Source organism: Phyllostomus discolor, chromosome 14, assembly GCF_004126475.2.
Source record: "Phyllostomus discolor isolate MPI-MPIP mPhyDis1 chromosome 14, mPhyDis1.pri.v3, whole genome shotgun sequence".
Classification (NCBI taxonomy): domain Eukaryota; kingdom Metazoa; phylum Chordata; class Mammalia; order Chiroptera; family Phyllostomidae; genus Phyllostomus; species Phyllostomus discolor.
The window spans coordinates 25,261,550-25,366,049 of record NC_040916.2 but is presented as its reverse complement, the minus strand read 5'-3'; the positions used below and the strand labels follow the sequence as shown (position 1 = coordinate 25,366,049).

The following is a 104,500-nucleotide window of genomic DNA, read 5'->3' as shown; positions in this document are numbered from 1 at the left end:
CCACACCCTCCAGGACGCGCAGGGGCTGCGGGAGGTTGTTGAACTCCTTCTCGAAATGCCGCAGGGCCACAGTGGTGATCTGGGATTGCCCCCTGTGCACGCTCCCAGAATCCCACTGGACGAGGACAGGGCCTTGTTTGATACAAACGGTATTCCTTCTCAGAATTTCCTCCTTCATAAGCCTCGAAGGCCAAGTTTCTGCTCTTGGCCAATTCAGTAATGGATGTTCTGTGTTGCCATGGCCCCCCTCCCTTTTTAAAAAAATTTGGGAGCGTATTTTATCTCCTTTCTGGTCTTGGTTTGTTTTGTTCTGTAGTTATTCGCTATTAATGTTTAAACATACCCTTAGCAGGCTGCCGCTGATGAGCGATACTGTTTTGAACCGCGTTACCCCTTAGCCGTTTGCTGCGTAAAGAAAATACGCACTGCGTGAATTATTCTGAACGGTGTGGAAAATCGGAGCCTCAGCCCCCTTCCTGCCCTTCAAAATCACTGGAGACTCCAAAATTGTTCCTCCCGTGAGTCACCTCCACTGATATCCACCCTGTGAGAAATGGGAACCGAGGCACTTAAAACATTCACTTGTTTGTTTATGAAGAGCAGTAATAAACCCAGTGCCTATTAACGGAACACGCTTTATGAAAAACAATGATCTTTTCCAGAACAAGGAAATGTTAGTGAAGAGAGTGTCATTGTGTTTTGGTTTGTTTTGTTTTGTTTTTCATTTTGCCAGTCTCTTCAGGGTCTGGCTTGACAGGAGACAGCTGGGCTCAGGCACGGCTTTCCGGGTCCCTCTGCTCCGCTGGGCTGCTCTCTAGCCCGTGGGGACAGCGCCTACTCGGGGGAGAGGTGGGTTCGGGAGGGCGCAGGGGGCAAAATAAGGTGGCACGTGTCACATGTAGGTGCTTCCGAAAGCACGCGAGCAAGGACATCAGGTCTAAGGGCTATGGTAGCAGGAGTCACACCCCCACACCAGCCGGCGCGGGTGAGGCCAGGAAAAAGCGTTATTCCTGGGTGAGTCTTGTCCTGAGATTCACAGTGGCTGCCTTGGCAGATACAAAGCTTCGAGGAGCGCCAGCGGGGTCTGCCCCCCCGCCCCCCCCCCCGTGCTTGTTTCGTGTATTAACCCAGTCACTCTTATGGCCATGACAATGGGCCATGGATGTGTGATATCATCACTTAGCTATTTGTATTAGCGAACAATAGTGTCTTTAAGCTTTCACCAGGTTGTAACCGTCCTGACGCTTCCATGAATTACAAGTGTAATTGTCCCACCAGACGGCCTCTTTCTCCAGGCAGCTCCTGGCACATCCTTTTGGCTCCCCCTCCCTTAGGGTCCAGCAGCCTCGGATGCCCTCAGCAGATGGCCAGGCCCCCGACAGACAGGGGAGGCCGATTCACTGCCTTCCTCCAAGTTCCTGCCCAGCGCAGACATCAGCGGGACGCAGGGACTCAGGGGCTAAAGAAAGGCTTTTGCCCTTGATTGATTGTGTTGATCATGTCCCAGGAATGGGAGCTTTTCCTCTTTGGCAGGAGGGCTCCTTTTCTGCCCGTGGCTGCGGCATTGAGTAGGCGGCTACTTTTAAGGGCAAGTTCACGCACGTTCCATAATTGATACATGTCTAAAAAGTAGCACAACTCCGGAACAGACCTACAGAGGAGGTAACAAAGTAACAATATTTTAAGTGGAATGTAGCTTTCCAGGGAAGTGGCCTACTGTCAGGTTTTTCCAGGCTCGCTGGGTCTCTGCGTCCTCCCCACCCGCCTTTTTCACTTCTCCCACCGTCCGCTGGAGGGCGTCCTTGGCCCACAGCTCCCTCTCCGAGGAAGGAGAAAGTGAGGCTTGGAGAAGGGAGGGGTGGTGTCCCCAAGGTGAAGGTCGGATGAGTGACTGGGTTGGGACTAGACTCGGGATGTGTCTCATCTCAAGGCCCAGGGTCTCTGTCATTTGAATAATACGTTTTTACAGATAGGATTTTAATTACCATATTTTAGGACTTTTAAGATGCACCTAGGTTTTAGAGGAGGAAAATAGGGAAAAAAATCTGAAGCAAAAAATGTGGTAAAATATTTAATAACATAAGTAACATAGGCTGCGGCCCCCCTCCACACACACAGACACAGCGAGCCGGGTACGCTACATTCGGACTATAAGACGCACCCCCCTTTCCTCCCAAATTTGGGGGGAAAGCGTGTCTTATAGTCCAAAAACAGAGTATTTCTAATGGTCCCACCTGAATTTCCAAAATCGCCACAGTATTTCATTTTTTCTGGTGCTGCTCCAAATCACAAGCATGGAGAAGGAATTCTCCCAGAGCTTGCTTCCTGGTGGATCGTTGGGAATTTTTTCTCAGTATCCGTTTGCGGGGAGCAGTTCTGGGACTAAGACCCTTCCCTGGACGCCCGGCCTTTGTTCAGAGCCCCGGCCCTACCCGGAGTGGCCAGCAGAGCGCGCCCTCAGCCCGTCCTCCCTCCCTCCCTCTGCAAGGCTGGAGAGGCTAAGCACCTGGGCCCGTTTTTGTCAGCCCAGAGGACACAAGCCCCCAGGGGTGCAAGTGGAAAGAGGTGAGACCTTTGGTGACCTGTGCTGAGGATTTACACGTGGTCACTTCCACTCACGTTCCACTGGCCAAAGCCTGTGTCACCGAGCCGGGCCAAGTGAGGGGTCGCGGAAGCGCACACACCCTGCACACCGAGACCCCAGCAGAGGGCGCTGTTCCGAGCGGGGCGTTCTGCCCCAGGGGCGCAAAGGGCCGGGGCCAGCGAGTCAGTCCCCACGGAGCGCAGCGATGGTGGCCAGGAGGAGCCCTGTCCAAGGCCAGAAACGTGCGCCTGCTGCGGTTCCCTGGGAGATTTTGCGTGACGTGGCTTCTTCCCACCCCTGTGGCTGCGTTCGAGAGGAGGGAGGGAGGAGTCAGGCCCTCGGCTCCAATGAAGAACTAAGAGGTCGATTCCCCGCGTGTTCTCCTGTTTATGTATTAACCGCCCACCCGCCCACAGAAATGCGTCCCACCAGACGACCTCCAGGGCGGGCACCAGTCACTCCCCTGTTTGGACAAAGATGAAGTCCGATCTTTCAAGTCTCCAAGCGACAGGGCAGAGGCCCAGCGTGGACGTCGGACATCTGGCCCACTCCGAGGTTCAGGACGAGGAGGCCCAGGCGGAGACCAGGGACCCGACTTCGCGAAGCCACTTACACGGGGACGTGCTCAGTGTCTAGTCCGCGCTCGGCCCTCGGGCCCTGCTTGTTGGCAGTTACAGACTTGTACAAAGTGGGGGGAGGGGTGCCCCGAGACCATGACTGAGCCCAGGGGGAGGAGGGTCCCCGCTGGTCGGGTCCCCTCTGAAGAGTTAGACCAATCTCCTTCACCAAATTGCGGTCAGGCGCCTCCAGGCTCTTCTCCAACAGGCCTCTACCTTGAGAGCCCCAGGCCCCGCCCCCCTCCCCGTCCTTGCCGACCCAGCCCCGATTTAGCAAGAATCTCGCTGAGTCATCTCAGAGCGATCCCACGAGTGCTTATCAGTCTGATCGATCTAGACCGCCCTCTGCAAGAATCCTGGAGTTAAATCGGCTCCGCTGGAATCCCGCAACCCTCGCGCCTCTTGGCAAACTCGCAGCCGCTGACCCCTCACTCCGTTGGGCCCTGACTCCCGGACGTGTCTTCGCGGGCTTCTCCACTGAGTGGGTGGCTCTCCCCCGCTTGCGAGAGTCGGGACACCTGTCTCCATAATCCCCGGGAAGCTCTTCCTTTCCGCTTTAACAAGTGTCAGAATCATTTTTCCCCCAATGTGTCCCCAACAAAACCCAAGTCCGGAAGCTCATTCTGGAAGGAGAAGGGCTTCCGGCTTCTCCGCTCACTAGTTGTGCGCCCCACGGGAGAAAAAAATTTTTTTGAACTTCTCGGGAAGGATCCCTTTAGACACTTACTCCGTCCACGAGATTCCACGTTTGGGGTGTAACAGGCAGCGACTGCACAAACCAGGAAGTTCCTTCCGCCCGTCTATTAACAAGTTCTTCGCACGTGCCTGCTCGGACAGAGCGGGAGCGCCCCCAAACACTGCGCACACGCGCCCCACGCGCCCCTGCAGCCCCCCGCCGGGTTGCTCTGCACCGCGCATTTCTTGAGGCAGAAGAGGGTGCCCGGGTGCAGACCACGGGTGAGTGCTCAGGAGCACAGGGGCGTGTGCACGCGGTCACACTCGTTAGAACGCAGATCCGGTCGGTTCCCGCCGCCTCCACCGGAGGTCGCGCGCAGCCCGCAGGAGGCCGAGTGCACCCGGGCGCGCGGGGCGGGAGGGGCGCGCGGGGCGGCCGGAAGCCGCGGGACGAGGGTGGGAGCGGGCGCGTCCCCGGGCGCAGCGCCTGGTGACATCACGCGCTCCGCCCCTCGCCTCCCAACACGCTCAGCTCGCGGCCGGACCCTCCCTCTCCCACCACGTGTCCTCGCGCTCCCTCCCGAGGGGCCGCGCGCTCGGGCCGCCGGAGAGACGGCGGGATGGCGCTGTGACAGCCGGGCCGGAGCTTTCGGCGCCCCCCCGCGTCCCGGCCCGCACCCGAGGTCGGTCCGGAGGTGAGTGCGCGCGGCGGCGCCGAGCGCGCGCATGGGGCGGGGGGCGGGGGCAGGGAGGCGGGGACCCTCCCCGGGCCGGGCGGCGGGGCGGGGGGCCGGGGCTGCAGCTGCACGGCCGCCGCCTTTGTTGCGGGCCGGCGGGAGGCGGGCGGCGCCGGCGCTCGGCAGGTGCGCGGGGCCGGACCCGGCCGGCGGCGCGGGGGCCGCGGAGAAGGGAACTGGGACAAGATGGCTGGAGGGACCCCAGCGGTCCCGGGCGCGGGCGGCGGCCGGCGGCCAGGCCGCGGGCACCCCGCCTCCCACCCCGGACCCGCTGCCCGAGAGCCGGCGGGGAGGCCGCAGTCAAGTTGGGGCCCCGGCTCTCGGGTCTGAAGCCTGTTCCGCGCGCCCCAGACCCCTCCCTGCCGCATTCGCGCGTCCTTTCCGGAAACATGGGAGAAGCCGACTTTGAACTCGAGAGCGGTGTTTTCTCCGGCCGCCGGGGAGGACGCCGCCCCCAAGACGCGCCCTCACGGCGCACCTAGTGACTGCCGGCCCCCAGAGGGCGGGAGCGCGGCCTCCCAGCTCCGCAGAAGAGGGCATTTGTTGTGCCCGGCGACAGCGAGGCAGCTCCCCGGGGCCGGGCGCCAGCCGACTGGCGCACCCTGCCGGGTATCCCGGTGTCACCCGCACTGTGTGTCGCTGGCTCCAGAATGACCATTTTCTGAGTGGCGGCCCTTCTGAGCCAAACCGCCCGCTGGTGCGGGAGCGGCCTGTAGGGGCGACCCGGCCCAGCAGGCGGCCTGTCTGCGCCCCGACACCTTCAGTGATCGGGAGCCAGCCTCCCTCTGGACCGCGGCCAGCTCTGGTGGCGCTGGCTCCGAGCATCCCGCCGTTCCCTGCGCTCTTCCGGGATGTTTACTCCTGCCGGCTGTGCCCGCCGATCTCTGCAGAACCAGCCCGGTCTCCTCCACAGAGCGCTTTTTAAATTTTCCACATATTGATTGTAGAGAGGGAGAGGAAGGGCGAGAGACAGAGCGAAACATCGATTTGTGGTTCCAGCCATTTGTGCTTCCAGTGGCCGAGTTCCCGATGTGCCCGGACTGGGGATGGAACCCACCACCTTGGTGTGCGGGGAGGACACTCGGACCAACCGAGCTGCCCGGCCAGAGCCCCCGGAGAGCTTTTTAAATATTTGAAGGCCGCTACGTAGGTTCCTTGCCTGCAGCCTTTCCTTACACCGCAATTAAAGGTGCCCCCTTCCAGCCTCCTGGCGCCTGCCCGGCTTCCTCCCCGGCCCGACTGCTCCCTGCCTTCGTCCCAGCCCCGCGGAGCCGGAGCTGAGAGGCTGTGTGGGCAGACCCCGGTCCCACCCCTCCGGGCCGGGAGGAGCCCGTGCCGGTCTGATTTCTCCCAACGCACCCTGCTGCTTGCAGACATGGAACCCGCAGCCTTCCCTCTGCACCTCGCCCTGAAAGTGGAGGAAGGGGAGGAAGAGGCTCAGAGCCCGGAACTGGAGGGTGGCCCCACAGACACGCAGAAGGTCCGCATCTGCTCCGAGAGCGCCTGGGTAAGTCCGGGTGTGGGGGGCCGAGCAGCAGGGCCCCGGGCTTGGTGTGAAGCCCTCCCCCCCCCACACACACCCACCCCCCAGGACGGACCCCAGGGAATAAAAATGGCCCGGCCCCGCGTGAGTGTCTGCGTGCCTGAGAAAACCGTGGTGCTGGGGCTTTAAGGGCTGTGTGGGAACCGAGCTGGTTACCTGGGCGGCCCGCCTGCCCGCCCAGGAGGCCAGGCCCAGCCTCTCCTGGACCCTGCGTTCCCTGCGCCCCGCCACGGCCAGCCACGCGGTCGACACCACGGAGCGTGTGTTGACTTACGCTGAAGAAAAGGGGCTCTGACTGTTGTTAGGTGGTGAGGCAGCTGTCTGCCCTGGACGGTGGAGAAAGGCGTCAGGGCGTCACAGCAGGGGACAGGGGTGTGGCTGCACCCGGAGGACAGTAGAGACCAGGGGGGTCTTAGAGCCAGGAGGCAGCGGGGGGGTGGGGGGAGTCGGTGGAGGAAGAAGTGCCTGGGGTGGGGGGTTCTTGCTGAAGGCAGCCCAGGGCTCTCGGGTGTCCAGGGTCGGGTGGGCACCCCACGGCAGGATTCTCGCTGAAGCTGAATAGGTCAGGCTGAGCACAGGAAGGGACCTTGTGGGGAAGGGGGCCAGGGGCCCCCTGACACAAGGCCAGTGAGGAGAGAGCCTGTCACTTCCGATGAGACCGGGCTTCACGGGGCTGGCGTGGGGAGAGCTGGGCTCCCGGCGGGCCTGGGTGGAGGAGGGGTTGGGGTGCAGCAGCTGGGAGTGTGGCGCACCCCCAGACAGGACAGTGGGCCAGAATGTGGGTTCACCCGTAAAAACGTCCGTGCGACGGACAGAGTTCCAATTCGGTGTGACTGTTCACGGTGGACGGTGAACGTTTTCAGTAGCACCAAGCTGGCGTCCCTGTTCCCAGCTTGGTCCTCCTCTGCTTCTGGGCGTCATCGGCACAGCCACCTCCTGTGGGTCCTGTGGCGTCCGTCAGTGGTCAGCGGTCAGAGAGTCGTGGTGTCGCCAGGTCAGCGGCTCCCTTCCTGCCTGAGGGGCAGGGTGCAGGGAGCTGAGCCTTCGCCCCAAGGATACACGTCCTTGCCCCTTGGCCTTAAAACGCCCCCTGAGGTGGACCCTCCCGGGCCGTGCGTTCTGCCACGCGAGCGCCCTGTCCCGACAGCGTGGACTGGGAACGCAGCATTACCCCCAGGCTGCGGTTCGGCGGCCCCACGGCGGAGGCTGCACCTGTGCCTGCCTCTTCCGTGTCCGCTGCCCGCCTGTGTGCGCTCCTCCTGGCTCTGGTCCCCTGCGGCTGGGGACACCCAGGAGGACCAGCGGGGCTCGGAGCAAGACCTCGAGGCTGCAGGAGCCCTGGGCTCTGAGGCCAAATCAGCCTGCCCGGCATGTCTGGGGTTCGGAATGGCGGACCTTGGAGAGAGGAGCAGGAAAGGGGGTGCCCGAGGCTGTCGGGACAGCGAGAAGGGTACGGGGCGAAGACTGCTCCCTGGGGGGGGGGGGGGAATGGCTCAGTGCTGGGTGCTGTTGATGAGACAGGATTTCCCGGGGCGGGGGCGGGGGAGTTGCAGGTCTGGTGAGGGAGACAGGGACACCAGCAGAGGGCGGCCTTTGGGGTGTTGCGCTGGCAGCCGGCTCCGGGGGCAGGGGTCACACTCCGGCAGGGCAGCTCCGGAGGCTTCCTGGAGGAGGCGAGCCTGGGCCTGGTCCCGATTCACCGGCAGCCCTGCCCCCAGCTGCCTCCGCTGCTGGGGACCGCTGCGGTGGTCATGCCTGGGGGAGGGGTAGTGGGGAGTGGAAGAGCCCGTTGGCAGCATCTCCTGGGTAGAGGCCCAGGTGGTTGGGGGGCATCCTCAGTGCCCAGCACAGCCCCCAACAGGGAACCGTCTGGACGGAAATACCAGCTGTGCCCAAGTGCAAGAGCCCTGCTCCAGGGCATGAAAATAGGGGCTCGAGTTCCAGGCCCGCGGGTGGCCCCAGCGCCTCGGTGGAAGCCTCGAGGGCAGTGCTGGGGGCAGCAGGCCTGCGAGCCAGAACCGGACTGGAACCTGAGGTCCAGGCGGGAAGAGGAGTGAGAAGTGGGCGGGGCCGGGCCTCCCGCCTCTCTGCAGCGCCACCCCTGTGCGGCCGGCCCGCCAGGGTGCCTGGGCGCTGGAGGCAATGGCCCTGCGGATGAGCCCTGGGGTGCCGGCTGCTGGGCGGCGGGGCTACAGGAAGAGCGTCTGGCTGGCCTGCGCCCGAGCAGAGGGAGGGGCCCAGGCCAGGAAGGGCAGCCAAGGCGGACCGCGGGCTGGGCCGCCCGGCGTCTGAGCCCTGCCCAGGGCTGCCCTGTCTGCCTGCGTCGCGCTCAGCCAGATAAAAGGCCTCTGCGGAGGGAGGGGCCGGCGCAGCAGGCCTGGCGGGAGCCGGGCTCGGTGACTGTCACCGAGGGCAGCTGTGCGGGGACTGTCGGAGCCGCGCTCTGCGTGCCCCCGGGGCACAACGGGGGCCTGTGCGAAGCTGCTCCGCGGCTCGGCCGCCTCCTCACTGCGCAGGCGCGCGGTGGATGGCGGTCACCCGGCCCAGAGCGCCCTGCGCCCCCGAGTGGACCACCCCTCTGAAACGGCAGGACGGCCAGCTCGGCGTCCTGTGTTATCAGCGAAGGGAAGGGACTATAAAAATAGGTTTGGTGCAGATCTGGAATTTTCTTGGGAGCGCGCAGGCCGCGGGGAGTGGTGGAAAAGCCTGGAAGGGGCGGGGACGTCGGGGGCGGGGCTTCGGGAAACTGCGGGCGGGAGGTCCCGATGGAGGAAGTCTCGGGGCATCGCGAGACCCAGCCGCGTGGCCCTCCGGGAACCTCACACGTAGGGGGGGTTTGCCCACGCTTCTCCGAAGTCCAGGCGCGCTTCCGTGTCACTTAAAGCGTCACCGTCACTTGAGACTAGTGCAGGCGGGCGAGAGAAGGGAGGCTGACAGTGTTTGCTAACAGCCTGTTGAGGTGCGGAGCCCAGGCTCCGCCCCCGGGCGCTGGCGTCCTGGTGGGAGAGGCGGCCGCCGGGTGGCGTTCTCCCGGGTGGGGGAGAGGACGTTCAGTGTGCTAAGTGCCACCCGGAGGTGAGCCAGGGCGTGGCTGGGAACGGGAACCTCCCAGAGTGGGAGACCTGGGGGTGGGCACCGAGGTCGTAGGCCAGGTGGCTGGGGTGCAGCCGGGCTCGCAGGTGGGGGACAGCGGAGGCCTGGCCACCGAGGAGGCCGCTGGGCTCTGCAGGCCTGGGGTCTGGGGGTCCCACAGTGCCCGGCCGGCCCCATGTCTGGGCTGTGTGTCCTTGGACGGAAAGAGGCCCTCTCCGAGCCTGTCTCCTCCCTGACGAATTAACGTGGTCAGGGGGACAGCGAGGGAGGTCCAGGGCTCTCCTGGGGTGCTGCCCGTGTGGCGGGGGTGGGGGGGTGGGGAGGGGATCCGTGGACTTGGGGAGTGTGGAGGAAAGGCCCGTGCGTCTGAGGGACGGGTGCCCGGGGCAGCCATTGGCTGTACACACAGCTGGTGAGACCGTCGTCATTGTCAGCACCTGGGCCCCAGATGCAGCCTGGGCACAGCGTTGGAAGCAGCAATCAAGGGAGCCAGCCTGAAGGAAGGGGCCCAGTGGTTCCTCACCGCCGAATGTGGTGACCTTTGGAGGACTTTTAGTGATCACAGGGAAAAGAACGTTGTTACAAGAAAAGCAAATAGTTGAATAAACAAGAGGAGGTCGGTGGGGGTGGTGTGGCCGCCTTTAGCTGCCAAGTGTCCCTCCCCGCTGGGGGACCGGAGGGACAGTCCTCTGTCCTCAGGGCTTCTGTGCCCGGGTCCCGTCTGATGAGTGTGCTCTGGAATGTTCTTACACACACAACTCTTTGTCCTCCTGCTCGTGCGCCTGGCACGGGCCGGTCGCCCCGTGGTGGCTGGCTCCTCGCTGGCTGCTGTGGGTTCGGGGTCCGACATGAGGGCCGGTGGGAAATGCAGACCAGTGCCCGGGAACCTCTGCGGCCCAGGCGGGACAGGGACTTACTGAGCTTACACCAAACCCAGCCCTGTCCGAGGGCTGAGGATAGTGACCAAGGGAGTGAGTGGGTTGGGATGTGGGGGTGTGGGGCCCGCTCTGGGGGTGGGGAGCTGGGTGTGTCCGTGTCTGGCTCTGGAGTGAGGCAGGGTTACCAGTCTCTGGTGTGTGTGTGGGGGGGGGGGCGTCCCCGGCCTGGAACTCGGTGACCGGGGGCTCCTCCTCCAGGTGCAGCCAGTGGGGGCGGTGGGCCCGCAGGGCACAGGGACCTGGGCTGGGTCCCCCTCCGCCTGCTGCGGCCTCACAGATGATGCCCCTCCCACGGAGGGGGCAAGGCCCCTCCCACGGAGACGGAGGTGTGGGCCACGCACGTCCCTGGGAGCCCCTGAGCAAGGCCCGCTCCATCCCAGGTGCCCGCCCTCTTCGACGAGGTGGCCATCTACTTCTCCGACGAGGAGTGGGAGGTGCTGACCGAGCCGCAGAAGGCGCTGTACCGGGAGGTCATGAGGATGAACTACGAGACCGTGCTGTCCCTGGGTGAGGCTTCCTGTCCCCTGTCTCTTGGAGGCTCTGGGCCCGGAGAACGGCCGCCGTGCCCCCGGGGTGGTGGAACCCAGCTCCCTGCCTCCTGACCTTGGCCTCTGTGCCCACGTAACTCCCCGTGTCGCACTCAGGCAGGGGTGGGACTCAGGCAGGGGTGTGAGTATTGTGTCCCTCTCCTCGGTGACCCGTGCTGCTCTCAGGACGGACAGTCCTCATGCAACCCGGATGTCCCCATAAAAAAAACAAAACCCAGACGTCACCATTCCTGCCAGCCTCAGGAGCTCGGGGACACGCCCCAGGGAGCCTTGCCCGCTCCCAGCCTGGATGGCCAGGCTGCCAGAATGTCACTGCAGGGATCTCGCCGTGGGAAGGTTCACTAGATCGCCGGCTGCTAAAGGCCACTATTTTTGTGGCCACCAGGTCTGGCCCTCGTTAGCGGAGAGCCGTGAACTCCTTGGAGAGGCCTGTTGCCCATCAGACTTTTCCCCTGAGGGTCCCAAGCCCCTTTCCCCGTCTTCCGCACATCTCCACAGTGAGAGGACTGGGGTGGGGGGGACCCTAAAGCACCGGCTTTGGCGGCCCCCGGAACCTGTGTCACTTCTCTGGACAGAATTCCCGTTCCCAAAGCCAGACATGATCTCCCGGCTGGATGGGGAGGCGGAGTCTCAGAGCCCGGACGCTTGGCAGCTCCAGGGAGGAAGCTTTGCAGGTACGGCCACGAAGCCGGTCCAGCGCCCGTCACGCACGGGACGGGGGCTTCACCAGGCAGGGGTTTAAGTTTCCACGTTTGTTCTGGGGGGCCTGTGAGAGGGAGGCAGGGCAGCGAATCTAAAAACCTCCTCGCCAGTGCTGTGTGGCCTCAGGCAACTGCCTTGACCCCTCTGAGCCTCCCTGTCTTCCTCTGTCCCCTGTGGGTAAGACGTGTCAGTGTGAGCTCGAGGAAGCCGACAGAAGCTGGTGAGGCATCGGGCCCAGCCCACGCCCGTCCGGCTTCGCTCGCCTTCCCTCTGGGGGAACAGTTGCAGGTGCCACGTGGCACTGATTCTCGGACACATGTCCCCGCCACGTCCCTGAAATTGAGAACGCCTCTTAAACTTAGGGCGCATTTCACAGCTGGTGACGTCTTAGTTTGGGTGAGAAGTGGCCGTTTCCCCGAGTTGTCACCAGTCTCTGTGACCCCTCCCCGCTGTAAACGCACAGTGAAACCCGGTTCTCGCGCGCACTGGTGTGCCAGAACCGCTCCTCTGCCTGGGGAGCTGCACCTGCTGGGCCAGGTCTCTGCTCTGTCCTTGCTCCAAGGGACGTGGCTCAGCCCACGGCACAGCCACATTCTGTCCTGTGACGGAGGCGTGGGTTATGTTTCGCTGCTCGTCCACGTAAGAGTTACTGTGACCCAGACGTGGCCCGAGCTCGTACCTGGGCTGGGTCCCCAGCTCTGCCTCCTTCTGGTGCAGCTCCCACGATGCCCTTCACTTCCATCGCCTCCTCCACACAGTGGGGGGTGGTGACCCGCAAGGCAGTGGCATCCGTCCCTTTCGTGACGACCCCGGGGGACCTCCGGTGAGGGCGTTCTTGGCAGTCCCACGACAGAGTCGGGGAGCGGGCCACACGTCACTGTGCTCACCGGCCCCTCCCCGCCTGTCTCCCAGAACACGAGGAAGCGGACGTCAAGCCTCCGGACTGGGCCGGCCCCGTGCACACTGTGGCCCCGTTCCCGCCACCGCCGCCACAGCCCCTGGACGGCTTCGGGCTCCGCCTGCCCCGGGACATCGCCGACCTGCCCGAGTGGGGCGAGGGGTACCCCTTCTACATGGCCGTGGGCTTCCCGGGGTACGACCTCTCGGCCGACGACCTGGCCGCCAGGTTCCAGTTCAGCCGGGGCGTGCGCCGCAGCTACGACGCGGGCTTCAAGCTGATGGTGGTGGAGTTCGCCGAGGGCACCAACAACTGCCAGGCGGCCAAGCAGTTCGGCGTGCTGGAGAAGAACGTGCGCGACTGGCGCAAGGTGAAGCCGCAGCTGCAGAGCGCGCACGCCATGCGGCGGGCCTTCCGGGGCCCCAAGAACGGCCGCTTCGCCCTGGTGGACCAGCGCGTGGCCGAGTACGTGCGCTACATGCAGGCCAAGGGGGACCCCATCACCAGGGAGGCCATGCAGCTGAAGGCCCTGGAGATCGCCCAGGAGATGAACATCCCCGAGAAGGGCTTCAAGGCCAGCCTGGGCTGGTGCCGCCGGATGATGCGGCGGTACGACCTGTCGCTGCGGCACAAGGTGCCGGTGCCCCAGCAGCTGCCCGAGGACCTGACCGAGAAGCTGGTCACCTACCAGCGCAGCGTGCTGGCGCTGCGCCGGGCGCACGACTACCAGGTGGCCCAGATGGGGAACGCGGACGAGACGCCCATCTGCCTGGAGGTGCCGTCCAGGGTCACCGTGGACAACCAGGGGGAGAAGCCCGTGCTGGTGAAGACGCCGGGCCGCGAGAAGCTGAAGATCACCGCCATGCTGGGCGTCCTGGCGGACGGCCGGAAGCTGCCGCCCTACATCATCCTGAGGGGCACGTACATCCCGCCGGGGAAGTTCCCCAGCGGCATGGAGATCCGCTGCCACCGCTACGGCTGGATGACGGAGGACCTCATGCAGGACTGGCTGGAGGTGGTGTGGCGGCGGCGCACGGGCGCTGTGCCCAAGCAGCGCGGCATGCTGATCCTGAACGGCTTCCGGGGCCACGCCACCGACTCGGTGAAGAGCTCCATGGAGAGCATGGACACCGACATGGTCATCATCCCGGGGGGCCTGACCTCGCAGCTGCAGGTGCTGGACGTGGTGGTGTACAAGCCGCTCAACGACAGCGTGCGCGCGCAGTACTCCAACTGGCTGCTGGCGGGCAACCTGGCGCTCAGCCCCACGGGCAACGCCAAGAAGCCGCCCCTCGGCCTCTTCCTGGAGTGGGTCATGGTGGCGTGGAACAGCATCTCCAGCGAGGCCATCGTCCAGGGCTTCAGGAAGTGCCACATCTCCAGCAAGCTGGAGGAGGAGGAGGACGTCCTGTGGGAGATCGAGGGCGAGCTGCCGGGCGGCGGGGAGGTGCCGGCGGAGGGCAGAGCCGAGAGCCGCTGAGCGCCCGCGCGGCCGAGGTAAGCGTCGGGGGCAGGTGGGCGGTGCCCCGAGGGCGCCCTGTTGTGTTCCGCAGGCGGCGGTGACAGGCGGTCGGCGTCGGCTCCTTCCTGGGAAGCTCCTGGGTGTGTGCTCTGCTCCGTGGCCCGGCCCCGGGGCACCCGTGCACATTCATGGAACACCAGCAAGGGGTCCGCGGCCAGAAGGCGCTCGGTCTGCCTGCTGGGCCAACGAGGTGTTGTGGGAAGAACCCACGTTTGTTCCCGTTGCAAGTCGGGGTGATCCTCCTGGAGCAGACGCACTGTCGGACCCTGAGCTCAGGGCTCGCTCCTCCTGGGGGGCTCACTTCTCCTGGGGGGTCTCGCTGACGCTGGCTTTTCCCAGTGTTTTAACGCTATGTGGTGCTCTCCATCATGACCTTCTCGGGCACTCAGCGGTGAGCATGATTGCTTGCAGCCCATGGTTGTCTGAAGGAAGGCATTTCTAAATTGCATCTTTGGGCCAGAGTAACAGCAACAGAGGGCGCGCGTCTAGGACTGGCGGACAGAGGGCGGGGGGTGGGGGCTGGCCTGCGGGGCCGGAGTCGAGTCAGGAAGGGAGACGGCTGAGACGGCTGAAAGGGCAGGGGGGTCGGGGTTCTCCCAGGGAGGACAGCGGTCCCCCCCACCCCCGTACCTTGAGCAAGAACGGCCCGGACAGCGGGAGACACGGCCAGAAAGAGCAGGAGACTCACGTCCCGCTCTGGTCCTCATCCCTCCAAACAGGGTGTGTTTGGCAGGGAGGGGCCGCTCCTCCGAGGACCGGGGGCCGGGGGCTGCCTCGAGTCACCTTCCTGTTAAAGTGTGAGCCGGTGTCCCGTCTCCCGACCTCTCTCTGAAGGACACACTGAGCGAAGTCTTGCCACCCCCACACGCTGTCCAGGGGGCCCCCAAGTCACGTCGAGCTCACGTTGCTGGGCCCCGTGCCACTGGGGATCCCTAGACGGGCAGAGGGCCAAGGAGTCCTTACCGGGACAGTAGAAATCAGCAAACTGCTTGTTTTTTGCTCCCTGCCCTTTGCCCCCTGCCCTTTGCCCCCTGGATTCGGCCTCCCTTCTCTCTCAGCACGCACTGCCGCTGTCAGGGCTCAGACTGTGACTTCCAGTGAGTGTGTTCCCTTTCTCACGTTACCTTTTGTCTCCCCTTGTTAGATACCATTTTTGTGCATTTTTACTGTCCAGGCTCACTGCCGCCTGTCGAAGGACTGGGTCAGACACGGCTTAGTGGGGGAGGGGGGCAGAGCGGTGTGTAGCTGCCCCGGTGCACGGAGGCCCCGACGGATGTCGGCCACCCGGCGCTCTGGGCAGCTGACCCTCTCCGAGCCGAGGGGTCAGAGCGCGGTACACAGGGCCTCCCGGGGACCCAGGAGACCGGTGGGCGTCGGACAGCCCCTTCTCATCACTGGAAATTGGAGGGATGGGAAAAGGACGCCTGTGGAAGGGCAGACGCGGTCCACAGTGCTCGGTTCGTTCACACCTGAGTTCTCTCTGTCTTCCAGCACATGCCGCTGTGTTTGCGACGGTGGGGGGGGGAAGCCCACGAGAAGACTGCAGACGACCCGGTGCACCGGCGGCGGCCGGTCTGGACGGCACGTCGCCCCTGACCCCCCCCCGGGCGTCCCGCCCCACCCCCGTGGGCGGCCGTGCGTCCAGCACCCTTCACTTCGCCCGAGACGTGCTTAGGAAAGACACTGCTCCTGCCCCATTCCTCGTGGCGGCGACGCTAGGGTCCGCCGGGAGACACCTGTACATACGGTGACGGAGGTTATTTCCTGGAGAAGAGGCCGTTCCTTCCACAGCAACAAAGAGCTCGTCGAAAGAGCACGCCACGCCACGCCAGCGGCACGCTTTCCGGGGAGGAAGCCTCACATCGTGGTTTTCTTCTGCCTTTAAAACTGCTTCCAGGGCCAGAGCCGGCCTGTCCCCGGCGAGGCAGGACTGCAGAGATGGCCACGCCGGGACCTGGGACCCGTGCTGTGTGCACGTCCCCCGCTCCCTCTTTTAGAGAAAGGAGGTGCTGGGGACCCCGGAATCCAGACATCCCGGCCGGGGACCAGCTGGGGGCTTTTCTGCAGATGAGCTAGGTTCGTGGGCAAGACACAGGCGAGTGGACGTGGTGCCGTTGTATTTATCTTCCCGATCAGGTTGGCAGCTAGACTTTTTCCGGGCCTCGTTGAACGGCCCCGGTTTCTGTTACGATTCTGTTCGACGGCCGGGCAGCCCCTGGCACGCGGGTGCCGCTGTTTCTCAGAGGTCAAGTGTGAGTGGTCCGCCGTCCGCATGGCACCAGCTTCCTCGCCGCCTGCGGTTTGTTTTCTTCGCTCCTTTAGTGTTTTTATCACGAGGGCGGGGGGAGGGGGTTTGGGTCTTTAGCCACAGCTGTTTCGAGCCCCGAACCTGCCACCCTCAGGACAGGCGGGAGGCCTCTCTGAGCTCTTACACTGTAGCGGTCCGCCTTCCCCTGTGGACCGTGGACCGAGTGTCGTGAAAACATTCCTTCAAAGCTACCAGCGCTGCAGAAGGCAGGCCAGGACCCCCCGGACAAAGCCATCGCTAGGAACGCCACCCCAGTGCCAGCTCTGGGGACGGCCTCCGCTGTCCTGCCCGCGCACTCTGCCCGTGCGTGTGTGCGGCGCGGTTCTCGGCATCTGACACACCTATCTCTACTCAGGTACTCGTTTTCCTATCGGCAAAACACCTCTCTCCTTTTTTAAAACCGGTGTTCCTCCACACGGGGGAGTGTCACTTAGTGTCTGGGATCGGAGTGACTTCCCGTGTCTGAACTGTTTCCCAAACTGGACCGCGTGCTTCATCCTCTCGAGTGGCTTCGAAACCCAGCTACTTGGCATTCCAGGAGTTTCCATTCCCTCCGGTTCCACTTAAGTTATCCTCCATGTTCCTGGCTGCTGCCCCTACTGCTGTCCTGTTTGACTTGCTTTGGGAGCGTGAAGGACTCTGGGAGACCGGATGCTGGGCGCCCGCCCCTGGAGCCGCGGGGTCTGGCAGAGACGAGTGGCTGGTGGGTTCGGCTCCTGACACATTCCGCCAACACCTCGAGTCCCGGCGGCCGCCAGCAGGGGGCGCTGTGCGGGCTGCCCGGCGCCGGGACGCCCCTGGGGAGGCGGCTCTGCTCTCCGGCTCCCTAGGCGCCCGCTGCCACTGACTCCGTTCCGACCTCTGCCTGGTGGCCCCGGACCGACACTAGCACACGTGGAGACGTAGCCGCACTCCCCAGTAGGTAGGCGCTGACCCCGACAATAAACTTGGATAAACGAGAGCATGGGCTGTGGCGCTTTTCTTACCACTTACCTGCTCGGATGGGGAAAAGTCACACGTCAGACCACCCTGGTCCCCTCACTGTCCGTGGTACCAGCACGTGACCCCCTGGGGGCAGAAAGCATCTGCTGGGGGTGGGGGGACTCTGGGGGTGGGGGGAGAAAGGCTTGTCCCTCCCTGGGTCACGGCTGGGCGGCCCGGGAGCGGCGCGTTCCCAGAATCACGCGAAGGGCACCCGCAAAGGCGCGGTAACGCTGAGTGAGCGAGCGAGCGAGAGGTTTCTAGCACACCGACAGACAGAAGACTTGGAAACCCACTCCGCACGTTTCTTCAGGGAGGAAAGCGTGACGTGCCGCCCTCTGTGTGCCCTCCCACGCCGCGTGTGCAGTGACACGAGCCCCTGACAGGTCACTGTGCCCGTAGAGCCAGCAGGCAGTGGCCTGCGTTCAGAGTGGCCTCGACAAGACGTCCCCCTTTATGAGCCACCAGGATGAAGTTCCCATCCGACGTGTCGGCCCCAGCACCTGCTTACCTCCTGGAGGCTGTCTGGTCAGGGGTCCGAGCCGAGACGGGACAGGCCTTGGCCCCAGAGGACAGGGACCCCTGCCGCAGGTCACCATGAAGTCCCACCAGCCACTGAGGCGGCAGGGAGCAGGTCAGGAGGATGGAGCCTGGTTGGCAGCAGCCGTGGGTGGTCGGGTGTCAGGAAGGTGCTGAGCCAGCGCTTGGGGCACCTGTGACACGGCAGGTGGGCCCCTGAGCACCTGGTTTTGCACAGCAAACCTGCAGGTCCGACACTGCGTGCGGTTCCTGGCTGAAACAATCAGCCTGATTCTGGCTGGGGCTACCTGGGGCCTCTCGGCATTGCTGCTGGTCGGAGTGTGTGCTGCATGGTGCTCTGTGCGGAGTCCTCAGCTGGCCCAGGGCCAGTGGTGGGGCCAGCGCCAGCTAGGACTGGAATGGGTGCCCGAGCCTCTCAGGGGCTCTCCAGAAACCGTCCCACGTGTCACACTCCCTACCTCCCTGCCCTCGGAGTGTGGCCCCAAACGGGAGGAGAAGGGAGTCCACTGGGGTCCTGTGGACCCTCAGATGCAGGTCGAGTGCTAGAGAGGAACCTCCCTGTTAGCATGGGGGTGGAGCCCGCCCTGGTGACCCCCACAGCCTCTGCACCCGGGACGTGAACTGTCTCACACACTTAGCCGCGAGGCCTGGGGGTGAGTCATCCAAACAGAACCCCCCAGTCTGGTGCGATGCGGATTCAGCCCCCCCCTCCCCCCTGAACCCTCACTGCTGGGGCATCACCACCTCGAGGTCTAAGGGCCTTTCAGACTTGGGCCAGCCGCCAGCGGGAACCCGGCGGTCTGCCTTCCCCTCCCCAGTCTGCCGTGGTTCACAGAGCGCAGGAGAGGTGGCCTGCCTCGGCTGGAAACTACTTTTTCATCGTCCTCGTCTAGAACGTTCTTTTGACGTGTCCTGCTGAAGTCTGGTTGCACAGGGCTTTCCAGGTGTCTGTAGACGGCAACACCCCTTATCTGCTTAGTAAACAGTTTTCTCCCAAAAGGTTTATTTGTCACATTTAAGGTACAGAATCAAATACTCAGATCCAGACACGGACCCGTTTGGACCTATGTACACGCACACCAATAACCCACAGAGAGTCCCATTCTGACGCGGCCGACCCCTGACCAGCGCGGTGGGAACCGTGGCTGCGCGCAGGCGCGCGCGCTCCCGCGAAATGCCGCGGGCGCATGCACTCGCAACTGCAGACGACCAACCGCAGCTGGGAGTCCAGACGCTTCCACGCCGTGTCACGTCGGGGACTGGGGCACCCGCGGATGTGGGATCAGTGGGGGGTCCCGGACAGCTCAGTGTCGGGGAGTCACAAATTACAGGCGAATTTGTGGCTGCGTCGGGGGTCGCGCCCCTCACGCCTGCATTGTCCAGGGCCGACCGCACGTCCGGCAGCCCTCTTGAGGAAAAAGCCACGCGTGCGTGGAAAACAGACTGGGTCCTCAGCGACACGGCCAAGTGCGAGTCCTTTTCCCTTTACCGTCTGAGCGGGTAGAGACACGTTTCATAGGAACAGGGGGACGACCGCGTAGGACTCAGCACGCCCACGTGGAGCACGGGAAACATTCTGCGGGAACGATGAACAGGCGGACCCGTCCATCACAGTCTTCGGGCACATGGACCACGGGAAGGAAACGCGAGTCAGGAGAAGGCAGTTCATGGGGTCGTCCCAGGGCGGCGCCTGCCTGGCACCTGGGGCCGAGTGAGCGCCCCCTGCAGGCTCTGCTGGGGACTCGTGCGCACAGATGTGGTCCCCGCGCAGGCAGACTCGTAGCGACCGCTTCACGGCTGCAACGCAACGCATACTTCACGCCACGTCTCTGTACAAAAAGTCCTGTTCGCACGTCCCCGTCAGTCTCGGAGTGCGGACGGGCCGCGAAACCGCCCATTCTCAGTCACCGGTGCAGGTGGGGGCGCTCCTGCCGGTGGGCGGGGCATGCCCGTGGGTGGGTGGGGCTCAGCAGAGCAGCAGCCCCTCCTTGGCCGCCAGGCGCTGCCTGTGCACGCGGTCCTGCTGCAGCTCCTCGTGGTTCGGATGCCAGAGCTTCGTGATGACCCTCTCGATGTTGAGGGCGTACACGGTGTGCGTGGGGATGACCTCCCGGTGCACCTGGGGCAGACACGAGCACCCTCAGTCACACTTCGAGAGCCACAGACCACGCCCACAGAAAACACTAACCCCGTGACCTTGGAGCCAGCACCCAGCGAATCCCAACCCAGCTACCGAGAACCCAGGAAACACGCAGGTTCGGAAACGGGAATGTGGGGGCAATGGTGCTTTTTTCCTTTTCCTTTTCTCGCTGGGAGGTGGGGGGCGCCGGCGGGGGGGGGGGAGTGGTGGGGATTAGAAGGCACCCCTGGGCCCAGGGTTTGAGCGAGTCAGGATGAGCGGCTTGCACAGCCAACAGTCCAAAACGGAAAACAAAAGGCCAGGAAGCGGGGGCCGGCTCCGGGAGGAGCCGAGAGTTACCTGCAAAGCTTCGAAAAGGTCGTACATGTTCACCGGAGGCAGGGACGCGGGGAGGGTGTCCCCCGAGCAGGCCAGCAGCAGCGCAGCCTGCTGCTCCGCGTCGTCGGGGTGCGGGTGGGAGGCTGGGTTCTGGCCGGCACAAGGAGCGGAGAAGGCTGGGGGGCTGAGCACAGGGCGTTTCAGAAACAGTCCCGCGAGCTCGGAGGAGACACCCCAATAAAAGGACGGGGAGACGGGGGCTCACTCGCTAACACGCCCTTCCCGGGAAGCAGGGACCAAGTCATTCTTTAGCCGGTACGGAAAGGGCGAGTCTGGGGTTTTCATTTTTAAAGGCAGCCCGTCCACCAGGCGGAAGAGAAAACGTGGAGGACTGCTGACCCCCCTCCCTCCGCCACGTGAAAGCATTTACCACGCTCCGCACGTGGAGCCAGACCCGCCCCGAACTGCTTCTGCCTGGACAAACGCAATGGGCCTTAATTCCAGGCAACCGCAGGCAGCGGCGCGGCGGAAGGTGGCGGCTCCTGAGCCGGCTCGCTCACGGAGAAGCCGCCGGAAGCCACGCCTCCTCCAGGAGGCCGCAGGCACAAATGCAGGGTTGGGGGAGGAACCCGGGTCTGGCCAGTTCCCCAAACAGGCCCCGGACACACTGGGCAGGGAGGCGGCCCGGTTCCCGCGCCTTCACACGGGACAGAACCTGCAGGACCGAGAGGGCCACGGCGCAGGTGCGGCCACGCTGAGGAGGGGTGCACCTGGGTGCCCAGACGCGGCAGGTGGGGGACACTGCCCCCGGATTTCACCCCCACAGGGGGCCCCCTTTCTTGGTTCACTGTTCTCTGCAAGAACGACGCATGAACGAGAAGAAATGCTCCAGAGACAGGCCCGCAGGAGACGGAGAATCCAAGTCGTCACCTGTGCAGCCTGCTCCAGGAGCCCCGCCCCGCCTGCCCCGGGGCGCCAACCCGTCCCTCCGCCCACTGCTCAGCCTCCCAGGCCCTGCCTGTTACTCCTCACCAGCAGCGCCCCCGCACTGTCTCGTGGACCCTGTCTCCCTGTCCCCGTAACCAGATGCACCTAGTCCAGCACGTGGGGAAGTGCAGTCACTTCGGCTACCGCGAGCAAACTCCTGTTACTTTTCTTTCCCAAATGCTAAACTTTGGACAAAGTATTCTGGGGAGCAGCGGGGTGGACGCAGGGATGCAGGTGTCCCGGGTCCTCTTAGACAGGGGTGTCTCGGGGCGCCAGGGAGGCCGGGGGCGCCTGGGAGGCCTGGGGGCCCGGACCTGCACTGCAGCTGCCAGGCGCCAGGTGGCGCCCAGCTCAGGCCACTCCTCCGAGCTTCCGCCCCTCCCACCGAGAAACCCCGCCCCCACTTCCCACGGAGAGCAGGCCCCCTCCACCACCAGACGGGGGCTGCCCTGCAGGAGCCTCAGAAAGTGGGGGGCCCTGGCTTAAACACGTGCAGCAGCCAAACTGCAGCTTTACTTCCAACTGAGGGGCACCATAACCCACCAGCGACGGCTCTAAGCAGCGGCCCAGGACAGCACAATGCCCTCGGGCCCGGGTCCCCCAGGCTCCCCGAATCCACAGCCCCTCGCACCTTTCTATCAGGCTGTTGTACACCACGACGCTGTTCTTCAGGTAGGGCTGCGGGCTCACGTTGCTGCCGAAGGCGTACTTGAAGTGGCCGTCCCGCAGCCGGTAGGCCTTCCTTCTCGACACAACGGAGGCCAGTATGTCTTTCAGGTGGTTCTGCAGGAATAAGGAAGGAAACATGGCACGAAGTCCCGCTTTAAAACAAACCCTAACCCTTCCACTAACCCACTCACGGCCCCCAGCATCTGGTGGCTGGAGATGGGGGCAGGCTGGCGTCGCTGGGACCACGGGAAGGTCCCCGGGGAGCCAGAGCCAGACCCACGAGCGGGTGCTGAGGGGAGCGAGGCCGCTGCTCCCATCTGCTCTGTTTACGATGAGCCTGTTCTTAGGACATTTATTTTAAACGGTTTCACGTCTCTAAATTGGCTCCTCCCTCTCAAAAATGATGTTCAGATAGCTTGGAATAAAAGCATAAAAACAGGCGAATAACTTTCTAAACAAGGGGCAGCCCACCTTGGAACTCGCTGTAACGTGGGACAGAAAGCTGCAGGATCGGGGGTTTCTTGGCTGTGGTGCCCGGCCCGCTGAGCCCTCGGGGGGGGGGGGGGGGGGGATGGGGGCGCTCTCAGAAGCCCCGCGAACTAAGGACTTGCAGGACAGAAACCACACACCAGGCAGTGGGCAGCTCTCCTGCGTGGAGGCAGCCAAGCACGTCAAGGCGGGCTGGCGACGGGGCGGCAGACTCAGGCCCAGCCGCTGTCGGCCCGGGACCAGGAAGGGCGCCCCCCCACCCCCAGGATGTCACGGCGCGCCGCAGCGTGTGGCTTCCACACGCAGAAGCCACGTGAAGCTTATAGCTCAGGATCGCTGAGGTGCAGCTGAGGGGAGGGGACCCCGTGACCCTGGAGCGCCTGTGCCCGCGGACCCCCACGGGCGTTCTGTCCAACGACTAAGTGGGAACGCTGAGCGGCGACCGCGAGGGTGCCAAGCCGAGGGCTCACCGCGCAGACACCCAGTCTGCGGCTCTCCACGTGCCGGGGCGCGGCTGCACCCCGAGATGGTTGTCATCCTTAGGAGCCTCGATCTCGGTTTCTGCCCTGGGTGACAAGGCCCACGTCGGACCGAACCTAAGTGACCCCCTGAAGGCGCCCTCTGCTTAAGCGAAGGCACTGGTTCGGAATGGGCTGCGTCTCCCCCTCCGAAGAACCGAGGGGAGGGACGTCCACTCGGAGGCCGGAGGAGCTTCCGGGGTCTTTTCTTCCAGCAGCCACGTCCGGCCCCACCCACGCAAGCTCGCCACGCCCACCCCGCGCCAGCGCCCCGCCCCCGCGCACCGACCTCCACGGCGTAGACCACGGCCGACACGGCCTCCTCGGTGACGTTGTCCAGGCCGTGCTCGTAGGCCGTGACGATCATCCGGCCCTCCAGCTGGCCCCGCGTGGGCAGCATCATGGTGTGGGAGCAGAGCTTCAGGTCGTCGTCATCTTGGGGGTCCTTCGCCACAAACTGCTGGGCCCCCGAGAGGGGGTTCTGAGGCTGGAACCTGTGCTGAGAGAGGCGGGGTTTCAGGGTCACCCATCAGGGTGGCGGGGTGCGCCGGGCTCCGTGGGCCCTGGGCTCGTGCCGCCGAGGCCACGCGGCGGGGGTTTGAAAAACAAGAAAGCGGTGACGTGCGCAGGGTCAGCGAGTCACACGTGTCCCCGGGGGACAATGGAGACATGTTTTAGGCAGTGGTGACAGTGTTCTGACATCCTAACCTTTGGCATCTCCGTGATCACAGAAGAGATGGTTCTGTGCTAAAAGTAACCACGAGAGCGGAGGAGAAAGTCGAAAACTGTTTCCAAACACGCCGGAGCATGTTGCGCACACCTCAGGGAGGCGGGTGGTTCTGAGCGTGCCATCAGCCCTTCCGTGCAGCCCCGAGACGGCCTGGTGCACCCGACCGCCGAGGCGCCCGGCCCACGCCCGGCCCACGCCCAGCGGTGGCGGCTGAGCTGCCATTACCTCCTACCTGCAGTTCTCAGCACAGGTCTCCTTCCGAGGCGTCCGCGCACTGATTTATAAAACCCTTTTCCGCTGTCTTTTCCTGCTCATGAAACCTCTGCCTCCCCCTGGGAGCCTGACAGGGCCCGGTTCTGTCTCCCGCCGCCAGGGGGAGCCCCTCTCGCTGAGGCCCAGCCCTGCGCACTCTGCAGCGGGTATGTTTGAGGTCTGCGTTATTATAAAAGCAACGCCTGTGCGTTTTTCCCTTTTCCAGGTAAAAAAACTGCATTTTTACAAAAAACACGTCTGCTTGGACCAAGGAGGCCTCTCTGGGGGACCAGTGGCCACCAGCTTGAATATTAATCATATAAAACACAGCAAAGGCAGACATAAATGTTCGTTGCTGCTAGTCCAGAAAGCGAGCGATGCCCAAAGGCTATAAAAGGGTATTTTGGGGAAACTTTGTTCCCCAGGTAGAAACTTCTACCCAGAAAAGTAAGTCAGCCTGAGACGTGCACAGATTTTACAGCCACGTGCCTCTGAGGCTTCTCCACTGAGCCCGAAGGCTCGGCCCCCCCAGGCGTGCAGGGGACAGCAGGTCCCCCAGCCCTGAGGACAGAAGTCACTCCAGAAAAATATTTTGGGGGAGAAAGAACAGAGGCACAGCCGCTGAATCATTGCAAAATTATTAGGTACTGATGATAATATTAACATTTATGCAATAAAAAAACATAGCATTATAACAATTCAGGCACTGCGCCGGCTTCCCAGACAGTAACACCTTCCCCCCAACAGGGTGCCCCCCCCTTTTCTCCCCGACTCTATGACCGGTAACCTCACAGCGATTTGAACATGCAAAGCAGCCTTTACCAAGGTCTGCCGAAGAGCAACCTACATCAAATTTCTGGCGAACAGACGACAGCTTCTTCCTCCCCTTCGGCTTCCCGGGCTTGGCTGCGGGGGTGCCAGGCCAGGGCAGAGAGCCGGCCCCCTCTGGGGGACAGAAAACAGTGTGAGACAGCGCACAGGCCACCGGGCCCCGCGTCGGCTGTGTGCCTTTAGGGCTCTAAAGAGTGTGGCATGCTCGAGTAGCATAAATAAATACTAGACACTTAAATTCCGACCTCCCCTGCTTCTCCCGACCACGTCTATTCCCTCCCTCCACGGTGTCCCCCAGCTGTAAGCAAAGCGGCTCTTTCCGGAACACAGGTCCGTGGCCCACGCATCCTAGTTCAGGATGGTGCGCCGGGCGCACCGCCCTCCGCTGTGCTCAGGACCCTGCTGGAGATGACGGAGGGGAAAGTGAGGGCTGCGCCCGGCAGCGGTGACGGGGACAGTGAGGGGCGGACTGGACAGGCCCCGCTGTGTATTCCAGGATGGGCTGGACAGGTGCCGACAGAGCAGACACGGGCCGGCCACGACCCGGGCTGGAGAACCGAGAAATGGGTCTAGTGGTGGGCTGGCCCGGGAGGCGGGGGAGCCCACCCGCCTAGGGGAGACCCAGGGGGACATGGTTCGGAGAAGGTTAGAGTCATGGGCACAGGGAGGGCTCTATAAACACGCCCCTTCTCCTCCCCCCTCCCAGGACGGGCTCAGCACAAAGCAGATGGGCAGGGTGGCCTATTCAGCGGCCACTGACCCAGCAGGCTGCCATCTGTGACCTCGGGTAGTCCACTGGCCATGAGGCCAGGCCTGCTCCCTGCCGCCCGAGAGTGTGTGGACTGTGGTTCAAGGGACCACGAGCTGGGTCTCACTGAGGCGGCCGGGCTACGGGCTAGCATTCGAGGAGCCCCAGTTTAACAGCCGTCCTCCTGCCACCCCCCAAGGAGAATGTCACTCTTCACTGTGAACCCCCAGACTCCTGACAGGAACCCGTAGCACCTTAAGAAAGACCAAGCTAAGCAAGCGAAGACTGAGGTCCCAGAGATAAAGAATCGGGCCCCAGAGGGGACCCAAACTGTTCCTAGCTGCCGTCCTCGGCCGGCGGAGGCGGCGATCCTGTGGGAGCCCCGAAGCAGAGGGCGCCGGCACAGGAAGGCGGGACGGGGGAGCCGAGGAAGCCTCAGGAAACACAGGGCGGTGCGACAGGGAAAGGCGGGCAGCTGCGAGTAGGCAGAACCCACGAGCGCATCCTTGTATTGTTATTGGCCGATGGCGTTATTTTCCCCGGGGACAGCCGTCACCCGCTGTGTGAGGAGCCGGAGAGGGCCCCAGAACAGAACAACGGCAGGAGGTGTCTTTGAGAACAGGCGCAGGGTGGGAAGCTTTTCTCTGTGAGACCTTCTATGCTGTCCTTTTTAACCCTGAACACACAGTTTAGTGTTAACGGAGGAAAAAATCAAAGTAATACAAGCTCATTATAGTTCACTGGAAAAAAATACCCCCCAAAATATTTTTAAGAGAGAAAAAAAACCCCACCCATCATCCTAGCAAAATATTGTTTCCATTTTGATGTTTTCAGAACGATGAGATTTTTAAAAAACACTCCAAGTTCCCCAGTTTTCTCCGTGGGAAGTCAGGTCCTCCCGCCCACCACCACAGGGGTCTCCGGCACCCAGACCCCCGGGGGAGGTCTGCCAGCCTTAGAGGGTTTCCCACAGAGACCTCCGAGGGAGGAATGGAGCTGGCCCTCAGGGGATGCTGCGGTCCTGTGGCCAGCCACGTGGGTGAGGACTAGGGGTGACAGCAGCAGGCGGCAGCTGGGCTGCAGTTGGGAGCCTGCCCTGGGGCCTGCTGGACGGAGGGGCCTCGGGTGCTTATGTTCTTCCGCTTTTTCTTCTCTGCGGTCTGTTCCCTACTCCACAAAGAGGACCGTCCCTCCCTGGAAAGGCTGGGTGAGGACCGGTGTGACATGCGTGAGGTGTCCAGTCACTCAGTAAATATTATTATTAAAATCACCTTTCCTGCCCGGCTCAGAGAAAGAGAAGAAAAGCCACCGGCCACGGTGCTGAGTACAAAGGCCGGCATGTGGCCAGGCAACATTCAGGAATTCCATTTTGAGAAAATATACTCTGGGTGTTGATGGAGAAACAATGTCAGGTATCCCATGTTTCTTCATGTATTTAAAAATAACCCATAATGACATTCACCAGTATCAAAGGCTTTCTTTAAATAAAATCGGCCAGCTTTTAAAAAAATAGCCCTGTAGGGTCGATAGTACTGTCTCTCTTTTATAAATCACAGCTAAGACCACCGATAGTTCACTCCTGTCTCTAAGCTCCACCTGAACCCAGGTCTCTTGACCCCCATCAACAGGGGCTTTAGTTCTAGTCACACGCCTTCGGGCATGTGGCGCTTCAGGGCACGCCTGCCTCCAGAGTCAGACCTGCCCATTGAGCTGTGGCCTCTCTGACCCACTCCAGGGGAACAGAACTCAGGAACCTGACACCGGGGAGCCTGCGCCGTGAGGGTGGGTGCGGGCAGGTGCGGGCAGGTGCGGGCGAGGGGCCCACCCACAAGGACTTCTGGGAGTGGAGGAACTGGCCTGGGAGACCTTTTCTCAACGCTTTATTTCGCAACAGAGGACGGCAGAGGGGGAGGGCCCCAAATACCAGCCGTTTCTAGATAAACATGGGCTTTCAACAAATGATCATCAGAATCACCATAAACCCTTTTTTAAAAAAAGAAAAATTCAACTTAATCCACAGCAGGAGGTACTGTGAATCCACTTTTTAACCAGAGCCCAGGATAAGTTTTATCATGGGGCAAGTTTTTGTTTGTTTTTGACAAATGGTTGAAAGAGATGGCTTGCACTATTTAAGCCCCCCAAGATCAGGGACCCTTGGGTGGGGGTCTGTCTGTCTACACCTATTTAGGTGGAGGCGACAGACTGAGCTTGGAGCTCCCCCGCTTCTCCTACCAGGCTGCCCGCCACCCACGACCTTCTGCTGTCCCTCAATAACCTGCCAAACACACAGGCAGAAGCTCTCACCTCCCTTCAGGTGCTAACGTCTCACCGGGGAGCACACCTGGAAGCCCAGGATTCCACTCCCTCCGCATACAACCCCCCCACCCCACCCCGCCGCTGCCCACCCTGCACTGGCCTCCGCGTCTTCCTCCCGGCGCCCAGCGCCTCCCGCCTCTCAGGACTTCAGCGTCTCAAACCCAGCCAGGCGCGGGGAGTCCAGACCCAAAGTCAGTGTGGGTTTGGGGAGACGGCCCGCTGTACCCAGGTTCTACACAAGCACGCGCACGTACACTTTGTCCCAGCCCTTCAAAGAATGTTGCACTTGCAAACACAAGTGTCTCACTTCTATAAAAGAATGTGTACCTACGTAATACCATTTTCCTGGAGCCCCTCAAAGAACCCCGTGCTCACAACACCAGCGTGTCACAGGAAGCTGAAGCCCAGTGCCCGGAGGGCTCTGCCCCCCCGAGGTCCGGCCCGCGTCGCTGCCCCCTTACCTGGAGCAGACACCAGGATCTGACACCGAGTGAGGATTGCCAGGAGAAACTCGTTGTGGGAATGGACTGAAACACAAGGGCGCCGCGGGTCACACACGAAATATTTCCGTCCCAAGGGAAGCTAGCCCTGCTCTTCACATGTGGGATGTCCCGTTCGGCCATTCTTACACGTAATTTTAAATATCCACATTATCTACACCGCTAAAGCCGAACTCTTATTTATTTTAAGCGAAAAGGCTTTACTTTACTGCACATCTGGGGAAACTCCAGAACAGCCCAGTAATTCCCCGGGCGCTTGGCTTACCATTGTCCTGCGTGAGGAGCCTGTGAGCCTCAAGGTCAAACTCTTCTTTGCTGATCTTCTGCTTGAACCACAGCTTTAAGTTGGCCCAGTATCTGCGGAGGCAGAAACAGTACTAGGAACCACAGGCTTTGCTTCCGTCCCAAGTTCACCTCACGTGCTCCAGCTCCCAGGGAAGGACGTTGTACTCCCCCTGGCGCCCGTCTTCTCACCTATCAAATGGGAACGACTGCACCTTGCGCGCATCTCCGCCGGGAGGTGTGGTGAAACAGGACACTGACAGCGCTTAAAAGCTGTTCCGTAAGGGTCCTGCCATTAGTCAACCGGAGGGTCTGCGCGCGTTCCGAAACTGCCGCCCATGCTCTCTCACCCACTCGAGCCCTGTGCCCTGTGTGCACCTGTGCCCACTCGAGCCTTGCAAAGCCTCCTCCTCCAGGAAGCCCTCCTGGGGCGCCGCGCACCTCGCACCGGGCCTGCTCCCGCTCAGCGGGGCCCAGGGATGAAACGCACTCTTCCTACCCCACCCAGGGAGGAGCCCCGGTCCCCAGGGGGGCAGGGAGGCCTCATCATCAGCACGACAGGCCCGGGGGCCCGCCTGGCACAGAGGCCCTGCCACCCGCGACGCCAGGCTGCCCGGGTCCAGGCGGCGGGGACATCCTCGGACGGCCCGAGGCCGGAGGGCCCCGCGCGGAGGCTCGGGCTGCGCCGCCGGCTCTTACTGTTTCACGTTGTCCCCCAGAGCCTCGCTCAGGTTCTTCTTGGCCGCCTCCAGCTCGCTCACAAAGGTCGCCATTGCTCCCGACTCTCGGCCCGACCGCAGACCGCTCCGCCAAGCGCCCAACAACCGAAAAACCAACGCGGCGGCAGCGGCCTGGCGCCGGAGGCCGCGCGCCCGAGGCCCTGCCCACTCTTCCCCGCCCCGCTCCGCTCCGCCCCGCCCCGCCCCACGACGCTGGGAAGACGTCGGTTTGGTTGTCGGCTCCGCCCGCCTGTCAGAAGGGGAAGGGCGGAGCCAATTCCGCTGTCTGCTCGGCCCCGCCCCTGGGTCGGGTCACGTGACCCCTGGGTGCGGCGGGGCTGCAGCGCCGCCTGCTGGGCCGGCGCGTCCCGCCCTTTCAGTTTGTCACCTGCTTGCACCTCCCTATGCGGCCAAGGGTCCGCATCTCACGAGCTCACCCCGGGGGCCAAAAAGCGCGGGCAGCATCGATTGTATTCTCTTTCTCCGCTGTCGTTTTCACGGAGCAGTAATCATTTGATACGCCATTTACTGGCATTATCTTGTTAGTGTTGCGCCCCCTCCAACTGAAAGTAAGTTCCGGGGGCCAGGACCTGCTGCCAGGCCTGGCGCGGAGCCCCGTGGGCCGGGCGAGTGCAGTAATTATGGGAACTGGGGGGAAATGCACAGGGGATAAACGGAAAGGAAAGAAAAAGTGTTTTACCGCCTCCCAAACTCCTAACTCAGCTCTCTCCGCTACGCCCCATAATTTAGGATCATACCCTATCTTCAGTTGTGAATCTCGGTGGGTTTTTAAACTTAATGTAATAAAACGACTATTTTCCTTTGGTATTGCATTGTCCTTTTAATCTCTTTTTTAATCCTCACCAGAGGACATTTTTTTTCTTGCTTTGGGGTGGGGGGGACCCAGCGCTGTGAGAGAAACATCAGGAATCAAACCTGCGACCCTTCGGCTTCCAGGTCAGGATTCCAACCAACCGAGACACAGCAGCCAGGACTTAGTCCCTATTTCAATGACAGCACAATTGAGATCACTTCTCTGTTGGGAGTGATACAGTCGCAAACTTGATGCAGAAAGCCTGTGTACACATAGTGTGCAAAGGAAAGCCATCCCAAACATTTATTTTCATACGGCTATTTTACTTACCTACCCTAAAATCTTGGCCCCAACTTGATGAACTCTTCCCAGTTCTGCATCTAATGAGGTCCTGGTGCTCTGGGTGTTTGGGGCAGTGGGGCTGGATGTCGATGGAGTTGTGAGATGTCTCTATGTGGAGACTGTTTTTAGTATTAATCCTGTTATTTAGAAGTTTTACTGAAACACAGTTCTATTCGTGGGCCCGGCTTAAACTCACTGAAGTTGTGTAAGTGCTGCTGGCCCTTGAACTGCGTGGGTTTGAACCGCCATCCACTCATGCACGGATTCTTGTCAGTAAACAAACACAGCCGGCCCATCGTGCCCATGGGCTCGCATCCGCACATGCGGCCCAGCACGGGCGGAAATCAGTATCGTCAGGTTCCCAACCGCCGACTCCCCACCAGGGGTCAAAAGTGCTGTTCTCCGTCTGCAGCCGGCGGAATCCGGGTGTTCGGAGGATCGAGGGTAGAGTCAGAGTTTAAACACGGATTTCTGAGGGCACGGGGCGAGGGGCCCTGGTCCCACCTCGCTCCAGAGACAGCTGTGCCTGGTTTACTCGGGGTGTACAACGAAGCACCACAGGGCGGGGCTTGCACAACAGACATCTACCCGCCCGCAGTTCCGGGGGCTGAAAGTGCGAGATTCAGGGGGCAGCACAGGTGGTTTCTGGTGAGGCCTCTCCGACTGGCAGGTGGATGGCCACATCTCTCTGTCCTCACGTGGCCTTCCCTCCGGGCGGGCCGCTAATTAGCTCCTGAGGACGAGCAGAGGCAGCCACCTGGGGGCACTGCCGGGAAGGTCCCCCCCGCCCCGCCCAGGGTGTTTTGGTGCCCGGAGGGAATCTCAGCAGCTGCTCCTCACATCCGGCTGCCTCTTCTTCCTCCGGGGCCCTGGTGGCGAGGCGCCCCTGGCTTCTACGGCCGAGGTGAGGACGCTCCAGTCTGTAAGCAGATGGCTCGCCGAGCTCCCACTCAGGATGAAGTGGGCCCTGGGCATGAAAGTATCAGGGGGACGTATGGGGCTGTCCCTTACACTTTCCCAAACATGAGCTGTTAAACTGCACGCCTTGGAGAAGCCCCCCTCTAACCCCTGGAAGCAGCTGGCCAAGCAGCAAGTCGGAAACGGGGCAGAAGCCGTTGGCCCCTACTCAGATGTGGGTGGGACTTCTCCATGGCGCCGGGAACCACTTCATAGAGAGGTGGGGGTCAGGCACAGGAGGGATCTTGGTCACTTGGGACGACAGCTGGCGATTCGAGACAGACACACTGTCACTGCGTTGCTAAGGACATAACGAGACCGTGCTGGATGCAGACTCGGCTGCAGGTCGCCCTCTGGAAGGAGGGACAGCCACTGGGGAAGTCCAGCGGTTGCGCTGCAGTCACACCGACCCAGCGCCCTGCCCCTGCTGGAGCCGGCGGCCACCGTCCACCCTGGTCAGGCAGCGCGGCCGGGCTGGCAGCCAGGGCTTCCTCCAAGGTAAGGAGCCGTCTTGCATGCCTTCTGATTGCTTCATGCCTCATGTCTTTTTAACGTGGCATTGCTGTCGTAAAGATGTCTTTTCCATACGTTTCTTGTACCCCTCTTATGTCCTGTCATGGGCGGTGCTGTGGGTGCGCCGGAAGGACACGGAGACAGAAGAACGTAGTGTGGACAGCAAGCACCTGCCCGTCGGCCTGGGGTTGGCGTCCTGGCCTTTCCCGCCCTGGCTCTGGGACTCTGGGCAGGTGACTCGGTCACCCTGCCGAGTGCCCACGTCCGCAGGGTGGGGAGGATGCCGTTCTTAGCTGCTGTCATGAGAGTTACACTGTAACACGCCAGTGTGCACAGAGCCCTTGGCACCGTGCCAGGCCCCTAGTAACCGTTTGTGACGGTTGTGATTGTCCTGATTGTGTGCACAGCAACGTTGCCGATCTCCGTCCATCTCTGTGCAGATCTCCTTAGATGTTCTCTGCAGACAAGATGGCTTTTGTCTGGGAAACATACTTTCTTTTCCATTCTTAGGCCTCATTTCTTTTTCCGGGTTTTTCTCTACCAGCCAGACTAGCAGTGTCGGATCGAACAGTTCTGTGGCTGAGTGGTCCGGCCTGGTAGCCACAGGGGACTGCTCAGCCCTCAAAATTCGGCTTGTGAGCTCCAGGAACTGAGTCCTGATGACACTTAAACGTGAACACCCGCCCGCAACTAGTGGCAGCCGGGCTGAAGAGCTCAAGGCCAGGCCCTCTGTTCCAGGTGCGTGGCCCTGGCCCGGACGCTTTCACCCCTACATGTGGCTTTGGCTGTGAACTTGGGGAAATGCCCTTTACGCCTCCGGGGCTGAGCGCTTCCCGGGGAATTAGCACGTGTGTCGCGTGTTTCTGCATCTGTTCCAAGGGCCGCCTTGCTTTTCTCGTTGACTTCTTCCATGTGTTGAATGATTCTGGGATGATCCTCCCTGGTTGGGATGCGTGTTTAAAACTCACCGCTGTATTTGATTTGACGAGACTGCGTTTACGGTTCTGGCGTCTGTGGTCATAAGGAATGCTGGTCCCCAACTTTCGAGTCCTTTTCCTTGTCTGGGTGTAAACATTGAATGAGTTGCCATAGAATGAGTTGGGGGGGGCAGTTTTCCTGCTTTTCCTACTTTCCCTGTTCCCTGAAAGGGTGCTTGAAAAGGGAGGGGCCTCTTTGCTCTTTGAGATTGGGAGAAAATTCTCCATGAATCTGTGTGAGCAGGCTGTGGTGGAGAGCAGGACAGGTTTTTAAATTTTTTTCCAATTCAATTCCCTGGTTATTTGGTCTCTCTCTCTCTCTCTCTCTCTCTCTCTTTTTCTTGAGTTATTGTTGTTCATCGATGCATTTTTCTGTATATGGGTCCATTCTCTCGAAGTTGCCTGCGTGCTCATTTTGGCCGGTGGGGACAGGCCCCTGGGGGGGTGGGCCGCTCAGGACGATCGGCGCTGCCCTTCTTTGCATATCTGTGGACCCCCGACGCAGTCACCGTTTCCGGACACCTCGGAGGATGTCCTAATTCTCAGCGACTTGATTCCAAAGGAAACTCAGGACAGTCAAGTAAAGAAGTGAGGCCTGGACTGCGGGTTCTCTCTTGTTGGGTCCTAGTTTTCCCACCACTTTTTTCTAAAGAGGCAGTGTAGGTTCCTGGATGGGAAGCCAGTGTGGGTGCCCAGCCTCCTCCGCGCAGCTGGAGCTGTCGCCGGTCTGGAGTCGGGGTCCAGGCGCCGGAAAGAGTGCCCGCCGACGGGCTCCAGAGCAGCCCCAGTAGTCTCTGCGCAGAGACCGCAGACCCCCATCCGGCGCAGCCCCCGGGACGGGAAGGCGGAGACCTCATGCGAATGTCCGGAGTCCTCACCGCCCGCGCGCTGGTTGGGTCCCCGCACCCCCGGCCCACGTGGAATCTCGCGCGGCGACCCCTGCGCCCTGGGCTCCCTCAAATGTACGAACCCAGCGGTTCTGGAGGTGCAGGCGGCCCAAGTGCCGTGGGGGGACCCTCCCTGGTGCCCACGCCTGGCTCCCAGGGACAGCTGCGGGAAGATCTGGGCCCCTGCGCCTTGCGCCCCCAGGTTGCAAATGCGGCCGCCTGCAAGGAAACGGGGGCAGGCGGCTGGCTGTGGGGAAGGAATCTTTCTGCGGCTCAGAGCCGGGCCGAGCGCAGGGTTAGAGCTGCTGTCTCAGAGAAACTACGCGAAGGCGCGGAGCAGGCAGGCCCCTGCCGCCACCCAGCGGTCCCCGCAGCACCCGGAGGAAGGGAGACCCCCTGGGCGGGGCGTGCAGCAACGCCTCACCGGCTGCCGGCTGCTCGACCGCCACCAGGGGGCGATACGCCCCTGTCCTGCGTCCATGGCTCCGTGGTCTGGGGTGCGCGGGTGGCCACCTGACTGGTGCGCATCCCTCCTCCGGATTAGAAGGGGCCCTGGGGGTTCCCAGCCTTCCGACTCACACTCCAAGGCCGTCCAATGGCGAGGGTTCTCTGACCTCCAGGAATGTCAGAGGAGGGCGCCCACTCCAGTGGGCATTAGGCCACCCTGAGGTCCCCGGTGGCGGGGGCTCAAAATCATCGCGAGATTCCAGACGGGGTTGTGACGTGTGAGAAGAACGTGACCAGCCGCTGCGTTTGGGAGCACTCTGGGGGCTCAGGACCCGGCGCCTGCGCGCGGGGGAGTGCTGTGCCGAAGGCAGCGACCCCAGCTCTGAGCGTGCGGCCCAGGAGAGAGAGCAGAAGGCCCACTGTGAGGCCACTTCCCCGCCAGGCCCTGGTCAGCAATGAGTGACAGCTGTCACCGCCTGCCCGCCCACTGGAGGGGCAGCCGGGGCTCCCACATTGCTGCCCCGAGGTTACAGGGTGACCCAGTGGGGCTGGAGCTTGGTCGGATCCCGCCCCAGCTGGCGGCTGTGGGGCCCAGGCGCCTTTGGAAGATGAGGGGAGTCTGCTCTCCATTTCGGGAACCCGATGGGGCCGAAGACGGCTGCACTGTCGCTCTGCCAGAGAACCATTTCTGTCTCCTTCGTCCCATTGAGACTTTGAGAGCAGTGGTCTTCCGTCTTTGGCGTGAGAGGGGCTGGGGGAAGTTGGGTCTCCACCCCCAGGCCACACCCCAGCCTGGGTGAGTCCAAACGTCTGGGGAGGGGAACCCCGCTGCCGGCGCTGTCCACGGCCCTGCAGGTGACTCCAAGGTGCACTCATTCCTTGTGGTTTCCCCGAAACCGCAGCAGGCGCTTCTCGGTGTGAGGCCCCTGCGGCCCCGCCCGGGCCGAGGCCCGGGGGCCGCGTGCTCACCTGGCGGAGCCCAGGGAGGCAGCTCCGCTGGCCTCAGGCAGGGATTTCGCAAGCTCGCTTCCTAAAACGGAACGCAGGTGTGTCGGGGCATTCCAGCCCTGAGGTCAGCTGGCCTCTGTCACATGGCGGAGGTCGCGCCTGGGCCTAGGAGCAGTCCCCGAGGGTGACCTGGCTCCTCTGGTGGCCAGTCCCTTTGGTTGTCCTTGAGCATTAAGAAAATTCACACCCGCCGGCCTGCAAACCAAAAGGTCGCCGGTTCAGTCCCCGGTCAGGGCACACGCCTGGGTTGCGGGCCAGGACTCCAGTTGGGGGCGCTCCAGAGGCAATCGAGCGATGCATCTCTAGCACACCGGCTTTCTCTCCCTCTCTTCCTCCCTCCCTTCCCTTCTCTGTGAATAAATACATAAAATCTTTTTTTAAAAAAGAAAAAATTCACACCCAAAGTGTAAACTGTGTTTTCCTGTAGTGTGGGGCCCAAAAGAGAGTCAGAGGTGGCCAGGCGAGCAGGGGCAGCGGCCGTGTTCAGGCGGACGTGGTGGCTGGGCGTGGCAGGCGGGGGTCAGCGTGGCAGGGGCCGTGTGACCACAGGCAGAGCCAGGAAGGGGCAGAAAGCCAGTGGTGACCCAGAGTGACTCAGAACCTCTGGACCCCGGTGCCCCCAGAACTGTCCGAGGCCCCAGGGCCCGTGGAAGCGAGGCCGGAGGTTCTGCGTGGGGTGGCGGGGGGCGGGGGGTAGCCAGCAGGGCTGCCTGGACGTGGTGCCCAGTTGGGCCTCCCCTGTGCTGAGGAGCCCGCAAGGCCTTCCCCGTACTGGCCGTGATCAAATACAGCAACTCCTCCCTTAACGCGGCCCCTAGGTGCTTGGAACCGCGGCAGAATCGTGTATAAGGAAACCAGCTTTACCGGAGGCTAATGGATAGGAACCAGAGTTAGCCAGGTAGGTTCTCAGCAAGGCTGTGGAACAAACAAATGTGAGGACCGCTGCAGCAGGAGGCTGTGCTGCTCAGGCCCCGGTCGCCTCCCGCTTCCCAGCAGAGCCCCGCCCCCGCTTGTGTGTGAGTGTCTCCTTGGCCTCGGGTGTCGGCCGTGCAGAGGTCTCCGTGACTGCGGCAGGGCAGCCTCCCCCCGCGACCCAGCAGCCTGGGGCTGGGAGGCCCAGGACGCCAGGCGCACGCGCCATCGGGTAGCAGCGTCTCTGAGCAGAAGGCTCTTCCCCGGCCGGCGCCGGTGCCAGAGCGCTGACCGAATGGAGCGCGCGCCGGTGTTCCTCCGCGCCGCCCGCAGACCGCCCGTCCGGCCTGCAGCCTCCCTCCCACACACGCAACCCTGGGAGGAAGCGAGGCCGCAACCCCGACCGACCGGCGTCGCTGGGAACCACCTGTGACTCGGCTCTTCCCCTCTCTCAGAATCTGCCCGACCGGCCACAGGGTCCCCACAGTCACAGCTGCAAGCACTGGGTCACCATAGTGATGATTTGGGCTCCGGTTGCCACGGCGACCGTTCTGCGCGCTAAACAGTTCCTCCCCCCCTTGCTGCTGCCATAGGAGGTAAACATATATATTGCGATGTGAACAACCTATATATATATATATATACGTCATAAAACCAAGTATTGCTTTTTCTGGTCAGTGAATGTCCTGTCCAGCATTCATGGTTTAAGGTGGCATAGCCCTCTGCTCCGTGACCGAGGCCACAAGCCTGTGCATATAAAGATCACAAGTCACACGTGGGCTCCGACAGACACATGACGCCCAGATGCAGGGTTCCCGGGAGCCCAGTGAGAGGCCGCAGCTTGGTCTGGGGCCCGGAGGCGTGGGGACAGTGCCACCCGCCTTCGCCCTCCCGGAGAGAAGGCAGCACGAAGGTGCTGGCCGTCCCCAGAGCGGGAACGACAGAGGCCGTGGGACCAGAAGGGACCATGTGCGATGCGTGGGCACTCACCTTTACACCGGGAGGGGTGGCGGCATGAACTTCGGGCACTGGGAGCCCGGTGAGTTCTCCTGTCCACCTCGGACAGGAGAGGATGGACAGGTGGCGAGGGGGCCCCCAGTGGGACTTGGACAAGAGGGCACCTCACCCGACATCGAACGTTCTTCTTGACACTGTCCAGAACTTGAGGCAGCGGAGTGGCATTATTAGGGACAAGCCTGGGGGTGGGGGAGAAGGCAGGATGTCAGGAGACCCCAGGGCAGAGGTCAGAGTCCTCACGAAGGCGGGCACGGAGACGGGTTCCTGAGTTTCAGAACGAGCGGGCGTAACCAGGGAGGTGCCCAGGTAGGCGGCAGGCTCTGGCGGGGTCTCCCTGGAACTGCCGCAAAAACAGCCCCCCTGGTGCCCTGGGCTGGGGTGCCGTGTCTGAGGGTGGCTCGGGGCCCCTGGATCTTTGGGTAAGAATCTCTTGGGGTGCAGGGCGTGGCAAGGTCAGAACCCTGAGTCATAACCCTGAGAACGTAACATGGCAAAGTCCAAAACTTCGAAACACGCAGAGAAACCCACCACTTCTAACTGAAGGACTCCTAACGCGCCTCCTCGATGTGTCCAAAGCCGATTCATACAAGGCCTTTCTGAGAATCCATCAACAATTCGACGCAACACCTGAGCCCCGGCAAGTTCGCACTGGAGCCGTGCCTTCGAGGGCTGCCACTAGGTGGCGCCGCAGGCTAACTCACTCCCCTTCTCCGAGCTCCGCTGGCCACCTGGCTACCTGGCCACCTGGCCACCTGGCCACCTCCTGCCAGCGCAACAGAAAACATAATTTCACCTGAACAAAGGGGTGAGCGTTATTAGGGTGTCTCCCAGAACCTGAAATCAGGTTGTTTATTTGTTGAATGTACTTGTTTATTTCTTGAATGCATATAAAAATGACTTTCACACTAAACAAAGGGGAATAAACAAGGTGTAGACATAAAGGAATTTGGTTTTCCCCGAAATTGTCTGCTCCGGATCCATCCCACGGGTCCAGCCCTTCCTTGCTTCATGAATGTATCCGGATTCATACTTTCTTCTGTTTACTTTGAATGCTCCCAAATGTCTTATTTCTGAAACTAGAACAGCGATTCTTCCATAAGGATCCAACCCTGCACCATATGGAAAGGCAGAGGGTCTTACTGTCCCCTCCCGGGGGCTCACTTCAGTCTAGAGGTTTGCAGGAGGGAGAAATGCTTGTGCCTTCTAGATTTTTCCCCCTTCCCCTTCCCCTTTCCATGCCTTCTCCACTCCATAACTCGTTCCTCTCGGGCCCCCGGGGTGGCTGTGTCCCTGTGGGGTCCTAACGCAGAGAGAGGGGACGGCTAAGGAGCAAGAAAGGTCCTTCCCGACTGGCACCAAGGTGAAGTGGCCTTCTACCAAACATGGGTCCCCGTCCCACACGACAAACCACCTGAGGAGACGAGAAAGCCTGAGGGACAGATCAAGTGCCGTTTCCAGCACACACGTGCGCTCCCTCTTTAAGAAAAAAAGTTTTGAAATCCTCACCGAGGATACATTTCTTGGTTCTAGAGAGAGAGAGAGAAACCCTGGTGTGAGAGAGAAACATCTCCTCCTGCACGTGCCCCAACCGGGGATCGAACCTGCAACCCTCTGGTGCCCAGGAGGATGCTCCAACCAGCTGAGCCACCCAGCCAGGGCACACGTGCCCTTTCTGAGAACACGCCAGGGGCCACCACGTCGCCCAGCTTTCCTGCATGTCACCTTCCCCTGGAGGTTCAGTGGGGTCTGTGCAGAGCAGCGCATGGAACTGGTCCGGGGCGCAGCTCCTAGGACTCGGTGAAAAGCTGCCTGGTGCTCCGTCAGCCTCCCGGGTTTACTTACCGCCCCCCACCCCCACAGGGCATAAACCACCCCAGTCGGCCAGGTGGCGTGTGGCTTCTGTGTGTCTGCTGCGGCCACCGAACGTCAGATCATGATTGGATTAGACAGAGTTATGTGAATGGCAGCTTCTCGACAGCAAAGGGAGGTGGAAAATGCTTCATTGACGTTTAAAACACAACCCAATTCACTGTGTACATTGGACACCAAGAAAAAAACTCCTGGGCAGGAGACACAGGCGTTTCAGGGAGGATGCCACAGGCAAGGCGGGAATCCCACGGTGGGTGACTCTCGGGGGGCACCTCCTCGAGCCCCCCCCCCCCCCCCGCCTGTGTCCTGCTTTCACCGTCCCACGCGGGGGGTCCTCACGGGGTACGACATCCAAGACCTTGGCCGAGGAGGTGGCGTTTTCAGAAAGCCACAGCGAGCGAGGAGGCTTGCTCCTTCCGGCCTTCCCGGGAGAAATCGGTGCAGCCCCACCAGCGGACTCTCCCAAGACGCTGCTGTGAGTGGCATCACGGTCTCCCTCTGCACCGGCCACTCCTGGCTCTAGCAGAGCCGCCCCCCCCGCCCCCCAAGGCAGACGGGGTGCCAGGCAGTGCTCTCTGCCTGGAAGCAGGTTGCCTCCACGCCCCAGAACTCCCAGTCTAGATGAACCTGGATTTTGGCTCAGAAGTGCTTCTTCGGGAAGGGTTCTGACTTCCAAAGCACGTGTTCCCAGGCCCTCCCCCAACAGGGCCGGGCCCAGCGGAGTCCCTGTCACTCCACCCTTGAGGGGCGGGGCCTGGTAGGACGGAGCGGCGCGTCTGAGTTCGCAGCTTCGCCGCAGGTGGCCTGGCGTGACCCTCGAACTCACCTGGGTGTGGCTGCGCCGAGGGTCAGCCAGCCTCTAGCCCTCGGGGGACTGGGGCGGGGCCTGCACAGTCAGGAGGCCTGGCTCCAGGGTTTTTTTTTTTTAAGATTTTATTTATTTACTTTTAGAGAGGGAAGGGAGGTAGATAGAGAGAGAGAGAAACATCAATGTGCGGTTGCTGGGGGCTGTGGCCTGCAACCCAGGCATGTGCCCCGGCTGGGAATCGAACCTGCGACACTTTGGTTCGCAGCCCGCGCTCAATCCACTGAGCTACGCCAGCCAGGTGGCTCCAGGTTTGGAAAAGTCACCTGACCACAGCAAGTCACTCCGCTTCTTGTAACCTCATAGATCCATGGGATAACATGCGTGGAAGCGGCGTGCGAACAGCAGCACACCGTGAAAACCACGCACGTGTGAGTGGTAGCCTGCTTCCCACGCCCGGGCAGAGCGGAAGCTCGGCCACTGCCGGTGGCAGCTCACAGCTCCTCTCGCTGCCCCGGACGTGCAGAGCCCTGGACGTGGGCCCTCGCTGCCCGGCTTCCCGGGAGGTAGGAGGTAGGATCCCGGCAGGAAGAAGCTGGGCTCGGGGAGCACCCGGGCCCCTGCGTGGGTGAGAGTGGGTCTCTCTGTCCCACCAGGCAGGGCTGGACTGCTGTGAGACTCTGGCGGCGCTGGCCCGGAGTCTGGAAGGGTCCGGAGTGCAGATTTCACTGTTCGCGCCCGCCGCACGGTGGCTCCTGAGGCGGGAGCGGGTGCTGGCCAGCAGCCTGGCAGTGCGACTGCTTCGGGAAATGATTCGTTTTTGCCGCTTCCCCAGCGGTCTCTGTGCTTCCTGGTCGCCATCGCTCAGACGGCCAAGGAGGGAAATGAGGACATTACCTGTAATCCTCGGCCCCAGGGCGGAGGGAGGCTGTCGCCGCCCTGCACTGGGGTGGGAGCGTCTGGGAGGGGCCTTGGGGTGCCCCCAGCTTTCCTTTCTCTCTGCTCCTTCTGCCGCTGGACCCCGGCGAGCCAGTCACCACCGTCACCGCCGGGCTGCCGGCCCCAAGAGAATGGGAAGGACCTCGCCAGGATGCTGGAGGAGACATTTCCGAGCCCGTGGAGGCCTCGGTCCCGCCCACTGCTGGGGCCACACCGCGGCCGGGATCCACTGTGGCGGTTCCCAGTGCGCCAGTGGGCAGCTCCTGTCCCAGTGCAAGTCCCAGCCCCGCCCCAGCCCCTCCCCCTCCGAGGCGGGGCCCAGGGGGCCGTTGTCCACAGCGGCTGTGTCACTTGTGTGGCGGTCAGCAGTGCGGGGCAGCACCGACCCAGCAGAAGGGCCTACAGGCTGGAGTCTAAAGACCCAGGAGGTCTGGGATGTCACCGATGGCAGCGACGGCTTCCCCCGGCCCCAAGGAAAGGCCGGCTGCAGCCTGTCCACACCCGAGCCTCTAGCCAAGGCTGCCCTCGGCGTGGTCCGGTCAGACGAGCTGTGTGAAGTCTTCCAGACCGTTTTGTGGTGTTGGTGGGGGGGGGGGGGCGCGCTGGGGGGGGGGGGGGCTGGGTGTCTTCAGCACCGCGTGCCTCGGGCCTGCGTGGCAGTCCCCTCCCCAGCCCCTGTGGGCCCGGGCCCGTGCCGGACACAGAGTGAGGCTCCCGGGAGGGGAGGGGAGGGCCCCTCATCTCTGAGACACTCTGCGTTGTGAGGGTGGCCGGCGGCGGCCCTGGGGGCTGCAGGACTGAGCCGGAGAGACAGAGGCCCTGGGAGCAGGTCTGCCAGCTCCAGGACGAATGTCCCCAGCTCCCTCATGAGCCTCTGCGTGGCACAGCAAGGCCGTTCCTCCCCCAGGGGACCTGCCGCCTGCACCCACGCCCCCTCCTTCCGCTCGCGCTGACTCACCGTGACTCATGGGCACACACAGCGGCACCCCACTGGGCCCCCCCTCCTCCCAGCCTCATTCACCTCTGTCTTTTCTGAACATTGGCTTTTCAGATCACGGGGCGCACCTCTAAAGAGGAGGGGAGCACAAACGCGCACAGTGCTAAAATATCAAACTATACCCATTTAAGTTTTAAAAACACCTTTAATTCTAGGGCTTGTTGTCACCCGCCCACAGCCATTTTCCGTCTCCTGTGCAGAGGGCCTGCCGATTCTTTCTCGGGCGGGTTCTCCCTCCCCGGCCCCACCGCAGGGCCCCAGGGACAGAGCCCCCCGCGCCTTACCCTGATGTGTTTGGTGCCCCAGGGGAACCTGGGGAGGAAGCTACGTCCCAGGCTCTGCCTCCGAGGGCACACGCTCGGGAGAGAAGGGACAAGGGACACGCCCAGAAAAGCCGGGGGGCGGGCGGCCGCCTCCGCCTTCCCTCGCCCACTCAGCCTCTCTCCTGCGCGAGTACCCCAAAAAGCCCGCCTTCTCTCCTGACCACACGTCAGTCCCAGAGACCCACGTCACTCTATAGGGACGACCCGGTCCCCGCCCCACCCCCCTCCTGCAGGTGATAATTTCATGAGCCCATTACCGGCTTTGTATTTCCCTTGTCTGTTGTTCTGTGGCCTCTGGAATCACCAGTCTCCCGGGGAAATTGTTCTCTCCCCTGTTCTCCTCCCCCTGCACCCAGTGGCACGTGTCCCCAGCAAGGAGACGGTTCCCGGGGTCTCTGCAGCTGGTGGGCGGGGCTCCTCGGTGGGGAGAAGACCAACGTGGGGGCTCCTGCAGCTCCCCGAGGCACCCGCGCACGCTGCCCTCCGAGGCGGGGACGGAGAAGCGGTGCTTCCGTCGGACCCGCAACCCGAGCAGGCAGGCCCGACCCGGGCTCTCCGAAGCCAGGGACGCCCGCGATGCCAATGCCCAGCCCCAGGCTTGTGTGGCTTCCGTCTTCCGGCCTGGGAAGCGCTGGCCCTGGGCTGGACAGTCCTCCTGGCTCCTCCGGGATGGGCCGGAGCCGCCGTGACGTCCTCGGCCAGGCCAGTTCTCCTCCAGGCTGTGACGGCCACCGACCCACCTGTCCCTTCTCGGTCTGACTGCACACAGACGACTGACTTGGAAATGCCGTGGTGGGCAGGGGTGGTCCTCCGAGAAGGGGGCGTGGCATCCGTCGGGGCTCCCGGGAAGGCCGAGGAGATGCTGGAGAAGATGTCGTGGTCAGAGACTGCCCCCGGGCCCAAAGACAGAGAACGGACCGGCGAGGGAGGTGGGGACAGGGAGGCCAGTGTCCTCCGGCGGCCAGAGCCAACCGCAGCCACAACGGTGCGGGGTGTCGGAGAAAGTGGAGACTGGGAGACGCCGGCCACTGGTTGGAGTCGGGAGTCGGGGCTGGCAGTGAGACAAGAAGAAAGGGTTTTTCCTTGAAGACAGACGAGCGTGTGAAGCACACACCAACGTCTCAGGCCTCGGGCAGGAGCCTGCCGTGCGGGCCGAGCTGAGCTGGGCGGCTCTTCTGCTGGTCTCGGGGCCGCCTGTGGGGGGACTCCGCAGCCGAGCGTGGGAGGGCTGTCACAGGGCGGGTGGGGGGGCCGGGCCCCTTTCTGTCCTCACACGGCAGGACGGCCTGGCTTGTTCACCGGCGGGTCACCGACTACAGGGTTCCCGACCGCAGCAGGAGGGGACGAGAGCCCCACGCACAAGGATTCTCCAGTCTCTGGTGGCGTCCCGTTTGTCCCTGGGCCGCCGGCCAGATCAGACCACCCGGTCGACCCCAGACTCAAGGGGCGGAGAAACAGACCGCGCTTCCAGGTGGGCAGGGAGGAGCGGCCATTGCTGCCACGAACCCAAAATGCCGAGTCCGGAGGCGCAGCTTTGGGAGGCGAAACCCGTCGTTGAGGCAAGAGTGGGCACGGGAAGTTCTCTTTCCCGAAAAGCGACACACCTGGTCTCCCAAAGCATCGGAGCGGCCGCCCGGCGAGGCCAGGGTGCCGGGCCAGGTGTCCCGTGTGCGGGGACGGCGGAGCGCGGAGGGCGGGGACGGCGCGTGGTGGCCGCCCGGGAAGATCACGTGCAGTTGGTGGGGAGGACGGCCCGCATTCCAGGTGCAGTGAGCGCCTAGGCTCTCTTCTCTTCAGGTGCTCACCGCTGCCTCTTCTTTTCCCCCCTTCCCTTCCACGTGTGTGCTCGGAGCCCTTGTCACCAGGCACCCGACGACGGCCCGATCAGAGTGCGGAGGGGGCGGGCTCTGTGCGTGGCCCCCACCCGAGGGACAGCCCCCGTGGGGGCGAGGGGAGAGCCCTCAGCGTCCAGGACTCAGGCGAGTGCAGCGGAGAGAGAGAGAGAGAGCAGCTCCGTTCTCCGGACGGAAAAGGAAAACCACCGGGACGGCTTCCCCAGCAGGCACGCTCCCTTCCCTGGAGCTCCAGCTGCTTGATACCTGTCGCTCAGACCAGCACACGGAGTCATTTCTGTGACTGTCCAGCAGGCCACGGTCACGGGGCTCAGGGAGGGCCTTCCGGTTCTAGTGAGCAGCAGCCGGCGACCCGTGAGCAGGAGGCGATGGGGGGGAGGGGCATGCTGAGCCGGGGGCGGTCTCCTGTCCTCGGCAGGAGGACCCCTGACAGCGGGGACGACCCTCCCTCTGTCTCTCGGGCTGCTGCGCAGGGGGTGCGGGAAGGTGTCCTGCAGGCAGAGGCGTCTTGTGGAGCGCGCGCCCCGTGGGGCTCGGAGAGGCGTCCTGGCTCAGCTCAGCAGGCGGGGCGGCGGGGCCCCGTGGCCAGGAAACTCCACGTGGGGAACGTTCTTGCACGTAGTCATTTCCGTGACAAGTTTCTCCCGGGGTGCGCCGGCGACCGAGGTTTGGAGCCAGCTCCCTCGTGCGGTCCCCCCGCCCCTGGCCAAGGCAAAGATCGGCAAACCTTCCGAGGTGGCGGCCGGAGAAGGTCCCGGGCCGGCGGGCTCCTGGGTGTGTGTCCGGCCCCGTCACCCACGTCCGGTTTCTAGTCGTCCAGAGAGGCGTCTCGGACACGCATCAGACCACCAGCGACATCCTGGTCGGAAAGTCGTTCTGGGGAAGAGCAGACAAGGCCCCAGCGTGAGACCACAGGCCGGCGAGGGGGGCCCGGCCCAGCCCAGCCCAGCCCAGCTCAGCCCGGCACAGCGGGCGGGTCTGCGGGCCGAACCCCCCGCCTGTGCATGCCCGGCCAGCCGGACGCGGTGCTTCCCTCGGCTGGCAGCTGCCGTCCCCAAGTCTGGCTTAGTGACAGCAAACGTCTGGTAGAGCCGAGTTCCGGGGACACGGAATACCGAGAGCTTATGGTGTCACGACCCCTCTGGGGACGGGGTGCCAAGGACCCGGCGTCCCCGGAAAGCGCCCTCCCTGCTCCCAGGATGTGGGTCACCATGTCTTTCTCCTGGGAGGGCCATGGAAGACGCTGGGCTTGTTTCGGAGCGACCAACCATCCCATCAGAGTCTCTCTCTGTTCCCGTGCTCTCCCAGGGAGAAAATATCTGGGCTGGAATTGGGGAAGCAGGGTGGTCGGAGACGCAGGGGACTGAGGAGGGGCCTGGAGAGTGAGCACGGAGGCCCCTGGCTGCCCCCCGTGGACATCTGTGGGTGTCCCCCAGGCTGCTCTGAGGTCCAGAGCTGGTATCTGGGGCCTGGGGGAGGCGGCCCCCCGCTCTGGCCTTCAGAGAGAAGGCAGCAGGGTCTGTGTAAGGCCCCTCCCACCAGAGACAGTGAACTGGGCGGGGACCAGGCCGGCTTCCCCCAGACGGGCGCCGGGCCGTCTCCACTCAGCAAAACGTCAGAGGGGGGAAGAAACTGTGAGTGGTCCTTCTCCACGAGCGGCAGCCGCTCGCCCTCCCTGGGACGTGGGCTCGCTCTGGAGCCCGATGTGCGTCACACACCCTCACCCCAGGGTGGAAAGGGGGACCGGGCGGGGGGGCGGTGCACATGCGGGCATGCGCAGCACCTTCCGCCGGCAGGCCTCCGAAACCCACCTAAGGCCCGCGGGGGTGGCGCACCTGGAACCCCTGATGCTAAACGCTTCTTACAGCTGGTCGCTCAGGATCCAGCTCGCCGGCTGCACCCCTGTGACGCCCGCCTTTTCCCGCTCTCCAGACCGGGCGGCGCCCTGCTCACTTCGCGCGTGCCCGGTAGAGGGCGCTGGGGGGCCAGCCTGACGCCCGCGTTGCCCGAAGCGCGCCGCTCGGCTCCGCCCCCTGGCCCCTCTGGCGCCTGGGGGCCACCTGCCCCGCTCCCCTCGTCCGGCCACCCAGGCCCTGGACGCGACCCTGGTCAGGCGGCGCGCGCGACCCCACCTGCTTCTTGGCGGGCTCCTTCTTCCGCCTCTTCTCCGAGGTGCCGTGGCCGGACAGGTCGCGGCCGCGGTGGGACGGCGCCCGGCTCAGCTCGTGCTCGCTGTAGGGCGGCAGCGCGTCGTCGGGGGCGCCCTCGTCGTCGTCGTCGCTGGGCGCAGCGCGCGCCCGGTAGGTGGCCGGCGGCGACCAGGCGTAGTAGGGGGCGCCCCGCCGGGCGGGCGTCTCCAGGCTGCCCCCGCGGCCCGGGTGCTCGCAGGCGGCCGGCAGGCTCACCAGCCGCGGCAGCGCGGCGTCCTCGGGGGTCCAGGCGCGCTCGGCGTCGGCGGGGGCCTCGCGGCTGTGGCTCCGCACCCCGAAGTACCGCTCGGGCGAGTAGTCCTCCGGCGGGCCGTCCCCGAAGAGACCCCCGCGCGCCCGCGTCTCTGCGCTCTCGAAGCGGCTCCCTGGCCGGGCGTCGAGGCTGCCCTCCGCTCGGCGGGCCCGTGCGGCGTAGGAGTCGGCGAAGGCGGCCAGCTCGTCCATGGACACCGCCGGCACGCCCGTGGCGAAGCTCTTCCGCGACAGCATCTCGGACTTGGAGCGCTGCTGGCTGCGGAGGCGGGGGCACGGGTCAGGCGGCGCCCAAGGCCAGGGGCAAGCACCTGCCTGGGCCGAGCCCTGGTCCCAGCCCACCCCCACCTCTCACTGCGGAGGGGCAGCCCCCTGACTGTTATCTGTGACCCCTGGTGGGGAGCCCCCGGGGTCACTGCTCACACCCTCGAGCCCCCACGGGAGGTGTGGCTTGCAGGTCACACGGCTGTGGCCAAGGAGCCCCTGGGCCACTTAGTGATGCCAGACAGGCCTTTTCCTCCCTCATGGGCACAGGCCAGAGGACCCCCCACATGGGAGGGTCTGGGACAGAGGTCTTGGAGTGTCTGCCGTCCTCCAAGGCAGAGGCCAGGGGAGTGAGCAGGTGCTGTCTGGTGGGAAGCGGCCATGCGGAAGGGGCCCCACGACTGGGTCTCCCACACTCGCTGGCCCTGTGGCCCTGGGTGAGCTCCTTGGCCTCCCTGTACGCTTCGGTGTCCCAGCTTAAAATGGGGACACTTACAGCACCTGCCTTGTGGAGTGACAACCACCAAATGCAACCGTGTGATACGTTTGACCTTTAACCTTTCCCGTGTAAATGATCAAACAGGGTGGCAATGCTGGGTGGGACTTTTAGAGGCCACGGGATAAAATATACGGCCAGGGCAGGGCGGGGTCAACAGGGTTCATTTAAGGGGTCCAGAGCGCCCACCCCCAAGGGCCTGGAACGGTGACTCTACACACAGCGGTCCCTTGCGTATGAAACGTGGGAAGGGGGTGTTGTCCTAGGAAGGGGAGGTGGCGGGGTAGCAGAGGCGCCACCGGGCAAGAACAGCCCTGGGTCCACCCTGCCCCTCATGCCTGCCCCTCGCGCCCAGCCCGAGCTGCCCCCGCCGCCGCCGGCACCTGTGCCTGAAGCTGTCCCGGTCCTCTCTGCTGTACTCCACGGCCGAGGGCCCCCGGCCCGCCCCGCCGCCGCCGCCCCCCACGACACTCGACCAGTAGCCCGCGTTGCTCTCCAGGTCGCCCGATGCCGGGAACCGCTTGCTCCGTGTCTGGTGGCAGGGCTGGCGGAAGCTGCTGTCCTCCTCGTGCAGCGAGCTGAGCTCCGAGAGGGCGTTGTTATCTGTGGGGACGACACCGGGCGGGACAGAGCTCTCCCTGTGCCGGTGGTGGCAGCGGAGACCGGGAGCCCCACCCCGGGCCCTGCTGCCGCGGGGCCCCAGTCCGGTCCCGCCCGGGGCGGGTGTGGACCTGAACTGGTGGTGTTTGTGTTGTCAGCTCGGCAGGCGCTGGCCCAGCCCCGGGCTCCCTTGCTGACCGAGTGGGAGGCTTCTCCCTTCCTGCCCTCGGGAAACAGCTGTTATAACTGCCCCGCCCCGGGCAGTCTTCCCGGGACGTGGGCTCTCTGCAGCCGCGGCAGCCTCCCGGGGCATCATCGCCCTCATTCAGACGTCTGCCTACTCCTTGCGCGACTCTGTGTGAGCCGTGGTGACCCGAGGCACGCTGAGCCACGGGGTGGGAGCCGTGATCACAGCGCCCTCCCTACTGTCGGCCCCGTCCCGAGATGAGGCCTCCAGGGCCGGTGCTGCCCTGGCTGCGGGGGCGCCCCCGCCAGCCTCCTGCAGCTGTGGCCCTGCCCACAGAGCAAGGGGTCCACGGGGCCGGGGGATGGGCATGCCTCAAGTACAACTGGCCACCCCTGTGCGAAGCTGCTCCGGGAGCCTGGAACGGCCTCTCCGAATGGGCCCAGGTCCATTTCCAGGGCTGAGGGAGCCCCCGCCCCTCCCCAGGGGGCAGTTCCCAGGTGTCTGTGGCCGTGGCAGCTGGGACAGCCGTTGGCAGGTGTGGGGAGGAGGGCGCTGGCTGCACCCTGGCCTCCGGCCTCCAGGTGTGGTCTGGCCCCAGCCCCAAATGCAAGGGGGGTGGGCTGCTCCCAGCTTCCTCACATCCTAAGGCGGCCCGGGGGGCCTTGTGCAGGAGCACACGGGGAAAAAGGACCAGGATGGGGATTGGGAAAGAAAGGGGAAAAAAACCTATTTATTTATAGAACTTCAAGATGGATTGAATTTCATTTTCCTGAAAAAATAAATCCAGTGACTCTATTTGTCATGTAATTCAAGCCATGTGTTTTTTAAAACCCCTCGGTCAGAACTTCCAAATATTATCGGACTCAACACTGAGCACACACGAGGTCTGGCTGCGGAGCCAGAGGGAAGCTGGGCTCGGGGGTGGGAGGCGCGAAGGCGAGTGGGCCCGAGCCTCCCCCCACCCCCGCCGCTCTCCCTCCGTGTCCCCGGCGGTCCGTGGAGGAGCGGGGGAGGAGTTTCGCTACTTCCCGCCCCCGCAGGGGACGGCGGCCCTGCCCACGGCGGAGACGCGGCTCCTCTCGGGTCCCTGCAGCACGCGGGGCTGGTCAGGAACGCCCCACAGTGTGGTCACCCGTGGCTTTGAGTTATCACCCGATTTTAAACCTTCTTTCTTCCCAGTGATTCCCGGTTAGTAAAACCTAGAACCTCTCTTTTCTCGTGGTCCTGGCGAAGCCCAGTCCCCTGGGAATCATGCAGAGAGAACTCGGAGATGACCGAGTAAGCGTGAGGACGGTCCGACCCCGTGTGGCTACTGCAGATTCGCACGACTGGCTCAGGGCTCTCCCTAAGCTTCAGGGGGTCGTGGAGACCGTTCTGCTCCCCAGACAGGGAGGGCTCTCTGCCCACCCGCTCCGCGGGTGGGCCGTCCAGGCTGCATGCTCCGGGATCTGTGCCCCGCGGAGTGTGACCACCGACTCCGCCTGACACTGGGCGTCTCGGGCGGGGCAGGCACATGCCCTCCACCAGGGGCCACACGGCCCGTATTTCAGGATCTGCCGGCAGCACTGTCACGACCGTTCCGCTCTGCCCCTGTCGCCTGGGCGGAGTCACAGAGAACACACTTGTGTACGTGGATTGGCTCGGCTGTGCGCCAGTAAAATTTACATACTGGAACGGGAGGCGGGACGTGGGTGCGCTGGGACCCCAGACTAAACCCATCCCAAGAGCAACCCCTAATCACAAGGGGCGTGACATTGGGGGTCTCACGGACCAGGGAGCCCGTCGGCCTGACCCTGGAACCCCCACTTCTTACAGAATGGGTCCCTCTCTCATCGCAGCCTGACCCCTCGAGGTCCACTCTGGGATGAGGTCCACTCTGGGATGAGGTCCACTCTGGGATGAGGTCCACTCTGGGATGAGGTCCACTCTGGGATGAGGTCCCCGGGACTGTCCCACTTCCCTGGCCCCTCCCCCCCGCCCTCAGGGCTGCTCTGCTCTTCAGAAATAGACCCTCTCCAAGTCCGGGGAGCTCTGCCCGGCCTCGTCTCTGTGCCTTTGTCGTCATGACAACCAGCCGGTTCCAGGAGACGGGCCTGCAGTCCTGCCGTGGGCGCCCGTCCCGGCACTGGCGACGCCCCTGCACCCCCCCCCCCCCGCTCCGTCCTCCGCACAACGAGGGAGGGAGACTCAGGCGCGTGTCTCTGCCTGCTCCAGCGCCCTGCAGTCCGGGGAGCTGGCGGGCTGTGCTCTCGGAGCAGGGCACCACGGAGCCGCGGGCCGCCCAATGGGTCCGGGACGGGGGCCGGGAGAGCTGGGTTCTGGTCTCACTCCGTCACCTCCGCCCTCCGGCATCTGTGTCCTCATCTTCGGTCCAGGCCACCGCCAAGGTACCCCCGGACACGGAGACTCCCTGGCCCAGCAGGCCCTGCAGGCCATCTCCATGCATTCAGACAGGAGACGCCTCCCAGTTTAACTTCTTCTCGGCGCCGTGACAGCCACCGCTGCCCCCACAGGCCGGTTCTCCCCGATCGCCGGCCAGCTCCCTGTCCCCCTGCAGGGCTCCATGACAACACGGTTACCGCCAGCTTGTCAAGTGCAGTGACATCTGCATTCCTGACACTCCAATCTGGAGCCGGTTTTTTATAGCCCGCGAGGTGGGAGGAGGCGCGGTGCCCGAGGCTCCCACAGGATGGATTTAGAACCGCAACCCGGGCGGGCGGAGCCTGCCGTCCTTCGTCTGAGCGAGGCTGCTTGCGGCTGCGGCTCACGGCTTCCCCAGAACCCCATCTCGTCCCTCGTGGGTTCCACAGGGACAGGCACGGCGACCTCACGGCCGCGCCTGGCCAGGGGCGGGCCAGTCCGCGTCTGACCTGGCCCGGGCTGCGTTTCAATGGGACACTTCCACCCCTGGGAGTGCCGAGCCTGCCCTGGTGACACCGAGACCCAGTGGGAACCTCGGGGGGGGGGGGGGACACCATGGCCCCGTCCTTCCCGCCAGAGTCCCTTTGCCCCTCCCTCCTGCACACTGGAAGCCGCTGACTCTCTTCAGGGAGGCCTCACGGGCACCCCTGCCGGTTCTGACCCTGAGCGTCCAAAGCGGCCCGCCTTCAGTGATTCGGTGCCCCCGCCCCCCTGGCCCCACGCCCCCTTTAGCTACGAGTCCCCGCACGGCAGGCCCCCAGACCCCGCGGACACGGTGCTCACAGCGGCCGCGCAGCCTCCGGGCGGGGTCGAACTGCGCCAGCTCCTTCTCCACGTAGTACAGCACCTTCATGGAGTCCCGCTCCTTGTCGGCCTGGATCCGGTAGCCTTTGCGGACTGTCGGGGAAGGACAAGACGGTGAGCCGGCCTCCCCGGGGGTCGGGGGCCCTGGTGCACGGCACAAGCGGAAAACACGGTCCCCACGCGGACGGCCGCCCAGGAGCCGGGACCTGCGCTCCCACCCGGGGGTGCCCTCTGCCCCGAGGTGGAACAGAGGCCCGGCGGGTCACCGACCGAGTCCCATCGTGGGGCGTTTCCAGTCGACCCTTGACCCCCGCTTCCTGTCTTCCACCCCCGGCAGCCCCGCTTCAAGAGGGTCCCCTCGGACCCCAGGTTGCTCCGATGACGTGAACACACCAGAAAACGGTGCCCTCCGGACCGAGGACCCGGGCACGGTCTTACTGAGCGCCACGCCGCCCCTCGGGGGCACCTGTGTCCACGACACGGGCCCCTCAGCCTCGGGGGCCTCGACCGAGGGGGCCCGGACACCTCCAGTGGCCCGGGAGACGGGTGCGGGCTGCGTGAGCGGGGGCGCGTGGGACTAACGGGGTGAGATCAGGCCACGGGCTGTGCACGCGTCGGCGGGGAGCCCAGCAGGGTCGCCCAGAGGGGCTTCCTTCTCTCCTTCCCTCCTGTTAGGGGAGGGAGCACAGCCACCACGTTTTAGGCGCGAGCCATCTGGCCGGCCGCTGTGGGGTCGCAGGCAGAACTTATTTCCAGGGCTCACTAAACGGCAACATGAAAGCCCCCGAGAGAATCCCCCCGCCCCACACTCCCGTCCCTCAGACCGTCAGGGACCCAGGCTGTCGGGGCCCCGCGGCAGCACGTAAGCATCGGTCCAGGCCCGCACCGGCCCCCGCGGCAGGAGAGAGGGGAGGAGGGGGGACAAGGGAGGACGGGGGACGGGCGCAGGACAACAATGGTGACAGGCGACATCTGGGGCACTGACCACGTGCTGGGTGCTCTCTGGGTGCGGAAAGTGGACCCGACTGGACGGCTGGCCTGTCCTGGGCCTGGGGTCACCGGGGGGAGGACAGACGCAGAGGAAGGGGCCTGCAGTGGGCAGTGAGGGCGCTGTGGCCTGGGGTGTGGCCCTGTCTATCTCCCTGTCATCTCCCCTCGGGACTGTACCAAGAGCTGGGAGCAGCTGACCCGACTCCAACACCCCTGTCCCCACCCCGAGAGGCAGACTCGCAGAGCAACCACAGGGCTGCCGGGCCCCGGCTCTCCGGCCGTGCCGCCCCGGCCGTGGACAAAGCCTCCCGCACGCGCCACGGACGTGGAAGATTAAGACAGAACATTCCACAGCTGTGGCACTGAGGACGGAGGGACGCCCCCACGCGCCTGGTTGCTACGTGGGAGCACGCCGGGCAGTCCACGCTCCTCTCGAACTGCCGAGTTACTTATAAAAAAAAAGAATGAATCTCAGCACATGCCCTTCAGCGCCTCCTCCTCCCCCAGGTGACGCCCGAAATCCTTTCGCAGAGGCAATTGTCAGCAGAAACGATTTTATTCGCCAAGCCACGCGGCCTCCCGCCTCTGCACGGGCGGCTCGACGGATGCGCGGTTACCCCCACGGGGCTGCCGTCTGCGCCCCAGCAGCTCCGTGTGACGGTGGGACACAGGGCTGGGCGGGGGGCCGGGTCCATCCCCCGGATGATGGGGGACCCCAAGTCAGTGGTGACCCCTCGAGGGCTCCGTTGTCGGGCCTGCAAAGGGCACCGATCGCTCCCCACCCTTGGAACAGCCTCTCGAAGGAGAGAAGACAACCAAGCCCGAGTTCTTTGTCACTGCTGGGGGCAGCGCCAGCGTCACCCCCTCTGAAGGGCTTCGCTGTCCGTCGCTGGAGACGTTGTCTCTGCTCCGTCTCTCTCCTGACTCACGAACCACTCCGCTTGGGTTTCTGTCACGGCCCTTCACGTATTCCGGTTCCAGTTGTTTGTGTAAGTGCGTAGTCTTCCCACAGGTTCTTGAAGGACAGGAATCATCATTTTGGAAGGAAAAAAACCCAAACACCCTGGGCCCTTGCTTGACACACAGTAGGGCGTGGTGTCTGTGGAGCTGAGCCGCAGCCTGGGGGTGGGGGTGGGGCACTGAGCTCTCCAGAAAGAGCATTTTCCGACGAGTTTCCCTCTCTAGACGGTGGCGCCTGAGGACGGGGGCCAGTTCTGTGTTGACCGCTGTGTCCCCAGCACCCGGCACCCGGCCGACATTCGAAACAGGCGTGTTTGTGGGAGGGAGGGAGGGAGGGAGCGGACGGACGGACGCATGGAAAGGAAACCGGGAACAGAAACCGCATCACAAGCGATTACACAGCGAGGGCAGGGGCGGCCGTGCAGGTGGCGGCCGGTCGGAGAACGCTGACCAGGAAGGAGAGGGCTCGGCGGGGAGCCTGAGGGAGCACAAGGGTTCGGGATGTTGTGCATCATCATCATCATCATCATCATTATCATCACGACGGTGATTTCCTATGTAAAGCGTGCCCGCAGCCTTCCGGGACGGGGCCAAACCCCCTGTAGCCGCGGCGTTATCCCCAGGTGTTCCTACCACGTGAAGCGCCGTTACGACAAACCGTCCGTAATAACTACTGAGGTGGGGTGGGCGGCAGGTCACCCCGTGGGACAGGCTGATGCACCGGCTGCCCCCTGGGGGTCAGAGGTGGCCGCCACCCTGAGCAACAGCTGCAAACCTCTCGGGCAGCAGCAGCTTGGACTGGAGTTCAGACGGTTCTGCACCCTTGTGACGAATCCCCCTCCTCGCCACGCGACGGACTGGACGATGTAGGCGCAGGCCGACTGGTCCCCGAAAAGTCTCAGGCACTGTCTGCAGCCTCAGACGGTGGTTTGCCCGCCGGTCCTGGCTCGGGGGAAGACTCCCTGAGGGGCCTTCCGCTTCGACCACTCGGCCGCAACTTCAGGCTGTGACTCCAGACACCCGAGTCCCCGTCACTTGTCAGAGAAGGACAGAGGCAAGGGGCTGATCTCCAGGCCCCACAGGCAGCACCCCTGGGTTGACCAGGAGCTGGAAGGCCCGGCGGCGCTCCCCTGAGACGTGTTGGGTTTCTTTAATCATCAGCTCTTGGCCCCACTGCGTGGCGCCCTGTAAGGGGTTCTGTCGGACTGGCCGGGTCCCCGACGTGCTGGGGAGCAGACGGAACACCAGCGGGCCCCTCCTCACCCCTCGGAGCGAAGGGACCTTCCTCTCTCCGCGCCGGCACCGGAGCACAGCGCGGTCAAACGCCGCTCTGCAGTCTTTGCTCACGTTAGCCTCACGTTCGTGCCCCGGCACCCCCGACCCCGCCGCTGGACCATAGGTTCCCACGGGGGAATGTACGGGCCTTCGTCACCTTTTTCTTGATTTGCAAAACAGGCAGAGTGGTGTCTGGTTGACTTCTATCGGTAGTTCGTCTGAAGACCAGAGAACTCTGGCGTGCGGCGATATTTCAGTAATAAATGTCCTAGACCGCTGGCCAACGTCCAGACTTTTTAAAAAATTCCTGGCGCTGTTTCAGTTTCGGGTGGATGGGTGGTTTAGCCTCTTCTCCAGTTCGGCCTGGCCCGGGACCTCTGGGGGGCGCGTGCGGCCTCCCGTGCCAGCCTCTCCTAACCTATCCGCCTGGCCGACTTCGGTTTTCCCGGGGAGGGAAGACGGGGTGTTCGTTTGTGTGCCACAGTGCAGTTTTCTAAAACTTCCTATTGTTAAGGGGTTTGAGCTAGTCCTTTCGGCCCTATGAAGGCTGCACCATTGCTCAGGGAGTTCCTCCATCGCAGCCACAGGAGACTCGTAAGACTCGCCAAGGGCACCCCTAAGGCAGGTGCCGGCGGGTACGGCCCTGTCCCCCGTGCCCCAGCGGGGCGGGCCGAGCGCGGCCGTCTGCAGGCCACTCGACAGCTGCCGGCTCCTGCCCCCCCTCCCCGCCCCCCACGCCGCCAGCAGTGCCGCCCCAGGGGAGGCGATGCTGGACATCTGCATGTTCTCCGTGTGCGCACAGTAGGCGTCTAGGGAGAGGCACACCCTTGTCAGTTTGGAAAACGGCATCTCAAACCCCGCCCTGCCTACTCCATTTTTTTTTTCTTTTTTTTCTGTGAGATGGATGGTGGGTGTGGTCACAGAACGGAGGAGAGCGAGGGGGGGGTAGACGCGGAAGACGGGGCAGGAGAGGACGCCCTTCATGGGGGGGGCAGGAGGGGGGAGCTGGGGCGGCGGGGACGAGGACGGTGGCCGCGGAGAAGGAGGACAGCCAGTGGCTCCGAGGGTATCTGGAGCTGGGCTCTGGACAACCAGTTAGGTGAGGGGAGTGGGGGAGGGGATGAGAGGAGGACCGAGTCCCGGCTTCTGCCTTGGGCTGGTGGGTGGGCGGTGGCGCCAGCCGCTGGCTGGGGACATGGGAGAGCTGATGTCCACAGCGGCAGGTGGATTCGGTTCCCCAGGGGTCGGGTCTGAAACGCCCGTGGGACAGCCGGGGGGCGATGCCCGGAACGGGGCTGGATGGTGGGACGGAGGGTCGGAGGAGAGGTCGGAGTCACCAGCAAACAGACGGTGGCGGGCGCCAGCACGGTGTCCCAGGGAGGGGACAGCGGACCGAACAGGGCTGCCCACCTCTGGGCGATGTGCAAAGGAGAGGAAATGCTGCGGAGTGCAGCGTGCAGGAGCAGGTCGGGGGCGGGGAGGGGGCAGAGGGTGCCAAGAAGACCCGGGAGGCAAGGGTCAAGCAGGGCCCGTTCGACCTAGCAAGAAGGTTCCTGGGTGCGGACGGCGGCAGCCAGAGGGCAGTCAGCTGGGGCGTGGGCGGGAGCAGGGGGCATGGAGACATCACACATTCGCAGCTCCTTCCAGGAGTGTGGCAGTGAGCAGGTGAAAGGGACAGGGAGGTGACATCAGAGGACTACAGGGTTTTCTCAAATTGTATTTTAGCGGGAGGGGTTTGGGCACTTTCTTTTAGGATTTTACTTATTTTTAGAGAGAGGGGAAAGGGGGAAGGAAAGAAACATGGATGTGAGAGAGAAACACTGAACAACAGTCGCCTCTAACGCCCTCAAATGGGAGCCTGGCCCACACCCCAGGCATGCGCCCCGACTGGGAATTGAACCGGCGACCTTTCGGTCTGCCGGATGACGCCCGACCCACTGAGCCACACGGGTCAGGGCTGAGCACGTGCTGAATGCTCACAGGAAGGAGCCGCGAGACAAGGAAGGCTGGAGGCGTGAGGTGGGAACTGGGTGCAGCGTGCAGCGTGCACGTTCAGTGCGGACAGAGCCGTGGCAGGGCGAGGGGACGGGCCCGGAGACAGGCAGGGGCAGGCGGTCATCCGTCATGGGAAGAGGGGTCTCCCCTGGCTTCAAGGAGGGTGGAGGAAGGAGCCGGGGCCCTCGCCCCGCCCCCACAGGGCAACCCACGGGCTGCCCTGCACACAGCTCACCGAAGACGCCTGTCCCGCTGCACGGTGTTCAGACGGGACCAGAGAACTCACCGTTGCCAGGTGACCACCCCAACACCGAGGGAGCGTGTCCCTGCCACGTGGGCCAAATTCACACCTTCACGAGTCACGTTTCTGACCACCTCCCAGGTGCGTCAGAGAATAACCTCCACGGAACGCTGGCGGTGTCAGTGATGGTGGCGGTGGGACCACGAGGACAGAACGTGCCCCGGGGGGGCACCGTAAAGAACACTCTGTCCTGACCCTGGAGCCGGAGAGGGGCGATGCGGCCGGGCTGGCCACGGTGGACTGGCTTGTGCGTCACCCTCTCTTCCTCACCGACAGGGCGAGCCCCGAGTCTTGTCCATTCCCAAGGTCAATGGGCGTTTCCGCCCAAGAGACGAGTCGTGGTCAGTCCCAGCCAGCCTGGTTCAGGAAGGGGCACAGGACTCGGGTCTGGCCAGAGACCGCAAGGAGTTAGCTGGAAGGAAGCTTCTGGAAGCGTCCCCTCACGCTTGAGAAAAGCAGCAGGAGGAAGACGCGTGTCTGTCCGCTATCTCTGAACCCGCGCTCTCCCCGGAGGGTGGCGGCAGCGGCCCCGGGGTCACGGGAATGCTTGGGAGGACGGAGCGGGATGGGAGGACCGAGGCCCTTCAGCAAGGCCGCCTGAGCTGTGCCGTTGGCCGGCCCCAGGGCCGCCTGCCCTGGGCTTTCTTGCTACGTGAACTAACAGGTTTTCCTGGCTTTGAGGCCACTCCTCACTGCAGCTGGTCAGTGCGGCCAGGTGGGCCCGAGGACGGCCCCGCAGCGAGCGGGCGCTGGGAGAGGCGGGGACCAGCAGCGGGGAGGGCCCGCCGCCCTCGCCCCCAGGGGAGGAACCGTGTTAGGACGAGGCCCCCTGACCGAAGAGGACGGGGCGGGGTGGGGGGGGTCCCACGGGAAGGAGGAGACAGACTGGGGAGAAGGGAGGCCGAGGACAAGGCAGAGCCGGTCCCGCCAGCGTCCCTGCAGCCCGTCCTCGGGGGACGCGGGCTGTGGTCCTGTCGCTGCAGCTCCGTGGGTCAGCTCTCACACCTCGGTCTGGGGCCCCTTCCCAGTCTCGGGGGCGGGGGGATTCTACGCCAGCTCCAGGGAGAGGAAACGCACAGGTTCTGCCCACTCTCCGAGGACGCCCCCCCACCCACCCACGGGTGGAACCGAGGGTTCAGGGAACCGGCCGGGCTGTGTACCCCCAGGGCAGTAACATCCGCTCTCCGCACCCCGCTGGCCCATCCACATCTCGGGATGTGAAAGTCGCCTGACTCCGCTACTCCCCACGGTTCCAACCCGACGACCCTGTGACCCTGTCTGGGCACCTCCAGGAAGGTGACGCTTGAACACCTCAACGCCCGGCCACCCCGGCCAGCAACCGCAATTGCCCGTGTGCGTCCTGAAGGGGGCGCCTTCCCAGCGAGTTCACCTCTGGGTATCTCACACACCACGGGACACCTCGGCGCATCTTGAGGTCCCCTCCCCTCGTTCCCCAAAGTTGTCTCCTCTCTCCATGTGTCCGTCTGTCCACTGGTTTCAGCACCCAGTGTCTCTGCTCAGAGGCTCCCATGTCCCCCACCCCCGAACGACTTCAGTCACATCTCAGTCGGGGGTCCCACTCCACTCTGGCCCACGGACCACCTGCCTCGTCAGCCTGTCACCTCCCCACTCAGGACGCTGCCTGCCGTGACCGTCACCTGCCGTGACCGTCACCTGCCACTGCACCAAGCCCCAGCTCTTCTTGGGGAGGGGGGTTCGAGGCTCCGCCCTACGGCAGAGCCAGACACACGAGCCAGACACCATCCGACCCACACGGCGTGCTCCCCCGGCTCTGGCTCCCACCCTGCTGCCTCCGGGGGTGCTCTGTGCTCCCCCCCCACTCAGCTCTCCCAATCCTCCCATTCCTCCGGGCCCAGCTGGGGCCCCACCTCTTCCCTGAAGACTGGGCGACCACTGGAGCTGGCTCTCCCAGACTCCCCCAGTCCCATGCTTGTTAGCATCTAGTTGTCCTAACGAAGGTCCACCCTCTGCCCCTGCCTGGACCGCACTGCCAGGATGCAGGACGCAGGCCACGTCCCACGCTTCCGAGTGCTCCCCTCGGTGCCCGTCAGCCCCGAGCCTTGGGCAGGGATGAGGACACGGTTTACTGACTTCTAGAGAGGAGACAACTGTCCCCAAAGAGGCATCCCTGAGCTCATGGCTGTCTTCAGCTAGGGGCCAGCGTGTGGGCTGGGGAGGGCGGGGGCGGGGCGGTCCGGGGCCACATTTACCACTGCGGCTTCCTCCAGTGGGGTCACTTGGAGCCAGGGGAGGTGGGTGCGGCTTGTCCATCAGCATGCCCGGTGAAGGGGCTCCTCCCAGGGGGACGGGGGGGATGGAGTAGGGGCCGGGGACACGGGAGACTGAGGGAGGGTACCCGGCCTTGGCTGCTTTCCCTGCTGCGTACACTGTGGAGGGAGAGGAAGAGCGAGAGAGATTACACGGCCCCGCCCTCACAACCCGCACGCCACGCGCCCCTGAGGGTGCGCTTCGGGGAGCTCCTGGGCGTGTGCCTGTGTGTGTGCCTGTGCTTGTGTGCGTGGGTGCTCACACATGTCTGTGTGCATAGACGCACCCATGTGCATGCTTCTGCGCACAATTGTGCGTGTCGTGTTTGTGCATACAGGCATGCAGTGCACACCCATGTGTGCATGTGTGCTGTGCCTGCACTTGTGTGCGGGCACATGTGCATGTATGCCTGTTTCATGTGTGTGCACATGTGGGCATGTGTTTGCCTGTGGTTGTAGGTATACATGTGGACATGTGTGTACGTCGTGCTGCATGTGTGCACAGATGTGTGTATATGCCTGCACTTGTGTGCACAATGTGGGCACACATGCATGTGTGCCTGTGTTGTGCGTGTGCACATATGGGTGTGTGTTTGTACGTGCACTTGTGTGTACATGTGTGGGCGTGTGTGAACGTGTGCGTGTGTGGGCTTGTGTTTGCGTGTGTGCGCCCTGTGCCTGTGACGTGCACGCCCGTGGGCGTGTTCTCCCAGGACTGAATCACCCGCAGACGCATTCTCCCCCGCTCCCTGGGACTCCTCCAGCTCCGTCGGGAGGCGACGACATCAGGAATTACGGTGTTTAGCACCTGGCAGCCGCGTCATCGGGCGGCACTGGGAGCCGTGACAGCAGCCCACTCCCAACCGCACCGCCTGTAGGCGGCCTCTGCCGGGGCTGCCCGGGCTGTCTGCCGGGGGGCGGGGCCTCTTCCAGAGAGGCGGGGCGAGCAGGGGCTCCTCGCGCAGGCCCCGCCGGGAGCTCGAGAGCAGAGCAGAGCCCCGACTCCTCCGGAAAGTGCTTTACCCCTGGGGGCGCTAAACACGCACGCTGTCGCTCTCCTACAAGAGCTGGCAGGGCTCCTAACCACGCCTACCTGGGCGTGGCCCGTCACGTGAACTCGGGACTCCCCGAAGGAGGACTGGTCCCTCCGCGCACGCACCGTTTTGGCGTGGGAGCGAATGAACCCCAGCCGCGGCCGGGTGGTGCGCACGGCGGCGGTCTGCACGCTCTGCCTGGGGGGGCATGACCGGAGGCGGCTCCCTCGGGTTTGAACGCCCTGGGGAGAGGGCAAAGGCCTCCCCCGCAACCTCGCCATCCCGAACCTGCCCTTCCTGTCGTCATCGGGGTCAACGAGCACTCCGAAAGTCGGGTGACAGGTGCGGACAAGAAGCATGGAGAGGTGAAATGGTGGCGAATGGGAAATGAAGACGGTCAGCTCTGGGAGGCGGGGCTCCCGGCGGGGGGCGGGGTCTGGAATGAGTGACACTGGGGCGGGAGGGAAGGGGGCGCAGGAGGGCGCGGTACTCACAGGCCTGCGGGCAGCAGCAGGAGTCGGGGCAGCACGGGCAGCGCACGTAGCAGCAGCAGCTGTGCGGGCAGCACTGGCACCAGCAGATGCCCACCAGGACGAAGAAGAGGAAGACTCCCAGGATCACCAGGCCGACGAACACCCACTCTGGAAGGACGCACAGGGAAAGCCGCGTCAGGACGGACGGGCACGCGTGTTGGCGTCTCCCCACGAACAGGCAGCAGCAGCGGGGGCGCGGGGGCCTGGGGAGGAAGGCGCCTCGTCACCCAGCACAGAGCCCCCAAACTCCGGGGGCCCTCGCGGACCGAGATCTGTACGCCCGCCAAGAAGAGGGACGTCACCTGGCCTCGGTCCTACGGAGATTGCGCAGTGAGGGGCCCACAGGGAGGGGTTTCAGGGACCCCTCAGGGGAAAGGATTTACATGTTGGCCACAGTGTGGGCACAAGGGAGGGACAAGGGCGGAAAGACTCGTGCCCGGGGGAGGGGACTTTGTTTGCCGAGCTATGAAGTGGTGGGTTCTGTGGACGCGTATTTTGGGGAGCCTCGTTAATCTTGCCCCTAGAAGTGTGTAAGTCCTGAGAAGAGCGTCTCCATGTCCACCTGGCCTAAATCCGAACACATCTAGGTGGTCGGGGTCCTTAGGTGTCACCTGTCTCCCTGTCCACCGCCCCTGGAATGTCTGCCCTGAGCTCAGTGTCAGGGCGTGTCCTTGCCCTGCAAACGGCGCTGAGAGATGATGAGGGACGGGGATTTAAACAGAAAAGATGCCGTCCCCACCCCTCGCTTTTGGGACTTGCTATAGGCCCCCCCCCACTCCCTCGGGGGTGGGGGGGGGCGGCTGGGAGGCCGCAGGGACCTCTGATCTCCTTTAACAGCAACAAGATTAGAGCCATTCATTCTGATGGAAAATCATCTACCAAAAAGCCCTCTGCAATGGACTTTAAGTACAGGCTGTTTTTCCTAAGTTGGGTTATTCAATTTTCCTGCCGTGGAGAGGACATTCGGCGACATTTTTGTTACATAAAGGGTTTTGTGATGAGGGTGAAGTTAGGGGACCTTCGCCGAGAGCGTAATTTCCTCAGAGAGAAAGCAGCTCCCGGTTCCTGAATGCGCCTCCTCGCGCAGCCGCCTGAAATGCACTCACGCTGACCCGGTCACGCTCTCTGCGCAGAGGGGATGAGAAGACTCGTGCCGGCGAGGGTGGCCGGGGAGCGTCGTGCCGAGGACAATGGATGGCGGAGGGCTCTGGCCTGGGTCTTGGAAGCAACACAGTCACGGCGTGCACCCCGAGATACAGGGAGCCCTGCACACGGGGTGAGCTGTGGGCCCGGCAGTCGAGGAGAAAAGAGTGGCCGGTGACCTCGCACAAACATTGTAACCCATGAAAGGGTTCTCCAGTCACAGGGAGGGGATTCCCGGCAGCCAGGGCCAGATTCGAAAAAGACAGTAACTCCTTCTTGGGACTGGGGTATGCGAGATGTCTGATTTGAAGAAGCAATGCGAGGTAACATTGTTTCTTTCACGTGGGGGGACCGAGTGGCACAAAGTGACCCAATTCTGGAGCCGGGGGCTCACAGAGAGACAGCGCTTTGTGTCCCTGCGCTCAGCGTGAATGAGAGAGTGTCTGTGTTCGGGCTGGTCAGCGGAGGGGACAGAGCCAAAAGAATTCTTGGAAACAATGAGTGAAGCTCAACCGGGAAGGCTCTAGATGTTTCTTAAACCTTGAATCGAGCCAAAAGCAATGGCCAGGAATGTGCTGTATCTCTCTGTAGTCTCAACTACAAGGCAGCTCTTAAACCGTGGGCCAAACCCTCCACAGCAAGACGGAACCCATTCCCACTCCCCGAGATTGGCTCTGCGTTCCCCCGTGGTTCCTGCTGGCCTCTCTCTGAGCCTCCTCCCGTCACGGACTGCTGGGCCACGCCAAACTCACGCTGGCTTGTCTAGGCTGGTGCGTTCCACTCAAGCTACGTAACAAGCCAGAGGTGTGCATTTGGGACAAGTGTCCTTGGCCTATGGTCCACAGTCATTCCCCAAGGACTTAGGGGCCCCAGAAGGCCCTGAAATCGTACACAGAGCAGACCAGGTGTGCAGACGCGTGCCTCCAAGGAGGGAGGGGTGCATGGCTGAAGTTGCAGACGGCGGTTCAGAGTCACGCGGCTGCAGGCTAAATGAATGGGCAGACGGATAACTGGGGGCATAAGGAATGCAGACAAGTAATGACTCGGTTAAGGGTGCTTAGAACTCTGCGTGCGGCTGAGACGCCGAGGTGGGCGGGGAGGGGGCTGAAGGACCCGTGGGCCCGGCACGGAGGACCTGGGTCCCCGTCTCAGCCCCTTTCGAATTCCCGTTATGCTTTTAGGGCCTGATAACAGAAGATACGCAAGTCAAAGTCTCTCCCAGCGGGCTTGGCTGTTCATCCTGGAAGAGACCACAGACACGTGGAGACACTTGTGTGAACGAGTCAAAGGGAGCAGTCAGTGACGCATGCAGCAGCCAGACAGATGGAGGGAGAGCGCAGCGGGCCAACAGGAGGGGAGTTCGGTGGCTGAGTACCTGGCATAAGCTCCACGGCAAAGCTGGGCAAGAGATCAGCGAGCAGCCCTGTCCTGCCTGGAGGAGGTGGAAGGGAAAGAGAAGGAAAGAGGTTACTGGCAAGGAAAGCACAGCCGGAAGGAAGTCTGGCCGCGGAGGGCGCCGTCCCCACGCGGGGCACTGGCCCGCGCTCTCTGTGGCACGTGGGGCCCATCGCAGCAGCAGCAGCAGCAGCGGCAGCTGGGCTCGGTCCGGAGAATGACCTTCCCGGCCGGTGGCTGGCAGCCTTGTGAGTGAGCCCGGCACCCCGCATCAGGGTGGAAGCAGTCACAGAGCTTCCGCTCCAACCGTTTACAGGAGGAGGACATCTCCGCCTTAAGGATGGAAAACCCGCCGGGGCAGACGACACGCAGTGTCTCCACTCATTTCACTTCCTTCTCTGCACGCTGTTTTGGGGAGTCCAGCCCGCGTGCATCCAGACATTCAGCCTACGTTTCCAAACATCCACAGACACCCCTAAGTCCGCATGAAAACAAAGCACATGGTAGACTTTAACACAGAGTTTGCTCACTACGTGATTCTATTTACGGCCTAGAGATCGTTCAACGGTTAAATTTTCAGAGACAAGGACAGTAAACTAGGCCGGTCACCCACTCCTCTGCGCTCCTTCAGGCTTCCACGGTCCCCTGTGCACCCGTCTACGGCAGGGCTTGCCCACAGGGGGCGCTGTGTGGCCCCGGGTGCCCTGTGCCTGGCATGGCAGAGCAGCTCCAGGGCCTGGCTGCTCGCACGGGTGAGCGAGGCTCCCGCCGGCAAGGAGCCCTGCGGGAAACGGGTCCCTGGAAGACCCGGGGAAGGAGGCTGGTCCTCCCCAAAACTAGCCTGGCCTATAGAAACTGCTCTGACCCGTCCTCCCATCACGGGGAGTGTCAGGGCCCTGGGGCCGGGGGGGGGGGGGGGGGGGGGGGGGCGGGGGAGGGCGTGCGCCTGCGGCAGACACCTCCGCCACACTGCGGTGTTGCGGATAAATGAGGCGCCATAGGAGAGGGCGAGCCAGCTGCCGCCCTCCGGCCTTGGGCTGGCCGAGGGTCCCTGTGGCCCCTCAATGCCGAGTCATCTGTGTGCGTGACATGCTTCCGGAACAGTAGGGCGACGGGTCATTCTCACTTTTCTAGTAACCGCATCGAAAGGGGAAAAAGCATGAGATGAATGATATTTCTTACTCATACCAGTATAGCCCGGACACTGACACTCAAAGGCACAGTCTATCAGCTGGGAGCTGCTGGGGGCTGGTTCACACGTGCGGGGGCGGGGGCTCATTCCATTCCTGGTGGAATCTGGGGATGGGGCGTAAAGGAAAAGTCGCTTGCGTGTGTGGTTTATACTTTGGGCCGGAAGGTCGTGGTTGGGCACTGTCCTCTCCTCTCTCAAGCTCCCCCTGCTCCACCCTCCGAAAAGCAGCTCTGGAGTGGGTCGGAGAAAGGGGAGCGGGTCCAGGCCATCATTCGGGGGGCAATGCTGGAGCAGGGCAAGGTGCTAGGGACTCGGGGAAAGGGGTTTTTGCTCCCTCTGCTTTTTCTTGGTTCTCCCGGACTATCCAAGGCCCGTGGGTAAATGCGTCCCGGCCACGTCTCCTGCAGGGGTGATGGTCCCGCACTTGAAAGTTTGTCAGGACCAGAGTTGGTTCCAAGGGCCAGGAAGCACGCAGTGGGGGACTCAGGCCAGCGCCGGTGTGGTTTGGGGCAAGAAGAGCTCCCCTCTGTCTCCAGTCTGTCGGGTGCGGCCGATGTGCTCAGAACAGTCCACCGCCCGCAAGGTCTGGGTGGGGGGTGAGGGGGGGCGTGAGAGCCACAGGAGGCGCTGGGAAAGGCATCCCCAGGGTGGGCCTCAGCTCGAGCCTTCACAAGAGGCTCAGGGGGAGCTCACAGGTGTCTGGTCCAGTTTTTCAGGATGGGAGGCCAGACTGGGGTGTGGGGCTGAAGTCAGGGTAGCGACGGAGAGCATCCATTGGCCTCATCTGGGGCCATCTTTCTCTGCACAAACGTCTCTTGGAAAGTCAGCGAAGCGATCGACGGCTGGCTAAGGATTTGGGAACTTGGGATCCTGGACCTCTCTTAAAGGCATAATTAATACTAATTTCCAGCCAAGAGCCCATGATCAGGAAATCAATACACAGTGTTTTTAGCAAGCCAGTCATCCCACACTTAAAGAAAAAACAAAACCTCTGGACAATTAGCACTTCTAAGGATCTCTCTTACTGTATCTAGTAAAGAAGTTTCTCTTGCTTTTACCCTCTGGTTCTCAAGCCCACCAGCGCTGCAGGCTCTGTGGACATGAGACAGCCCAGCTCATTAATTACACTCACAACAGAAACAGTATCGACGGTGCACGCTGCCGATCCGTGCGTTCCTGCAGGAAATTGGCCATGGTAGTTATTAACTGGAAGAACCCAGACAGTCAAGGGGGGACAGGGCTCAGACGCGGCCTACGGAGACGTGGCGTATTGGAGAGAGCGGCGGGCGGGGCTCGGGGGCTCGGCGCGGCGCGGCGCGGCACCGCCCGGCATTTCCACGGTGATCACCCCAGGCAGACCACGTCCTCTTCCTGGGCCTCAGCGCTCTCCCGAGCCAAAGAAGTGGGCTGTGCGCGGGGACACCATTTGGCTGGGTTTGTCGGGGACAGTCCTGGCTTGCGCTGCTCGTCCTGGGGTGATTATTCCCAGCGCCCCTTTTTACTCTCGGTGTAGGGAACCCTGCCGAGGGCATTTTTGGTTCTCAAATCTGATACGCAGCGACTAGAGTCGCAAACGCAGCTCTCCGTCTGTAGGGACCAGCAGGGCTTGCAAATGTAAGGGACACGTAAGGGACGCACGCAGCCTGGGGGCGTGGCAAACGGCAGGTGATGCATCTGGAGGGGCTGCCGCTACCCACATCTGGCCAGCTGTGGTCCCAGACGAATGCGCCTTCAGGGTTAACCAGGCCCCAGACTTTTTATGTGAAATATCCTGATGTCTGAATGTTCTCAACTGATTCAAGACTTTTAAAGAACACCAGGTGAGCCATACAAACTGGGTCTGGGGCGGCCTGCAGCCCCGAGATCACGCACCGCCAAGCACGCATAAAACATGAAAGCCGGATTCCTCCGCGGGCTCTTTGGTGACCGCCACGGTCTTCCGATCCTGCTTCTGCACCCGGCACATCCGCCCCGGACACCGGGGTCCCGGCCTGACAGCATCACCCCCCACGCTGCTGGCTCCTCCTACTCCAGGGAGCCGGAGGGGGCACGGGAAAAGCGTGCCAAAGGGGCTTTCATGTTTCAGATTTTTTTTTACATCTGTAATTGAAAAAACTAAAATAAGGAGAGGCGGTGTCAGGAATGCAGACAGGGGACTCACAAAGCTTGTCGCCCCAACAGAAAGGTGTACGTCAAGCTTCTCATTCTCCCGGAAGCTGCAACCATTTCAGAAGATGCCCCGGCTTCCCACGGTGCACCGGTGTGGCTGGCCCCCGGCTGGCCGGGGGATACCCTCTCACGGTCCAGAGGGGAAGGGCAAAGGTCTTTGGAGTCCAGACCAGTCGGAGTTTGGGGAGAGTGGACAGGGCCACCCCATCAGGCCCACGGTGGACAGAGTGCAAGTTTCCGGCTTTGTCACCGCGACTCACATTCCCCTGGACCAAAGGCATCTTAAAGCGTGGGTTTCCGCTGGGACCCCGAGTTTCTGAAAAACGTTCTGCTTCCGTCTCGTTGCCTGGCTATTCCGGAGACACGCCGTGGCCGGTGGAAATGCTTGCTCCTTCCTTCCTGTCCTGACCGGTCACGCCCACGGAAGGCTGCCAGGGGAGCACCCCAACCTTTGGAGCAGACACCCGCCTACTTTCAGCAGCGCTGGGCCAGCCCGGGGACTCACGCCCGTCCCTCCGGCGCCCGGCGCAAGAGCGGCGGTTCCGCGTCACTCGAATGTCTGAGAAAGGGCTGAAGACAGGCCGCGCCAGCAGAAGGCCCCGCTTTCTCTCTTCGTAGTTCGGACTGTTAGTAGCAAACACAGTTTCCCTGCAGGCACCCAGTCTTCCCCGGCCCTGGCGGAACCCAGCACTGTTGAGAAACTTCCCCGTGAATCAACTGGATGACGCAGGCGTACCAGTCGTTAGTGGGAGCTCACAGGAAGTGTCAGATGCATTATAACCCAGAGTGTCCGCAGACCTTGGCTTGGACGGTCAGGGCAGCAGCACGCACTGCGGACGGAACAACTTACACGCCGTCCCTCCACCGCCCCCTATGGCAGCGGCCCCCTTGACGTCCTCCCTGCTGCGCCTGTTCGTATTCCTCGGAACCGTTGCTTCTGGGGCGTCTCCAGTTCATTCGCTCATCCTTCCTTCCTTCATTTGACCAACAAAGATGTGCGTGTTGCGTCAGGCACAGGCCGAGGCGGTGGGGGAACAGGACGGGACCCCCAGACTGGAGAGGCCCCAGGCTAGCCCGGGCCCATGTCCGGCCGTGTGAGTATAAGAACTCGCTGTCAGCCGTTCGAGTTTTGTCCCCAGACTCCACTGAGGCCACGCACGTTCCTCCTGCCCAAAGCAGTGCTCGCTCTCACCGGCCTTTCCTGCACGTGTGACCTCGGGTGCCTCCTGGTTCCGGGGCCTTCCCTTCCCCGAGACCCGGTGCTGGCGCTGCCCCGAGCCCAGCAAACCCCATCCTGGCGACATTTCCCCGAGGTTCTAAGCCTCCCTTCGTGGTGGGCCAGGCCCCCCAAGGCAGGACTGGCTCCCCTTCTTCCCTGAGAGCACGGCTCACCCTCCCCCGACTGCCCTGCCTCGTTCGGATCCGTACCACACACAGCCTCCAAGACTCTGGGCTGGGCCGACGGCCCCGCGAGACAGCAGCCCGGGGAAGGAGTGTCCTCCCCGCTCAGAGGGCCGACAGGCACACCCGCAGGGTGCGGCTTCACGCAGGGACGGAGACCCTCCGGGGCAGGGACTGCGCTCGAGGCCTGGGGTCCTCGGCAGCCCCAGAAGTGGGACCCCCTCCACCACTCGGGCCCTTGCCATGTTTCCCGTGGCAACCCCCCTCCCCACCCCGTGGGCTGTGCTGGCTTCCAACCGGCGTCTGGCAGACCACGCCTCCGCCGCGCTACACCAGCCAGGGCACAGATGTGTCTTTTCTAGGCGTCTGAGGAGGGTGGGTGCCTTTCTCCAGCCTTGGAAGCGTGAACTTGCTTCTACGGCTATTTGGAATTTCAAATAGATTAGAAACTTCCCCAGGGCACAGCCGTCCCTGTTTTTGTTCTGTATTCCCATGGCAACCTTACCGTCCATCAGAGCGTATGACTCCCGGTCACCAAGGGGGCGCCAGCTCCCCCCTTCTGCATACGTATTGATAAACTGTGTCTAAGCCTTTCGTGCATGTCCTCTTGCTCTTCGTGTCCTTCATGTTTTAGTTCGCTTTAAACCGTACGAGTAATTCCGACGCCGGGTTCTCTCCGTCAGAGGACTGACCACTCTGAGCCCGTCTGCAGTTAGCCGCTAACAGACTCTTCGGGCTCTGGGGCAGCGATTGTGAGGCTGGCACACACCGCTGACTTCCACCGGCACAGAATTCTGGAGTCAGGTTTGACCTGTTTTCAGGAGCCCGAGGCTCGGAGGGGTTACGAATCTGACCCCGGTCCACCCAGCTGACTCGAGAACAAAACCTGGGTCTGCTCACCCCATTCCTGTGCCCCCCCTCCACCAGTACCTCACTCCCCCTCAAGCCCGGCTCGTCCTTCACTGAGGCGCGTCCAGCAGCCGCTTCCTCATCTCCGGGTCTCTGCAGCGAGCGCCCCTCCACTGCGCCTGCGGCATCCTCGCCCCACAAACTGATACACAGTGACCCCTCCACTGAGCCTGCGGCATCCTCGCCCCACAAACTGATACACAGTGATGAAAACCGACCGCATAGTCTCTGCCTTTGTAAAGTCTGGTGGCAGTGACCCCGCCCCCTGCCCTTGGCGAGGGGAGGTGTAAAATGTTATCAGTAATGTAACAGCTCCCTGTGGCGGGGGGATGAAATGCAGAGGACAGCCCGATCTGCCCCCCGAGCTGAGGAGGAGCAGGGTGAGGCTCACGGGAGGAGGAAGCTGAGCTGCTGGCTATGATTCCGGGGGGATTTCCTGGGCTCCCCGGGCTGGGCTCCAACCTCAGGCTGGTGCAGGCACCTTAGATACAAAGATGCCAAGAATGGCTACTTTCCTTAGCCAACAAAGCCCCTGCGGTCACTGGGGGATGATGGGGAGAGCACACCCCTTGCGCCGGGGGCTGTCCGGCCTCCAGGGCCAGTCCCCTCTCTCCGTGAGAACGCAAACCTGCTCCTTGAATAGCGGCAGCTGGCTTGGGAGAAAAAAGGGGTGGCTGTCCCCTGACCGGCTTCCAAGGGCTGCCATTCTTTCTGTGCAGGGCTGAGCCGATTTCTCGGTGACACCCCCTCTCCCAAGCGCGCGCACAGGCCTCCAGCGTCTGCCCCCGGGTCCACCGACCACAATGAGGCTGGCGGCTGACCCAGCGGCTCCAGCGGGCTCGTCACCACGGTAACCAAGGCTGCCGGAATGCGCGCTAATTGAAGGCCAGTTTCCTCCCACCTCGATGAGCAACAAGTGAGGCGGGCTGAGGCTGCCGCTGCAGCGCGGGGGAGGCGGAGCGCTCCGCAGCGCGCCTGGGGGCTGGGCACCCGGGGCGGGGGACAGAGCGCCGCAAGACCCCATTCGTTCTCGTAACAACCCCCCAGCTCAGAGGAGCCCACACGGACGCCCCCTGTCCTGCAGAAATCTCAGTGCCCGTTTCTCAGCGAGCAGACAGGCCAGCCACCGCGTGTCGGCCGGCCCCTGGCTTGGAGACAGGCACAGGGCAGGTTCTCCTGAATAACAAAATGAAAGGCCAGCGATGGCGAGGGCTCCTTGGGGGGTGGGGGGGGCGGCCCAGCGACCCCAAGGCGCTCCCAGCTCCTCCGGAACGTCAGTGCTTGTCAATCAAAGGGGGAGCCTTCCCCGTGGCCGTCTCTAAAGATGGGGGGACCGCCACACCGCTGGGCCTAGACGTCTCGGTTGACGCCCGTGGTCCTGACACCAATTAGCGTCTCCCGGTTCGGACACAAATGGCGAAGCAGCCCTATCGCGTCTCTCCAGGACCACACTGACCCCAAATCAAGTCTCAGGGGCTCCCCGACGCCCCCTGGACTTCCTCCAGTGGCCTGTGCGGGCGGACGCGCCCCTTGCCTCCAGGCGGCAAACTCCCTGCAGTTAACTGCGGGCTTCCCGCGGCAGCCCCAACAGAGCCGCCGAAGCACAGCATGCTGGGACGGAACGTCCCAGAACTGCGGGCAGGGAGACTCCCAGGGGCGGACGAGGGTCCCGCCGGCGGGGCACTGCACAGCGGTCACGGGGAAATTGGGGCTCTGTTAGTCATGGCATTGCCAGCTCTCCGCTGGCTCCGGGAGGCCGGCCTGTGGCCCGAAGGCTGGAGGAAAGCCGGCTTTCCGGCAGGGGCCTAGCCGCAGACTTCCCCGGGGAGGCTCCCTTGAGTTGGGGGCGGCACACTGGCATGGAGAAGCGGGGGATGGGAGGGTGGAAGAGGGGGACAATGCATCCCTACTGCGTGCAGCTCTGTCCTCAGAGCAGGTCTCCCGAGTCACTTTTGTTAACCACTCCCGCCCCGTGGCTACGGGCACGGAGACCGGGCTCCACGCCGACCCGCCCACGGCGGTGTCGTGCGCCCAGCCCTGGGGCATCGCACCCCAAAGCCTGCCCTTCGAGGGGCACCTCGTGCCGCACCCAGACCGACCTGCGCTTGGACAGGTCAGGGTTTCGCGACCCTGGCACTGGGGACAGTCCGGGCCCGACACTTCTTTGCGGGTGGAGGCTGGTGGTCCCGTGCACTGCGTGCGGGATGCCGAACAGTGAGTGCCCCACGGGGGGGGGGGGCAGCCAGTGGCGCCCTCAGACATCCGCCAACGTCCCCCGGGGGCCAAGCAGCCCCCTCCTGAGACGCGAAAGCCAGGATACGGAGTGTCGGGTGCGGTTTCCACCTCTTCTTGTGCGCTCTCGTTGCTTCGGAAACAGAATTTTTCTCTTTCCCCAAGGGCAGTGGTCTTTGGAGGGAATTGGAGGGACGAGACTGTCATTTGTTGACTTCAGACCCTTCCTGTGCCGGGCACTTAGCGAGCAGAAGTCGGGGCTGAATTTACGGGAAAGAGCCGGGCAGCCGGGGGGCAGCGGGGAGCAGCCGGAGGGCAGCGGGGAGGGCCGCAGGGCCCGGCGGCCCCCTGCAGGGAGGGAGCACCTCCGCCCAGTCCCAGCCCCAGTCCCGGGAGGCCCCGCAGCCGCGCTCCGCCCCGACCCCCGACCGCGGTCCAGGCCCCTTGCCGACAGCCACTGACGGAATCGGGTTTAGCTGACACCTGGCCAACTTTTCCAGCGCTTCCCTCTCCTCCACCCCTTCAGCCCCTTCTCCGGGTGCTTCTTGAAACCAAGACGGACAGCGGCAGCCGGGTCAGCTGGAGGCGGAGGCCAAGGCTCCAGAGCGAGGGCAGGACGGGCTGGTGGGGGGGGGGGGCTGACGGTCTCTCTCGCTCCCGTCCCCACGGCCTCTGCTCCCGTAGGAACCTGAGGGCCCAGGTGTCCACGGAGGACAGAGAGGGGGCTCCCACCCTGCTCCAAGAACCAACCCCACTTTAGGTGTTTTGTGGGGGGCCGTCATCTGAAGCGCTGTCACATCCACGAAGGGGGACGTGGCCTCAGCCAGCGGGGCAGGTGCTCCCCGGAAGGCACCCTGATCCCCGGCCAGAGGTGCCTCCGTAATCACCGCTCCTTCTGCCCCGAGAGGACTCTCTCTTCCCTGCCAATTCCAACCCCCTTTCCCTGTTTGTAAATCTTCCAGCTCCAGCAGCCGCTGCTGCTCTCAGAGATCAAAGTTTGGGCAGGCGACAAAGACCTCCGAGGAGGCTGTTGCCATGGGAACTCTGGGAGCCCTTTTAATTGGCAAACCTCCTTGGTTAGCAGCACGGGGCTGGGCTGGCAGAGCGCATCGGGGGAGGGGGGCCTTGGCAACAAGTAGCCCTTTCTAAACAGCCAGAACAAACGTGGCAGGGGCGGGGGGCGGGGGTGGCGGGTGGATCCCAACGGAGGCGCTGACTTGGGGTGAGCACGGGCACATTTCTGCCTGGCCTGGGAAACTCGTTCCCCCCTTGGTCCCCGGGGCAGGGCCAGCGACGCCACAGTCGCTGCGGAAGGACACGTGGTGTTCGGGGGTCCTGGCCCATCGGGGCGATCGCTCTGTACGTTGTGTAAGTGTCTGATCACTGCGTCCTACACCTGAAACCGGTACCGCAGCGTATGACAGCGGTCGTGGGGGAAAAAACTTCTTATCCCTAACGCCGGCTCCGAGAGGTGCCCTCCAAGAATTCCCTGATTTCTTACCAGGTGTCTAACGTGCACGGGCGGAAAGGTTCGTCTCAGACCAGAGCGACGACCCCAGGCGCAGGGAGGTGAGCAGACTCACCTGAATCCATGCACCCCTGTCCCCAGGTGCCGCGTGCTGTGCTCCCTGGGGAGTCGCAGGAGGAGGCGGGAGGAAACGGGGACGCATGCTGGGGAAACTGAGGCAGTCCTGGGGCATGACCTTCACAGGGAGGAGTCAACTCCCGAGGTGGAAGGTGCGGAAGGCCCTGGAGCCTGGGTCTGCCGCAGAGACCGTGTCTGGGGACGTGGCAGACACCGAGGGGACAGAGGGCCTTGAACACACGCCGCACGGTGGCATGCGCCAGGCTTGAAGCTGGGAGGACCCCAGGACCTCTGGGCTCCCTGAGCCCGAAAGCCCCGCCACCCCCCCCCCCCCCCGACCCAGGCCTGCCCCTTGCAACCGAGTTCTGAAGAACGCAGCGTCTGCTGCGGGTGGTGAGATTTTAGGGGCTGTGTCCTCCCTTTGTACTTCTCTGTCCTGTTCGGGATGTTCACAAGGAGCACGCATCGTTTTCTCCCGAGACAGAACAAGACAGCGGGTTCTGCGGCAGACCTGGCCCCGTAAGGAGAACGGACTCCGCAGCCTGTGGACTTTCAAACAAAGCCGAAAGCCCGGGCGGGACTCCGAGGCCTTCACACCCTGTTCCTGGTCGAAATCCCGCTGGAGAGGGAGCGCCTGTGAATTCCCTCAACCGACCACAATCTCCAAAACCCATCGCTTAACTTAGCCTTAGCAGAGTCTTCCTTGTTAGCAGAGTCTTCCTCAGCTTTGATCTAAACACGCCCGGGTTCGCGGCCCCTGATCCTCGGCCAGAGGCCAGAAGGTGCATCCGGCCGTGTTTCCGCCGGCACCTCACCCTCCTCTTTCTGCTTTGTAAAGGCCCTTTAAAAACAAACAAACAAGGGACCACCCGCGACACCGGGCCGGAGAGAGCGGCCCCTCACCCCGTGCACAGGAAGAAGGGAGCGCAAGGTGAGCTGCTTTTAGATTCCGACACCACCACCTCCCCGCTCGCGCCTTCCTGGGTGGTGCAGCCTCTCCCCGGGGGCGGAGCCGGAGCTGCCCGCAGGGACGCTGTTCCCCCCAAACGGTGGCGGGGTTCCCGGCTGTATACACGCAGCCTGTCCTGGGCCCGCATCTAATCTCGGGGCGGCGGGTTCCCGGACACCCCCTCCTCCTGCGACTGTGCTGCCCGGGCCTCCAGTCCCACACGTCTGTCGGAAGATCTCCAAGGTTTGTGCCGGAGTCACACCCACACACCCATGACACCACGTGCGTGCCCGGCTTCCGGACGGCTGCACCACCGTCCGCATTGCGGCAAAGACGTGGAGAGGCTGCAGTGCTGGCGGTGGGTCGGCAGCGGCCCTCTGTCTCCCCGACGCACTGGTCTCCGGGTCCTCCCGAACCCACCAAAAGCAGCATCCGCAGCGGTCCGTGGACGGTTCAGGAGTTGGGGGAGGGGAGGCCCCTGCTCGGTGGAGAGGGAGCCATCCAGGCAGGGACAGCTGTGCCCTGGGAGTGAGGCCCGGGCAACGGCTACCGGCGGTTCCACCGAGAACCACAGTGAAGTCCCAGAGCCGAACTGGGACGAGTACACGTCTCCCCTGTGACTCGGAGCGGCGACCACTCCACAGCTTCTTCACAGGGACGGGTCGGGGGTCGGGGGCCCTGGGGGAGGGGGTCAGGCCAGGAACCCACACGCCGGGGTTTGGTCGTCGACCCCACTTCTCCCCTGGGAGAGGAGTTACAAAACCTGCACATTAAAATTCTTCTTCTGGAGAACCAGGAAAATAGTCCCCGCTCCCCTGCCTCACAAAGCAGGAACGCTCTGGGAACTACCAATTGTCGGCAGTGTGCATGCACGTGAGCAGCAGACACAGCGGTGGCCGTGTGATAATCCAGGACACCTCGCCTTCTGTCCCCCTTGTCTGTAGCAGCACCCCGTCTACTTTGGGACATCCATGCTCCCCCACAGCCTGAGAGACCCCCCTCCGAGAGCCCTTGATCTTCCAAACTGGGCCAACCGGACGCTCTCTCCTGAGGCTGTTTCTTAAGTGGGAAAATGCAAGGTCGGGGAAAATAAAAGGTTGAACGGATTCACCGCCCATCAATTCTCGCCGCACGGACCCTGGAGCACCTCGGGCAGGACAGGGGCGGGGCTGCGATCATCAGAACATTCTCTCTGGGCGCAGACAAAATAGCGAGAAGCGCCCCGTGTCCGTGCCAGCCCCGCCTCTAAGAAGTCCCCGTCCTCTCTCTCTGCACAGCGGGGAGCGAAGGTGTCACCCCAGCAGAGCTGACCACGCAGATGCCCGGGGCCCTGGACCAACACCCAGAAGGGAGCGACGGGGTTGGGGGGGGGGGCTCCCACCCACATCTCGGACGAGAGGCAGTAACCAGCTTCCACGGTGGGTCGCTGAGGTTTGGGGGCTGCCTCTATGGAAGTTAACACGTGTCCCCTAACACGCTGCCACCCTTTTCAGAGACTGACTTTCCGGTCTTCCTCGCAATGTTGGTTTCCTTCCGATGAGCCCCCTTCCGCTCCGGTTAAGCAGCATCTAACCCTGCTGCCTCCACAGTCCCGGGTGGAGTCCACCACCAGTAACAATCCAGATGCCCGGAGAGAGAAGGCGGACCGATGAGGCTGACCCCCGTGGGCTCGTCTGCAACCACAGACGTTTGTGACACTTCATCAGTGGACACACACAGGCTCAGCCTCGATGGGCACTTAAGAGGCACGGAGTGAGTGTCAGCTACACATTCCGCCCGTTCGTCATTAAAACACATGCCCTCCAGCTTCTGCGCGGCGGACGCCTGGCCGGGCAGGGCCGACGGGAAGACCCAGGAGAGTGGGCTCTTGCCTTGAGGTGCCCGCGGGCCAGTGCTGCCGAGAAGCTTCCACGGTTTTGAGACAAGTCCACGTGCGGTGCCACGTTTCCACTCTCACGAAGGGAAACCAGAACGTGGGGCCGACAGGGGCTGCCCTTGGCCCGTTTCACTTTGTAGCGCCTCCTGGGTGACTCACCTGGCCTCTCACGGTCCCGACTGTCACCCGTGGTTCGCACGCCATGGCCGCTCGTCCTCGTTTCTCCGCTGAGTCACGCATTTCTAACTGGGACTGCACCTGGTGCCGCTCACACTGCTCTCCCTTCCGCCCCCCAGCCCCCACCTGCGCTGTGTCTGAGTGGGTGAGCAGGTGGCTGCCCAGCCGGCCAGGAGGCCTGGTGACCTCCTGACGCATCTCGCTGTCCCCCACTGCCTGCCAGTCCCTTTCGCACCTCAGTCACCGAGACCCAGCACTGCCTTCCCAGGAACGTTCCTGTCGTACGTTGTCTCCTGTCCACCCACCCCTCTGGTTCAGGGTCTCACGGCCTCTCATCCGGGTGACCCCGGCAGCCGCCCCCCTAAGGGACCCCTCTCTCCCAGCACCCCGTCTCCAGGGTTCTGTCTGCCCGGCTGCCAGTCCCCGCTCCGGCCCTGAGGTCTGGCTCCTTCTCCTGCTCATGTTTCCCCACCGGCCCCCAGAGTCCTCGGGACAGAGTCCCGAGTCCTCAGACCCACGCACGAGGCACTTAACCCGGCCCTGTCCCCTTGTCCGTCCTCACCTCTGTGTGCCGTGAGAGAACGAAATTCCTCCTAAGTGGGCCTATGATTCGACCCTCTGACTCTGCTTTTTGTAGTCACCAGCCAGCAGACTTTCTGCCAGTTTCTGCTCCCCGTTTTGTGGTTGCCCCCAAGGAGAGCTGAAGTTTCAGTGACCAGCAGCAGTGGGATCGCTCCGTCTAGCCCGGACCTAGCCCAGACCTCCGTGCGAAAGGTCGCCGTGGGTTCCCTGGCTCCCGGGCCGTGAGCGGCAGCCAGTGGGAGCCCTCCTTGTGGCGCTGCGCACCCCTGGGGGGCCCGGTCCTCGTTCATCCAGGGGAGTCACGTCACCCTTGCCCTCCTCCTTCTCAACGCGAGAATTTCTGACTTGCAATGAAGCTCCGGGGTCACGCGGCTCAGGCCCTCCCTGCGCACAGACGCCGGCTCTCACTCACCGACCGGGGAGCCGCCAGGCTCCCTGGGACAGAGGCGTCACCGCCCCCCCCCCCCGAGAAGACGGTCTGTCTTCAGGTGTCTGTCCCCACTCATTCCCTGCCCCCGCTGCACACCGGAACGGACGCCCACCCCGGCCACGTGCGCCCCTGTTCTCACGCCACCTGGCCACTCCGTGGGCTCCCAGTCCCTCTTCCACGCGATGTCTCTTTGGGAGACACTGTCCCCCCACCTCACCCCCGTGTCCAGCCCTCTTTCACTAGAGCGGACCCTCTGGGCGTGCCTCACGCGACATCCAACGGCTGAGCCAGGGGCCCCGGAGGCTGAAAAGTCAGCACCCCGGCCCAGGCATCCTTCCTGCCCCCCCCACCCCCACCCCGAGGTCTCCATCTGTGAGGCCGACTGCAGACATCAGCCTCCCTGGGGCTCACCCGGAAAGAACGCCTAACACGGCCCGCCGGACAAAACCACCCCATATTTGGAACTTCTAAAACGGTGACAGTATGTTGAAACATTCTGTAAAGGGGGTCCAGATGATGGAGACTCAGAATCTTGCATTCAGGAAGTAAACCGGGTCCTCGACACAGGCCGAAGGTCCTCCTAGATCGCAAACTAACCCCTTTAAGTAGCTCACACAGTGAGCGTTGCCCGGAAAAGTTGACACGGCCGCTCCAGTGCTCTGAGCGTCTCTGAAGTGTGCAGGCCCGCACGTGAGTCCCCTCCCCCCAGCCTGGGTGCCGCCCCTGTTTATCATCTCCAGGCTTCTGCGGCCTCCCCCCGCCCTCCCGCTGCTTTTAAGTGACACTGATTTCCGTTCTCGGTTGTGCTGCTTCTGGCCGGCGACCACGTTCCTCGGAGCCTCCCTTTCTCCACGTCTGTGTCCCAGGACGGCATCTCTGCCCGCGTTACCCTGTGTGTCTGGTCCAGGGGACTCCCTTCCCGCCCTTCGACGACAGCTCACTCTTCATTCCTCTAGGATCGCTGAGCGGGGGCCCAATAATCGACGGGGGTTTTACCTGTGGCCTCTCCCCCTGTCCCGCGATTACCTCCTGCGGACGCCTGCTCTGGCCCAGTAACCGTCCATGGTGAGCGGACTCAGGCCCAGCACAGTCCGGTGTCACAGGCCTGGCCATCAGCGATGTGTGATCAATCAGGCAGAATTGACCTTTTGATCCCTTTTGAGTAACCAAGTCATCGCAGATCCCCAATCTGATTTCCCTGGGTGTTTTCACAATGTCAGTAGAAGGCTGTTCTGCGTCTCTGTTTCCTTGTCAGTATCTGCCACGTTTCCCACTCCCTTGCAAATCACTGGGGGCTTTATTCCATGTTGGAGAATACAAGGTGTGTATGTATTTGACTTACGTCAAGGCCCTAATATGGGTGGATGATTACTAATTAAAGATTTAATGATTAATAAATAATTATTACCTTACTCCGTTTTGTGAGCTATAAAGTGAAGGCAGTGGAACTGTCCATCTGCCCAAATCACACCATCCTGGTGGAGTAAAACGAAAACTCCGAAGTAGCAAATTCTACTTTCCCCGGGCGCCGAGTTTCCCGGGGAAGCGAAAATTAACTTTGAACCTCGTCTGCCTTTAAAAGAAAGCCCCTTAAATCTCCCCCCAAACTGTCATCACGTGGGCTCTTGGCAGCCACAAACCGCTGTAATTTCTTTTAAAAAGTGGCTTCAAGTATTTACCTTTTCTCCTACGAATCACGTGGTTTCTCGTTTCATTCCCACGTTTTATTCTAATTTCCTTGTTCAGCCAGCATCTACAGGGCACGAAATACGTGCCCAAGTTCCAGTGCGTGGAAGGAGTCACCTCCCACTGACATTCCTCCCATCCACGAGAGAGGAACGTGCCCAAAAGGAATGAGTTTTCACAGGGGGCGGGGGGCGGGGGAGGGAAATGAATATGATTAAGGATTAGACAGATATTCAGCTCTGAGCGGAACTCAGACACTTCAGGGTTTCAGGAAATCCGCCTTCAGGGGAGACACCGCCGCACCCTCGGCAGCTCTTTGCATCGGCGCCATTGGATATCACCCACACTCGTCCGCTCACGGCCATCCTTCCCGTCATTGTCCCTCGAGGCACTAACAATCGGGAAAAGGTCCCCAAATTCTCTCCGTGGAGGTCCTGACTCGCCAGTGGGTCCCTAGCCTTCCCTGGTCTCTACCCTGCTTCAAAGGCTTCTGGCATTTTCTTCAGCGATTGGCAAATAAAAGGATAAGTCCAGCGGGGAGAGCAGAGCACAGCCAGGGGCCGGGGTGACCCGTGCAAATGGAGGGAAGGAAAAGAGACCCCAACGCAGGGAGCAGAGAGACCCTTCAGGGCAAGGCTGGAAAGAGAGCCGCAGCTTTCAAGGAACAAGGCAGAAGAAATGCAGCCCCCGCCCCGGAGACACACTGTGCAGCCCGCGGGCACACGCGTGTGCACGGGGACCGGGGAGGAGAAGAGGCCGCCGCGAGCCGGCCGACACCGGAGCCTGGCTGCCGGCCTCCACTCACCCAGCACCAGCAGCTCCACCGAGTCCTCGTTCTTGCCCTCCAGGTCGTCGGGGGTGGTGATGATGCAGTAGTACAGTCCGCTGTCGCCCCACATGAGCTTCCCGATTTGCAGATCGGCGTCTGTTGGCAGGAAGAGAAGAACCCCGTCCTGAAGCAGGCCCCCCGAGAGGACCACTGGACCCCGCGGGGTGGGAGGGGGCCCTTGGGGCGCGCCTGCAGCTGCCTGCTTCTTTAACTGGACGGTGGCCGACAAGATGTTCGCGTTACCGAAAACAAACGGGGGGAGGAACAAAATCTAGCGTCCCCAAGGCGAGAGACTGAAGCCCCCGCAGAATCGGGTCCTGCTCCCGGCCCACTTGGACCGGGCCGGCACAGCGCCCTGAGACACCCACACTCGAGAATTACTCCGGACTCCTGCAAAGGAGCAGGCTTCACAGGGTGTCTTCGAACCTCAAACAGTCCCACAGGTCCCATCCGACTCTCGGGACCTCGTCTTGGCCAGAGCACTGGGGACAAAGGGCGGAACTGAGACTGGACCCCCTGGGGTGTGGGCGCAGCAGCAGCTGCCTGGCCCCGTCCGGAACTCCCTGGCGGGCATCCCTCCCCCCAGGGCGGGCATCTGCTGCCTGAGCTCGGGGGAAGCCCTCCAGACCGACGCCAAGGTGCACGGCAGCTGCGTGGGGGCGTTCTTTCCCTAGAACCTGTTCCCTCGCAGTTCCGAGAGCGGGCTCCTCAGACTGCAGGTCGGGCTCAGGAAGGGCTGTTTTGGGACCTCCTCTCCGGATACCTGCCGCCCCACCCCCCCTCCCCCCGCCCTCCCACAAGAGCAGTGTACGAGGCTCCGTGACACTCCCGTGCCCCACAAAACCCACACCTTGAGGGGCCGGAGGGCTGAGAGGCTGGCCGGCACTCCACATCTGGGAAGAACAGCGCGAAGGCCCCTCCCGCCGCCCGGCCCCCGCGAGGAGGAGGTGGCAGCGTTACCGTGCACGATGGTGATCTCTCGGCCCCTGTAGAAGTCGCCCAGGGTGACGGTGGAGCCCTGTTTGGAAGCGACCACTCGGACGGTCCTCCGGCTGTCCAGGCAGTCCAGGTAGGGGTCCCATTCCAGGTTCCTTTTGCTGACAGACTGGGCCCGGGGAGAGGACAGCGCCAAGGACTCCCCCATGCGGTCCTGGCAGTAGGACTTGAACTTCCACAGCACGACCGCGGGCTGGTGGGAGGACGTGGAGAAGCGGCAGCGGAGCAGCGTGGGCTGGAACAGCATGGCCACCTTCTTCTTGTCGGGCACCGTCACCTGGAGGCCTTCCGCCAGGGCTGCAACACAGAGTGAGCGGGTACGGTCGGCTCCTGCATCCCGGGCAGCCCCACGCGCCACGGGTCAGGCTGTCCCGCCTCCCTGCTCACTGGCCCCTCCCCCGGTTTTCTCCGTCACTGCGGACAGCCCCAGTACCTACCTGGCTGCCCTTTCCAGAAACCCCCATCACCCCAGTGTCCAATCAGTCACTAGGCCACGCCCACAACGTGCTCCCTTAACGTTGAAAACATGTCTGCCCCTCCTCTTTGGGAACATCCTCTTCGTCTCTTCCAACCCTGCACGGCCGCTCGTCCGGCCTCCTGCCTGCCGCTGCCGCGGGCAGCACCTTGTCTCGCGTCCAGGCGGTCTTTCTAATCTGGCTGTTAGGGTGCTCCTTGAACCCTTCACCCCCGCCCCGGCCGGTGTGGCTCCGTGGGTTGGGCATCGTCCCATAAAGCGAAAGGTCGCTGGTTTGATTCCCGGCTGGAGCACACCCCGGGTTCTATGCTCGGTCCCCGGTCGGGGTGCACGCAAGCAAGGGGCAGACGATCAATGTTTCTCTCCCTCTCCCCCTCCCTTCCCCTATCCCTGAAATCAGTAAGCATGTCCTCAAGTGAGGGTTAAAAAAAACCCCAAACACCTTCACTGCTCCTCCATCGCCTTCCACATTTTCTGCGAGACCTTTACGGCTCCCCTCACCTCCTCACCCCACTTCCTGCAGCGCCCCTGAGCACCGGCCTCCAAACACCAGCTCCCCCGGGGCTGCCTCGCACCCCTGGCTCTGGGCCTGCGACGCTCCCCAGCTCTGGAACGCTTCGCCTCGTTTCCTGGGAAACATCTCTCCCTTCTCAAAACCCAGCTCCCGTCCTCCCTGCGCCGTCAGGGTTCCCGGTGTCCCCTTCAGACACGCACCATAATGACCCGGCGAGGACCGGGCTCCGCGCCCGGCACGCCCGGCGCACCTGTCTGGTGAGGAGCGCGTCTCGTCCTGTTGCCCTGGCTCTTGTGAAGCCCATAGGCGCTCCACGCGTGTTTGATCCATACAGACGGGGAAGCCAGGGAGCGTGACTTCAGGGGGAAGTGACTTCCCTGGCAGCCGGCGACCAGGCGAAGGGGGCGGGGATGAAGGGCGGAGGAGGGCTTTGAGGGACACGCAGCATTTCCCGTCAGAAGCCGCAGACTGGGTTCAAAAGCGCGGAAGGGCCAGCCGGGCGGCGGGGGAGGCTGGGAGGAGCGGGCGACGTTGAAGTGGACACCCGAGGCTGGCTGCCCACGACCGAGAGGGACACCTCAGCGAACGAAAGGCCGGGGGAGTGCTGGAGAGGCTGGGGACCTCCGTGAGCTCAAGGGCACGGGCTAGAAATCCCAGGCAAAGAGGACACGACACCCTCAGGCGAGTGGGAGGAGACTTGAGAGTTTCTGGCTTGGTCTGAGGTTCGCAGCAGAGACAGGACTATGCCGAGAAGCGGAAAAAAGGAGCACGGATGCACCGGGGTTGGGGAGTGAATCCAGGAGCTCCCCCCCCCCCCCCGAGTCTGCCTCAGGCCGCCTGGGGCAGGTGCACTGGGGGAACTCAGGTGGCCTTGAGCCCACGCAGGAGGGGACTAGTCTCATGCGTGGGTGTCCACATTCACCCGACACCCCCCTGCAGAGCCGTCACGCCCACAGCTCTAGCACACACTTAGGGAGGGATGTCCTTATAGAAGCAGCTTTGACGCGGGCAAGGCACCCTATCCGGACCCGCGTCTTCTGGTCTCCAGGCCAGGGCCTGTCCTCCTCGAGAGTGCTCTGAGGAACTAGGTTCGGACGCCTGGGGGTAGGGGGAAGGCTTTCTGCCCTCTGCCAGCCTGGGAAGGGAACACGACAGGGCACTTGCGGCTTAGCGACTCCCCAAGGTGTCTGAGCCTACCAAGCACTCAGTGACCACCTGTGGGGTCCCTGGAGGAACGGATCAGCAGCCCAGGGACTCATCATGTGGGAATTTCTAGGGTTCTGCTGAGGAAACCAGTCCAGTGCGTCGTGAATGGCATGGCGTATGCAGCCAAATAGCATTGGTGCCAAAAGATAGGGCCCTGGCTGGGGTGGCTCAGTGGATTGAGCGCCGGCCTGCAAACCAAAGGGTCATGGGTTTGATTCCCAGTCAGGGCACATGCCTGGGTTGTGGGCCAGGTCCCCAGGAGGGGGCACTCGAGAGGCAACCACACATTGATGTTTCTCTGCCTTTTTTTTCTCCCTCCCTTCCTCTATTTCTAAAAATAAATAAAATCTAAGAAAAACAAAAGAGACAGGGCCTGGGATCTTATCTGGCCGCACAGCATGCTCGGCGAGGCCTCTCCATCTGTAAAATGAGCCTCATAATTCTTGCTCGTTGGGTTGCTAACCAGCGTTACCTCATTGGTCGCCTGCCGAGAGTGGCCCTCTGACTGACCTGCAGCGGGCGGTTCTCAGACACCACTCTGTCCCCTGCCCGCAGTTCTGAGCGTCCCGCCTCTCGATGCCCACCCACCACTGGCCAGTCTGACTATGGCCAGCCTGTGCAGCCCGGCCCAGCCAGGGGTTCCCTAGGGGACCCCCATCCCGGGGCTCCCCTGCTGCCCCCCAAGCGGGGGTGTGGCTAATGCCTTCTCCCCGACTCTTGACGGTTCCCCTCAAATTCCAGCGCATGAGTTCTTCCTAACCTTGTCCTTCTTCTTCAAATCCTACTCAACTCCCAATTTCCCGGGCACCAACCATGGGGCAGAGGGGGGAAGTGACCCCCATTGGCAGGGGCTGAAGTCGGGTGACCGGCGACAGGCACCGTTCCCAGCACACTGCTGTGCACTTGACCCCGCCACCTGTCGGCTCTGCTACCTACCTGCTCAGGCACACTCGGGAACTCGCGTGTGCTATTCTTTCTGGAATAAATAAAACCAGCTAAGGGGCGGGTGGCGCGCGGAGGTGTCGGAGGGTTGTTTTCCCAGCGAGCGAAGTGTGGCGTTTCGTTCATTAGACGATTAGCAAGGACAACCTCCTTCCCAGCTCCGCGCTCTGCTAACGAGGACAGCCGCTGACCGGGCCGCTGGACTCCTTCACTTATTAACAGGGGTTACTCGGGGCTCAGCGTCTTCAGCCACGTGGACGCGAGCTCCCGCCCCCGAGAAAAGGGAACACGCTCTCAGAAGCATCTGCCCCCACACAGCCTGACAGCCAGAGGCAGGGATCTTGGAGCCGGGCCTAAATTAGAATCCGAGCGCTACCCGCTCCTCCTTTCAAGACCCCCAGCGCATGACGCACGGCGGAGGAGCTTCGGGCCCCTCCGCACCAGCAGAGCAGCAGAGACTGCCCCCTGGAGCTGTCAGAGGATGAAACGCCGGCTCCGCCTGAGCACTCAGGGTCACAGGGTACAGGGCAGGCGCTCCGTGACTGCTGTGCCGCTCGCTGCCAGGGTCAGCCTTGACCTCGGTGCGGCCGTGAACCTGCGGCCGGGGGCGCGCAGCCAGCAGGGCGTGCGACGCTGAGCCCGCGCGGGCAGAACCGCCCCGGGAAGCCGGACTGGGAAGCCTGGCGCTGCACAGCGACAGTCCTGCGCGTGCTCGTCCCGGCACCGCCGCACGGGCGCCCCCGGAAGTCAGCGGCGGAGGGCGACCCCGCGCGTGTCTGTGCACATGCGCAGTCTAATGGGACCCCGGGGACTCTAAGCTGAGGTCTGATCTGGAGGGGGCGGAGCTAGGAATTGGGAGGAAATGTCCGTTTACTGGGTCTGGGAGGGACAGCAGGGAAGGGTTACAGAGGAAGCTGAAAACGCTGAGACCTGCTTGAGCCCTGTGAGCCTCACACCGTAGGACGGATGCCACCGATTCCCACGCCTGCCTGGCCAAGTCTGTTAGGGACCCATTCCCACTGGGGAGGGGCTTCACCTGGATCCCTGTGACGGCTTGGGTCCCCTACACCCTCTGGGCAGCCTGCTTTCCCTCCACCTGTGTGCATCTTAGACTCACTGTGTTTCCACCTGGTTTGTAACCGTTTGTCCCACTGGGATCCAAGCCTCGCTCGGGGCTCCCGCTGGCTGGGCTCGCCTGGGCCCTGATGCCAGCCCCCGTCCTGGGGCTCGGGTATTGTTTCCTCTGCTCCTCAGGCGGGGCTGATCCTAACCTGACCCCGTGCTGCTGCTGCCCTCATCTTGTGTGCAGCCTAAGAAACCGACCTCTGTCCCGTGGTTCCAACCACCAGCTCTGTCCCAGGCCTGGGACTCCCCTACGCCGTATCTGCATGTTTAACAGCTACTCTGAATCAAGTGTGCCTGCGCCTCGTTCACCATCTCCTTCCCTCCTGCCTCCTGCTTAGGAGCTGGTTCGTCCTCTCTCCCACCTCTCCGCTAGGCTGCCCCCAACCTGCTGCCTCCGAGGGAAATTGTAACTAGGGGAATTTCCTCTCCGGCCCTGACCACCCCTGGCTGGTCACTAAGGCCACACTGCTCTCGCATCTGCCCCTTCTCGGCCATCCCGTACGTCAGATGGCCATCCCCGCTGCTCGGGAATAGTCACGGAAGGCTTCCCACGTGTCGGAAATGGCGTGCAGCACTATCCACGTAGTATCTCAAAGAATCCTCTGAAAACAGCCTATAAAGTGGGTGTTATTATTATACTCCAATTAGAGGTGGAGAAACTGATTCTTAGAGAACAGCGGTCTCTTCCCAACATCTGCGAGTTAGCGAGTGACAGTTGGCTGGGACACTGGCTGACGGGCCCCCGCAGCTCCGGGCTGCCACCCACACCGGCCCCATCGCCCGCCTCTGTAACAGCCTCATCTGGGGACCCTGCGCCCGGCCCAGCACTCGCTCCGCTTGTTTTCTATCAAGAGCCCTTTTAAAGACACATCGCATCACATCTGTCCCCTGGTGCAAGGCTAGCGTTCATCCCCGTCGGTTCCGAGATAAAACCCATGCCTCAACGCGGCGCCTGAGGCCTTCTCCCTGATCTGTCTCCGAGCACGCTCCAGACACAGGAAAATATGGTTCGCCCGTAACTATAACCACGTTACTCCCTGCACCGGGGTGGGGGAGGCGTCGGGGCCAGCAAGGGTGCAGGTCCTGGGAGCGCACGCGGAGAGGCCCCGAGCATGGGGGCGGGGTGCACGCACAGAGCATGCGTGGGCGCAGCGTGAGGGCGGGGCTCTGGGTCCAGGCACCCGCGGCCCCGTCAGGGACTAAAGCTTTCCCGTCTTACAAAGAAAGTGACAGCAGGTGCGGAAAGAATTGTTCGTCCCACAAGCTAAATCGTGTGCCCCTGGAAGCCGGAGCCAGACGGCGGACAGGAAGCCAATCGCAGTGCGCTCGGGGACAAGACCGTCCAGGGCCCGACAGGCAAGGTAGGACCCTGAGCGCAGCGGCACCGGAGGGCGCGCCGCAGGTTACGGGCGGCGCTCTGCTTTCACAGGGGAGGGCGCCGCCGTCCTCTGACCCCCAGGCCGTTCCCTCCGTGTCTGTTGTGCCCCTCACCCACGGCAAACCTGCCCTAATTCAGGTTCCATTGGAAACGTATTTCTTTCTGTCCTCACCTGAGGGTATGTTTTTAATCACTGATATTTTTTTTAAAGAGAGAGAGGAAGGGAAACATACATCTATATGAAAGAGAAACATTGATTGGCTGCCTCCCGCACACACCCCGAGCAGGGATCGAACCCACAACCTCTTGGTGTATGTGCAGACGACCCTCCTACCCAGCCACCGGGCCGGGGCCAGAAACATACTTTTAAAACCGTATGTTAAGTCCTGGAAAGACAGGTATAAAAGACCAGTCCTCGATCCTGAGAACTTCCATGTAAACGCGGTTTCTAACTCGAAGGCCCCTGAGGCCAGGGACCCGGATGTGGCGGAAACTCACACACGTGGAAATGCACCGGGGAGCAAATGACCCGATCCTGGGGCGCGTCCCCAGCGCAGAGAACGGGTTCTGGCCAGTGTCCAGGACAGCCGCCTAAAGGAGAGGGGAGTGACGGCTCAGGGGGGCAGCCCCATCTCCGCTCAGCGCCCCAGGTGCCCCATCCCCAGGCCGGGGGGGGGGGGGGCTCAGCTGCAGGTGCAGACAACGCCCCCCCGGACAGCCAGAGCGGCCCCGGCCCAGTTCTCGTGTGCAGAGGAGGGTCCTGTCCGCGAAGGCTGTGTTCTTGGGAGGTGGTGAACAAAAGCGGTGTCTGAGGCAATGCTGTGCTTATTTTAGCACTTTCATTTTTTTCAAAGCAAGTTCCTTTTCCCTGCAAGTAGTAAGCTGTCCATGGCAGCGCCTTTGGGAGGCAGAGCCGAGAGCCCAGCCCCGCTGTGGGGAGCCGAAGAGCGCTGCGAAAGGTCACGGGAACCAGCCCTGCCAGAGGCAGGCGTTTTTAGAAGGCGCGTGTACGCCTCACTCATCCCCGCACTCTGGACGCCCCAGAAGGGGGATCTGACCTTAGAACTGCCCATTTCCCAAGCCCTGCCTCAGTAGCTCAGTTGGTTCGAGTGTCGTTCCAATATGCCCAAGTCGTGAGTTCGATCCCCAGTCAAGGCACATACAAGAATCAACCCATGGGTGCATAAATGAGTGGAACAACACATCAGTGTTCCCCCTCCCCCACTCTCTCTCTCTCTCAAAATCAATGAAAAAGAGAAGTTCCCGTTCCTTAGCATGTCTTCACCCTCAGACGTCTGAGGTTTTCCCCCGATTCACTCAGACAATACAAATCTCTGCCTTCACATGTTTAATATGTGTCCATTTCCTGGACATTGTTCGAGGGCACATTGTTCGAGGGCAAACTGCCGGGCAGGTTCCTAAGCGCACGATGGAACAGGCGTGTCCGAGCATCTCCTCCACACCTGGCCCTCAGTCCAGACAAGCAGAGAACGCCTGGCCACCGAGGTGGACGCCCGGGCTCGAGATTTAAGGGCAAAAAAGTGCAGCTCAAACCCCCCGCCCCCCAATAGCAACCATTCATCTTCCTGAAATACATGGGTGAAAAAATCACATTAAAATAAAGGGTTGGCAAAGAATACTAGGCGTTCCCTTGGTGTTCGCCTAATAATCTAAGTCTGATTCTGCAGCCTTCCCATCGATTCTGTAAGTTAATCAATTTCTTCCCAATAAATTCCCTTCCTGCTTACATTGGCCAGAATCTGTTTCTCGTTTGCCACCCTGGTACCTGACTGATCACTTGATCACTTTAGGGTTAGGGTGACCAGATGTACCACAAGGAGATTTAAGAAACGACAACAGCATTCTCGCACACCTTCTCCCCAAGAGACCCTGGCACCTGGCACATGGCATCTCTCCCCTTCTCCGAGGGGCCGTGGTACGTGCCAGCACTGGCCCTGCCTACGCCGCCATTGCTCACGGCCTACTTGCCGTTTGCAGCCGGCACGCTGGTGCTCTGCACACAGAGGGTGCCGCTCATTAAGCACATGCTCCGCGTGTCCGGGGGAGCCGCGCTGGCCTGCTCTCGGCCGCCGCCGCACAGATGAAAGCCGGGGAGGGGCACACACCCTCCCCACCTGCGCTGCCTCATCTCCCAGAGATCTGAGGTGCGCTGCTGTTGGCTGGCTCACCTGCTGTTCCGGCGGGACCAAAGCCGTCCTAAAGAGGTCAGTCTCTACCCTGCGGGGCAGAGCCACTTTGGACACTGTCTTATCCAGTTCATGCGGGTGGGTCGACTTTCGAGGGCGGCCAGCCATTTGCACGGGGAGAACTCCCGGAAGAAAGCTCTCATCAACCTTTGCTAACTCTTTTTTTTTTTAAGATTTTATTTATTTACTTTTAGAGAGAGGAGAAGGGAGGGAGAAAGAGAGATCCTTCATTAACTTATCCGTGTTTCCAGTCTAGCTCTCTCACCTGAGCTCGGTTTATGCTCCACCTGGATGTTACACAAGCCCTTCAGACTCATCAGTCTGCAGACGGGGATGCCAATGGTCCCCTTCTGTCACTAACGGACCTTCCAGGGTTCATCTGGCCCGCCACGTACTCGCCTCTCTTGCAGCTAATTGCGGCCTTAAGACTAAGCTTCTGGGTCCTGTCTCTTCAGGTGAGCTTCATTTAGTTTTTTTCCATAAAAGACACATTTTTCATTTTTACCAATAACCTGATTGACTTGGATATTTTGAGTACGTCGGCTACCTCCCATGGGGTAGAACATCGATCGTTCACAATCAATGTCTCAATTTGATCGCCGTCCACTTCAGCTGGTCTACCCGACCATGGAGCATCGTCCAGAGAGAAATCTCCAGCACGAAACTTTGCAAACCGTTTCTGACACATTTGATCAGTCGCAGCACCTTCTCCATACATGGCACTAATCTTTATTCTGTGTTTCAGTTGCATTTTTGCCTTTCTTGAAATAATAAAGCATGCTAGGCCAAAAATGTTGTATATGTCCTTCCATCCTCAGTATGAAAATGGCGACACAAAACCTCACCAATTTTAAAGTGTTTTTTAAGAACGCACTCTGATAGGACAGCTGTTACAATGTAATCTAACAAAGTTGTTTCAAATGAAGTTACAACTAAGCACTGCTAGAGCCGTCTCATGGAAAAGGACAAACGAACTTCGTGGCCGGCCCAGTACCAGCACAGCACGCGGTAAGACTGCGGCGGCGGCCTTGCACCAGGTCTGGTACACGGTACCCGGGCCAGTCGGCAGGATTGGGAGAGTCCAGAGCCTGAGGAGTGATGGGGACACAGAACGAAGGCCCCTGGGCCGCAGAACAGGAGGGGGAGGAGTGGAAGGGCACGCAGGACGGGAGAGGAGACAGCGGGATCGAACTGCCGGCCGCCTCGGAAACCGCCTCTTCCTTCTCCGGGGCTCACAGCACTTTATCTCTCCACACCCACGCCTGTCCTCACCCGGTCACCGGGCATCTACCCGAATGCTGGCCAGACCCTGTAACAGCCTGGACGCCTCCCTGCCCGCTGCAGGCGGGGTCAGCAGCATTGCGGAGCCCCCCCACCCCCCGCAGCGTGCTCGCAGGTCCCTGTTACTGCTTCTGCACACGCTGTCACAGGGTCGTCACCGGTGTGTCCGCCACCGGGCTGCAAGCTCCCTGAAGGCAGGGACCGCGTCTGCTCTGTCTGTCTGCCCTACACGGTGCCTGGACGCGGCAGGAGCTCAGCCACTGACTGTGCGTGAATCCACGTCTCAGCCGGGCCATCGCCTCTCCTGGGTCCCCCTCAGAGCCGTGCGCCGCCCCCAGGTGTGGGCTGGACATGTGTCCCTTGCACCTGTGTGGCTCCCTGGCTCCCGTCAGAGGACCTTCCCTCACGGCGCAGGCTGACACTCTGTGAGGACAAGGGCTGTCTTTTCCCTGTTGATTCTCGGCACCTGCCCCATCCTTGGAAACCCCAGGGTCTCCATGCACGCTCGGAGGAGGCATGAATGAATGAATGGATGGATGGATGAAACCAAGAGGGACCCAGAAGAAATGCAAGCAAGCCGTCTTCATCAGAGCTGAAAAGAGTCACCAGGAAAACACGTCGCCTGCCCCCCGAGCGTGCTCCCCCCAGGGTCACAGCCCGCGCCGTCCGCATCTGGGGACAGAGACGGAGCGGAGCCTCCCGCCCGTCCTCCTGCGCGGCCGCACCTGTTGCCACGCGAGCAGCTGGCCAGCATCTCGTTCTGTCGGGAACAACAAGGACGGCAGCGACAGAACACAGTCCCTGACAGGAAGCGCGTCCCTACGACAATGAGCGAGCACCAGGCTGAGTGTGCGGCGGAGGGAGGGCCGGCATTTTAGCGTTTTAGCGATGAAAGACCAGGAAGGAGCCGCGAGAGAGAGCCGGGAGCGCGGAAAACACTGGAGTGCTGATTAGACATTGCTCAGCCTGCGTTAAAGGAGAGAAGTGGGGAGGGGGAGGGGAGGAGAGGCGGGGGAGGAGACGGAGGGACAGGGAGAGTGCGTGGTTTTTGTTGTTTTTTTTTTTCCCCTGGCGCTCTGACTCATTTTTAATCTGTCCTTTCCTCCCTCCCTCCCACCACCCCCACAGGGGAGAATTCATTGATTGGGCTGGACCGAAATGTCTCACCTTCCCTCCCCTGGTCTCCGGGGGAGGATGAGTCTGAATCCATTCCCTCCGTCTGTCCTCCCCCGCCTCTCCCCCTCCCCCACCCCCCACCGCCATTGTCGGTGCCTCCCCTCTGCTCAGGGGCTTCTGCCAGATCGATCAGGGGATGGGGCGGGTGCCCGGTGCGTCCGGGGGAGCCGGCCTCACCTGCAGAGCACAGAAGCCCGGGCAGGCGTCTGACAGCTGGTGGCCCTGCTCGCTAACCTGTTGCCAGCCTCCAGGCGGGGGCCGCCTCTCCGGGTGCGAGAGGAAGAGGGCACAGAGAAAGCCGCCCACCCCTCTCAACACAAACGAAGCAAACCCCGTTCCACGAGAACCTCGGAGAGGCAGCTCTGGAGACGGCCAACCCCACCGTCCGGGGGGCTGAGGGGACCGGGCTTGGACCCCGCGGGCATTTGCCCCAGTGTGTCCTCTGCGGGCCTCCGTTTCTATGAAGCCACAGGGCTGGACTGGACGGCCAGGCACCCGCCAGCGATGTGCCTGCACTTCAACAGGAGCCGTGAGCCATCTCCCCAGGGCTCTTGCCCTTCTGTCCCCACTCCCTGCGGAGCTGGGGGCCCCCTGACTCAGGACCCCTCCCCAGGTGCCTGGCTGACTTCAGGGAGGGTGTGATACAGGCTCAAAGCCAAGGCCGCCCTGGAATCTGATAGCGGAAAAGAGGAGGCAAGTTGAGGACATTGGGAATCTGTGAGGGGGAGTGGCAGGTCCCGGGAGGCCAGGGGCGGGGGGGGGGGGGTGTGGATCAACCCAACCCTGAAATTAGAGATGATTCACATCTGAATAATGTGGGAGGGAGATAGCCAGCTCAGGGCCCCCCCAGCTGGACCCAGCGGGGGGGCAGGGCCGGCCAGGGCCCTCCGAGTGGAGCCGGAAGACCGGAGACAGTCGGAACCCCGCCTCTGGAGCCCGGGGAAACGGGGTTCGCCTTTCTGAAGTGCATCTCACCCTCTTTCGCCGACTTGCCTAAGATGTTTTGAATGTGCCCCCCCCTTTCCCACCGACTGGCTTCTCCCAAGTCTTCTGGTATGCGCCCCCAGAAGGGACAAGACTTCAGTTTTTTGGGGGGGGTTGCTATTTTGCTTTTTCACTCCTGCCCTCCTTCACTGCCCTCACCCCGACCTCACAACCTGTCTGGTTCCTGGCCCCTCCCTCCATCCCTCCGTCTCCACAGTCACTGTCTCAGGCCCATGCAGGCTGCCCCAGTCCTCCAACACCCTGGCCCAGGCAGGGCCACTCTGAGACTCGGGGCTGGCCCCCTGCCCGTCCCCCGCTCCTCAAACGTGCAGAACCATCCGGTGGGGACAACTTGTTCCGAGCAAGAGCCTTTGCAGACCCCAGAGGGTGGGAGAGAGTTCATAAGAAGGAGGGACCCCCCCCCTAGACACACAATACTGGCCCCAGCTGGGGGACCCGACAGGCTGGGGGAGCCCTACCTCCTCCAGTGTCTCTGCAGATTATGTTTACTGGGGGGATGGCAGCCGGTTTAGGGGGGGAGGGAGGGTCCTCTCTAATTGTGGGGCCACTCACTCCCCAGGTGGCCCAAGCGAGAGACAGCAGGGCCCTCAACTCTAAACCCATGGGGCCTCCACCCCCTCCTCCCCCCCACCCCCACCCCGCCCTGAGACTGCCCCTGGTTCCCCGCTTCTCCAGGGAAGGAATTAGGAGACACTCCTCCACCCCCACCCCCAGAAAACCAGTTTCCTTAATTAATCAGTCTCCTCCGAGCTTCCGTTTTGTCCAGCCAGGCTTTCCCCCGCGCCGCAAACTCAGGAAGCGCCGCGGTCTGGACGGGGAAAGGCGCGCTCCGGAGGAAGGACAGTTCCCCGTTTGCAACGGGTCAGACACCTGCCTCTCCCTCGTCTCCCTTGTGTCCGCGCTCCCCCCTTCCTCGCTCCCCCTATTCTGCTAGTACACGCAGCCCCTCCCCCACTGGCCGCCCGCCTGCTCGGCGGCCTTAAGCACAAGCGCGGGCCGTGGGGGTGGCGGGGGCTGAGACCCCCCTGCGCGAATACCGGTAAAGTTCCCGGGGTCGGCGGGAAAGGCCGCTTACCCGTCAGCCAGAGGAGAGCGATCCACGCCAGCGAGACCCTGTCCATCTTCTCTAACTTCCCATCCAGACGAGCGAGGGCGCGAAGTGGGGAGCGGCAGCGGCGCCGGGATCTGTCTGTGCGACCGGGAGGCAGAGGCGGCGGCGGTGGCGGCGGCGGGCGGGCGCGAGCGGCTGTCCGCGTCCCTGGGCGCCGCCCCGGGCGGACCGCGCGGAGGGGCCCGGGCGCGCTGCCGTTCGGGCTCCCGCACCGGCTCGGGCTCCGGATCGGGCTCTGGCTCGGGCTCCCGCTCCCGCTCGGGCTCCGGCTCCGGCTCCCGCTCCCGCACGCTAGGAGCCCGGCAATGATTCCCCGCCCCGCAGCGCCGCCCGCCGCCCGCCGCCCGCCCCGCGGCCTCCGAAGTTTCTGGGTCACGTGCCGGCCCCGCGGCCAGCGCCGAGTCGCCCAGTGCACCGGGAGCACCGGGGGAGGGCGCGCGGGTTGCGCAGAGCGCAAGCCAGAACCCCGTTGGGGACGCGAACGGGGGCGGCGGGGCGTGCACAGGGCTCGGGCCAACGTGGGCTGCGAGAGGGGGACAGGCCGGGGACCGCTGGGACTCCGAGGGACTTATGAGAGAGGCCCCTCGGCTAGAGGGTGGTGTGCTTGGGGGGACCCCCGCCCCTCCGTCGGGTCTGGTCTGGTCTGGTCTGGGTCCCCTTCTGACGGGCAGTAAAGCAGCTGCGGGTGCCCCGCAGAGCTGGAAAAAGTGGCCGGGAATCCCGCGTCCTGACGCCCTCCCGTTAAAACACGACTTAGGGCTCGCGGCTCCTTAAACAGCAAATAGGGGAAACTAGAAGGGAATCAACAGTGTGTCGGCTCCCATGGGCCCGCCGTGTGCGGCTTCCCGGCCTTTTGGCCAAGATCAAGGGCGCTTGCCCAACACGTTACAGGTTGCAGGGCACGCTCCCACGGCTTATGTGCATGTTGTCAGTGGGCCTGTGCCCTGTGTGTGTCTGTGTGTGTGACACGGAGAGAGAGCAGGCTTTGCGTGCGGAGGAATGCACGTTCACGCCCTGTAGCTTCCCCTAGGTGCGTGCGAGGAGCCGGGGACTGCAGGGAGGAGGGGGACGGACCTCCCGCCGGGCGGGGTCCTGGAACCGAGGAACTCTCGGTGGTAAAACCGGCAGGTGCGCTCCTGGAGACACAGAGAAGGCGCCCGCGGAGCTTAACCCCGCCTGTCTGACGGGAACGGGGAGGAGCAGCGACCCTCGGGAGTGTCGAGAATCGGCTCAGCACCGTGGTCTTCTATGGCTGCTTGGCCTCTGCAACGCCGGCATTTCTGAGGAGCACAGATGTGGAAGCCCCAACCTCTGCAGCCATCCCCGACCGCCGCCACCCGGGTACAGGCCCGGGACCCCCTTCTCTCTCTGAGTTTTTGAATCCTGGAGCAAGTGGATGAGCAGAGAGACGGCAGAGGAAGGTTTTGCCACTGCGGGGGAGGGGCAGTGGCACGGAGGACCCAGGTCAGCGGTGCGGAGGGCTGGCCACCAGACTGTTCCAGGCGTGATTTCGCCACGGCCTTGGCTATGAGCCGCCCAGGTGCCAGTCCGCTTCCTGCACCTGGCTCTTCAGCCCCCTGGCTGCCCCGCAGAGCCCCGGATGCGCTCTCATACAGTCCCCCATGGCTTGCTTCGGCCAGAGATGATTTCTGAGGCTTGCAGCTAAGAACACCAGCTAATGCCCTGGCTTGTGTGGCTCAGTGGATTGAGTGCCAGCCTGTGAACCAAAGGGTTACCAGTTCGATTCCCAGTCAGGGCACGTGCCTGGGTTGTGGGCCAGGTCCCCAGTAGGGGGGCGTGAGAGGCAACCACACATTGATGTTTCTCTCCCTTTCTTTCTCCTTCCCTCCCCTTCTTTCTATAAATAAAATCTTTAAAAAGAACACCAGCTCTTCTTCTCATACATAAAATAAAATAGAAAATAAAACTGAAACAGGTTCCTAGGTTTCCCATTGGGTCCTAGGCCTAGGTGTGTTGCCAGCGTTCTCATTTCATCCTCACAAGGAAATGCAGGCCCCGAGAATTTAATTAACTTCCCTAAGATCAGGTAGCTAGGAAGGGGCGGAGGTAGGATTCGAACTGAGGTCTTTTGACTCCAAAGCATGTGCCCCTTGCATCCTGAAAGGCACATCTAGACCGGAGGGTTGGCATGATGATGGATGGGTATTGTGCTCCGCCACTTCCCGTGTGTGTGTGTGTGTGTGTACGCACGCATGGGCACGTGTGCACAGTGCACAGCAGAGCTTGAATAACCATAAGGACCTAAGCGTACATAACAATGGCATTTTATGCGAAACTTGGACATAACAGCTGAGGAAATGGACCGGGACAAAGGACGCTGGCTGTGTGGGGAAGCGGACAGTCACTGTGTGCTCACAGTGTGTGCCTGCGTGTGTGTCCACACGCAGTCGGAGTGAGTCGCAGAACGCAGGGCCTTGTCCACCCCACCCCGGGGGGTTTCGGTTTCTGAGGAGCACCCACCCTGAGTGTCTCCCTTCTAGCCGGGAGGTCTTGCTGGTCTAGCCTGCCACCTCCCGAGTGGACGGGGCCCCAGCCCATCCCCGGGGGGGGATGTCGGTGCAGGACTGGGTCTCAGCAAGTGCCCCTCTGTCACACACCTGCTTTTGGCAAGGTGGTGCAGGGTGCGGAGGAACTTCAAGGTCACGTCTAGTGGTTCTGAACGTGAACCCAAGGGATGGAGACAGGAGGAGGGGGGACAGGGGACTGTTTTGCTGCATCGGTGGAGATGGCAGGGTGATGCCAGGATTGGGGTGCTCTCCCAAGGGTGGTTCTGGAACGCTGAGCATTGGGATCACAGCAGTGGGTGTCCCGAATGCAGATTCCCAGGCTCTGCTCAAAGCTGTGAGACCAGAAACTCTGGGGGTGCCCTGTGAATCTGCATTTTGACTGCCTTCCTCCAGCGTTTCCGAAACACAGGTGTTTGGGGAGCGCAACCTCGTCCCCTCGTCACGTGGGCGCCTGGGAAGCTGCCGGGTTGTTTGTGGATGAGCCTCAGAGTGCAATCCAGTTGTCCGTCTGTCCTGAGACACAGGCCCGGGCGCGGAGGTGCAGACGCATTTCACGGCGGAGGGAGGCTCTGGGTCCCCAACCCTTCACAGACTCAGGTGAGAACATAGTCCCTCCCACGTGGGACCCCAGGGGGCCCAGGAAGCCCCTCCTGCTGGCGGGCGGGCGCGCGCATGGACTCGCAGGCCTCTCCGCCAACGCGGGGTTTCGGAACAGAATGAGGACACGGAGGCAAGAGGAGTGAACCGGCGCGAGGAGACCTGCTGGTAGCCGGTAGCAACCACACGGTTATAAATATAACGCAGCTGAAGCCTCGCCAACACGTGACTTCCCTGCTGGCGCCGGGCGTGCGCGCACACGAATCCTGCTTACCGTAGGCCTTTGTGAGGCTCGCAGATAGCATCGCCGCGCCTCTGCCGCGCGCTGATCTGACCTCCAGCAGCAATCGGGTGTGTGACTCCCAAACCGGTACCAGGGGTCCCTCCCCCTTCCTTCTGTGCCATTAAAAAAAGGCTTATTGAGACGTAACTCCCATATCGTGCCATTTGCCCATTTAAAGTGTACCATCCAACAGTTTCAAATACAATCAGAGTTCCTGTGCCGTGGTATCTATTCATGTTATTTTTTTCAGTGTCTCGTGTAAGTTTTGTTCACCTTTCCTTCCCTGGTGCTACCTTGCTGGGTTTATCTTCCCTATCCCCCCATCTTCACAACCACCTGCAGGGAGTTAGACATTTTGAAAGAAAATCTAAATTACAGCAAGAAATTAACCAACGACAATAACAAAAATACCGGAGGCCACGGGCACCTGTACTGAAAACCGCAAGCGTTTCAACCTGGAAGCCTTTTCCTTCCGAGGAATAAGCGGTTTCATTAAGAAAACGCCTCCCAGAAAGGAAATGCAAATGGGAAGGACCGGGTGCCAAAAGATTGCTGAAAGCCACCCTGCCAAGAGCGTATAATAAGTAAAAGGCTGGGAGAAGGTGCTGAAAATTCCACAGTCTCCAAGCAGATCCACGGCAAGCGCCTGCTGCCTCGGGCTTCAGCTTGAACTGAACTGCGGTGACGGTGCTGGTGCTGAATTAGGCGGCATCCGGTCGCCCCACCCCGAGGCCAGACCCCAGTGCTGCGTGGCCACCCCGGCGTGAGCTCTCCGACCGTGCCATGCCCGCGGAGGTCCAGCCCAGGGAGGACACGCAGACAGGAGAGCCTGCAGTCACGGAAGAACACGCAGTTCTTTCTGTCCCGGGCGCGTCCTGAGTGTGGGGAGTGCCCCTGACAGCGGCCGTGGCAGCAGCGTCAGAGGGCGATGGTTACCGCTGGTCGGGGATGTCGGCCGTCTCTAGTTTCTCCTCTATGGTTGTCTCTGCGCCCTGGTGTTCCCACGACGCGGGAGCAGTCGCTGGGCGAGAGCTGTGCCACCGTCCGCTCAGCCTGCGGGACGCCCCTGGGGGGAGGAGACAGGGAGGGGGGCCTGTATCTCCAGCCAGGTGCAGGGCCAGGGCCCCTAGACAGACACCTGCTCTCCTTCCATCACGGTCGCTGACGGTTAGTCATGTTGCCCGGGAGCTGGACGGTGGGTCCGCCTGCCCTTTCCCTGGGTTTCCCTGGGAGTTGCAGAGTCAGGGAGGGAGCGGGGCTGCCTCCCTCCGGGAGCCCTGTCTCCAGTTTTCACTTTGTGTCATTGTTACCATCCTTTGGGGCCTGGAGCAGTACTGACCGCCCTGAGCCAGAGAGCAGGTTCCAGGGGTCCGGCGGCATCCTTCAGCCCCAGGGGGAAAGGTGAGAGGTGGCCTGTGTCCCTGTGTCTCACCCAGGCCGTGGGCACTGCTGCTGGGTGAGTGGTTCAGCCGGGAGATGGCATCTCAGCCCCCAGCGTCCTCCCAGAGGCCTGCTGCCCGGCACAGGTCAAAGACGGGCGGAAGGGAGGGAAACGGGCCAGAGCAAATACCTCATCCGATGACCTCACCCCCTGGAAAACGAGCCAGAGAGGAAGCAGCTCGGAGGAGAGAAGGGTCTCTGGGCTCTCCAAGCTGGAGTTAGGGAGTGGCAGCCCTGACCTTGGCCTTGGGGTCATGGGCGCAGCACTCTCACGAAAGTGTCAACTCTGTCCGCCTCCCCCGGTGCTGAGTGGGCGCCTTCCGCACGGAGATGATCCGCATGGATTTGTCTAATTACACACTGTTCCAGGGTGCTGTTCTTCCTCTCGCTGTTTCCTCCTCATCTCTCCTCCTCTCTTCCCTGAATTCGTTATTCTATCCACGTTTCGTGAGCACCTGCTATATCCCAGAATCTATGCTGTCTAGAGATTCGAGATGAATAGGAACTTAAAGATGCATTAGTCACAGTCCCTCTTGTCTCGGAGGGTCCCACTGAGTGGGAGCCGTGTGTGTGTTGGGGGAAGGAGAGGCAGACGTGTGGTCTTTAAATGTGACGGTGTCACAGGGCCTGTGTTAGGGCAGACACCGGGAATGTTGGGGGAACTTGGGGGGAGGGGTCTGTTACCCATCACAGTGCTGCTCACAGAGGCTTTCATGAAGGGCGACCCCTGAGCTAGGTCTCATTTTTTTAAATCCCCACCCAAGGCTACGGGCATTGATTTGAGAGAGGGAGGGAGAGAGCAACATCGATCGGTTGCCTCCCGTACACGCCCTGACTGGGGATCGAACCTGCAACCTGTTGGTGTAGGGCATGACACTCCAAACCCGTTGAGCCGTCCGGCTAGGGCCTTGAGCTAAGCCGCAAACGTGGTCGGGCGGAACTTCCGAAGCAGACACGGATGTGGAGGTGGCAGGTAGCAGACGCCCAGGTGGCAGCAGAGGGGACAGTGGGGTCTCCGCAGGAACCCGGCCTCGGGAAGGGCAGAGTCAGCATCCAGGTGGGAAAGGCAGGCGGATGGCAGGCCTTGGGGAGCCCAGCCACCACATCTGGACCTAGCCCCCCAGGGGCAGCGGCCCACCCACACGGACACCTCAGTGGAAGAACAAGAGCAGACCGGGTTTCGGCCAAGCGATGCTTCCCCCGGGGGCGGAGGATGGATTGCTGGGGTGGGAGGCAGGTAGAGGCCTTTCCCAGGTAAGGGCTCATGACAGGAGCCCCGGAAGGGACAAACGCGCAGGCCGGCGAGACTGCAGGGCAGCAGGAGGGGATGGCAACAGCGAGCGGGAGAGACACCGCAGGGAGACGCAGGGGCAGAATCCGCACCCCGCCCGGGGCCTGCAGGTGCGCAGGTTAGCGCCGGGGGGCCAGCCAGCCTCCGGGCGGAGCCACTGGGGAAGGAGGCTGGGCGTCCGGGCCCTATCTAGAGACGGTGGGGGGCTTGGAGACGCCCCTTGCGTCTTGGGCGAAGCGCCACGTGCTGACCACGCCGGAGCCGGAGCACTTCTAACGACCAGCCTGGACCGCGAGCGGTGCTGTAGCGCCCGTCTCAGAGCGGTCGGAGCACTCGCGGGCCGTGTGGCCGGGAAAGCCGCTTCCCCCGCTAATCCTCAGTGTTCCAGTCTGCAAAGTGGGGGCGTGGCAAGCCTACTGGGCAGGTGGTTGTGGGGAGATGAGGTAAGGCTGGCGAAGCGTTTAGCGGGGCGTCTGACACGGCAGCGTTCAAGGCTGTCGGCTGTTACTGCTGCTATAATTAGCGCAGGTGAGAGGGCGCCTTCCGCAGTGTCGGGGCCTCACTGCAACCGGCGTCAGGGAGAAAACGTGTTCCTAAAGCCCTGGGTCTTCTTGGGTGGTGTTCACAGCTCTCACTCAACTGAAAATCACACCCCAGACAGACTCCTCGGAGGGAGAGCAGGCTGGCAGCTCTGGGGGTGGGGCTGGGGGCGGGGATTGAGAAAAAAGAGAATTCACGGACACAGACAATAGTTGGTAATTGCAGGGGGCTGGGTGGGTGGAGGTGGAGAAGGGTGTGGAGGGAATAAATAGCGATGGAAAAAATTAAATTTTTTAAAGATTTTATTTATTTATTTTTAGAGAGGGAAGGGAAGGAGAAAGAGAGAGAGAGAGAGAGAAACATCAATGTGCGGTTGCTGGTGGCCATGACCAGCAACCCAGGCATGTAGCCTGACCGGGAATCGAACCTGCGACACTTTGGTTCGCAGCCCGCGCTCAATCCACTGAGCTATGACAGCCAGGGCTAAAAATTAATTTTTTTTGAAAAAGTAGAAGCCACCCCAATCTCCAGTGGCATGTCACCCATTTAGATTCAAGTTCGAAGTCCTTGCCACGGCCCGGAAGCCCCCCATGACCGGGCCCTGGCCCCTCTCCGACTCCCTCTCCCCCTGCCCCTGCCCTCATTTCACCCACAGACGAGCTTTGCCGCCGCTCCCAAAGTGCGCTGGCACGAGCCCACCACGGCCTTGCACTTGCACTTGCTCTTCCTTCCGCCCGGCATGCTCCGTGCCCACATCTTCCTGGTTCTCTTCCTCGCTTCCTTCCAGGTTTGCTTCCGTTGCATTCCTCAAGCGGGGCCTGTCCTGCCCTCCCTAAAACTGCACCTTCCCTCTGTCCCTATTCCCTGAACTTGCATCGTTTGTCCTCACCGGACACTGTCCAACAGGGTGCTCAGACATTATATATACACACACACGCACACATGCACACACATGCATGTATAATTGTTTACATCTTTATGGCCTCTCTTGCACACTATGTGATAGGCTCTGCTCTAGTCAACTTATTGCCGTGCCTACAAGAAGTCTGACACTCCGCAGGCTCCTCCTGGAAACACAGTCCTCTCTCGTTTTCCTGCCCTCCTCCCTGCTTCCTCAGACCTCCTTCTTGGTCGCCTCACTGGGCTTCCCTACCCTCCTCCCTGCCTTCTCAGGGCCCCGTCCTGGATTCTGTTTCTCCCCCCTCTGCTCCCGCCCTATACGGTCTCACCCAAATCCGTGACTCCCCCATCTTTGTGGGGCTCACTTCCGAACTCCATGTAGCCCACAGCTCCAGACCCGGTGAACTGCCTGCTTGACACCCTTGTTGGCACGGGCCCCAGGCATTTCAAAGTTAATGTGGCCCTCACTGAATTCTTGATCCCCTGCCCCCTGCCCATCAGGCACCCCGAGCCCAAACCTGAGACCCTCCAGAATTCCTGAGTGGGAAGATCGATCTGGTTAGAAAGACGGGAAAGCTGTTCCGTGCGTGTAACCCTTTCTTTAAGTGAGACTGAAAAGACCCAGGGTTACCGATGGAGGGGAGCGAGTCACAGATGTGATGGGAAGCATTGGACCCTCTTTGTCCTCCCTCCGCCCAGCCTCACAATTTTGGAAGAGGCGCCGCTGGCTGCTGGGTTACTCAGACCAAACCCTAGGGGTTGCACTTTCTCTCACACTAGCTAGTTGTGTTTTTCCACAAGGTAATCAGAAGGCGGCCTCTCCGCTCCGTATCTGCTGCTCCTTCTGTGTCTAGGTCCCCTCTCCTCTCGTCGGCCTCACGCATGAAGCCCTGAACCTCTTCTCCAGGCATCGTCCACACCGACCTCCTTAAACTGCAAACCGTATCGTGTTCTTTGCAAACTCTTAAGTGAGCACCCACATACTCAGAGTGACAGGTAAGCCCTGACTGACGCTGGCCGCGCCCGCAGCCCGCTCACGCCATCCGCAGCAGGTACGGCTCTGCACCCGACTGGATAGGCTGCGGCCACACCACCCGTGCCCCGTCCGTTCTCAGGGTGCGCCAGGCTCTTCACTGTGTGGGGCCTCTGCATGTGGCGTCCGTCCGTCTGGGATGCGCTTCCTCCAGTTCCTCACACGACCAGCTCCGTGCTGACTGCATTTCCCAGCAGCCTGAGACGACCGAGCAGCTGCTCAAAGTACACGAAACGGTGTTTTCCGTGCATTGGACCTGAGGGGCCAGAGGTGAGCCATCCCTGAAAGAACGGAAACCAGCAAAGGTGAGCCCCGTGCCTGCCCAGGCTGCTGCCTGGGAAGAGTATCCAGAAGGCGGCACCAAGTGGGGGGACCCAGACGGAACCCCAAGGTCTTCCTGGGAGTGATAAGGGAGTGACGTCGGCTGCCTAGGCAGGCCACAGGCGCCTGCCTTCGCAGGACGGAGTGCCAGAGGAGGGGGAGCAGCACTGAGAGAGAGCGCTGGCCACCAGGGGAGGAGCGCCCTCAAATCCCCAGCTGAACGCTGGTCCGCACGTGTGTGGGAGGAGGCCATACCGCGCCAGGGAAAGACCAACCCCAGGGGGTTAGAGGCACAGTCCTCGAAATTCACACAGGGCTAGGCACAGTTTGTCCCCGTCAGCCAAATGCAGGGGTTGTCGGGCAGAGTCCTCAGAGGGCGTTGTGTCAGGAGAGGACAAAATTAGCCCTGGGGGCTGCTCTGATTCCGAAGAGCAGAGCAGAAAAACTAGCTGTGAGAGAGGGAGAAACTAGACGCAAACTGTTTCCAGGCAACTCTGTTCCAGAGTGTGGATGGACACCAGCCTACAGTATCCATCTCGGCTGCAGATGCTCGTCAAAACATGCTAAAAACATACACAGAGACAACCAGGTCCTGTGGGGAATGGGAACAGCAGGGCCACTCCTCACGTGGGGAGCACACCCCATTCCCCCTCTGGAGAGGCTTTTTATTGGTTTCATTTGCATAAGAATTCAGGTAAAAGCTCATTACTCATTGCTAGGAAGTTAGGATCAAACAATAGATAACAAGGAAGTCTGAGGGCCTATTTTGAGTCAGGGTCAAAGAGCTGTAAAAAACTTTAAGGAACAAACTTACTTCTTCCTTGGACCCTTATCATTCAACTGAGAGCATTCTAAACAAAGAAGATTTCACAGGATCTTACATATTCTTTTTTAGGCCTGATCACCCCGGGAATCCGCCCTTTTCAGCACAGAGCTGCACCACCCTGTCATTGTTTCAGGCTTAGGTGGAGCACGGGAACTGAGGCAACCAAGAGATAAGGAGATTTTTCTCCCAGACAATGAGGACTCAGGCTCTGTCAAAGCCGAGGAGCGAGGGCCCATCACCCCCCTTTGCTGTGGCCCCCAAAGTCCTTTCTTGGGGTCCTCCCATGTGATTGTTCCTGTCTTAGGTCATTGCCCCCTTGGGGAATCTTACCCGTCATTGGCTAACCGACCAAGCATTGGGGTTCAGTTATGAATGAAGCAGCAGAAGCAGTGTTCCTGCCAGGAAGAAAAGCTTTTGTCTCCTTGCTGGTTTATGGTCCAAGCCCACTCCCTCACCCTTAGCCTTGGCGGGGGTTACAGCTTCCAATACCAGGCAGGGCGGTCCCCAACACCAGAGCAAAGCACAAGAATATTTAGGACACTATAAACATACGAAGCATTCGACATGGTGAAATTTACTTTGCTCATCCAATCGAATATCACCGAGTTTGTAAAGAAGTAGGACAACACAACCCATAAGAAGCAGAAAAATCAATCAGTAGAATCAGATCCAGAAATGACACAGATGGGGAATGAGTAGACAGAGACGTTAAATAATCGTAACTGTACTCCATATTACAACGATGCTACGTAACATGCTAATCATGTTCAAGCAGAGGAAACACAGACCATGCTAAGTAGAAATCTGGAAGATACAAAAAAGGCTCCAGTGAAAGTCTAGAGAGGAAAATTAAATGATCTAATATAAAAATACATGGAATGGGATTAATAGGTTAGATACGGCAGAATAAAGATGATTACACATGAAATAGAAACGGAAACTGCAAAATGAAACAGAATAAAGAGACCGGAGGAGGAAAATGAGCAGAGCCTCAGTGAAGGTGGGCGACTTCAAGCTGCCTAAGGGGGTGGTGAGGAAGCTTTGGGGGGCAGATATGTTTGTCACTTTGATGGCAGTGGGTGGTTTCACGGTTGCGCACTTATGTTAAACCTTACCAACTTGTATGCTTTAGGTATATTCGATCTATTGGACTTCAATTATGTCTCAACACGGTTGTAAGAAGAGTAAGGGGGAACTACAATCCCAGACGTGATCAAGCCGGGAGGTGGGAGTGAGGTGGGGGGTGCCTGGGTTCGTTCGCAGCGGGAAACCGCCCCCAGGTGTCAGACCTCTGTGGGGACAGACTGGGCCCAGGTGCAGTGGCCTCAGTCCTCAAGTTCTGGACAAGACAGAATTCGGAGGCAAGACTTAGAAAGTCACGGACCTGGAAGACACGGGCTCAGGAAACCAGTTATGGAGGCAAAGACAGGCCCTTGCAGCGTAGGGAGGAAGGGAGAGGCAAGGAAAACACACCTGGGGGGAGGAGATGGCGGGGGACACAGGTGCGCTCCACAGAGAGAGCCACACTGGGCCCCGGTACCGAGCACTTTCTCTGGAGGCCTCGGGGGGAGAACCCTAATGGAGCATCGTGAGCTTTTCAGGTGTGCCCCCGCTCGTGGTCTCTACTGGTTGGTCGGCACGGCAGGCCAGTGTAGCTGGTCCCGACGGCAGAATGGCACTGCTCCATCTGATTTTGGGGTCTTTGTGGACCTGAAGCTGAAACACCGCTGAGGTCTAGATGTCACCTCCAGGGAGTAATGCTTAAAGGCATGGTCCTGCGAGGGCTTGTAGTTTTGCCTGTTGCTAAGCACCCAGGGTTTTGCTCCCTGGTGACTGCTGCGCCTGCCTATCATGCCCACTCTGCTGACGCCTGTCTCACTGCCTGCTACGGGTTGGGAGACCAAGTGGAGAGAAGCAATCATTTTCTAAGCTGTTTATTTATTAATGTTCAGGAAGAGAGGGTAAGAATGCCTATTTACTGTATGGCTTGTTGTGAAAATGTATTAAAACAAGTATGGGCAGCCACTGACTGAAGCAAAGCTGAATGTGCTTGAAACCAGTGGAAGGGAAAGTACAGAGTTCGGTAGAGTGGCTAAGTATGAAACTCACTAAAATCAGTACCTCCACACCAGCAGTAACCAATCAGAAAATAGAACGGGAACAAGAAAGTTTTCACAGCAGTGCCAGATATGCTCTAGGAACAAAACTAGCAAACAATGAACCAGAACTTTAACACTGAATCTACAATATTCAAAGACATTATTTTAGAGTACCTAGACTTTTTACAATCCTCACCAAGGATGTGTTTATTGATT

At 62.1% G+C, this 104,500-nt stretch overlaps 3 protein-coding genes and 1 long non-coding RNA gene across 10 annotated transcripts; 1 reads left to right on the top strand and 3 right to left on the bottom strand.

Moving 5' to 3' along the window:
* Positions 1–4,441: 4,441 nt before the first annotated feature.
* On the top strand, positions 4,442–17,126 carry POGK (pogo transposable element derived with KRAB domain). 3 transcript variants are annotated; one of them, XM_028531059.2, is made up of 6 exons: positions 4,442–4,571; positions 5,987–6,120; positions 10,568–10,694; positions 11,311–11,409; positions 12,350–13,832; positions 15,349–15,417. In XM_028531059.2, exons 2-5 carry the CDS (start codon positions 5,989–5,991, stop codon positions 13,813–13,815), a joined length of 1,824 nt encoding a protein of 607 aa, XP_028386860.1. In that variant the 5' UTR covers positions 4,442–4,571; positions 5,987–5,988; the 3' UTR covers positions 13,816–13,832; positions 15,349–15,417. The 3 variants fall into 3 exon arrangements, with proteins under 3 accessions (XP_028386860.1, XP_035871752.1, XP_035871751.1); XM_036015859.1 differs by lacking the exons at positions 4,442–4,571; positions 5,987–6,120 and adding an exon at positions 8,655–8,801 and having other exon boundaries at positions 15,349–17,126; XM_036015858.1 differs by lacking the exons at positions 4,442–4,571; positions 5,987–6,120 and adding an exon at positions 9,705–10,228.
* LOC118498247 lies at positions 16,081–37,823 on the bottom strand. Its single transcript, XR_004900772.1, has 3 exons — positions 37,812–37,823; positions 37,613–37,616; positions 16,081–16,139 (listed from the first exon to the last, which is right to left on the bottom strand). It is a non-coding gene; the product is annotated as an uncharacterized LOC118498247 (long non-coding RNA).
* TADA1 (transcriptional adaptor 1) lies at positions 18,664–29,380 on the bottom strand. 3 transcript variants are annotated; one of them, XM_036015860.1, is made up of 9 exons: positions 29,166–29,380; positions 28,450–28,541; positions 28,146–28,211; positions 24,637–24,734; positions 23,097–23,306; positions 21,763–21,914; positions 20,166–20,328; positions 19,640–19,805; positions 18,664–19,600 (listed from the first exon to the last, which is right to left on the bottom strand). In XM_036015860.1, exons 1-8 carry the CDS (start codon positions 29,237–29,239, stop codon positions 19,653–19,655), a joined length of 1,008 nt encoding a protein of 335 aa, XP_035871753.1. In that variant the 5' UTR covers positions 29,240–29,380; the 3' UTR covers positions 18,664–19,600; positions 19,640–19,652. The 3 variants fall into 3 exon arrangements, with proteins under 3 accessions (XP_035871753.1, XP_028386491.1, XP_035871754.1); XM_028530690.2 differs by having other exon boundaries at positions 18,664–19,805; XM_036015861.1 differs by having other exon boundaries at positions 18,664–19,805; positions 23,097–23,301; positions 29,166–29,213.
* Positions 37,824–44,294: 6,471 nt separating the features above from the next.
* Positions 44,295–92,698, bottom strand: ILDR2 (immunoglobulin like domain containing receptor 2). Of its 3 annotated transcripts, none has more exons than XM_036015299.1 (10): positions 92,391–92,698; positions 79,971–80,303; positions 78,987–79,106; positions 62,974–63,030; positions 60,417–60,563; positions 58,832–59,008; positions 51,059–51,172; positions 47,451–47,670; positions 45,978–46,566; positions 44,295–44,721 (listed from the first exon to the last, which is right to left on the bottom strand). In XM_036015299.1, the coding sequence occupies exons 1-10, from the start codon at positions 92,434–92,436 to the stop codon at positions 44,686–44,688; spliced, it is 1,839 nt and encodes a 612-aa protein (XP_035871192.1). In that variant the 5' UTR covers positions 92,437–92,698; the 3' UTR covers positions 44,295–44,685. The 3 variants fall into 3 exon arrangements, with proteins under 3 accessions (XP_035871192.1, XP_035871194.1, XP_035871193.1); XM_036015301.1 differs by lacking the exon at positions 92,391–92,698 and adding an exon at positions 83,138–83,210; XM_036015300.1 differs by lacking the exon at positions 62,974–63,030.
* Positions 92,699–104,500: the final 11,802 nt, after the last annotated feature.

Bases quoted from the DNA above. Each gene is read 5' to 3' on its own strand.
- POGK (XM_036015858.1), top strand. From the start codon at position 9,974: ATGAGTGTGCTCTGGAATGTTCTTACACACACAACTCTTTGTCCTCCT. The intron at 10,229-10,567 runs GTTGGGATGTGG...GCTCCATCCCAG, and splicing joins GTGACCAAGGGAGTGAGTGG to GTGCCCGCCCTCTTCGACGA. The intron at 10,695-11,310 runs GTGAGGCTTCCT...TTCTCTGGACAG, and splicing joins CGAGACCGTGCTGTCCCTGG to AATTCCCGTTCCCAAAGCCA.
- ILDR2 (XM_036015299.1), bottom strand. From the start codon at position 92,436: ATGGACAGGGTCTCGCTGGCGTGGATCGCTCTCCTCTGGCTGACGG. The intron at 60,564-62,973 runs GTACTCAGCCAC...GCGTCCTTCCAG, and splicing joins TGCCGTGGAGCTTATGCCAG to AGTGGGTGTTCGTCGGCCTG. The intron at 47,671-51,058 runs GTGAGCACCGTG...TCGTCCCCACAG, and splicing joins CCGGAGGCTGCGCGGCCGCT to ATAACAACGCCCTCTCGGAG.
- TADA1 (XM_028530690.2), bottom strand. From the start codon at position 29,239: ATGGCGACCTTTGTGAGCGAGCTGGAGGCGGCCAAGAAGAACCTGAGC. The intron at 28,212-28,449 runs GTAAGCCAAGCG...CTTGTGTTTCAG, and splicing joins GCTCCTCACGCAGGACAATG to TCCATTCCCACAACGAGTTT. The intron at 21,915-23,096 runs GTCGGTGCGCGG...TTATTCCTGCAG, and splicing joins CCGTGGTCTACGCCGTGGAG to AACCACCTGAAAGACATACT.